At 40.9% G+C, this 144,179-nt stretch overlaps 3 protein-coding genes and 1 long non-coding RNA gene across 11 annotated transcripts in view; 1 reads left to right on the top strand and 3 right to left on the bottom strand.

The window, feature by feature from the left end:
- FDX1 (ferredoxin 1) overlaps window positions 1-16,330 on the bottom strand; it is a 16,508-nt gene extending 178 nt beyond the window's left edge. The window contains exons 1-5 of one of the 2 annotated variants that reach the window (XR_009728647.1): window positions 16,040-16,330; window positions 10,316-10,440; window positions 6,873-7,002; window positions 6,282-6,429; window positions 2,150-2,351 (exon numbers count right to left, since the gene is read on the bottom strand). Coding sequence is in view for 1 of the 2 variants with exons in the window: in XM_061374506.1 (XP_061230490.1) it covers window positions 2,237-2,351; window positions 6,873-7,002; window positions 10,316-10,440; window positions 16,040-16,206 (537 nt within the window). In the remaining variant the exon portion in view is untranslated. Of the gene's footprint in view, window positions 2,352-6,281; window positions 6,430-6,872; window positions 7,003-10,315; window positions 10,441-16,039 lie in introns of both variants that reach the window. The other variant, XM_061374506.1, reaches the window with a different exon arrangement.
- Window positions 16,331-40,600: 24,270 nt separating this feature from the next.
- On the top strand, window positions 40,601-88,242 carry RDX (radixin). 4 transcript variants are annotated; one of them, XM_061374303.1, is made up of 15 exons: window positions 40,601-40,730; window positions 48,525-48,596; window positions 56,419-56,502; window positions 60,981-61,076; window positions 63,263-63,537; window positions 66,453-66,536; window positions 66,992-67,138; window positions 69,680-69,776; window positions 70,455-70,618; window positions 71,235-71,365; window positions 72,167-72,327; window positions 73,306-73,398; window positions 76,484-76,726; window positions 77,661-77,821; window positions 87,555-88,242. In XM_061374303.1, exons 2-15 carry the CDS (start codon window positions 48,585-48,587, stop codon window positions 87,589-87,591), a joined length of 1,785 nt encoding a protein of 594 aa, XP_061230287.1. In that variant the 5' UTR covers window positions 40,601-40,730; window positions 48,525-48,584; the 3' UTR covers window positions 87,592-88,242. The 4 variants fall into 4 exon arrangements, with proteins under 4 accessions (XP_061230287.1, XP_061230288.1, XP_061230289.1 ...); XM_061374304.1 differs by lacking the exon at window positions 87,555-88,242 and having other exon boundaries at window positions 40,603-40,730; window positions 77,661-80,080; XM_061374305.1 differs by lacking the exons at window positions 40,601-40,730; window positions 48,525-48,596 and adding an exon at window positions 53,402-53,532.
- Window positions 52,670-130,400, bottom strand: LOC133223530 (uncharacterized). Its single transcript, XR_009728598.1, has 3 exons — window positions 130,364-130,400; window positions 55,220-55,289; window positions 52,670-52,777 (listed from the first exon to the last, which is right to left on the bottom strand). It is a non-coding gene; the product is annotated as an uncharacterized LOC133223530 (long non-coding RNA).
- On the bottom strand, window positions 98,500-140,962 carry ZC3H12C (zinc finger CCCH-type containing 12C). Of its 4 annotated transcripts, none has more exons than XM_061374300.1 (6): window positions 140,939-140,962; window positions 117,856-118,622; window positions 103,942-104,081; window positions 102,686-102,920; window positions 101,745-101,851; window positions 98,500-100,981 (listed from the first exon to the last, which is right to left on the bottom strand). In XM_061374300.1, exons 2-6 carry the CDS (start codon window positions 118,548-118,550, stop codon window positions 99,585-99,587), a joined length of 2,574 nt encoding a protein of 857 aa, XP_061230284.1. In that variant the 5' UTR covers window positions 118,551-118,622; window positions 140,939-140,962; the 3' UTR covers window positions 98,500-99,584. The 4 variants fall into 4 exon arrangements, with proteins under 4 accessions (XP_061230284.1, XP_061230283.1, XP_061230282.1 ...); XM_061374299.1 differs by lacking the exon at window positions 140,939-140,962 and adding an exon at window positions 140,357-140,699; XM_061374298.1 differs by lacking the exon at window positions 140,939-140,962 and adding an exon at window positions 123,985-124,350.
- Between the last annotated feature and the right edge of the window lie 3,217 nt (window positions 140,963-144,179).

The following is a 144,179-nucleotide window of genomic DNA, read 5'->3' as shown; positions in this document are numbered from 1 at the left end:
TGCTTTGCTGTGCTAAGTAATTCCTTCCACAGGCACACTACAGGAGAGTCAAAGTCTTTGTAACGAGAAGCTGTCACAGGAAATGCACAATGACACAACCTTGGCTTAGAAAGGAAACTATTACAAGAGCTGTTTCACATTTGTTTAATGCAGCATCAAATGCTTCAGGATTCCCACAAGGCAAAGTGCCTCATGCTGTGCATAAATAGACAAACAAAAAACCCAATAAACCAGCCCAAAGCAAAACCCCAAAAAAACAAACCCCAGCAAACACCAACATCTATCCCTAAACAGCTATACTGAAACCTCAGATTTCTTTCCGATGCAAGAATGCACAGTGTATCTGGTTATGACTCAAGTTATGTTCCCTCTCTTGGAAGCCAAAGAGCTGTGTCTTATGTAAAAGAATCAGAGTTCAATATTTAATAAATGTATATAAATGAACTCAGAGCAAAGGTAACACTAAGTGAGAACTCATTTACCTTTGAGCCCGACTGTGGCAGGGTAACCTCTAAATTACAATTAAAGTCACAGCAGATGTAGAGGAAGACAGCAGTATCTTCAGAACATTTCTTCATCTTATTTCCACCCTTCTTCCCAACTTTGCTCTGTCTTTCAAAAGCCAGGAGATTTCAACTCTAAAGTCACATTTTGAATTAAATGAGAGGAAGTGTATTCTGAAAAGCATATATGATTAAGTTCTGAACAGAATACATTAAACCTATCTTGTTTAAGGGGAAGTCCAAAGGGACCACCAGGAAACAAATACTTATTCAGAGAGAAAATGAAATAATCTGCACCAGATCTATTTTCAATACAGTTCTAGAAAATATTTTTATAGCAAAGAGGGTCATTTTTCTTTTTTTTTTTCTTCTTCTTTTGAAGCTCAAAATAATCCCAATATCTGACACTGGAAAAATATTTTTTATCTCTCCCATAAATATAATAATGCAAGAAAAGATGCCTAGATGTCATTGTCACCACTTCAAATAAGGCATTAACAAATGCATTAGATCATTTAAGTGTAAATAAATGAATTTTATATATACATAAATATGCTCAAAATATTAAAATAACCTTATAAGGGTAAACTAACTATTGTAATGGTGACAACCATTTCATCTAAGTATTTAGGCAACAAAAACTGGAGAGAATAATGAAGAGTCTTAGAGACATTATTTTACTTTGTTCTACTTCGGAAAGACTAAAACTAGAACCAACTGAAAGCTCTTCATCATCAGTTCACAGGCAATCCCACCATGGGGGTCTCCTCAGGCCTTCTGTGGAACCTAGCCCATCTGTATGGAATAAATATACTTGGTCATTCCACATCAACCCTGCTGAAATGATCCTGAGAGAAGGCCCAGAACCTAGGAACCTCTTTAAGCTGAATACCCTGATTAACATCATACTGCCTCCTGATCAAGCTAAAACCTCAGAGAGGGATGAAGAATTCAGAACAAATCTGTTGACAAACACTGCCCTCTTCAATTCCAACTCAACCATCTTCAAAGAACTGTAAGAATTTACAGTTACCTCCAGTGGTTATGCCCTCCCATTAGACAGCTCCAGTGCTTTACTCTTCTAAGCCCTGTGTATCCCCGTATTTGTCATGTAGTCAAACGTAATGAAGTTGAGGTTTACCGATTTCTGATTCAGGCCACAGAGATGCATTGCAGCAATTAAGATGTAGGTGCCAACATTCTGCATAGGCCCCTAGATTTCACGGTTTTAACAGTATTTTTGCCAAGACAAAAAGTTTGGAAAACCCTACGCTGAAAATCCACTATTTGCTGAGGAAGGATCCTATTTACTGAGAACATGAACTAGCTCTGAGTACACCATCTTTAATGACAACACTTTAAAAAGACTCAGTCTTACAAGTTTTGTTCTCTTACATATCTAGGTCTGAAACCTAGAAATGATCAGGGGTTTTTAGAAGTCTTGTAAAAGTGATCTGGCTTGCAGATGTCATTAGTTTTGGCAGAATCATATTATATGAAACCTGTAATGCACTTGCTAACGCTTAACCTAATGATCACTTGTAAGAAGTATTATTGCATTTTAAGCGTAAAAATATAGGAGGTTCTATAAAGAAAATTAAAATAGCATCCATCTAATATTGATAGTCATATAAAATAACTCACAATTATGTAAGTTTCCATATTTAATTACACATTTAAAAATAAGTTATAAAAATAATTAAGCTTCTTTAAAACCCCTAAGTTATTGCCTTTTAGGAGTTTTTACTCATATCTACTGATTGTCTAACATCTGCAACAGCTTCTGGTACTCGAACAGTCATATTATCCATGGATTTCTTCAAGCAGATTTGGCAGCCTAAACGTGATCTGTAGGGAAATAGGACATTGTCATTAGTTTTACCTGATCACATATCTAACAGCATTTACCCCCCTATGCCTCCAACATTCAGCCATCCCACACAAATTATGATCTACAATCAGCCACTCTTGTGCATGGCTTAATCAAGACCAGCAGTGAACTGCATGCATCAATGCAAATATACATGTGGTAATAAAAATGATTTACATTAAGTAGCAGAGTTCAGTATACTGGAAAGTGGTACACAAGTACTTCCTACTTCCTGAGGCAACATACAGTAAGGGTGACCGTTCCATTTTCAATGGGTCACTAACAGTTCAGTCAAGTGCAGTGAATAACACTTGATGTCCCAAGGGACATTTGACATCTCTGAAAAGATGAAGGCAATGAATCAGAATGAAAACCTCAGAAAAAGCAAAACCTAAGTCATACAGGGTCCAATGTTTTCAAATTAAACAACTCAAGATTAGGTCATTATACCAGAGAGTAAGAGCGAAAAGACAAGAAACATAGGAAGGAGAAGGATAAAATACTCATGGTACCTGAGGAGATGCAATCCTCCATTTTTTCTACCTACCATTCAGCAGGAGAAAATATTGCACTTGAACATTTCAAAACAAAGACATAATACCACAACAAAATTCTGCAGACATCACAAGCCACTTTTACTGCTGGGATATCTCTAACATAATGTCCATGCTTTGGTACTTAAGCATAGAACACTTAAACATCAGCAAGGATGGACAATGTTCTCTAGCCCCAGCTGAATAATTTTATCAATATAGGAATATAGGCAGAGATACTATAAAATATCATACTACATTAATATCTTTATAGAACCCTTACAAGCATGTAGTGATTAACTGCTGTTAAACCTCAAAATTCAGTACTGTATGAAAATGCAATACTTTTATGTAAATGACTCCATACATCAACTTCAAATTACTAGAATGCATGTATAAATACATACATTACCAGAAGATTTAATCTCCTGAATATACATCCGTAAGAATACGGTTAGAAATTACATCTATTAGATATGCAATTTCTGATACTTTCAGCAAGGTTGAATTTTACTGAAGTGCCTGTTTTCACTAAAGACCAATGTTAACTCCCTATGTATTCTATAGTGTAGCAATGGATTCACTTCACATGAAGGTTTTGAGCCTGCTACACAGCCGTACAAAAAAAACCCTAGGCAGCACTAAATAATACTGTGAGAAACAACCAACCTTCTCTTATTTAAATTCTTCCACAGCATTTACAATTTTATAGATATTTAACCAGATTCCTCCACTCCTTAAAGCTGAAGAGTGGACTCCCAAAAAGATGATTTAGTCAATTCCTGCATGCAAACCACCCCTCCTTTAACCACTTCCCTTTATTTACTCTCATTCTAATACTTAAAAAAAAAAGAAAAAAAAAAAAGGAAGTAAAAAGATACGGTGAACTCCCACATTGTCATGTAATGGTCATTTTCTGGTTTTCTACCTGTTCCTACCTAATATTGCCAATAGCCCATTTACTTTTTTGAGGTTTTTGGGGGGGGGGGTTTGGTGTTTTAACGCCAAACCTTAAGCTCACATTCCTGGAAGATGCCGGCTAGCTAGCAGCGTATTTCAAGTCCGCATGGTTACTACTGTTCTACCCACCTCTCCATGTACGTTATCTGCAGCTTTTAACACCAAACTTTGTTTCCTATCATGCAATAGCACAAAATCCTTGTGTATGGCTTCACTGACAGTTTTTGATCTTAACACACTGAGTAACATAGCACTATACACAAAATTTATTATTCATTCTCTTTTCCCAAGTCTCACAAAACCACTCACTACATAAAACTTAGTACCAATCACTTTTAGATCACATATTCTTACCTTGTTAAAATCTATTTATTAACCAATTACTTATCCTTTACAGGGCCTTTGCTCTTACTCACTTCAATTCAATCTCAGTAAAGAATTTCTGAACCTAACTAAACTACACGAACTGTAAGATTTTCTTTTTTGATACTCGGTGACTCATCTGCACTCCCATATCTGTTACATCCATCTACAAAAGCTTTGTAGAATTTTTTTCCTTACAATTATGTGCTAGAAATCATAAAGAAGCAACAGTCCATAGGCACATGATTAACATGTCCAGTATAGAATCAGACTCACTGGTCTCCAGTTCTGATGATCTAATTTTAAAAGGTGGGTTGCTACCTTCCATTCCTTTGATGTGGGAGTGGTTCTAAACCATCTAATTAAGCCTGTCAGACAAAAGTTCAGAAATGTCATCACGAACTCCTATAGAACTCTTGGGTGAATGCTACCTACTCATTACCGTTTGTCATTACTCATTTTACTGTATTCATTCATATTTGCTGCAATGCTCCAGGAAGCCCTCTCCAAAGAAATCTTCCAGTGCATGGACATCCTGTAACATCTCTAGAGACAACAATGCAAAAGAAACTGCTTTTTCATCATCTTTTTATATTTTAAGTGCACTTCTGCATCACCAATTGGCTCTTCATGTAGACAAGCTTCCTGCTTCTGATAGGTTAGAAACAAAACTGATTTTCTACTTCTTAGCAAGCTGTTTCTCAGCTTATTTTTTAGTTCAGTATTCTTTTGAAGCATTTAACATAATAGGGCTTGCATCCCCTCATTCTTAATATCTTTACTGTTCTGCAGTTACTCAAAACCATTTCCTTTTAGCCTTTTTATTTAGTCCCTTGTTTTAAAAACCATGAGCTTCCATGGCTAGCTGAAACTTCCCCAAATACAGTCACTGACAAGTAAAAACTTTTATCATATTTACAACAGAGCATAGTAGTGCATCTCCATTACACACGTTTATATCAGCACAGGAGACCAGGTAACCTATAGCAAGTATCAGTCACTTAAAGCTCAGTCTTCCAGAGCTTTTCACACATATGAAAGAACCCTGGCCATAGGAAGAACATGTGTTGTTAGGAAAACCTGACAGAAGTAACAAGTGTCTTCAAAAGGTCTAAAAACTTAATTTGGTCTGAAGAACTTTGGGAGAAAAAGTAAGTATTTAAATTGCTCTGTCTTTCTACTGTTTCAGCTCTTCAGTAAAAATTCCTTGATTTAAATCTTTAATTAAAAGGTAGCCAAATAAAAAAGTTTTTATTTAGATTGCTGGCCTCCAGAGCTATTTAGGAATTGGTTTGGTGCAGAATCGGAAAGTGACTCTGAGAAGAATTATGGTAGATGGTAAGAGTGACACACTTAATAGACTTACTATTATTTTCAAAATTGAAAATGTTTTTTTGGGGGAGACAGGAAAAAGAAGAAAACAAAAGAAGCTGAAACAAGTTTCTCATGGCTTAACTTCTTTGCCTTTACAACCTCACAGAAAAGCTAATGTTTGGCTGAAGTGAGAAAAAACATACTACTGTGTAGAAACAATTGATACAGGATTCCATTACTGGTATAAGGAGATAAACAAGTTAATTCAGAGTACTGCTTTGCAGAGACATAAAAAAACCTATGCTATACAGGCCAGGTAAAGGCCCTCTGACATCATGGGAAAGATTCTAAAATACTTTGATAAGCAATCGCATTGAAACATGAAGGGAAGGGCTTATGAAACCTTGTAAGGCATAGCTACTCATTCTTCAGGTAGGGTATGTTCTGTGATACAAACTACATGTACAAGCAGTGCAGCACACTAGGAATAGATGAGGATTTGACACCATAATTACAAGGCATATGATGGTGTGCGAGATACTATCACTAGTCCAATGTGCAACACTGCATTAGCAGTTAAGAGAATATTTTAGTTTTATTCAATAGGGAATCTGGCTTGTATGCACCAAGAGTACTCTGACATGAGCCAAAGTATGACAAGTGGTGACACTGCCACGTGTGACACCATTTATCCTAGAGAATGCTGGGGAAAAGGATCTTATCAATGTACATAAATACCAGAGAGGTTGTGGAGTCTCCATCCTTGGAGATATTCAAAAGCTGTCTGGACATGGTCCTGGACATCGGCTCTAGGTGGCCCTGCTTGAGCAGGGGTTGACCCAGATGACCTCAAGAGGTCCCCTCCAACCTCAACCCTTCTGGGATTCTGTGAAAAGAAGATCTGACCAAAACTAAAATACTAAAGTAAACACATTTATAAAATACATTAACTAGCTACAGACTAATGGAGACAAACAACAGAAGGGAAGGGAAACAAGAACAAGAAAAATCACACGCGTGACATCAGCAGCAAAAGCTTTTCTTGAAGGAACTGGGTTTTTGGTCATACTTCAGTATCTGACACTTCTGCATCAGACACATCAAAAGAGCAAGTATTGGCAACTGCCACTCTTCAGTTACAGAAATAAAACTGACATCTTTTTAGTACAATTTCAGCTAATCAGTATTTGAACTTGGCAGTCCCATTTGCATTAACAGAATCCACCTATTCGTTAAAAGACAATTAGGGCATTCTAAGAATAATGGACTGCCCCACCTGCAAACCCTGCTTTTCAGTTTTTCATGTAGTAAAGTGTTATGTTCCCTTACGTTTCTGTGAGGCCATATGCCAGGTCCAGCATGTCCATCTCTTCATCAGTAATTGCATCTAGTTTCTCAAATATGTGGTCTTCAAAGATTAAATGACAAGTTGAGCAGGCCAGCGTTCCTTCACATGCACCTAAGGAAAAAAAAGTCAAGACAACAGAAAATCCAAGTTTCAAATTACAGCATAATTACAATAGAACTTCACAAGAAATTCCTCATGTGTTTGTCTCATACAAGTATCTCTATTAACTACTAAAACTAATGCTTCATATATTCCCACATTCATGTGACTACTTTGCATTCAACTCTCAAGAGCATTTCTACAGTTTCTACAATCCTGAGATTTACCTGAATCCTGTAGTTAATTAAAATACTTAACTAATTCCCTTTCTACCATTTAAAGAGAAAAGTTTTGTACTATAAGAATGCAAAAGCAGACAATGCTGTCAATCAACACTACTTAATTTACCTCCAAGGTTGATCCTTCTCTCCCTCTTTCTCAGTTTTGAGAAGGTTATAGAAGTTCAACAGAACTTAACAGATTTTATTATTTCTTCAGAGCACTGATTCACAACCACAAAGGTAGTCAGGCTAGGGAGACCTACATGTATTATGGGGCAATCCAGCCTGAGATCCAAGGACCTAAGAATTTGCAATGGTTGAACAGAATAAGCATCAACCACATCTACCTGCTAGAGCAATCAGATCATCACAGAACAGTACAAGTTTGAACACTAACAAATTTGTCTCTGCCACTGGGCTGGCACCAAGCTCTCCACTTCGCTGAAAGATGAAGATGCAATTCTTCTATGAAAACTGAGAGAGCTGGGGCTGTTCAGGCTGGAGAACAGAAGGCTCTGGACAGACCTTAGAGCAGCCTCCCAGGACCTAATGAAGACCTACAAGAAATCTGGAGAGGGACTTTTTACAAGGGCATGTAGTGACAGGACAAGGAGGAATGGCTTTAAATTGAAAGAGGGTAAACTTAGACTAAGAAGAAATTCTTTACTGTGAGGGTGCTGAGACACTGGCACAGGTTGCCCAGAGAAGCTGTGGATGCCTTATCCCTGGAAGTGTTCAAGGCCAGGTGTGATGGGGCTTTGAGCAAACTGGTCTAGTGGAAGGTGTCCCTGCCTGGGGGGGCTGGGGGGAGGAGAAGGGGGAGTGCTGGAACTAGATGATCTTTAAGGTCCCTTCCAACTCAAAAAATTCTATGATCCTATGAACTCCAAAGGTGAAGAAAACAGAATTTTTCATATTTGTGTAGAGACTGGTGTTGGGGCACAGAGCACATCCCCCTCCCTGATTCAGACTGACAAAAGACAAGCAGGTAACACATTAGCCAAGTTTCATTTATTTACTCATTTCCAGGGAAAGCAGAACTGAGAACACTGTGCCCACATCACCTCTGTACTCATATGGAACAAAGGGAAGCAAGGCTGCATGTATAACCATTGCTATGAAAAGTAGCAGTGGGATTTATCACCAGACCACAAGAACCACACAGAAAGTACAGTGCTTTCATGTAGTAACAGTACTGACTGCATATATTCAAAGTGACCATGACATTGTACTAGTAGCCATGATTTTAAAAATGGTATCATGTCTTCATGTACATAGAAATGCATGGGAAAAAGCAAAATGCCAAAAAATGTAAAATCTGTTGTATCAGCAGTTCAAGCATTTTAATGTTGCAGAAGTGAAGTGAAAAGAGAAGAAAAAACAAACACCAACCAGTCTATATGAACAGTGGAAGGTCTTTCTGCAAATGTAAAGCTAGCAGTAGCAAACAAACTGAGTGGAACTGAATAATCCAACCCTAACTATTCTATGATTCTATAATAATTCAACAATTTTGTAAGTCTTTGTGTAAGGATATTTCTGTTATTATTACTGCACATGGGATGCCCCCTAGTGATAGAAACAAATAGGTTTAGATTTACACTTTTTTTTCCCCTCACTATCTTTTTTCTAAACACAGAACATACATTTTTATACTATTTACACTGCATTTTTCTTGGCCCTAGTATGTTGTTTCATTTGCAAGTAACTATTGAAATGAGACTATCATATATTATAGTTAAGGATTGTTACAGTATTCCCAAATTTTAGTTTGGCTTCTGTTTATTAACAGCATTATTGGTTGTTTTGGGGATTTTTTCCACTTTATCACAATGCTTTAACATGGCTGATATTTACACAAACTGGGAGAATATTTACTGTAGAATATAAGTGGACTAGCCATAAGCCTGTACGATGTATTTAATAAGTGCTATATAATGCCAGGTATACCAACACTCTTTTAAGAGACGGTTTTTCTCCTCAGGCTTATGCAACTCCAGACGTAAAAGCTGACTCAGATGCAAGTCTGAGATTTCAAATCTTACCAAAGATTTGATTACTACCAGAGAAATTTATCTGCACTGAAATAAGACACACCTCAGATTCCAGACTGTGCAATAATATCCTATTTATGTTTTTAAACCAACTGACTTGCATTCACTCATACAAATTGTGCTTCCACTTTCTGCTTTAGTTTGTAACTACTGATTCTTAAGCACATGTTCATGTAAATACCTGTCCTGAGGTATTTAATTACAAAATACCACTGCTTTTCAAGGGCAGAATCCTACATCCTAGGATCCTACAGAATCACTTTCCAATCAATGGAAAGTGCAAAAGTTTGAAGGAAGAGGGAGGTAGTATAGCATCCTTCTATTTTGATTTTAAACAAAATGCTCCATCCCTGGCAGTGTTCAAGGCCAGGCTGGACGAGGACTTGGGTAACATGGTTTAGAGCGAGGTATCCCTGCCCATGGCAGGGGCGTTGGAACTTGGTGATCTTAAGGTCCTTTCCAACCCTAACTATTCTATGATTCTATGAAACTTGTACCAAGTTAGGATTTGACTGGGCAATGGTTTCCTTTATCCCAGCCCTTCAATAAGAATTAAACTTTTTGCTCTTTTCTACTAACTGACATGGAATTGGTTTTTAATTTCACTTAGCTCTCAAATACTACAGCAACTTGAGCTACAAAATGACTGATAATAAGTTGAGACAGTATGGCAATACAGAAATAAATATATCAGTTTTGTCCTGCCTCTGTAACCTTTCAGCTCTGAAGGCTCTGCAGATGTCATCTTTCATATCCCACCTTGACAGTACTCTGTCCACACGCTCCTCCTTTAACTTTCAAGCAAGACTCACCCCAATTTATTTATTTATTTATTTTAAATTTAACTCAAAATATTGTATGTCCCTGCAAGAAAACAAAAATAAAAAGAATGGAGAGTATTCAGAAATAAATATTCACTTACAGTTGGACTCGATGATTTTAAGGGCCTTTTCCTATCTAAATGATTCTACAACTCTGCAAGTATTTATGAATAAACTGGTAAAGAACATTATTTCTAAACACTGAATAGTATTCAGTCAATCTACTTACCAAACCCATCTATGTCTAGATTATTATTAACAACAACATCCAGCAGTGAATCCCCCGGTTTTCCTTTGGCTGTTAGTTTGTCACCATCACGATTTATGAAATGAACAGTTATTTTATCTTCTGAGCTGAAAAGAAAAGCATATAAAGGAATTAAAGAAAGAACTCTAGATTTTTTTAGATCTTTACAGTTGAGTAAATACTACTTAACCAATAATCACTATCAACTCCAAGAGCACAGAAACCCAAGTTATCAGTCTTTGAAATCTGTAACACGTACAGGCATTTACTGCTGTACATTGAACAAAGGCCATTAAAAGTAAGGAAAAAAAACTTGGTGTGTGTTTTGTCACTAGAAGCTATATAGGATCCTGATAATTAAATTTTTATAAAATAAAAGAGATTATTTTAAATGCTTCTCTACAGAGCTTTATACAGACACCTGCTTTGGATTTATGAAACCTTAATTGTTCTCATCATTATCACCCAGGACAAATTTTAACGTTTCCTATCTCTGCTTTGAGTTTAAGATATTTTACTTTATTTGTTCCAAAATTGAATCCTTGTCCCCTCCTCAAAATGGAAATACTCCAAACGCATTCTGGATTTTTTTGAGCACAGGTTCTCCTACTTTTTCACCTTGTAAATATTAATTCCAATACAGGTCAAAGCTTTGACACTGGCTTCAAAGAAAGAAGGTGTTTTTATTTTCCTGCTTTGCTTTTCAAACATTTATGTTTATTTAAGAATTTTTCTTGCAGTCTGCATAAAATGTCTTAAGACCAAAGCTTTTAATATGGGGAAAAAAACCACCCTGTGTTGTATTATCTATGTTATTTCACATGCATGTTACAGGCAAGCTTTTAATATACTAACAAATAAAATATAGTTGGTTTGTTTTTACACAGTTTTCTTTCCTACAGTAAGTAAGCAAAACAGAAAGAACTTGAATGGACAATGAAGAAACCTGCGAAGAGATTAGAGATACAAACAGAACAACTGAAAGCTAATGCAAAAAGTCTGTTTCAGTGTGAAATCTATGTTTAAGAACAGCATGCTTAATATTCCCTTTAATATTTTTAGTAACTGTGGGCCTTACATGATCTAGCATATGGAAAGTATAGAGGCTTGAAAAATAAGTCACTCTCTGGAAAACTCTAGCCCGTAGTGCTGAACATCAAAGCAACCCAAGTAACTTGTAAAGCTAGGACCCAAGTCCTAGGTTGTTTTGAAAAACAACAGAATTGTTGCTCAACTTAATCTCCTTGCTACAACTGTAAACTCACTTGGTAGCAGTAAGCTCTGTGATTCATTATGATGTCATGTTCAATTCTTGTCATATCATCCCTCAGTCTATTCTTCTAAAGACAGCCACAAGCTACTATTAACTATAAACTCATTCCAAAATTGTAATTGATAATGAAGGATTGACCTTTCTGATCTGCAGGATGCAACTGAAGCATGCACTGTAAAATTCAGAAATCTTCAAGATCTGTCTTTAAAAAATGTTAATTAGTGTTGCACAGTGACACCAAAGGACCACCTCCAGCAAAGGGTCCTGTGGGGGTTTAAGTTGCTACTCTGCTTTTTTTTTTGCTCCTCTGCTGTGCCAACAACTCCCACAGCACAACCAAGGAAACAAGCACCCACTTCTTGGATCTACTAGTACAAAAATCACCATCTCCACTGGTAGTTTAAGACTGATGGGTTTAGATTGCATCTGGAAAGGTACAGATTCACATTCCTGCCAGCCGAAGTAAACCACTGACAGCGTAATTCTAAACTGCTTCAAAAAGCTCTTCCAGCACTCACTGAAATACAGTTTCACTTACTGAAGTATTTCTGTCAACATGACAAACACAACCCTAACAGGAGACACAACGCAAGATGCATTTGCACTTAGGGGCATCCTCTGCCCAAGGTATAGGCATGGAAAGTACTAAATACTTGTTCCAATATCCAAAATACACTCTTCTATTACGGGATGAAGTGATCACAAGTAACATGGACTAAACAGCAGGACATCTGGCAATCCATTAGATCACTGGAACCTTTGTAAAAGACAAGTCACGTCCCTCCCAGTTGTCGAAACACACCTGAAACTGCCTTCACCTGCGATTACACTAATCAGGCATAACACCACAGTGTCATTAGAGCAACAGTCCTGCCCTCCTTCCTTTGTTCCTTCAGTCTCCAGCAGTCACCCTGCCATGCAGTAAACTGGGTCTGGAAACAAAACTGGATGAAACCCTATCTTCACAGGCCAGTGGCCATACCAATGTCAGAACTGGTACACAGTCACATCTGTCTCATATGAAATGTACACCTGCATGAAACAGTTGTGTTACTGCAACTGTATGATGCAGCAATGCAAGCTAAGCTTCATGATCAGCTTAAACATAAGAATGTGGTTTGGGGCCATCCCCATTACCATCATCCTTACAGCAGTATTACCACAAGTCAACTACCTTTTGTTAATCTGGCTGAAAAATCAATCATAAAAACAAAGTCACAGCTGAACCAGCAAGCAAAACTGATAGAAGTGCCACTGCCCACAATAAAAATAAGGAAACAGGAATGGGATCCCCTTTTCTGTAGTAACAATCTCACATTAGCATCAGACAGTTGAGGAACGGCACCATGGCTGTGCATGCCCAGCTGGTGTGGCATGCAGTAAGTGGACAAGCCACAGTACCACCAGTGGGTCACTGACTCCTGTTAAAGACTGCTACAGTAATTCATATTTTCTGTGGGACCTGGCTGATAACTGAAACTAACATTCTAGAGATAGCCTTCTTAAGTCTTACAGTAGGATCAAGTTTTCTGCTATTGCCATTTTTACCACTCTCCACACAGGCAAAAAGTTGAATTAAATAAAAATCATAAATAACTGAGGATTTATTGCACATGTGCCTGAGTGGTGAAAATACTTTCAAAAGTGTGTTGTGGTAATCAGACCAGTCAGACATTCAAAGCACACACTGTGCAGATCTTTCCAATGACTCAGAGATACCATTCAAAAATTAATAATAATCACACCTACATGAAACAATATTTATACTTTTAAAACTTCGGGTAACATGGCTTTTGTTTAGCCAGACATTGTTTGCTTGAAGGAAAAAAAAAACAACAATCAAATGCCACCATACTGCGAACTAGTCACAGGCAACTAACACAAAACATGCCAGGTCTATGCAAGGATAAACAGCCTCAGGATTATCAGGAAGAACAAAACCTATTTTGTGTAATCTGTATAAGGAATAAATAGCCCAATTCATGCTCAGATGAATCCTTTTCACCAGATGCACAATACAATTAATTTATTCACATGGCTGCCACAGTACTATTAGCTTTGTTATCATTATGATAGCCTAAATTAAAGATACTAGCAATGCACAGAGGAGCACCAGAGAACAGTAAACACTGTACATTGTTCCTCCCATGCAAAAAGAGTAAGTACTGCAAGAATCCTAACAGCCACCTCTTCCCCTTAAAAGAAGTATCCTTTTGAATCTTCAGCTATTACTTCCAAATTAAGAATCACCTCTCAGATTCCTCCAAACAAAACACAAAGATAACAACTGTAGCCTGGTGTTGCACATAGTAAGACCCACTCTATTCTTTCTAGATCTTTTATGAAATAGCAAGTCTAACAGCTCTACCTATTTGCCTGTTTAATGAATTAAACTATTATACAGGCTTCAATTAAAATATGGAAGTTATAAATCTGAACTAAACTTTAAAACATGTAGCAATTATGCTGTCCACCAAAAATAATGTACAGCTACCTGAACAGGTATAAAAGAATTCTGAGAGAACTACTGTTCGCATGAAAATAAATGACAACAGATGAAAGTGGAGCAACAGGAAGAATTAAATGGAAATGAAAACATAATGCCCAATACTTCACTAAAACCCTTGGGAACTTCTGCTCACAAGAACCACCTCAGCTAATAATTGTGTACAGCTAGGTCTTCATCCTCTAGACACAAATACTGCTAATTTTATGTATACAAACAATTATATATGCTTTTACTGGAATAACAGTGACTGATAAGTTCAGGAACTTGGTCTCAAATAGTATCACATCCAGAAATGGTAGGACCAGAGAAAGTGACTTGCACATAAATGAAGAAAACAGTAATATATGAAAGAAACAAGGATATTCTTTTTCTCTTGACTCATCTAAGTGAGTATATACGGAGTATATAAACAACCCATATGAAATGCCTGTGTGACCTTTTTTGATGGTATGCATACACAATGCATGTGAATAAATTCCAATCTGTTTGTGAAAGACCTGAGGGATTACAGGTCTTACATTACTATTAGGTAATAATTTTCACTTTTAGTATTCTTCTTCCTCCCATATTTACCCTGCTCAACAGCTTCAATAACTTTTGAAAGCTTAACAATACTTTACAAAGACCTTTTGATTTTTTAATTAAAAATTGTGAATCAGAGACCTTGAAGTAAGTGAATGCCACTCTGCTGGGCCACTCAAAGAGATCTAAACTAGCAATTTACCCATCTCACATAGGGGTCCTAGACTAAAAGGTTAGTTTGTCTCTCCATATTAAAAGTATCCACTGGAACAAAGTAAAAAAAGCACCTACAGGAGAGTTTAAAAGCAAACTACTGAAACAACTTCAATGGCATGGAAAGAGGCAAAGCTACAGTCCTGATGCTGAGCAGCTGATGGTTGGTCTCATTCCGAGTCAAAGAAACTTCTCAGGCAACCAAGTAAATTAGGCTTTTAAAACTTCATTTTAAATACTGAAAGTTAACTGTAGACACTGACTTAGCTTTGAATATACAAACTACAAGCCAGAAGGCCATACATAAACGCAGCCTCTGACTACATGTACTAAGCTGCAAACCCATGGGCTGTGGGATATTAAACATCTACAAAGGTCGTAACTTTTGAAACACGTACTCATACATACTGGTGAGAAGAGGAGGGGTTCTGCACACTTGGATGCATGAGTGCTCTTCAGTAAACTACACCAAAGGCAGAATAAAATTTCAGATCTTCAGTATTGTCAGTATTGGGCTCTCTGGTATGTTCTGTACTTCTACCACAGGCCTGGCCAGACTTCCAAAAAAAAAAAGGAAAAAAAAAAAAAAAAAAAAAAAAAACCACACACAAGAAAAGAAAACCACGCCAAAGCAAGGGAAAGGGGAAGAGCTGCGCTGCACGAAAAAGCGACTCTGATAGGGTCACAGCCTTTCAGAAAACTAGTTTAAACATAAAGAACCCTAGTTTAGTTTTCCGTAACATTATAAGCTCTTTCAAGGGGCTCCAGACTCCAGATCACAAGATCACACAGGCCCTGCGGCTTAACTACTCGAGGGGGGCTACTACAATGCCCCCCCGCAGAGAACTTCAGTGCCACTGCCACGGCAGTCCCAGGCGGGCCGGAGAGCAGGGGCAAGGCGCGGCCCTGAGGGGGGGCGAGGAAGAGGCCGAGACCCGCCCCGACCGGGCCAAAGCAGGGGCACGGGAGGACAGCGGGGCACCGCAGGCCGCACGGCAACGACAAGCCGGGTGAAGGTTACGCAGCACCAGCCCAGCTCGCCCCTCACCAACGGCCCTTGGCCCTGGGTACCCTTAACGCCGAGGCCCAGGCAGCGGCCCGGCCAGGCCCGCTACAGCACTGCCGCGGAGCGAGAGCTGCCGCCGCCCTGAGGAGCCCGCCCGGCGCCTCACGGCTCTGACCCTCTTACCTGAGCACCGCCCGGGCAGAGAGGCTGAACGGCCGGGCTGCCCTCACGGCAGCGGCGGGGGTGCCACAGCCTGGCCATGTCCCGGCTGCCGGCGAAGCGGAGAAAAGCCAGCGGCGGGAGGAGGTGGCGGCGGCCCGGAGGAGCCGTACCGGCCCCGGGGCAGCCATGGCGGCGGGACAGGAGCGCGGAGCTTCCGCGCCGGCACGGGGGGAGGGGCGGGGACAAAGTCCTACTGCTTACGCCTCTGGCGCTACCTGCGGCAATTCTCGCAGCCGTCTACGTAGAGCCCTTCCCGCCCCCTTATGACGGTGCTGTGAGGTGACCGCGCGACGGGCAGAGCGGCGTTACGCAAAGTGCGCAGCGATGCCCGGAGCGGCTGGGCCGGGGTTTACGGAAGGGGCGCAGGGCGCTGTTCGCCTGCCGCACTCCTTGCTGTAGGACGGTGGAAGCTCTCAACTTCCCTCATTCAAACCCAAGCCCTACCCTTCCTGGAAGGTGGCCCGGTGGAGTCCGACATTGTCCTGCCTCCCTGCCCGGTTGGGTTCATGAGGGGCTTCTTGTCACGGCTCAAGCCACGACGGAGGCTCAGCGCTGACAGGGCGCTGGTGGGGTCTCTGATAGGTGGTGGAGGTGGCACCCAAGCACTCCTAGGAGTCCTCACTACATCCCAAGTGTTGCTTTGGATGGCGTGGCCTGTGAAGAACTGAGGTCTCTAGCTCCAGACAGGGCAAGAAGCAGGGACACAGGGGAGCGGACATGGCAGCTCAGGGGTCTCAGACTGTGTTTTATGACAAAATCAATTTCCAAACCCCAGGCACCAGCAAAGGGACAGCAGTGCTATCAGAGATTTTAACAAGAGGTGGGCATTCACTGTGAATGACTCAAATATCAATAGGAAATACTGAGATTTCTTGAACAGTTTCAGACTGCACATACTGACTTAATTAGTCTCTCCGCAGTGTACACATTGCTGTACAAGTTTTGATTAGATGGGTATGCAGATCCCCTTCACTCTACCACACGCTGACTGGAGAGTGCTGAGTGAATGATGAAGAAAGGGAGCATTTACTTACAAATGAATTATTCAAATAGTGAAAATAAATGGGAGAAAGGAGGAAATGTTGATGACCTCTGAGGCACTCAAGGTAGTTAGGATTATTCCTGATGCCTTACGATTTTAGGACTGTGTTTTTGTTGGTGTCAGAGTAAGATCAAAGAGACAGATAACGTTATACTATATAACTTAAATGTGTATTTTCTTTAAGGAGAGAAGCCTGTGATGGAAATATCAAGAGCTTATGAACTGGCCATAAACCAAGTGACTTGAATGTGCCAGTTTTCACTGCTTCAGGTATATAGCTCCTACCTTCTAAGTGGCACATGACATACTCAATGTCATTAGAGGGATTCCCTTTATCCATTACAACTATGGCCAATGTAAGATTTTACAAAGTCTGAATCTTGTCTTTTAAGCTTTATTTCCATTATTGCTATGTCAAAGTAGCTTTTTTAGCAGCTACACTGTGTATCAATCCTGTTACACCAAATATGTTTCACATTATTATCCATTACAATCCAGTATTATTTCCATAAAAATCAAATGTACTGCTGTCCTCATCTAGATTTAGCATAAGATTTCAAAAGTGTTAGTTATCTAGATGCACAGTACAGCTCTACATTTCAGCTGGCGTGAGGCTAACCCATTTTTTTCTAGGCAATTCCTTTAAAACTGTCAGTGTTACAAAGGCTGCAGTAACTTCACACAGGTTGCCACTGTGAAATACAGGCAGAACAGCTTTCAGTTGTTCTTTGATAACTAGCAATATAATTGGTTTTTTTCAAATATGTCTTTTGTAGAGTAATATTATTAAATCTTAATATAAATGCAGTTAACATTAGCAAATGAATATATCACAGAGCTGTCAATGAAATAAATACTCTGAGTGCCAGATCCTCAGGGAGTATACTGGTACCCACACATCCACACTAAGCTATTTTTCATTAGGTTTCACTCTTTGACAGCACAGGAGAAGGTGGCCACAAATAATACATTTTATTTCAGTATTGTCACTACATCATAGGGTCATATATGCATTCTTATAAGGCAGTGTATAGCTAAATATATACAGTATTATGTGGACTTCTAATATTGTAAAGCCAAAAAAGCACATCAGATAATCTACTCTGTCTTTAACCACATGGCTGCTTGTCATAAATTTATGGTTAATGCGGGAAATAAGTCTGAAAAGGACCCTCTGGACTGTCTAATGTAAACATGTGCTGTCACATGCAACTCAAGTAACTAAATATAGAAGTATTTATCAGTTTATTAAAGTTTTCTTGCTGGTATTAACTGCACAGAAAAACAGGCCCAAATTTTCACTCATTGGAAGGGTAGAAGGCTTAATTATCTATTAATTTTCAAATAATTTATTTTATTAGTTTAATTCTTAGTATAGGATTATTCATACTGATTTGTCCCTGCCCCGGGGTTGCCCATGAGTTTAAATAGTTTGGGGGGGTTTGTTCTTCGTGATGTTCACCCATCGTTTATTGTACTCCCTCAAGCCCTTTTATTTTTGCTTCTGTTGTTACAGGTCTCTTCACAAGGAGGAAACGCTTACTATTCTCCTGAATATCCCACTAAACCATTTGCGTGTATATTAGTTTGAATTCAGCCTTGTTAGTTGTGGGCAACTAGTTCGTCCATTCACTTCAAGTCTTGTACAGTGTCTTTAATAGAAATATATGGCCCTGATACATCCTAGGATTGTATTTGATTTTTTGTTCCCATGTACAAATGAAATTAGTAGCCTGAAATAATCTTGTGATCAGTTAATAACCAAGATGTCCTTTGCTATTTCTCATTAATGAAGCTGTCATTAACCACAAGAGTTCTTGCTGCCCCCAAGAACATAGTAAGCTCTTTGAATTTTGCTTCAGTTTGCTTTCATGTGGGTTTTTTGTTCAAATACCATTTTAATGAAGAAAGCTATTTCTATTAACCAGCATTAATCCCTGAGCTAGACATGTTCCACAGCTCTGTTCCAGCCTTCAGACTGCCATGACCCTGAGCATGTTACCCCCACGCAGAAGTTTATTTGGGAAAGTCCAAGGTCAGCTCCTTCACTGATAAAAGGAGTTGTGAAAAAAGCTGATGATGAGGGCATGCTTCACCTTTCCCTTTAGAGCCCTTTTTAATCTGAGGCTCATGCTGGCCTTCACCTATGCCACAGAGCAGTTGTGCAGCAGTGCTATTGGCACTGTCTCACATCTTCAAGAATCTGGTCTTCACCCAGACTTGCTGACCTGGCATCCTAGCTTGGCCTTGGATCTGCCTTGTCCCCATGGCCCTGCTGGGTGACCACTGGACTGTACCTGACCCTGACCACTGTCTCACAAACCAGTCTTGACCCTGGCTTGCCACTTTGCATCCTGATTCCTTGTTGCTGAAGTGACTGTTTTCACATGCATTGGTATTGTGCTTAGCTCTTGGCTATTGCTTCTGTTGCAGAGCAGTCGACTTTTGATGCTTCCTGAAACCCCCACTGCCAAACAAAGAACCCTCCTAATTCCCTCATAGTTTCTATATAACATATGGTTCTGGGTGGGCAAGCTCAAAGAAAATGGTGGAGCAAATCAGGTCAGGACACACTGATGAAATAAGAGTAGCAGAGTGAAATAAAAGAGAGTTAAATTATAACCAGTGTGTACCTAACATCTCTCTGTATCTCACATTGGTTGTGCACAAGTATTTGTTGCTTGCCTCCACGGCATGTTCATTGCAATGGTAAACATTTTGTGAGAGCTGCTTCATCTTTCCCATGTATTTGTATGGGTTCTTGCACATTGGGGAACAGGTCTAATACAAACTTTATAATCCTTTGTCGTCGTCCATCAAACCACTAGAGGGCAAACAATTTTAGCAAGATAATATACAAGTGTTCACATTTAGCTTCATCATTCAGGCCATGGAATGTAGTCCTATGGCAATTTCTGGAAACCTGGGGTGAAGCTGTTGTGGTCCTCTGCCTCTCCCTCCCTTTTGCTGTTCTAGTGTTCGTAAGCCACGTGTGGATTCCTAGAGGTGATCTGTGCCAAAATTAACCTAGAAAAAAAAAAGCACGGGGAATGAAAGGATAGAGAAGAAAGTGGTTTCCAGCCATTTTAGTTCCATCAACCAACTTAAAGCCCCCCACCCTTGTGCATTTATTGTCCCATGTATCCTGGGACAACAGCAGTCCCAGCTTGGGTTGGTTTATGCTGCTGAGCAAAGTTACCACATATTCTTCTATTTGGCATAAAATTCCAAAGTTCAGGATGATAAAAACATTACATATATATGCTGATGATCAGCATTTTTATTAGAGAGTTTTTTGAAAATAATAATTCCACCAATTAATCAGACTTCTTTATACAATTAGCTTTTCTGGTCATTATCAAAGTTCTGTATGAGCAGTGTTTTAACTTGGATTTTCTTAGAAGCAAAATTGTGCCACATTATCCCTTTCAGTTGAAATACTGAAGAAACATCAGAAAAAGGAAAGGATCCATGGTCAATGTGGAAATTTCCTTTTGTGATCATCTGCTGTTAACCAGCATGGGAACAGAACCATCTCACCCAGTTTATTCTCTAAGGTAGTGTGATTTATGATAACCTAGGATTCCCCACCTTAGGTTTTGGCATAGCTTTTAGTTCAGTCCTCTGGCTACAGTTTCGCTTGGATTACAAGAGTGCAACTAAGCCCTCACAGAAACAGATAGGAGAGCAGCAGGCCACATTATTTCATCTTGGCAACCTTCATGTGACTGTGGGCAGAAGTGGGCATGTGAACTGCTGACACAATGTTTTCTATGTTTCAATGTTCGTTCCTCCAGACTATACCATCTCTTCTACCTGAGTATTCTGAGACCAAGATCTTGCTTTCCACCTGCCCCTGCCAGTTCAGTGACACAGACCTTGGTGTAATTTCAAGCAATCAAACTTAAAATGTTTAATTTATTGATCATAGGAAGGGTCAGCCAGTCAGAAACTGGTGAGTGGGACACACTGGCTGGGCTCTTTATTGTTACTTTCAGCCCAGGAGGCCAAGGACTAGGGAGCAGTGACATCTGAAGTAACCCATGCTTGAAATAGGGCAGGAAGGTGAAGGAGAGGTCATCAGCCAATGAATGCTCATGGGGTTGTTTTTATTTTGGGAATTAAAGTGGTTTGTAAGACTTTTTGTAAAAAGGCAGGTAATCTGAGTACCAGCAAAGTGCGTGTGTAGCTCCCAAGTGATTCTACAACAAAAAGGAGCTTTGGGAACTTGGCATTTTGTTGGTGAGGATCCAGTAACTGCGGTGCAGAAGGGCAGGAGGGTCTTTTGTTTGCAATTGTTTTGTCTTTGCTGGTTTCACTACAGCACCTGAAATACAGCACAAAACAGAAATGTTTGGAGTTCTGTCATTCAAAGAATTGGTGCTCTGGAAATAGGGCAGAGCCTGGTGTTATCCACTCAAGAGAGGAAAGCTGAGGAGGTGAGTCTGTTTTATGACAGGAAGGTGAATTACTGCCATGGAATTCTGCTTAACTGTAGATAATGTGTTGCTTCAAAGCCACATTTCTGTCATACATAAAAGACTGAAATCTGCATGAGAATTTGCATCTTGAATTCTTCTACTTCATGTTACACATACCATTTCATAGCAACAGCTCCTTCCTATGATAAGCTGAGAAAGTAACTGGTCTCCAATTAAACAAAAAAGTAATTTTACAACTGCAGAAGGTTTGTGTTGATGATGAATTACAGCCTGATATCCACTTCTGTTGCCTACCTGCACCCAATTCTCTCTGGATAACGCAATTATGAAATATCAGCAGCATTTTTACTCTCTTCCTCAGAGTCCTTACAGTTGTTCTGTAACAACCACCGCAACAAGATGTAAGCAAAATGTCTCCATTAAGCAAGGATGTTGATTGCTGTAGACGCTGCAAGTCCTGCTATCCTGTCAGTAGCAGGTGGAGTGAGTGATGTATGAGGTCCTGCATGTTGGTCTTTTACTACCTCTGCAGAATACACCTTTGTATAGCCTGTGATGAAGGAATGCATTTACTGTGAGTGGTAGCCTATTGGTTTGTAAAAAGAAACCAGCTCAGTTGCACATTACAAAGACTTTTGTGTAAGGTTCTTGGAGAAAGAGTGATGCACAAAAGGTTAAGTGTGCTAAGGCAGGAGGGTTATGTGTCCACCAGGAGGCATATCAAGACAGGGCTTCATCTTCCTCACGGATCTGAATCCGATGCAAGTACTAGCAGTGGAGAGAGGCGAAAGTTTTCATCAGATTTACACATCAGGAATTAGGAAATTGAGAGGTTTCTAGAACAACATGAAAACTGGCAAGAAGCTGAAGTAATAAAATGCATATATTTAAAAAAAAAAAAAAAGTCAAACTGAAAGAAGGGAGATTTAGATTAGATATTAGGAAGAAATTACTTACTTTGAGGGTGGTGAGACCCTGGCACAGGTTGCCCAGGGAAGTTGTGAATGCTCCATCCCTGGCAGTGTTCAAGGACAGGTTGGACGGGGCTCGGAGCAACCTGCTCTAGTGGAAGATGTCCCTACCCATGGCAGGGGGTTGGAACTAGGTGATCTTTAAGCTCCCTTCCAACCCATACCATTCTATGATTCTGTTCTCTGGTCAAAGGCTATAATTTCAAATAAATGTGGCTGATGTTCAGAGTCATTGGAAGTCATAATTGATATGACTGAAAATAAAAATGCTAATCAAAGTGTAAAGCAATACTAGGGCTCAGCTTTTTATGGTACACATCAGCAGGTGTCTAAGATGCCAAATTAGATATTTCCATGTACATATGAAAAAGGACAAAGTTTCAATGCTGCAAACATTTAGGCTTGTGAATGATTGTATCTGTTATATATTAAAAATATAAAAGCAATTGCAAAACCAGCTACAGGCTAGGACTCCATGGGAATACAGGTTGTAATAAGCTTAGCAGCTGTGCTTCTCTGACAGTGTAACTGGAGTTAGAAACAACAATCCTTCTCTCTGACACCCTAGGAACATGTATATCAGATCAGGAATATGAACTGGTGTTTTCAAAGATGCTAAATTTTGTTTGTTTGTTTGTTTTAAGTATTGTAATCCAAGCCTTTTTTTCTGTCATTTCAAAATCAGGTAATCAGCTAGGAATTGAAAACCTAAACCCAAGGAAGCACAAACTTATTTTCCCAAGCTTGAAGAGAAACCTGAATATAAGGGCATGGAAAGGAAGTAGAGAACCCCAAACTAGTATTAAGGCCTCGTGAGTGGGTTTTTTTTTAATGCCAGCCTCATGACTTTCTGGGAACTGATTTATTGAAAGCCTTAGTTTGGCAATTCTGTGCTTAGCTAGCTTGGGCTTGACCCAAGTCCTCTTTTCTCTTGGCAGCACTTAAAACAGCTGAGATGTAGCCTATGTTCCTTCGTAATCCAAGATTGCTGTGTGCAGTCAAGAGCCCTTCAGCATCGGAAATGAACAATAACCCCAGGCTGTGGGCCCTGCTGGTGGTGTGGGCTGTGGGGCTGGGGTGAGGAGCTGAGGGCATGATCTGTTTCCCTGGGACCAGCTTCTGTGTGGGTTTAGTGCAGCTGGCACACTCCAACTGGTGTGGAAATACTGTTCTAAACTGCACTGTAACCCAGCTGCTGGAAACTCAGTTGTGTAGAGAGAACTCGTCTGATATTTCCAGTTCTTCAACATTTACAGGAGCTGCTGCTGCAATCCAAACAGAGGCAGTATTTGGGCATCTCCTACAGCAGGCCATGTCCTGCAGGAACAGTGCAGAAGCAGCACCAAGCATTTTCCTCACAGTTCCGCAATCTCAGTAGTAAGGCAGCAATAAAACAATGTGTCCAATGTATTCCATTGGCTTTGCCTGTCGGCTCTTATTTCAAGGCAGAGCACTCTGCTGGCGTATATGTATCATATAGAGGTTTTTCTTGCACTGCTTCTAGGGCTCTGAGCCAAACTGCTGGCACAAAGCTGGAGTTAGTAACCCACAGCAGTACCACTGTAGTTCCAACTGCTGAGGTAGTGCTCTACCCTATTACTTTTCTTACACACTTCTGTTTTCTATATAGAAACAGAAGTTGCAGAATCATGCAGCTCTCAATTTCTAAACCAGGCCAAATTCATTGTTTTAAACCAGCACAGCTGTGAAGTTAGCACTGAGTCATGCTGCGTTACACCAACACAGAGCTGGGCTAGCCATCATAATGCAGAAGACTGTGAAAGACAAGTAAATGAATGTCTAGCTCCAGTGTTTATGCCCTTTATTAAGGATGAGACTGCTTTTAGTAAAAGCAAATGGCTTTGTAACATCTGGGTCTCAATGACTTGTACCCAGTTGGGGTATCAGGATGGGTGTTTGTTGCACTTGACAGCTTGTATCTGTAGATGGGTGTCTTACTAATATGGAAGAAATTTGAACTCTTCAGTTATGTAATGGAGAAGTAAATGATTTTCCAGAAATTATTATTTGTTTATCAAAGGAAAGTGGGGAAGTGAAGGCTGTTTCCTGAGCCACCACTGTTGTAGTCACTGCAGACCTGCTTGTGCCTTTGCCATTTGCTAGCTGGGACATCCAATTAATTAGACTGAACTTGCTTCCTTTTCTATCTACCCATCCTGGGTAGACAGAGGGTGTGTATGAAAGACTGAAGCTCCTGGCACTGCAAGCATATGAACAGCCTTATTCAGAAGACTAGTCTCACTGCATGAAAGACCAAGAAATCATCACGCAAAAGATAAAAGCAAAAATACTTGGGTTTTTACATCTGTACTATTATGAAACATTCAAATTCTTCTGAAGCAAAAATCCTTCAATTCAAACACAAGGTCACTAAGTTCCATGCTTTTATTTGAGTATATTATATTTTTATAGAAGCACAACAGAAGTTAGTGGTTGTAACAGCCTCCCCCTTTACACCAGAGTACAACCTAAGTCAGGTTGTACCTGTCCCTCATGCAGATGTTAGCCTCTCAAGCAACCCATGTGACACCCGCAGAAATGCTCACAGGCAGCCCATGGGTATCCTGTCTGTACACTGATGCAGCATGGTGACCCCCAGACTCTGGGGTGTGCTTGCTTCCTCTCAGATCCCCCTGCTTTAGCAGGTGGCTTGACATTGCAGAGCACAGGGTCTATGCTTGACAAGGCTGCATCTATTCTAGAGGAAGAGTGTGGAGCATCCCTCAAAAGGCAGCTGAGATACACCCACTCAGACCAGATATGAAACCAGAATTACCCACATCCTTTTCTGCAGTATCATTTTCTCAAGTGCATCTTCCTCTGCTTCACAAGAAGAAAACAGCGGGGGAAATCCTGTGTTCTCTTCCCAGATTTTTGCTGGAGCTCTGACATCCTGTGTAAAGAAGTATAATGGTCCCAGCTTATTTTAAGGTAAACAGTATCTTGTAATCCATCTTTGCTTGACTTGATGAATTATCTTTCTTGTCCCACAGATTTGTTAATGGCTTTGCCTACTGTCTAGGAAAAATACCAGTCCAGTGGCTTAGCTTTCATGGAATTTGGAAAAATGTAAATCGCCTGTTCTGCAAACCAAAATGCATATGAACAGTTCTTTGAATAAAATGATTAGGACTACTAATGAGGCTCATAGGTCTTGTGAGATGAGCTTTACTCCATATTTTATTTTGCTTCAATAGACTGTAGCAAGCCTTTTGAGTAATAGATAACATTACTTACTTACACAAATGTTTTAGTAACTGAATTCTGAACATATTAAGACAGAGATTAGCAGGTTGAGTATCTTAAACTGATGGAAAATGTTAGCAATTAAAAATTTCTTCCAAGGATTTTGAAAATGTGATGAGAAGCAAACTAAATCTGGTTACACTAGCATCTTGAAGAAGGCCTGAACCTTCTTTACAGCATTGCTCTGAAGGCTCTAATCTTATTGAAGAAATTTCAGCAGCATTTCTCATGAGGCAAAGTGAAGAAGTCAACCAGAACATGCCTACATCTCTGTGCAGGTGACAATGCAGCTGCTGGTTTTACTCACAGTATCTGGATTAAAAGCCCTTGTGCAGACTTTGGGTGTATCTTCATTTTGCTTGTAAAACTACCTTAACAAAATAGCCTCCCTTGCTATGTTTTCCAGGATGCGGGGTTTCACTGTTGTCATACAACTGCTAATGTAAAAGACATGTAAGCACAAATGTATTCTGCTCTGCTAGCATTAGCAGTAATAGTGGACTATGCTACCACTGAAAGAGAAGGAAGTTACAGTAAAAGCTGGATTCTCTTCTTCCATACAGAGTTTCATAGCAGGACTCCTGCCATCAGATTTTTTATATGTGGGAGATTAAACATCAAAATGAGTCTTTGCAAATACTGTGAACTTTAAAGAATCTTGGGTGGGATTGTGACAGACCCTTCTACAGGGAATGGTAGTGCTTTTGAGGATCTTAATGGTGATTGCATTTTAAGTTAGAAATTTTAATTGCTAAGCAGAGCTATAAAGAGGAATCTAACTCACCATTTTCATGGTCTATTGCATTTGCAAACAAGGTTTTCTGAGCCCAAATAGTTGTACAATAACACCTGAAATGGATCTCTGTAGAAGTGAATTTCCCAAAAGCCTAAGTTGCCTAGAAGAAATGACTTCCTACAGTAACAAAGGATTTTCTGAACAGTTGTGTAACATGTATTTCTTACATTCTCCTAAAGGGAACTGAAAATTGACCTTTCAGAAAGAGGGAGTTTGGAGCAATTACTTTCTCTTCAGTAGTCTCTTTGAAACTTTGCTTTACAGAATTTAACCTTAGAGATTTCTCCCCCTGTTTTTCCTCAAGGCAAGTATAGTTTGATCACTGACATGCTCTCTCTGTGGGCTAAACCTAGTTTTATTTTTAAGAAAACGTTGAGCTCACCGAAGCATGTAACTTGCCATACTGCATTATGTTCATTTAGCACACTTGTATATCTCTAGCTGTTGTCAATTCCAAATGCTTCTGAGAAGATGTGCAAACCCAGACATATTTTCAATAGAATTGGGGTGATGGAGACTTCATCGTAATTGCTAACTTGTTTAAACTTTGTATTTCCAACTGTTTGTTTTTTTTTTTTTTTAATACCTCTTATATGAATAACAAGAATACCCACAAATACAGTAAGTCAGGACAAGAGATGACTGCCCTCTCTCTTGGACTCTTGTTGTGTGTTTTGACATCAATAACATCCTGGAGCAGTGAGTTCCAACCTGTTTTGTTCTTTGATGAAAAGACAGCACCTGGTTTCAAATATATGAATTGTCAGCTACACAGTCTGCCTCCTCTTGTGCTACAAGACTAAGAAAATGAAAGCTCACAAACCATGTTCTCTATTCTATTTTTATGTTTACAAGCCTTTTGCTAGATCTTGACCCAGAATTTCTAAGGAGTATTTACTAAAAAGTGACCTGAAAAATACTGTACTTCCCATTTACAAACTGTTTGCCAAAACAGAATTTAGAAAGGAGGAAAGTAAAGGAAGGAAAATGGGACAGCAACTACACTTTCCATAAAGGACAGTAGTTTAGAGTTGTCTTGTGGTTTTCTTAGGGCAGATGATAGCTACTTACCTCCTTAGGTAGTACATTATTCACTGGTACTTAGTGTCAAGTACAGTGGATTGACCACCTGCCTCAATTTAGGCTGCTGCATGCTGAAGTGTCACCATGTAATTTTTTAGTTGCTCCCAGTCCCTGTTGTCCTTTCCTACTGACCATCCTGCTGGCTGTTTATTAATCACTCTGTGATTTTGTGCTTTTTCATAGGAGATCACATACAAATAAACCTAGTTGTTATAGGCCTTTCTGTTCCCCTGCTGCAATGACAGGCTGAAAGGGAGGTTTTAGATTAAGATGACTGCTAGCCCCAAGCACATTTACGCTGAGTTAGTTTGCCCAGGCTTTTCACACATTACTGTCATTGCATCACTGTTTCAAATTTATACTGTGGTGGCTGACTTGTTAGCATAATATAATAAATAAGAAATATAAAATAAGAAATATAATAAAACATAAACTTCCACAGAAGGTTTCAAGCCTGCTTATTCATTTCTGTTCAGCAACTTTTCTATTCACAAGATGCCAACGGGGCACTCACCCCCTCTGGTTTTCCTTTCCTTTACAGTATTCAGGAAAGGGTTGGGGGTCTTTTGTTTAGTTTAGTTTTGGTTTGGTTGGTTGGTTGGTGTTTTTCTTCTCCTAAGCCCCAGGCTTGCATATTCTTATTTACTACATAGAGGCCTTTTTTTTTTCATGTCCCTTCAGTGTCTCCAAATGTCTCTTAATCCTGCAGTCTTCTAGGCTGCAACAGTCAGAGCTGTACAGAGATTTCAGCTGAGGATATATGATCTGTACAGACATGAATCTTAAACATTTTGTTGATCATAGCCACGTACTGTACTGTATATATTGATAGCTCTGTATTTTTCTGGAAACAATAGTGTTAACATATAATGTGGAAGATTAATTTTTTACCTTCTCTCTACCCTGTGCAGACTTCATTTGCCATTGTGTTCCCTGTACGCCAACACTGATGAAATTCCCTCAGACTTTTGTAGATCGACAATAGAAATGAAGTTTGCACGGCTCAGCTGAAGCAACGAGGAAAACATTCTGAGCTGTACTTATATGATAGGAGATGAAGTAAGAAAGCAAGAAAAGGCAGATCTTTAAGCTACCAAACCTGTCTTCAGGCAAAGACTCAGTGGTTTTGACTGGCTCCATGTAGAAGAAACTCCATTTAGAAAATGATGAGCTGTCAGCAGAGCAACCAGAGTAACTCTCCTCTTGATCTGTTAAGTGGGAGCAAGGACAATGTTTTGTTTAAAAGAAACAAAAAATGGCCAAACCAGAGTTCTTAGGAGGAGGAATGCTTTGTCTCATCTAATTAAACTCAAAAGATGAACATCTAAGCTATAGAGATGCATGCAGCAGACATGTTTGAACTACTCCCAGAATTCGTTGACTCCAGGATGTAATAGAATTTTGAACTTTCAGATGGAAAAACCAGTAACCAAACCTGCTGGTTTCAATGTATGCTGCGAGTAGCATTTAATGCCAAATGGTGAACTTAAAAATGTGTTATCTACAGTCTAGTCTGAACATGAGTTCAGGATATAGGAAAAAATTGTGCATTGTTAAACAAGATAAATTACTTGGACTGGTACTTCTGCCTTGATAGTGGACCTCAGTTTTGTAGCTATTTTCAGCCCAGCTTTTGTCTTCCAACTAAGTTTGTCTCGAGTTTACTTGGTATCTTTAAAACGTATCAGCCAACTTTAACCAAAGGCAGCAAAGGCAAGGGCCTTGGAAGAAATTATTATCCTACAAATTTCATGTCAACAGCCATCAGGAAAGAAGAAAAAGAAAACTGAGGTGTCCCCAGTAGGAAGGACCAGCTGAGCGATCCTGTAACGTCTGTCAACAGGGAATCCACACCAGGCAGAGCTCTCAAGTTTGCCTCAGCCTCTAGCAAAAAACTACAGCTACACCAAATCAGTTATGGGGCTCAGTTACCAAGCACCCACAACCTTAGCCAATCTAGTTTCATGGAAAAACTTACCTCTTTTGTAATTTCAGTTTCAGCAGCATCTGAGATTTCAAAATCTGTCCTTATGTGCCATCCTTTCAATCTCTGTTTGCCACTGAATATGAATGCCATGTAATATTAGCAGAATTTAGACCCTTAAAGGGACTAAATCAAACTAATTTCCCATTTCAATTTAATCTTATTTCATTGCTCTGGTATTCTTGTAATATTCTAGCCTACCTGATTCTTCCAATGCCTTTGAGGTACTCTTAAGGATAGCCAAAAATTGTGTCTTTTAATATTAATTCTAAAAGCAAATAAAAATTCCTAATTCTTTCAGACCTTCTTCATACACAGTGAAATGAAAAAGGAGCAGCTGTCACTTGACGATACGGTACACTGAAATTCTTAGCATCCTAGAATTATCTTTCTCCCTTTTCTGCCTTGTTTTTCTTTGCTGAACTTTAATGGAGGATGGTTTGTAAGGTAAGGTTTGATTGCAACATAACTGCTACAAGATGGTGGGATGGCTCCTATCACTGGAGTGTTGGAATGGAAAGTTACAGGCTTTTTAGAAAAGACAGGCCTGGGAGACAGGGAGGGGGAGTTGTTAGGGATAGGCTGGAGAGTATGGAACTCTGTCTGGGGACAGGTGAGCAGTCAATAGAGAGTTTGTGGGTCAGGTTTAAAGGGAAAGCAGCGATGGGAGACATTATTGTGGGGATCTGCTACAGACCGCCTGATCAAGGTGAACCTGCAGATGAAGCACTCTACAGACAGATAGGAACAGCCTCACGCTCACAGGCCCTTGCTCTCATGGGGGACTTCAAGCACCCTGACATCTGTTGGAGCAACGGTACAGCCCGGCACAAGCAATCCAGAATGCTCCTTGATTGTGTGGAAGACAACTTTCTTCTGCAAGTAATAGAGGAGCTGACAAGGAGAGGTGCCATGCTTGACCTTGTGCTCACCAACAGGGAAGGGCTCATTGGAAATATGACGTTCCAGGGCAGCCCTGGATGCAACGATCACGAGATGGCTGAATTTGAGATCCTCAGGACAGCCAGAAGACCGTGCAGCAAGCTCACTGCCCTAGACTTCAAAAGAGCAGACTTTGGCCTCTTCAGGAACCTGCTTAGTAAAGTTCCGTGGGATATAGCCCATAGCTGATATTCAAGGCTCACCTGCTCCAAGCTCAGGAGTGTTGCATCCCAACTAGAAGGTAGTGCAGCAGGAGGGCCAGGAGACCTCCTTGGATGGTATCCTGGGTTCAGCAGTAGCAGTCATTTTTTCTCCTTCTTAGTACCTGGTGCAGCGCTGTGGTTTTTACTTTCGGCCTGGGCACAGTGCTGATAACACCGATGTTTTTAGTTACCGCTCAAATGTTTTAGTCTGACCAAGGACATTCTGAGCCTCATGCTCTGCCAGGGAGGAGGGGAAGCTTGGAGGAAGCAGAGACAGGACACCTGACCCAAACTAGCCAAAAGGGTATTCCATACCACAGCACATCATGCCCAGGATGTAACTGAGAGTTACCCGGAAGGGCTAGGCACTGCGGGGTTGGACGAGGTATCGGTTGGTGCTTGGTCAGGCAGGATGGGGTGAGTTATGGGTCAGTGGGTGCTGAGGTGTTGTATTCTCTTCCCTTGTTATTTATCTTATCGTTGGTAGTAGCAGTAGTGTTTTGTGTTATACCTTAGTTACTAAACTGTTCTTATCTCAACCTGTGGGACTTGCATTCTTTTTGGTTCTCCTCTCCGTCCCTCTGGGTGTAGGGGGAGGGAAAGAAGGGGGGAGTGAGTGAATGAGCTGCCTGACTGGTTTTAAACCACAACAGATGGATAAGGAGTTGCTGAGGAAATTCAAAGGAAAAAAGAGGCTTATAAAAGGTGGAAGGAAGGACAGGCGACCTGGGAAGAATACAGGGATTTTATCCAGGAAGTTAGGGACCAGGTTAGGAAAGCTAAGGCCCAGTTAGAATTACACTTGTCTACGGATGTTAAGAATAACAGGAAGGGATTCTATAGGGACGTAGCAAATAAAAAATGGATTAGGGGCAATGTAGGCTCACTCTAGAAGCTATTGGGAGAATTGGCTACACAGGATTTGGAGAAGGCTGAGGTTCTGAATGACTTCTTTGCCTCAGTCTTCACTGGCAAAGGCTCTGACCACACCACCCAAGTCTTGTAAAACAGATGCAGGGACCGTGAGAATGAAGACCTTGGACCCACTATAGAAGAGGATCTGGTTCGAGACGATCTTAAAAACCTAAATGTACACAAGCCCATGGGACCTGATGAAATCCATCTGTGGGTCCTGAAGGAGCTTGCAAATGAAGTTGCTAAGCCACTGTTCATCATATTTGAAAAATCATAGCAGTCAGGTGAAGTTCCAAATTACCGGAAAAAGGGAAATATAACCCCCATTTTCAAGAAGGGGAAAATGGATGATACGGGGAACTACAGACCAGTCAGTCTCACCTCTGTGCCTGGCAAAATCTTGGAGCAGATTCTCCTGGAAGGCATGCTAAGGCACATGAAAAACAACAAGGTGCTTGGTGACAGCCAGCATGGCTTCACTAAGGGGAAATCCTGCCTGACCAATTTGGTGGCCTTCTATGATGGGGCTACAGAACTGATAGACAGGGGTAGAGCAGTTGACGTCATCTACCTGGACTTGTGCAAAGCGTTCGACACTGTCCCGCATGACATCCTTGTCTCTAGATTGCAGAGACATCAATCTGATGAATGGACCACTCAGTGGATAAAGAACTGGCTGGCTGGCTGCATGCAAAGAGTTGCGGTCAATGGCTCAATGTCCGGCTGGAGACCAGTAACGAGTGGTGTCCCTCAGGGATCAGTGTTGGGACAGGTCTTGTTCAACATCTTTGTTGGTGACATGGACAGTGGGAGTGAGTGCACCCTCAGCAAGTTTGCCGATGACACCAAGCTGTGTGGTTCGTTTGATACAGTGGAGGGAAGGAATGCCATCCAGAGGGACCTTGACATGCTTGTGAGGTGGGCTGATGCCAAGCTCATGAAGTCTAACCATGACAAGTGCAAGGTCCTACACCTGGGTCTGAGCAATCCCAGGCACAGTTACAGGTTGGGCAGAGAAGAGATTCAGAGCAGCCCTGCAGAGAAGGACTTGGGGGTGCTGGTCGATGAGAAAATGAACATGAGCCGGCTTCACTATGCGCTCGCAGCCCAAAAAGCCGACCATATCCTGGGCTGCATCAAAAGGAGTGAGACCAGCAGGTCGAAGGAGGTGATCCTGCCCCTCTACTCTGCTCTCGTGAGACCTTACTTGGAGTATTGTGTGCAGTTCTGGTGTCCTCAACATAAAAAGGACATGGATCTGTTGGAACAAGCCAAGAGGAGGGCCACGAGGATGATCGGGCTGGGGCTGTTCATCCTGGAGAAGAGGATGATGAAGCTGGGGCTGCTCTTCCTGAAGAAGAGAAGGCTGCATGGAGACCTCATAGCAGCCTTCCAGTATCTGAAGGGGGGCTATAGGGATGCGGGGGATGGACTGTTCATTAGGGACTGTAGTGATAGGACAAGGGGTAATGGGTTAAAACTTAAACAGGGGAAGTTTAGACTGGATATAAGGAAGAAGTTCTTTACTGTGCAGGTGGTGAAGCTATAATGGGCTGCCCAGGGAGGTTGTGAATGCTCCATTCCTGTCAGTGTTCATGGCCAGGTTGGACGAAGCCTTGTGTGGCATGGTTTAGTGTGAGGGGTCCCTGTCCATGGCAGGGGGGTTGGAAATAGATGATCTTAAGGTCCTTTCCAATCCTAACTCTTCTATGATTCTAAGATCAGGTGCCCTCTTACGGCTAAATTACCTCCTGGACTCAAAATTGCATCTTTGTGGGTCTGATGATGATAGAGCCTTGATATAAACCTAGGTCTGCAAATGAAATGGCAAAAATGCCTTGATACATTCCTCACTTGCTATGCTTGTGAAGTGAAAAAAAGATTCTGTGGGTGTATCCACTTCAGCGGTAGAGCTGAGGCTGGTTTTAATGACACATGCTTTTGCTAGTGTCAGTTCAGACTTTTTATTCCTGCATTCATAGAATCATCATATGGTTTAGGTTGGAAGCGACCTTAAAGATCATCCAGTTTCAAACCCCCTGCCATGGACAGGGACACCTTCCACTAGACCATGTTGCCCAAGGCTCTGTCCAACCTGTCCTTGAACACTGCCAGTTATGGGAAAGCCACAGCTTCTTGGGCAACCTGTTTCAGAGCCTCACTGCCCTCACAGTGAAAAATTTCTTCCTAATGTCTAACCTGGATTTACCCTTTGTGAGGAGCCATTTCCCCGTGTCCTGTCACTACATGCTCTATGTTAAAAGATCTCTCTCCAGTTCTCATGTATGCCCCTTCAGGTACTGAAAGCTGCTCTAAGGTCTCCCTGGAACCTCTTCTCCAGGCTGAACAATCCCAGCTCTTTCAGCCTATCTCCACAGGAGATGTGCTCCAGCCCTCTGATCATTTCCATGGCCTCCTTTGGACTTGCTTGAACAGGTCCATGTCCCTCTTGTGTTGGGGACTGCAGGTGCGGTCTCATGAGAGTGGAGCAGAGGGGAACAATCACCTTGCTCAACCTGCTGGCCACAATTCCTTCAGAAGCCCAGAGTGCCTGTGGACTTACGGCCTCGTACTCAGTACTAGCAAATTAACTCTGAAATAAGCCAGTGATTTCAGTGAAGACATAACATTTAAAATAAAAGTAACTGTATTTAGTCTCTACTTCTTTACGTGTTCTTACTGGGATTTTTTTGTTTGTTTGCTTGTTTCCAGAAGAGTTTTACGATTAAGAATTACACAGAGTTTAGCTAAAGCCAACTCTGGCAAAAAATTGACATGTTTTCTTGTAACTAAAATTTTCTTCTGTTTTCTTAATACAAGTGGGCTGGGGAGACCACTGTAGAATATCCCCTTAAAGTAAGTGATGGGGTGTTTCCTTTGGTTCTGCAAGCATTTTTTGATCTTGTGATGCTACTGGCATCCTTTCAAGAACATCTCATATCTGGAAAACACAAAACTGAACATTCTACTTCAATTTTCACTCTTTTTTTTTCCTAAATAAATATTACAGGAATTTCCCATTTAAAAAAGAAGCCCTAACCACTCTATTTGGCTAGAGCCGAGGGGAAAGTTTGAACTTCAGTTCTGAGGGGTGTAGAACAGGGAAATGACAGAAAGCCGAGAATGCATTTTGCTGGGAAAGTTGCAACTCTCCTTCCACAGTCTTGTTTATTCCTGCTTGTTAATAAGGAAGCAAGCAAATGCAGTATAATTAGAAGTGATCAGGACCACAGAATACTTAAGTGACTGATTCCTAGCAAAAAGCTCTACTTTTTAATACCATTTTGTTTATTCATAAAGGTGTATGGTTGTATCTCTGAGCAGTGTACATGCGTCTTAGGGAAAAAACAAACTAAACAAAACCCAAAACAAAAGCACAAAAGCATTTGGCTCGGCTCTAAAAGTTGTATATATTTTGCAAGCTCTTAAAAACTTGCATCCAATTCCTTAATAATCACATTCCCTTTTTCTTCCCCCCACAGAAACAGTCTCATCAAAAATGCTGTCAGGATTGGTGCCTGTAACCTGCCTCGTACATTACATCCTATGTTATTTCATTATAAATACTTAATATCATTTTGCTGAAGCGAGTACTTCCATGATTAGCAACAACTGATTTCCAATGGCAGCAACGTGACCCAGCTACCGCCACATTGTAACTAAAATAAATGCTGTCACTAAAAACCCAACGCTGTCACTGCAGAACAACTTGTGCTTGTCATAATAATTGTAACTATGAATGAGATAAAAACATTACGTGGCCAGAAGCAGTAACTACAGTTAGGTGTCGGCTGTTAGATGACAACTTGATGTATCAGTGCAGGCATGTCTGAGTAACAGGAGACAAGAGCAGATATGTCCCATCTCGGATACGGGAAATCAGACAGCTCACCCTCACCTTAATTGCAGAGCAGCTTCATTTGTTGACTTGTCTGTTGTGCAATTAGCAACAGTTATAAAAACAAGTAATGAAATTATAATGGTGGTTGAAATAGTAGCTGGAACATAACGACTGTGTAATACATACTCTGTGTACAAAAAATAAATGCACAAATTAGTACCACAGAGATGTATATAGATTCACTTAAAATGAATTAAGATCCATATTTGACACTGTAAGATAAACACACTCCTCAACAATTGATTTTACTACTTGCTGTCTTGTGCAGTAGTATTAAAATGGCCCTGATGCAGGCTGACATGACTGCAGTGTCTTTGCTGTAGCACAAGAGACTAAATACCTAAGAGAGAACCAAATATGTGTCATTGGAAGAGGTCACCGTATGCACAAGCTGCTCAGTGGTAATGCCTTTGGGTTTCTTTCTCACTCACCCACGCCCTAGGCAAGTGCAATTTGTCTGCTTCTGGTGGGCAAGAGAAGCGATGCTCTCCTGAAGTCTTTCACCAGCTGGAATTCACTGGACTGCAGGACAAAACTTTGGCAAACAACCTTAAGGATTTTCAGTTATAAAGGTGTCTGCTGGCCAGCCAAGGTTTAATGTCAACATTAGCGGCTAAGCCCCTTCAGGTAGGTTATTAAAACAAAGGTAGAACGGCCTGACACCCAGCCAGTTGCCAACACAGCAGTTCTTTAGTAGGTTATCCTGACCCCTGTTTTTCAGATGTTTTGGTCAGGCTTTCACGTGGTGTTTTCCTTTGTTTCCTGCATGTCCCTGAAGAGGAAGGAGAATTCCCCTTCCACATAGTTTTTTGCACACTAGGTCTGTCCTCCCTCATCAGCAACGCTCGTGCAGGGGAGTATCTGGCTGAAAGGTCCTGGACATGGACTCTCTTCCCTGGAGCTGAGGCTTGTGGAGGTGCTGTCAACTGCAGGATCACAGTACTGAGGGGGACATAAGTAAGCTCCACACAGACATGGTGCTTCAGAAAGGAAAAGGACAAATCCCTCCAGCATCATAGCACATTTCACCTTTTGAATCTGATCAAAGCTGAGGCTATGTATACACATGCAGTAAAGACAACTTGGATTGTTCAGTGTTACTACTGGAACCCTTATATATTTTCATTGAAATCTGGTTTTTAATAATGCCTTAAAAAATACATTTTGGCATTAGATACACTTACTTTTAAATGACAGACAAATCTAACAACAGACATAAAAACTGTTACTTCAGACATTTATTGTAATTTAACCAAATACTTAAAATATCTGTGAATTGGATTCATCTAATAACCACAAAATTCTTTCAATTCCTTTTGTTTCTAGCAAAGACTCTAAAAGGCAATCTAGCATACTTGTTAGGAAAATGAGTACGATTAATGCCCATTAAGGTAACATATACTATTACTGTTACTCAAATACCAACAAAAAAATAAACAATTTGGTTTTAGACCATACAATTAGTAATAGCAAAGTTACCCTGAAATAATTTTAGACTATTTAGACCTACTTCTGTAAACATATTAATAGATGAGTACGTGTGTGTTGAGTCATATGCATAAATATACCCAGCCAGAGTGGCTGGCTTCCAGGCATACAGACTACATCCACATACAACTGTTCATGCGAGGGGCATGGTATGAAGGGCAGAACTGCACTTCTATCCTATCTGGTGTTATAAATCCAAGCTGAATTATAGAATAAAGACATATTGCATACCATTTAAGGTGCCAAAAAATCAGAAATTCCTCAAGGTGATTTTTTTTTCCTTAGTTCTCCTTTTCAAAATGCCTTGTCCAGTAAATGTGCTTGGATTGTGTATTTAGCTGTAATAAAAGCAGATTCTAACACACCACTGGGTCTTCACTAATGCTTTATGCCTTGGCAGGTGCATTGTAAAACAAGAGAAGTATTGGCCCCCAAAATAAATCTTTACTTTCTAAAGTGATTCTAGGGTTGATTCTTCAAATAGGGCAATCAAAATTTTAAATTAAATCTGTTTTGTTTTGAATGAAAAGCTGTATTTTGGCATTACTGCTGGAAGACAAACTTCCTATCTTGCCCTTATGGCATTCTTAACTTTATAACCTACCTCTTAAAGAACTTTGTAATTTGATATGGGTATCTGAAAGCTCTCTTTATTGCCTGTAGTTCTTGCTATAGTTTCAGTTTCACGGCTAAAAAGAATATAATCTCTAACTACACTTTTGTTTTTACTGCCCTGTTTTATCAGACAAACTGCCATTTTACACCCTGTTAAGGAAGCAAGGTGAGAAGCAAGTCACATTATACTGTTGACAAGGAAGATAAGAATATTATTTACCTTGACATTTTTTAGCAATAATATTCTTCATTTAACAGGGTAAGAGATAATGCGTATCCTACAGTGATAATGAACAGATTGAAAGGAACTTTCTTCCACATGCTGTCAACACTAGTAAAGAAACCATGTCCTACTGCAATAATTCTGTATTTGAGCCAGTTCACAATGGAGTGTTTTGGAAGAAAAGCGAGCCTCTAATTCAGTCAACTGAAGTAAACACATTTTATCTGTGCAGTGCACTGAACCACAGACAACTTCTTTAGGTGACTAAAGGATGTAGGGTTTGGTTTTCTGTGGGTTATTGGTTTTTTCTTTTCCCTTGGATCTTACTCTGACCTGCAGGAAAAGGCTGCCTGAACAGGGGAGAGTATATGTCATACTGATGGTGAGTGGAACCATGAATCTGCAGAGGCTGCAGGACCCTTCAGAAATCTAATGCACTGCAAAATACTGTGTTTCAAGACAGGATGCTCTTCACGAACAAGAAAGAGAAAAGGAGCCACTGTCACTTCTTTCTTGCAGCAAAATGGCATAAACAAAGCTAGAATTGAAATTTTAGCCCATTAAGAGGAAATGGAACACACCTTTAATAAGACTGAGATGTTCAGTTTCTGTGGTGATGACTGCAAGAGAAACATCTCTTTGAAATACAGTGAAAGGTATAAAATCATTACAGATTAAACTCATTAACTGCCCCTGGAAGAAGCAATTAAACTAATTCTTATATAATTAATTTTGTTACAGTTTGTGTTACATAGTCATCTAGTTTATCAGAATGTTATTTAAAATTCTGTCCAAACAAATCTAAAAAAACCCAGCTTAGTCAGAGTCCCTCTGGGAGATTATTCCTTCTTGTTTGCCAGGCTGCTCTCCTTCTCCCCATCTCTCATTCATCCTAAAATGTTATTACTATTCTTTCTGAAGCAGCTTTAATTGAAAATTCCTCTCACTTCTTTCCCCAGCCTTTCTTTATCAAACAGTCAGAGGGCTAGGTGTATTAATAGTAGCTGCATGACTCAAGAGCTGGTAACTCAAGTGGATCCCTTTGCACTGAGCTTTGCTGTTTGGCCATGCTGGCTATGTTCCCACCAAGCTCAGGAAGCACCCTGTAAACAAAAAATAAACTACAAAAGCAGAGAGTGAGCTGGCACTGCTACAACGTCTCCATCCTTCAGGATTCTCCTTACTGCTGTTTTCTTCTCCATTCCTGTTGGGATTGTATATGAAAAAATGAAAATATGTATATGGAAAAAAAGAGGGTGGGGTGTGTGTGTGTGTCCCCCATCCTCCACTGTAACTCCCCCACCTGAGTGACGAAAAAGGAGCAAGTGCCTCATCAACTGCAACAACTGCTCTCTATAACTACCTGAAAGGAGGATGGAGTAAGGAGGTGGCTAGTGTCTTCTCCCAAGTAACAAATGATAGGACAAGAGGTAACGGCCTCAAGCTGCACCAGGAGAAGTTCGGACTGATTAGGAATAATTTCTTCACCGAAAGGGTGATGAGACATTGGAACAGGCTGCGCAGGGCAGTGGTGGAATTGCCAGATCTGGGAATGTTCGAAAACCGTGCAGATGAGGCCCTTAGTGACATGGTTCAGTGGTGGTCTTGGCAGCCCTGGCGTAACGGCTGACCTGATGGTTGGACTCGATGATCTTACAGATCTTTTCCCACGTAGTTGATTCCATGACATGGAAGAGAACAGCACTCTCCACTCGAACTGCATTCTGCACTTTTTCTTAAGGCTTCCCGTTGCTCCAGAGCTCTGTCAGCCTCAGCCTCGCAGTTCCCAGGTCACCCCCGAACCCCGTCCTGCCTGCTGCTCCCCATCGGTGACGCCACGGGCTCCCTGCACCGTATCTGCAGAATCACCTGCCAGAGCCTATAGCATCGTACCGCACTCTCCAGCACACACGCTCACGTTTTCCTCCCCAGACAAAAAGGACACAGTACTTCCTCACGGAGCTTCAAATGGAAGACATCCACGCTACCAACTGCCTCCCTTATCCGCGATCAGGCTTTACTGACGCTTTCCCTGTCTGACCCGCTGTGCTAACCGAAGGGCTCTTTTTCTCCTCATCTCCTGACTTACGCGAATGACGACTGAGCAGCTATTATAAGTAAACACGTGCGGGCAGAGCCGGGTTCAGGAGGCTCCCGCGGGACGCTCGCTCCCCAAGCACCAGCTTAGCCCCAGCGTGCAGAACGCTGCCAAAGAGCTCTGGGTAGGCCTCGGTACCACCATGCCCTGCCGGCGCCTCGCAGACCGTGCTTTTCCCGCTACCCTCCCTCCTCCCCAGCAGCCCCCCTCACGGCTTTCGCACCGCTGCCGAAGCGAGCACGGCTCCTTCCGCGCCCGCGGACCACTCACACCACCAACCCCCGCGCCCCTCCGCCGGTGCCGGCACTACGAGCACGGGTTTCACGCCGCCTGTGGCGCAGGCCTGGTTGCGCCGCGCATGAGCGGGCGCAGGAGCAACATCTGAGGGGGGGGAAAATCTGAGCGGCGGCGCCGCCGCCATATTGCGGATCTGTCAGCCGCCGCCACACTTGGCGCCTCGTCCCCGGCGGCGCCGCGAGCGGCACGGCACGGCCCCCGCAGCGCCTCCTGCCCCGCTGCGAGGGGGTGCAGCGCGGCGGGGGGGGGAGAGGGGTGTGTGGATACACACCTCTCTGCCCCGCCCCGTGAGGAGCGGAGAGCGCAGTGCCCAGCACCGACCCCAGGGTCTCGTCCCCCACTCCTTACTCCGCTGCGCAGCGCTCTCGGGGGAGCGGAGCCCCAGGTGAGGCGGGGCGCGGGGAGCGGCCGCACTGGCCCCGTAGGGCGCCGTGGCGAGCGAAGCGCGGGCGGCTGTGAGGGGAGAGAGGGGGCGTCGGGCCACGGGGGCCGCTCCTCTTCCGCGCCGGCAGCGGCCCGAGGCGGGAGCCCGCCCGCAGCCCTCGGGGGCGGTGGACACCGGCGCGCAGTGAGGAGACTTGTTGCGGCGGCGGTGCAGGGCGCCGATCGGGTCCGGGGCTCAGCGTCCGCCGCCGCCTGGTAGGGGGCCCCGGCTCGCCGAGCCCCCGCTGCCGATGAGGGGGTTGCGGGCGCTTTGTTGGGGAAGCCCCGGGAGCGCGCCCCGGTGTGCCCGAGCAGCGCAGCCCCCGCTGCATTATTCATGTCCCCGAGCGTCGCGGCTCTTGAGGTTACCGTAGACATGTGGCAGTCGGGTCGGGCAGCTGACTGTGGCGGTGTGGCAGAATAATAAGGAATTACTTCATAAACAAGTGCTGCGAAGCATCTGTTGCTGTCTATTGTTTTCAACAAATGCACAGTTTTAGAGTCCTTAAATACTCACCGACGTAATGGGCACAGCGGCCCTGAATGAGCCTTTGTGCATTGTTTTTTTTCTTTGAATGGATTAATGTTTTCTACAAGTCGTGGGCATTTGTAATTAACCTCGCTGCTTAAAGCCTAGCACAGATAAGGGGCTTTAGTTTCAACTTTGTGGCATTCACTTCTGCCAGTTTTCTTCATTTGAACGTGAAAAAAACCCAACCAACTCTGGACTTTATGCCAGCCCCAGCTAATCACATCAGTTGCAAGGTGCTATTAAGCCTTTCCAGTATATGTAACACCCTAAACAAGTATTTCATGTTCCTTTTTCTGGTACAGGCTTTTAAAAAGTTGTGTTTTTTTTTTTTTAACTGAATTATGGGAGTGGCAGTCCCGAGTTTTAATTAATTCTGTCTTTGTGACTTGTTTGTGTCAAGCCTCAGACATGTCTGTGCATCTTAGTCTGGTTTGCTATCATCAGAAGTGCTTGTCATCGTGTTTAGGTCGCAGAAATGTTTTGAGGATGCATGCGTCTGCAGCACCTCACAAACCCAGGGATCACAGAAATACCTTTGTTGCTGTCAGCTCTTACACAGTGTTGGCACGGTGCTGCTGGGCAATACCTGTTGTGAGGGAAGACGTGGAGTTGGTGTACAGTAACATTATGGCTGCTGTGATGAGGTAGTTTTCTTGATCGTTAAAGATAAGAGAAAGTAGTAACTGTTTATTGGATTATTAACTTACCAATTTTGATCTATTGATTTAGCATAAGAGAGGCCATGAGAAAAATAAAGTACAAGTGAATGCAATGTTCCCAGATAGGCAGCCTCCCAGCAAATGGCAATTGCAAGGCAGTGGCATATTTCCAAGCTTTGTGCCAAAGTGACACAGCTCTTCTGTCAGACTGGGAGACCAGAGAGCAAAAGTACAACAAACAGCTTTAGAAAACACATGGAAAATGGCATGGTGTGACATGTCAGGAGCTGTCCAGAGAGTTTTCCTTGAATGCTGACTGAAAGAAACAGTGTAAAATTGTTAGGAGAGATGACAAAAAGAATTCTGGCCTGTTTCTGCCATTGCAGAAGAGAGAATTGCAGGGCTTGATAAATTGCCAGAAAAAAAGTTGGTTCACAGAAAACTAGGTAAAGCCATAAAGAGAGAATGTGGATCCACCTACAAGATGCAAAATTAGAGGGGTAAGAAGTGCAGAAGTTATGATATTAGAAGGCATTTCTTGTTAAAGTTACTTTAGCCATTGCCAGGATAAGTATGTGGCCTTTCTTCAGCATTCTTGCTCTGTTTTTTGAGAAGGGGTACTTCTCTTGGCAGAGGTAAAGAGGGAAGTTAAGGTATTACTACTTTCTATTGGATGTGTTGAATACATCAAAGCTGTCCTGTTAACTTTGTGTTGCATTAGGAGTCTGTGGGAGTAGGGGAAAGGGAGGATTTTCAAGTCTGTAGATGTAAACAAAGCTTTATACAAACATCTGAAGAAAGTCCTGATTGTTGAATGATACTGATCCATTAAAGCAGCACTCTGTGTATCTTGCATGCTCAGCAAGTTTACTTCAGAGCTGAAGGGGCCTAGGTAAACTTTTTTCTTTTCAACATTGAAGGGCTGCATCTGTGGGTTAACTTTACCGGGAGGCTAATTCTTAACTGTGCTTTGAATTTAAAAGCTTCTTTTCCTTTCCGTTTTAGATGTTTATTGAGCACTCTGTGAAATGAAACCTTCAAGTCATGTAGTACAAGGAAAAACAAATATTACATTGGCCCCAAAAGGGAGTTAATAATCTTTACACTAGAACATTTTGATTTAAGAACACTAGGTAGTATATATGGAGACTTCAGGTTTATAAGTTACCTTTGTCCTATAGAGCCAGTTCTAAGAGACTTAACAGCATCATTTAGAAGATAGAAGACATGGTTTTGAAATGGGATATATGCAGAATTTTGGTTATGTCATGATTCTTTGTTAACTGAATTTTTAGAGAAATATTTATTTCACTTTGAAACAGCAGAGAACCTGCACCAGTCACACTCCTTAATTTCCATTTTTGCTGGTATATCGGATGTACATGGGAAGGATGGCATGCCTGTCATTGTAGGACTCCTCAAAATATTAGAGTTATTTTAAGTAGTGCAGTTGTGGGTACTTTGAAGCTAAAACTTGAAGTCAAGGTTACTAAACTTAATAAATATTAACTGTATGTAAATTGTATAGCACAGCTATAGCATACCAGTTTGTTAACTGGTAAAACTGCAAATATGGCATGAATATTTTGGCTGGTCTGTGTTGCTTTTTGTTTAACTACAGTGTTGGCAACTGCCAAGCTTTCATTTGTTCTTCTGAAATTCTCAGGAACTCCAGTTTAGAAGGAACACTTCACTCTTCAAAATAAATTAACTATAAATATGTTTAGTGTGTAACAATTTACAGGTTGTATTGCATTTATTTTTCAAAGAGACAGCAAGCCTGTATCAAGTATTTCAGGGAAGGGAGGATTGGGGAAAATGGTTGTTTTTAAGAAGGTAAAGATACAATACTCAAATAGTATGTAAAACTGCATGTGATATCTAGCACTCATCGAATCTCAATTATTGCATGTTACTTATGGGATTCAGCTCTTTTTCTTATTTTTCTTTTTTTTTTTTTTTTTTTTTTTTTAAATTTGTGAGCTAGATGGCTTGTTTTGGTGTCCCTCCATCCCCCCACCCCCCGGTTTGCTTGCATCCCAGACAGCCTCTCTGTCAGTCTGAAAAAGATGTATGCAGAAGTAAAGTCTGTGACAAATGAACGTCGTTATTGGACTGCAGCGAGTGTGTCATTAGGGAGCTGTTCGTGTAGAAGGTTGCCCTGCAGGCATTCACAGGCTGCTCTGGAGCAGAGGCGTTCTTTTAGAAAGCTTGAGACCAGTTAGTCAGGTACATTGGCCTGTAAGTTGTCTACTGCTGCCAAAGAGCTAAAACTTTCAGGTATCACAAAAACATGCAATGATATAAAACTTTGAAAAGAAAAAGAATAATAATTTTAAGTAAGCTCCTGTAAATGAGTGAGTTATATTGCTGTGGCTGAAGGTCTGTTGTTCCTGTCATCTCTATGTAGGAAAAGAGAGACTGAAGCTCTTGCTAGAGCTTAGAAGGCACACTGCTGAAGAGATGGCTTCTGTGAGATGTCAGATGGGGATCCCGCTTTTGAGGGTTGGTTCTGCGCCAGCTGGGCAGCCTGCTCAAGCCTTCTGCCTCTTGTCCCATCCTCACCTGACCTCAGCCCCATGGCTGTGTATGAATGTCTCCTTTGAAACCAGCTGCTGCATAAACTATTTGACAGAATTTTGGCATGAAGCATTTTATTCACCATCGTCTTGCGAAGAAAGCTTTGTCATCTTTCAACAATTGCTTTATTTGTTGGCTTCTGTGTCATAACTGGCAACATGGATAATACTGATCTAAAAATCCTAACTGCCTTGTAGTGAAATGAGCTGAAATCTTAGCTCTTTGTTTCAAGAGAATTCTTTATGTTCTGGATGATTTTTTTGTTTGCTTGTGTTGTGGAGCCTGCTGATGTTTTGGTGATTTGGTCCAGAGTCCAGATACTGCATGTGCTGTTAAGGTCTCAAGGGCTGGAGTGTTACAGCAGTAGGAACTCTGCAAAGTTGCAAGCCTACTAATCCTGATTTGGAAGAGGCACCTTTGGGAATCGAAATACCAAAGTGATGAGCCTTTATGTCTAGTAGGTCACAAACTGGTTTCAGAATGAGGGAAGTGACAGGGCTGTCATTCCCAATCCCAGCTGACTGGGTTGTTTTACTTGCAGGGCCATTTCATGTGAGTGTTAAGATTAGGTAATTAATTGTTTCAAAGATAAAAATTTAGTGAAACTGATAAGGTTTCATCCACTAAATATGAATTTGTTGGAAATGTGTAAGTAGCAGACATGAACTCTGACTCCAGTAATGACAGGGAGATGTACAATATTTTGGCAGTGATTTTGATATTTCTGGCAGTGATTTTGGGTTTCTTTTGGCCAAATATTTTCCTTATATTTGTTTTGGTTTTGGTGTTAGCGGATGCCAGTAACTGGGAAAGATAGGGTGTTATTTTTCTATTAGCCGCTTATTTTAGTTCAACTTTTGCACAATTTTAACATCTGTGAACTTGATTTTTATATTCATATAATACTTCGTTGTAATGCTTCTGTGTGAATATACTCTTTAGAAGTTGCATAATATTTTTAGTATGAAGGCACATAGGCATTGGCTGTTTTCTGCATTATATATAAAATGGATACCATGGCCCATGAGTTTAAGTTGTTTGATTTTTATTTTTTTCCATTATAATATGGCACAAGGTCTCTATGATCTGACATAGAAACAAATTCAACACAGTTGCCTCTAAATTTATCAGATTTCTTTCTTTTTTTAAAAAATAAATGTTAAAATTTTATTTATTTACTGATTTATCATAGGAATAGCTATTACAGCAAGCACTTCAATAAAAAAATATCTTGGCTGTTAATTCCCCCCCCCCCCTTTTTTTTTTTCTTGTTGCCCATGTACTGTGATAATTTATTAGGCCTATGGGGTCTGTGGGGCTGACAGGCTTCAGTTCTGTTGAGTTTTGCACAAAGATTCTTACTTTTAGCTTACAGCTTTGTTTTATTGCATACAAACAATTCTGTAAACTCATTTAAATTGCATGTCTACCAGTTGTGATTTGATGGCAGATTTAATGTATAAAACTTTGTAGTCACAGCTTAGATTTTAAAAATTACTTTAGGGTTTTAATATATTTTCCAAATACGTTTTTATTAATTTAATTAATATATGTTTCAAATAAGTAATTTAGAATTGGTTGGTAGTAGTTTAACAAACTATTTGGGTAAAACCCAAAGCAGTAAGTTGGGATGGAAGAATTTGCAGTGCCAGAATGTATGAGGGTCTGACAGTCATTTTGGAAAGTGATTGACATGGTCTCCCTTAAAGACCCCAGGGAGTAATCACTTGATAACACAGATCTCGGCCTTGTGCCATATGTTGGCATTTGGCTTCTGGAGACTGGACTTCTTATCAGTCATCTTACCATGGCCCTTCTTTTCAATGCTAATATAACTGTAGGCACATAAGAATAGTTATGCTACTTAATATTCCTTTTAGTACTGTTTGCTTGGCACGCTTATAAAATGTGCATGAGAATCTAATTTAGCTTTTGCATCGTTAATTAACTGAGTCTTAACTCTAGGGCTTCAATTTGCGTTCAGTTTTGCAAGCAGTGAGCCTCTGCTGTCAAAAAGGTGAACACAGGGATTACTACAGCTCAGAATCCTGCTTACTGTTAGCAGATATTAGAGTCAAGCTTGGTTTACGTTTTACTTTCTTTCCAATTTTTTCTGAGGAGTACATTAGGGAAAGGGAGGGGAGAGGGAGAAGCAGTCTCTTCTGTGAACTGGAAATGTGGTGTTGAATTTTATCAAAAGCCAGTGTTGTAAGCACCTATAAACCTATTCCTCCCCCGCCCCCCCCCCCCCCCCAAAAAAAGGTTTTGTGATTAAAACAAAAAAAAGAAAGGAGAGGAATTCCAGAAAAGTTGGTTTTTTTTTTTTTTTGTCAAGAGTATATTGACCAATATCTTAGAATAGTAGTCTTACTGCTGCTATCAAATACTTTAGAATATCTGCCATAATTAAATAAAAAAGAATACATCTACAGGACGTAATTGTCTTTATACTAGACAATTATTATATTATTGGTAATATTATGTATAGTTGTGCTATAGTAATTATATCATAATGAATAGAAAGATGTTGGTTTAATTCTTTTTCAGGCTGATTTTTCATTAAATGAAACTTGTTCTGTATCTGCATTATACCGTTAGATATGTACGTAATCTTTAGTCTTAACATTAATTTTTCTTTACCAGCAAACAAAACTGATGCTTTTTAAATTCTGTTTTCACCCTTTATCTCTTTTTTTCTAGCCCTTTTTCTCCAGCATACCTTTACAAATTACAAAAAGAAATACAAATTAAGTGGTAGAACACCTTAGGTTGCTGTGCAAATGTTTTTAATATTTATTGTATTATTGCCAAGAAGCAAGGAAAAATAACTTTTTTGTATATATAACTGTACTTCGTATTTGCATTTTTATTTATGGATGAGAATTTATAAAAAAATTTGCTTTTAAAAATAAATCGCTCTAAATATTTTGGGGTTCCTTGTATCTTTTTTATTTATTTATTGTATTATTATTTTTTTTTAAGCACTTCTGAATTTTTTATTCATCTGTTGCAGACATGGAGTGTTATGATACTGGAATCTTGGAGTATTCTGATTAGTATGTCACTTTCTTTTTTCTTAGTGTAAGTGTAATTCCAGTTAATATTATTTTTGAAGGCAATGCCATCTTTGGTATTCTTTGCAGACCAGCAGCAGGACTGATTCATGGAAGTCCTTACTTTAAAATCATGTGAGAAGGGAACAAAGTGCTTGAGATAGAATGAATTGAAAAGGAGGCAGGATGCTGTCTACCAGTATCATGGCAAGCAGATTTTTTCAAGACATAAAGCCTTTTTTTGGAACAGAACACAATAGCAAATACCTTCATTACCACGTGGATGTAACTTACAGACTTTCTGCTTTTTTTTTCTATTTTTATTTTTTTGAAGAAAAGTTGTATTAAATGGAGCAGGGTTTTTTTTTCATGTTTTTCTTTTTCTTTTTTTTTTTTTTTTTTTACTGTGGTGTACTTGCATTTCTCTTCATTTGGGAAAAATAACCGTATCACCCCTTCAGTGAGAGAAAAGCATGCTTTTATAGATACAAAATACAGTTTCTGTGGTTTAAAACTACGTTAGGTTTTTTTCTTTGTTTTCATGATGTTTCAAGTTTGACTAGAGTTGACAGATTAAATTGCAGCTTTGGAGTTCCTTGTATGAATTTTATTTCCTAGTAAATAATGGTAAAGGTTTTTGATACTAGAAGATGTCTGATACCAAAAGCTTTTAAAAGAATTTGTAGCAGTTGGGGAACTGTTGTCTCTTTTTTCTAACATTAGTGGATTCATATTTTACAAAAACTAGAAAAGAGGCTACTGCTCAGGCACCTGTAGACTGGTACTGGCTTAGTTGCCTTTTATATATGGCATCTACTGAAAAGTGCATTTTGTACATGTAAAACACTTGTTTACCTGTCATGGAATTTGTGCTATTTGCTGTGATGTTTTGATTAATTTAAAAACAACCCTTTCAATTTTGTTTTTGGCAGAAGAGGACAAAGCATTTGTAGAAGACTTAAGTGGACAAGGGACTAAAGCAAACAAGAAAAATGCCGAAACCAGTAAGTAGCTGTTTTTTTCACTCATCTAAAAATCTTAACGGGGTTTTCATGTTTTAGAGTTGTGATCTTATAACCGTTGTAGTTGTTTTGACTCTGCCCTTTCTAGATTTCATAAGATCTAATAACGTACAGTTGGAGTTGAGGTAGTTTAATACCAACGTGGAAAAAAGATCAAGAAAGCTTGGTAATGCAAGTTACATGGAGCGTTACTTAGAGATGGGGCAGTACTTACAAACCACAATGAACTTGGAGCCCATTTGGCTGGCAGGAGGAATGACTTTTCAAGAATTGTTGACTTTGAGATGAGATGACATACAGTGGTTAATGGAGGCATTATTAGAGCCTGACTCAATGTCTGTGAGAATCCGTGGAAGAACTTGCTGCAGGATTTGTCAGGGGAAGCCAGAACATGTGTAAAGTGTCTGTGACTACCACATAGGTGGTAGTTTTACCATGGTAGAGGGTGAAACCTAGAAGGTAAGTGTTAAAGGGAGGAAATAAACTGTTTGTGGTCTCCTATTCATCTCACTTCATCTTCAATTTTCTATCCAGGGGAAAAAAAGAAAAAGCCCAAACCTCAAGCTTTTTTGTTGATAATAGTTCTAGAATTCTTTGAAGAGATAATTGTTCAGCAGCTTGATTATTTTGCTGTTGATGTAATATTGGTTGCTCAGGATTTCATCTGCCATGTGTTAAGTAACTTTTGGTTGTCTCTTCTCCGTGTATCCAGTGAGCAAAGCATTCAGAAAAGGAACTGAATTGTCAGGACAGGTTATTTCTTTTCAACTCGATTGGTTTGTGTAATAGCCTTCGGGCTTTCTTGGTTTTCTGATGTTTCATTGAGGTAGGAGATTATGAGCAGGGCAGCAGATCTGTTACTAAGAATAAACATGTCTTTGTGCATTGTGTGTAGACATATTCATACTTATACACAGAACCCGAACTATTCCATGATTCTGTGTATAGAAAGTTTTTGCTTTTAATCAGAAATTATCGTTATAAATAATCTGTATTGCATGCCAGCATTTGGAACTGTTACAGCTTACTAACTAATGTGAGCATGGCCCTGTCGAAGGGCTAGCTGAGATTTGCTCTTGAACTACTGTCCAAATGGCCATACAGTATAGTTTCCATAATTTCCTCTTTTCTCACTTGTGGATTGGGGACGGTATCTTGGCACTTCCTGAAGTTGGAGATAGTTACTTGTATTCTGCCCTTTTCTTACAGAAAGCTGCGCTATTAAGGACAGGAAAATGTATTTGCAGCATACTGTTTTCTGACCTTTTTGATTCCTGGCTATGATAATTGAATAGTATCTTTGATAGAGGTTCTCAACTGGAAAACTATATTTTAAGACTGAAGCATAAAGTCACTGTGAGCACATGTGTTTCCTGAAGCTCCCAACTCCATGGTGCTGCAGAGCAATGAGGTCTCAGAAGTGATGACTAAAAGAAAGATGGCCTGAGTGAGGTTATTTCTTTTTAATTCCTGTGATTGGAACCATGAAAATTTAGGCAGGCAGGGTTCCCTCTATTTTTAGGACCTGAGAAAATCATAGGAAATGCAGTTTTGCAGTTGTTCAGAAGAAAAGCAGCATCTTTAAAACTGAGATAGCAGAGATGTTGGAAGAGCTCACAATCCACCCTAGGAATGGAAATTTGCTACCAAATCTTAGGAGAGAAGCTGGACTCATGCCGAAGATGAGATAATTTTTTTTCCTTTTATGAGTGGCTTTTTATATAAGGAGTTCTCATGTGCTGGGATGTTCTTGTATGTCTCCTGGTAAAATAGGCACATGTGAGATCTTGGAAGCTAAATTAAAGAAACCATTAAAAAATGAAATTAAATTAATTATGTTTCTTGGAAAATGTCATATGGATTTCTTCCTGTAAACTCCAGGTTGCTATAATTATAATTAGTAATCAGTGAATGAAGAAGTAGTATATGTCAAAGGTTAAGTAATTTTATCTGTAAAAATGAAACCTCAGATTTTGCTCTGGTTGCCTCTTCTGAATGCTAGATCTTCAGGAGCTTTTCCCCTATTTTTTTTCCTTGCTGCTGTAATCAAAGCTGGAGCTCCCAGAGCTGGAGCTCCCAAAACTGGAGTTCTGTTTTCAGTGTGTTTAGTTCTCTGCTTGCTGAAGAATAGAATATTTGTTCAATCTTATTTTTGATGTTTTCTTCCTAAAAGAACAGACAGAATGTTTCTCAGCTGTATGCCTTTAGCCAGGATCTACCCCAAAAATAGAAACATAGAAACTAAAAATAGACCTCATTAGTTATGTAACGGTTAATCATTTCATAGGCTAAGAAGATTAGGTTTAATTGTCTGAAATATTAGTTACATTTATAGGGTGTATGAGGAGTTAAAATTGCCAGCTGTTTTTGCTGGTAGTTTGCAGCATTTTTGCACAAGGCAGCAAGGCATAAAGGAGAAGGCATTGTACTGGGTAGTAGTGGGTAGATGTCAAAGCTACTAAGATTAAAAAAGAAGTCTTTTTTTTTTTTATTTTTTTAGGCTGAACATTGTACAATATGATATTGTTATATTTAAAATTTGAATTAATATGTACGAGATCAAGTTAATTTCTCTACAGTGGTTGAATTAGAATACTGTAAAATTACTTTTTTCAGTGAGTTGTTTCCTTGTTGGTTTACAGGAAAATCTGAGATGTTTAATGCAGTATTTGAATTATGGTTTGAATAGATTATTTGTTTCTGCAGCATAAATAGACCACTGATGTCAGTTTGGAGGGCTGTTTTCCTCTGGTTCCTCTATTAGTAAAATCTCTTTGCCATTATTCTGTAGCCTTCTGTTCCTGATGCTGTTTAATCCTTATCTTTTTACCTTATCTTCATTAACTTTTCTCTTACATCTCTTCCAATGTCTGCTTTGAGGTTGATATTCAGAGTGTGGTATGTGTATTTGTACTGTGTGTAAAACAGTGGGGCCAACACATTGCTACTCCCTGACACAGATTATTTAATATGCAAATTTAATACAGTTATCAGCCGCACTAATGTGAAGAAACCTTTTTTTGCCATATGAAATTTCCTTATACCTGACAATTGGGCTGTTTTTTTGTGGCTTTTACATGTGACTAATTCACTCTGTGCTTGTCAAAGCAAAACCTCTTCCATGTAATTTGAAATGGCTTTCTTTCTAATATTGATACCTTCTCAGTTTTGGGCTTCCTGATGAAAGGTGAAGCACCACAATGAACATCTGCACACAATGGCTGAAATACAATAATAGGAAGTGTTAGACTATTAAGCTATATTTTTTCAAGTCTTAAAACAGTGAAAGAATACAACAAAAGTATAATTTCATATAAAATGTGTGCTTTTAATATGTGTACATGGATGTTTATTGCTCCATATATCTGCATTGACTGTATTCTTCATTGATTTTGATAAATTCCTCCACAGATAAATTACTTCAGATTTTTTGTATTATTACTTTTTTTTTTTTTTTAATAAATACTATTTTGTGAGCTGTGGCAAATGTCCTCATAACCCATTAGCAACATGTTATCAAAACTTCAGTTGCTCCCTTCACAAAAATAACATGCATGTAGGTATGTATTCTTCTCTTGACCATGCTAAAGTAATTTGAACCAACTCTGGTAAAATACAGGTGAACTCAGACTGCTAGTTCTGATGCCAAGGACCTGGGCAAGTGTTAAAAGTGGTCCTATGTGAACCTCATGAGATTCAACAAGGCCAAGTGCAAGGTCCTGCACCTGTGTTGGGGCAAACCCTGGTATCAATATAGGCTGAGAGGGATGAAGGGATTGAGAGCAGGCTTGTGGAGAAGGACTTGGTTGTACTGGTGGATGAAAACCTGGACATGAGCTGGTAGTGTGTGCTCACAGCCCAGAAACCAACTGTATCCTGGGCTGCATCAAAAGGAGCATGTCTGCCAGGTCAAGGGAGGTGATTCTGCCCTGCTGCTCTGCTCTGGTGAGACCCCCCACTGCAATCCTGTGTTCAGCTCTGGAGTTTTCAGCACAGGAAAAGACGTGGATCTGTTGGAGAGGGTCCATAGGAGAATCACAGAAGCGCCCTGAGGGCTCAAGCACCTTCCCTATAAGGACAGTCTGGAGAGTTGGGGTTGTTCAGTCTGGAGAAGAGAAGGCTCCTGGGAGACCTTAGGGCAGCCTTCAGTACCTAAAGGGGGCCTAGAAGAAAGATGGGGGATAGACTTTTTAGCAGGGCCTGCTGTGATAGGACAAAGGGAAATAGTTTTAAATTGACTTTTCCTGTTTCCCATTTTTGGCAGTTCTTAGTGGATTTATTTTCACCCTTCGAGATTAATCACCGTGAGGTGTAGGACCTTCTTGCTGCCAGCACCACAGCAGAGGTCTTAATCCAGGCAGGGACCTCCAAGCTGCCTCTGCGTTGCTGCTGTACCCCACATGCTCCCTCCACACCTCTGGCTCACCACATGGACCTTGACTGAGGATTTATAAAGTCTAAGTTACTCAGTTACTAAGACTGCAACAGCATTTTTAAGTGTTTCCCAGACATGACTACCATGGTATTTTAGTATTTAATATGTGGCTAGAGACATCTAGTTCTGTAATTAGCAGTATAAACTGTTACATTGTGGCACCAAAGATAATGTTTGCATATAGCCAGTTTTAAACTTCAGGAAAAAGGGATGCTTTCTCAGGCATACTTCTGTGAATTGGAGAATCATCTACAGAGTTTCTTGATTAGTTTACCAGAGCAGGATCCATAAAAGACATCTGCTCAAGAGTTCAGTCAAAATTATGTATGAATATACCGAATGAGACTAGTTGCAGTTCTTACCCTGAGCCCTTGCACAGCAGAGGAGGATTTGTGTTGCAGTTGAGCAGCTGAAGGTATTGGCTATATCTTGCCTAGTGCTTTGTCATAGTTCCCGAAGGTTGAAGTAAGATGTGTGATCCTGGTGAGAGCAAGATTGAAAAGCAGGCATTATATGGGTCTTGTGATACGAGCAGTGGTAGCCTTCCAGCGCTTGCTTCAGGAAACCTTCATCTGTTTCTCTTGTCACCATTGCAAGAGCTCCTTCCCATTTCCATATTAATGTGGTAAAGTTGGTTCAGAGTACTTACGTTCAGATTAGTGTCTGTCTTCCCAATTTGTGGTTCAAATAATCTCCCTCCTTCACCAATGTTACATTAGAAGTGTTGCTTCAAAGTAGCTGAATACCCAGGAGCAGGTTACATGAGTGGCAGTCCATTAATTTACTGGGCCTTCTTTCTCTGCTTGTCTTCTCAATTCCCTGCCTTTTTATAATGTGGAAACTTCCCTCATGACTCTTATTAATGCAGTTGATTAGCTTTATTTTACAGACAGCATCACTGACAGCAGGGGTTTGATTTTGTTGAGAGGGTGCTGTGTGATTGAGTTTTAGGTAAGTAAACCTTGTGGGCTCAGTCTCAGGCTTTGCCAAAAGTAACCTTCTTATTTTCCAATGCTAGAAATAACTGAAGCTGTGAAACAATGTTACAAGGTAGTAAAAGCGTGGTGTTTGCACGCCAGAAAATCTTCAGTCAGTCCAAATGCCTTCAAAAGGAAAATACCAAGTGTAGTGTTAACCTTGTGAGTCTCTTAACTCAGAAAAGGTAACATTTTAATATTGCTATCATTGAATTTGTGACTTTCTTGGAAGAGCCAGAAGTGTTAGATATGAATTAGCAATTGGGCTGTTAATCAGAAGCCAGTACTCCTGATACGTATTTGTATCTATTGCAGATGCAGCAGCTGTGTATTCAGATTTTATTTGAGGCAGTAACATCCAGAAGTGACCAGAATCCAGACTGTGCTGAGCTTGCCTCTCTATTATATCTGTTATTGTACTGTTTGAATATTTTAGTTCTTGTGAAGAATATAGACTTACATGTAGTAATTCTTGTATTTATAGACTATGACATTTATTATAAGGATATGTGGGAATTTGCTGCTGCAACTCTTTAGGAACTTGAGTGCTGCAGTTAGTTGGACTTGCTGTGCTTTGTAGATCTCCTTCGATGCTGCTTGTTTTGGCAGTGGTGCTGTTAAATGACAGTCTTTGGTATTTAATAAAGTTACATTTTAGCCATATCCTTTGTAACTTGCTTTAGGGCAGCTACAAGCAAGCAAGCTTCTTTTATAAAATTGAAAAGCTGCTTTAGCAAATTAACTTATTAAGGGGTGACCCCCAAGTCAACCCAGTGGGCAGCTGGCAGGTTTTTTTTAACAGACTTGTTTAAAATGGGTTGTTCTATTAGAGAATAAGCATTTTTTTTTTTTTCTTCTCAATATGAGTAGAGTAAGAGAATGTACAGAAGACACCTCTTGGTCCTCTTCCTGACACACACTCTAATTTATTTATTTTTTCCATCAAAGTTTACTGTCTTCTACTCCAAAGCCTTCAACTCTTGTTCTTTATCAGTGCTTGCACACAAAAACAGTTTGCTAACCTCCACTGTCTTCCCTGCTTGCAGGTCTATAACCTAGAGGTCCTCAGACTCCCACTACTCTTGTCGTGTATCCAGCTTATGGCCAAAGTCATTTACATTGACACTAAAGAAAGGAGTGAACAAGTATAATCTGTTGCAGAGGGAAACTTCTATTCAGTTTTCTTTTTTCACCTTAGATTTCCCTTCTGTATTTGTTTCTTGCAGAGACTTTTGCAGGCTCTCACTTCTCAAAGTATTCCACCTGGTGGCAAAATTATGGAAAATAGTCAGTGGAAATAGTTTACACAGTCATAGATTAAGTAGTGTAGGAACCTGTAATACAAGTCCTAATTTATTCCTGCTCCATATTTTATAGTAGCGAGAAAGAAATTAGAGTATATCTGTGTGCCTTCAGTTTCCTGTTTCTGGGGTTTGCATTTATAGCAAAGTAGATTTGAACTTTAACACTTTGTATTCCTATTCACTAAAGATAAATAAAATGTGATATCTTGCCAGTAGGAACAGTAAGCCACTTCTCACTTCTGATAGTGGGAAGACAGAACAGTGCATTTAATACTTTGCTTCGTTTAATGAGAATTCTCACTTCTGTGTGTAACAGTTGAAGACAAATCGGAACAGACTGTTGTACTTCAAGTAAGATAGGCTTCCAGTTATCTCCTAGAGTATTTAACTGCTTGTTTTAGAACAAATAAAAGCAAGGATCGTCAAGAGTCATCTAGAAAATGGTCCTCTTATTTTCCTAGGAAAAGGAAGAAGTTTATTGTATAGATGTGAGTTTTCAGTCTTGTAGTAAAGTATTGAAAGGGATCAGTATTAAGGGCAGCTAGTTTCTATATAGTTCCTCTTCCACTGATGAAAAACTTGTTTAGTAGTTTGTCCTGAGATGTGAAAGTTCTGGTTCTGTATACTTTAAGATTGCCGAACCTCTTTATTTTAGAAATGGCAGGGCAGGAGGCTGCTTGTCTTTTTATGTATAAAGACCTTAAAACGATATGTGTATGACTAGGAACTTTTACATGAAGCCCACTGAAAGATAGTGCCCAGTAGCTGAATGTCCCAGTGTTCTCTGAGTGCTAAGAAGTCATGTCAGTTATCCCATTAAACTGATTTTGAACTTTGTTCCCTGCTTTGACCTTCAAACCTAGTGTTAAATATTATCCTGAGTATGCTTTAATACTAAATAAAGGATGAGATTTTTTTGTTTCGGATTCAAATTTTTCATTTTTATATCTGCTGTGTTCTGTGTGGATGTAAGGCCATTAAAATTGTTGAATTTACTTACCATATGTTATTTTTTACAGGCTAATCACAGAATGTAGAAGCATGATACTGTTACAGTATGATTTTAAATATTTTTCTATTTTCTGTAGATCAATGTCAGAGTAACCACAATGGATGCAGAGCTGGAATTTGCCATCCAGCCCAGTACAACAGGCAAGCAGCTCTTTGATCAGGTAACTCATTTATGTCTCTGTGTATGTATGTGTACAAGCACATAAAACTGTTGAGGGAATTAAGGCATAGTTTGAGAAAGCAGAAGTGTTTCGTGTAAAGAGTAATTTATATAGCCTTCACTATTTAATAATGAATGCAACAATAAAACTTCATTAAGGAAAGTTACCTTTTTTTTTTTTTTTTGCTTCAATGAGTGGAAGCTGAAGATACTTCTTCACATCCCAAATATTTGAGAAGTAATGTTGTCCTATGATCCAGTTTGAAATTTAAGTTAAAAAAAAGGGGGAGGGGAGAGAAAAGGCTAAGTGGAATAGCGAAAATTACGGCTTTAATGTTCTTATGGATTGCAGACCCACCAGAACTACACATTCTCCTTTGGTAGTGTGTTTTTTAGATGAATGAAAGTTCATTTGCAGTTTTTGTTTGAAATGACTGACTCTTAACAATTCTACCTCCCACCCCTTTCTGTAACATCAGTAGCAGTGTGTCTTCAGACTTTGTGACTCTTTACAAAGACCTCCTGAAGAAAAGCGCTGTCCTGCTTTTTGTCTAACCAACACCACCATCAAATAAAAAGTACAATATTCTGTGGCACATAAGCCTCAGGCTGTTACTTGTCTTTTACCAACCTTTGCTATCTTCTGACATGCTGTGTTGGGTGGGGTGACATTACGCTGTGTAATGTCTTGTGACCAGGTAATCAGGTTCAGCCACACTGGGGCATTCACGAATGGGAAACGAAGATCCAGCTCCGAATTCTTTTTCATGCTCTTTTCAGATTTCTTCCTCAATTCATTGTGTGGTGTTTGACATCTGACCAGCTCTTACAATCAACTTCTGGAAGTTTAAACTGAAAAATTGTTAGCTCAAGCAAAATCAACCTGCAGAGTTTTGTGAGAGAAGTGTTTTCAACCTAATCTTAAATTCATAGTTCCACAGAGTAACACCAACAGCTGAACTGTGTGGCAAAACCAGCATGAAACTTTCAGACAAAAGTTATGTTGTTTGTTCACAGAAAGGGAATCAAATCCCACTGTTACTGAGAGGGCTGGCCTTCAACGTTTACTGTCATGTCCACCATTTCTGCATAGACTTGTTAATTACTGAATGCAGAAAATGACCTCCATGAATTTAGCTGTTGTCTAGTGCTCCTCTACATTTTTGGTAAACAGCTTGTCCTCAGTCAGTGGTTCTTTTAAGCTTTTAACTGGTGTTTTCTGGAGTTGTTGATTTGTGTCCTGTTGTGTATGTGTTTTCATCGTCTTCATCTACTAACAGCTTTTGATGTCTCTGGCTTTATCTTTTCCATTGTGAAAATCAGTAAAGTTCTTATTTATTGCGCAAACACATTAAAAAAAATTGCTTGTATTTTAGGAGGTGTCTTAACATATTTATTGTTAGTCCTTTTGTCTGTCCTGACACTGGTCAGAATAGGCAAGAGGGAATCTCTCCTGTAGTCAACCAGTTTGGCATCTATAACTTTCCTAGAAGAGGAAAAGCCCTGTGGTGGGTATGTTTCCACACACTGGTGGTAATAGTGGGGATTATTTTATTGTTTTCAATAAGGTGTTAATACTGAGCATCAGTACCTCTGGCTTACTGTAGTTGCCATTCAGAAAGAATGGGAGCGTTGTCTCCTTTATTTCAAGCTGTACCCCGGTGTCCTTCCCAGGTATCTCCGAAACCTCTCTTAAGAACTTTCGGAAGCTAACTCAATGAAATTCTTGCTGGGTTCTCTTTATGTGTATATCTTGATTTGCCAAAAAATGTCTGTTGTTTTTCTTCTCCAAGAAGTTTTTATTGCCTATTAATAGACAAGTTGAAGTATGTGATAGTTGTGTAAATCTTTTACAGTTGTGATGAAGGCTTGCCTGAAGCTGCTTAATGGATCTTTTGAGGCAGAATCAAACTCCTAAGTTTCTCATTCTGTACTTATTTTTCATATCACGTTACTGCCATGCCTAAATGCTTATATTATCTTGGTACAAAGTTCCAGAAATGTTTTTCTCTTTCCTTTGAGCTGAGAGGCAGTGATAGATGATGGTCTTTCCTTATTTGTAGAGCCTGAAGTAAAGCAGGCTAATGTGTAAGCTGTTCTTCTAGAGTTGGTTCACAAACGTGTGTAACTGTGCATTGCAGTAGACAACTTCCCTATGTTTAAAAAATATGCAATGTGCATCCCATGTGAAGGGCCGTAGTCAGCAGGTGAGAGCAGAATGTTCTTTTGTGAGCATAAACACTTGTCTCCTTATGCCTTATGGGCAGAGCTGTTGAGCATGTGCAGTTCTTACTGCTGTCTTTTGCAGCTCAGACAGCTGATCAGGTACCAAGGATCAACTTGGACAGCTGCAAAGCAAAGAGTATTCTCAGTCATCTGATAAAGCCATAAATAGTTTGATCAGCATCATGCAGGAGATCTGTGCCAAAAGCAGCAGCAGCTCTGAAATTTCTGTGTCAGGACACCAAGTTTAATGTTACTCAGAGCCATGCTAAGAACAAGTTAATATTGCTAGTATTTCTTATGTTCTAAAGTCAGTGGTGTAGGAATTCTAGGGAAAATAACTGTGCTTACTAAAGGAATCAGGTTGCATCCATGAAAATTGTCCATTCTGTGCCCTGGAGCTTGAAGGTGAAAGGAGAGAGGAGGGAAAAAGGTACACACGTGAATGATTAAGTAATAAAACAGGTATGCAAGGCATCAGAAGTAAGTTTGCACAGCTATCTTGTGACACTTCCTAATTTTCAAAATCTTAATTTTGCAACTCGATAGTACTAATTTAAAATGGAGGAGGAGCTTTGTGTAAAATTCTGTTTACTTCATATACATCTGAATGCTTCCATAAAACAGCCTTCAGTAAACCAGCTTGCCAGCATGGCTCAACCTGGGAACATACATAAGTACTGCCATACTGGACCTTTTGGAGCCTGAGTTTAGTCATCTAATAAACTGTGGTGGACATCTCTTATTAGTTGCTTATTGAATCTATGTGGACTTTTACTGTACAAAAAAATGTGTAAGATAATTCCACAGATTCATTATACTGTGTAATAAAAGTGCTTCTTTTGCTTTGCTTTGAACCTGCTATATAATGATTTCCTTTGATTCTCTTGATTGTCAGAAATAATGAATAATCATTCTCTATTTTCCTTCTACATGCCATACCCTCATTATAGACCTATATCATATTTTTCCTTTCCTCCCTTCTCTGTCAGTAGTCTTAGTTCTCATCTTAACTAGGCCGAAAATGTTCCATGTCACCGGTCATTCTTTTCAACATTTCTGAAACCTTTCCAATTCTGCAGCATCCATTTTTAAGATGATCTAACCAGTAGATATATGTATTAAAGGTCTGAGAATACCACAGATGTGTGTAGTAATGTAACAGCTGTGTGTTTTTTCCCTTTTCAATGAGATCTTTGGTCACATAATTAAAATTATTGTCACATACAGTATTTTGTTTTTATTAAATATCATCTCTTACTGAGGTTCATCTTCCTTTATTGTTCATTCACAGATCCAGATCTTTATGGAAGTTTTTTTATGACAGATTTTGTTACATCACTTTCATCCTTTTTTGCAGATCACATGTGAAGTTGGGGTGGGAGGGGGCTTGCCTTGTCATTAACACAAGTCTGTTGTGAAAACAGTTTGGTTTTTATTTCTTTTTAACTAGCAAATCCATAAAAAGACCTTCCCTCTATTGAAGGACAGTTTTGTTTCTTTTGCCTTTGGTGAGAGACCTGATTAGAAATCTTACAGAAAATCCATGTATGGTTTGTCAGATTGTTCTTATCCCTTTTATCATTAACTTTTTGAAGATCTCAGAATATTTGAAAGAAGTTATTCGTTGTTTTATTACCTCATACTTGTCTACAAGTATTATTTTTTATTATAGTTTCATCAGTTGTCTTCTCTTGAAGTGGACTTACATGTCTGTAGGTCACTTAGAATCATAGAATAGTTAGAGTTGGAAAGGACCTTAACGTCATCTAGTTTCAACACCCCTGCCATGGGCAGGGACACCTCACACTAAACCATGTCACCCAGGGCTCTGTCCAGCCTGGCCTTGAGCACCGCTAGGGATGGAGCATTCACAACTTCCCTGGGCAACCCATTCTAGTGCCTCACCACCCTTACAGTAAAGAATTTCTTCCTTATATCCTGTCTACGCTTCCGTTTTAAGTTCCAGACATGCTTTCAGAGTCCTGTTTACTACCGCATATTCCTCAGATGCTGCTTTTGATACATGCAGTAAGCTGCACGCTCCAATTGGTAGTTTCGCAACATGGTGCTTGGGCTTATTTAAAACTCTGAGATGAATGCTTCCCTGTACCTGATGTTTTGTTATGCCTGGTTTTTGTTGTTTTTATAAAACTTTATTACTTTTCAGTTTGAGATCGTTTCTGTAGGTTCGTTACCATTTAAAAAATATCCTGTTGTGGCATGTACTGATGGTTATGGATCGTTTATCTTTAGGTGGTAAAAACTGTTGGTCTTCGTGAAGTCTGGTTTTTTGGGCTACAGTATGTGGACAGCAAAGGCTACTCAACTTGGCTGAAGCTAAATAAAAAGGTAACAATTTCCTAATATTTAGGCAAGTGTACAGTTTGAAATGTACTTTTTTTAAGGCTTTCTGCTTTATTATTGTAGGTGAGCTATAGCTGGCTTCAAATTCAGTTGCAAAGTTGCTTTCATTTGTTTTAAATGAAAAAATATAGTGTTAATTTTGGTTGTTTCTAAAAAAAAAAAAACCATGCAAAGCTGCATCAACATTTAATTTGAGTAGGATGCCATTTCCAGTACCGTGGTGATGCATACATTAGGAAAACTTACATTGATAGGATTATCCTGTTTTCATCTAGCAAAAAATAATAAGAATAAATATTTCACAGTTATGGGGAGGGGGGTATATGTGAAGTACTTGAGCTTCAAGAATTTGCGTGTACACAGCTATAGATCTTCAAACAGGGCACTAATAGTAGACTCATAAACTGCTGTTTTATGTATCTCTAGTAGGTAGATTGTAGGACAATTTTTGTTTTGTTTGTCCCCAGTAGCACTGCGCACTTTGTATCTCCCAGCTATTGGGAACCAGGTCATTTTACTTTAAATTCTATTTATGAGTTTGAATGGTCAGGTTTTATTTTAATATTGGCTGTCAGGTTATTAATGGCACTGTTTAGAATACAGAGATTATTTTTTTTTTAATTCATCCTCATCAAGAATGCCTTATTTTATCTTCAGTATTCAGAGGTAAATTACTGGGGGGTTTAGGAGCAAGTCCCACTGTCTGCATTTAATAATAATCTTTCCTTTTCCTCTGTGGTAAATCCAGCAAATTAAGCCTGCTAACCACTAAAGCTGTCTCCTAGAACTTCATATATGTCTTGTTTCATAAGCAATAATTGTAATGCTACAAATAATGTGTTAGCCCTAATGGCTTGCCTCCAGTGGTTGGAGATTACAGGATTTGGTACATTATTTGCAAAACTCAGTGAAGGTCTTAAGCAAGTGAAGTTGCTGGTGCTCTTCAGGAGTGGCAAGGGAGTGCTAATTCCTTTAATTTTGACAAGGCAGTTATCTTTTTTAAAAGAAGCTTGTAGCATTTGATTCTTAAATGCATTGTCATAAACTGGCTCTAACTTGCAAGCTACTATTTAAATGTGTGTGGTAAATACAGGAAAGATCTGATAAATTACAGAATAGATGTGCAAATAAGGTTTTATTAGGTCAAGAGCACAACTAATCGTTTACTGGCAAGATTAAAGTGAAGCACTGTGTGTAAATTAGACGGACAATAATGAAAAGTGAGCAAAACATTGAAAATTGACAGCTGAAGTGTTGAGTATAGTCCTTATGCTGCCTTATGTGCATGATTAAATGGTTGCATTATATTTACAGTTTTTGAAACTTTCTGTGAGTCAACCAAAGAGATGCATCATTTCATGCATACTGAAGAAGTTCTAGAGGGGCTATTGGTGCACATAAAATTAAATGTGTCATAAAGTGCTTGAGGAATTAGGATGTTCGAGATTTACTTTGAATGTACCTTTTTTACTTGAATGTACCTGTATTACTTGATGTTAAAATTAGTTTAATTTTGAGTGGATTTGCTTTAATCATAATCAGTGCTGAGCCCAAATGAAATGGAAATTTCTACGTAACAATGAGTTTTCATTGAAATTTTAAGAAGACACTTAAGATGACCATATCTGATTTCTTCACAAAAATCATAAGGTTTATCCATCCTAGAAAAATAATGTGATTAATGCAGTTGTTTTTTTTTTTTTTTTTTTTGTGCAGGAGCAAAGCATATATATTTACTTCAGTAGTTCAAAGATTTTTAAAAGAATCCAACTTCATACTTCACTGAAGAAATATGATATAGTTCTTGTTAAAGAAACCTAGTTAGACTCTAATTTATTACTTCCTGCAATGCATTCTTGGATGTAGTTTTGATTTTTTTTTAGTATGTATTACAACTTTTTTTCCAGATCTTTATTGTGATAAGTACAAATTCACACAAGCCCACAAAAAACCTCTTAAACAGTCTTTGAGTAGTATTTCAAAATAGTCTGATTTATCCAAGTCAGTGTACATGATTCAGTGCCATGTGAACCTTTAGTGAGTTCCGCAGTGAGGTTGTCAGGAAGTACTGGCTTTGTGTGTAGGGGAGCTAGAGAGTTCGTTACTGCTGAGTTAATTATATTTAATACACCATTTAACACTCCTTTTTTTTCTTTATTCCTCTCCTTCAGGTAACACAGCAAGATGTAAGGAAAGAAAATCCTTTGCAGTTTAAGTTCAGGGCCAAGTTTTTTCCAGAGGATGTATCTGAAGAATTAATTCAGGAAATAACTCAGAGACTTTTCTTCCTGCAAGTCAAAGAAGCAATCTTAAATGATGAAATATATTGCCCACCAGAAACTGCAGTTCTTCTGGCTTCCTATGCTGTCCAGTCCAAGTATGGAGATTACAGTAAGGAGATACATAAACTAGGCTACCTAGCCAATGACAGGCTTCTCCCTCAGCGGTGAGTGAGACTAGTTTTGCATCATCTGCTGCATTTAAACTTGATTACAGCACATTTTTTATAATTAAAATACTGAGTGATAATGTGTATTTAATGGTAGCTTTCATAAGAGTGCATGTTTTGCTAGTAAAATTTAGAGATCCTAATTTAGACTCTAAATAATAAAGAAGCATTGCAACCATAGGTTCCTTGAGAGCTATTTCCTGGCTCATCCACAAACATCTGCACAGATTTAGTTGAACAGATTTCCAAAGTACTCCAAAATGATACGATGTTTCTAGCAGCTTGCTTCTGCTAAACTCATCTCGGTGATTTCTGTATTAGTGGTTTTGGTTTTCTTCAGTTTTTGATGGTTTTGTACACTTAAATTGTAATAATTTCCTGCAAAATAATTGTGAAGTGTATTGTAGACTATATTGCAGAAAAATGCTAGCCTGGACATAAAATTTAGGAACTTGGTTGTTGTCATTGCTATTGAGTGTAGACTCATCTAATTGGTTAGGAAAAGTAAGCACTGAGATGATCATTTTGTTTCTTTATACGCAACTGAAACCCTGCTCCTGGTGTGTTTTGGCACCAAGAGAAACATTGCAATACAAATGTACAAAGTTAGACAATTTTGTTAGCACAGATGAATCCATAGAGATGTATCATGGACAGATGTGTGCTAAGTATGTTAACCTAAGTGCATCTTCAGAGAAATGAGAAACATGGAATAATTTGAGGTTTCATTAAAAGTCATATGTTTTGTCTTTGGTTTGAAAACTAAAAGTGGAGATTTGATTGTTAGTGTAACTAAGCTTGGGAAATTCGTAGCAAAAAAGCATTTCAAAAGATTGTGGTGTAGTATTGAAAGAAATGCTTCAGGTTTTTAGAAATCCTGGCTAAGAGTTTGGTTTTGGCTGTTTACTTCCTCCTTGTGACACTGAAGTCTATACTCCTTTTACCTGCAAAAATACCCTTTGTTAGGAAGACGGGGAGATGCAGAATCAGTAAAACTGCCATTACTTAATGTATGTGAGTTCACAAGTCTTGGTTTTTGCTCCATTGTGATAACAGCCTGTGAACACTGGAGTGCTTGTGCATGACAAAAATTCAAATACTTAGGATTTTTTTTTCAGTAGATAAATGTTCAGATGACTTTCCAGCATATGCTTTCAACTAGTCGTATGCCAGTATGCGCTGGGTGAGCACATAGTTTTCTGACAAATTTGCTGATGACAGGAGGCAAACCAGGAATAATTGTGTTAGAATGAATACAAAAACTAAATACTTCATAATAACACTTCAGAACAATATACAATATAATGTCAGAAATACCTACTTGTTTCCCAAAGTAGGCTTTAGCTTTGCAAAATTTTACTGATAAAGGTGACAAAATATTTGCAGTTCATGTTAATTTACAGAGTCATAGTGTTCACCTGTCAAAATTACTGAATATTTCTTGGCTTAAAAGGGTGAGCTAGGTATCCACAAGGCACCTAGTCTTTTGAATTATTCTGTTGCAGTAGTCTTTGTATACATTTCATCAGTTGTATTTTAAGAGAGAAAGGAGGGGACCAGGTGATGAGATGGCTATCACCAAAGACATTGTCAGCTTTGAGTATATCATAGAAACACAGAATCATTTGAGGTTGGAAGGAGAGCTCTAAAGATCATTTAGTCCAGTCACCCTGCTCACAGGAGAGTCACCTGATGCCCCAAGACGTTCAGTGTTTAAAAGGCATTGGACAGTGCCCTTAATAAAATACTTTAACATTTGGTCAGCCCTGAAGTGGTCAGGCAGTTGGACTAGATAACCATTGTAGGTCCCTTCCACCTGAAATATTCTATTCTAATTACAACAGGTTTCTCAAGACCTTTTCCAGTTGGGTTTTGAGTACTTGGATAGACACACTGCAACCTCTCTGGGCATCCTGTTCTAGCGTTTGACCATCCCTGCAGCAAAGAAATAAAGAATTTTGTTCAAGTGTATTTCACTTGTGCTTGTTGCCTCATGTCTTTCAACTCCAATTCAAAAAGAGGAAAATGCAAAGAATTTCTGTAGAAGTAGAAATTTTAACTCATTTTGGAAAACCCAAGTCACCATGAGGACACAGGTTGCCTGGAAAGCTTGTGTAGTCTCCCTTCTTGGAGACAGTCAAAAACTGTCTCTAGACATGGTCCTGGGCAGCTAGCTGTAGGTGATCCTGCTTGAGCAGAGGAGTGGACAAGGTAATCTTCAGAGGTCACTTCCAAACTCATCCATTCTGTGAGAGGAGCTTGGGAGCAGGGCTTTATTTTTCAAACTGTCATATGGCTACCACTGAAAAAATGCACTTCACTAGACCGAAAGAAACACTGCATTCATATCTTCTACAATACTCAGTCTATTCCCTATTGTACTTTGCTTAAAAATATAGGGAAAAGTAGTAAGTTCTTACTTTCCTGAATAAACAGGAGGGAAACAACTGTTCTGACTTCCTTAGTAAGGTTATCTTGTCTCTATTTTTACATTCCCCAACAAACTAGTCTGCTAGTCTTAATTGCTACTTCCTCTTTTCAGATGACAGCAGAATGAAAGCTTGTGTGTATCTGCATACCTAGGGATTAATTTGAAGCACTATCATACGGGGATTTTATAGGTCTACATCTTACGAGTTTACTGAAAGTTAAGATACGCCATGGTGTGATTTGTACATTACAAAGAGTACAGAATGTTATGAAAAAAGAAGTGATTTCATACTATGTAAGAAGTGTTTTTGTTGAAATGCAAAGTTTCTGTGTCTGTTTGGGTTAGAAATGAGCAGAGTACAGGAAGTCATGTTTACGTTTATTCAATTAAAACATGTTTCACTGGGTAACCAAACTTCTTTGTACAACTTTAAGAGGTCAAATTGGTTGTGTCATTTAATAGCAACAACTTCTATTCACAGAGTGTTAGAACAGCACAAACTGACAAAAGAACAGTGGGAAGAAAGAATACAGAACTGGCATGAAGAGCACAGGGGAATGTTAAGGTAATTATGTAAAAAATGGTCCAAGACTTTGAAGGGGTTTTTTAATATTACTAGGATGTATTCTGGGAGATGGTTATATTTGTTTGGAAATGGCTTTCTTTTATTCTGACCAGGGTAGGCAGTTACCAGAAGCTTCAATGAAATCTTCACAAAGGTTTGAGTTTCCAGTTAGGTTACTGGTTTACCCACAGGATTTCTGGTAAGATTGTCACCTGGCTTTGCTACAGTTGCCTGACTCTAAAATACATTTAGTGTTTCCTTAACTCAGGGGTGAAAAGGCAGAGTGTGATGATTGTGTATTGGGGTGCCAAATTCTACAAATAACTGGGTCAACATACATATGAATTTCAAAGAGATTTAATTCATAACTAAATTTTACACGAATTAGTTATTCTGCAGTTCCCTTATTCTTACAGTGTACTTCTGATTTGTCTTTTTTCCCCGTCTTTCATCAGGGAGGATTCTATGATGGAATACCTTAAGATAGCACAAGACTTGGAAATGTATGGAGTCAACTATTTTGAAATAAAGAATAAAAAAGGAACTGAACTGTGGCTAGGAGTTGATGCTTTGGGTCTGAATATTTATGAGCATGATGATAAGTAAGTGGCTAAACTCATTTTGCACTTCTTTCCTCTCTGAGATTATACAAAAAAGACTTTATTGTGTGTTCAGTAACATCTATCAAACAGGTTCTCAAAGACCTAATTCTTGTGAAAGATAGAAAAACAGAAATGTTAAGTGCCAGAATACTTGAATTTTAAAGATTAACAAGGGATGCAAGTGAAGGGAAAGTGAAGAGAAGTGAATCATAGAATCACAGAATAATTAGGAATGGAAAGGAACTTAAGATCACCTAGTTCCAGCCCCCCTGCATGGGCAGGGACACCTCACACTAAGCCACCTCATCCAAGGCTCTGTCCAACTTGGCCTTGAGCCACCAGCAATGGAGCATTCACAACTTCTCTGGGCAACCCATTCCAGTGCCTCACCACCCTTACAGTAAAGAACCTCTTCCTTATATCCAATCTAGACTTCCCCTGTTTAAGTTTTAACCCCTTACCCCTTGTCCTATCACTACAGTCCCTAATGAAGAGTCCCTCCCCAGCATCCCTATAGGCCCCCTTCAGATACTGGAAGGCTGCTATGAGGTCTCCACGCAGCCTTCTCTTCTCCAGGCTGAACAGCCCCAACTTTCTCAGCCTGTTTTCATATAAGAGGTGCTCCAGTCCCCTCATCGTGTGAAGTCGGTGAGAAGCTGAATGTGAGCCAACAGTGTGCGCTCGCAGCCCAGAAAGCCAGCCGTATCCTGGGCTGCATCAAAAGGAGCGTGACCAGCAGGTCGAAGGAGGTGATTCTGCTCCTCTACTCTGCTCTCGTGAGACCTCACTTGGAGTATTGTGTGCAGTTCTGGTGTCCTCAACATAAAAAGGACATGGATCTGTTGGAACAAGTCCAGAGGAGGGCCATGAGGATGATCAGGGGACTGGAGCAGCTCGTGTATGAAAATAGGTTGAGAAAATTGAGCCTGTTCAGCTTGGAGAAGAGACGGCTGCATGGAGACCTCATAGCAGCCTTCCAGTATCTGAAGGGGGCCTATAGGGATGCTGGGGAGGGACTCTTCATTAGGGACTGTAGTGATAGGACAAGGGGGAATGGGTTAAAACTTAAACGGTGAAGTTTAGATTGGATATAAGGAAAAAGTTCTTTACTGTGCAGGTGGTGAGGCACTGGAATGGGTTGCCCAGGGAAGTTGTGAATGCTCCATTGCTGGTGGCTCAAGGCCAAGTTGGACAGAGCCTTGGATGAGGTGATTTACTGTGAGGTGTCCCTGCCTGTGCAGGGGGGTTGGAACTAGATGATCTTAAGGCCCTTTCAAACCCTAACTCTTCTACGATTCTATGGAGGGAAGAGCAGTTTTGTGGAAACAAATGTACATTGCTTAATATGGTTGTATGATAGTTAGACCATCTATATATGGTTTCTTTCTGTTTCACTCCTTCATGACTTCCTCTTCGGTCAGGATGAAAAGGACATTGAGAATCTGAGCAACATATTTGATGAAAAACATTTTCTAAGAGCAGTGACCAGGGTTTGTTATAGCTGTTGAAGCATGAAAAACTTTGGTATCTAAAAGTGCACCTTTTACACATCAGAGAAAATAAATGAATCTTTGTCTTGATAAAGTGATCAAATATTCTGTCCTACTTGAAGAGGGATAAAGCTAAAATATACAAAATTTGAAGAACATGAAACAGAACAACAGACTTAATCTTTTGTTTCTTTCCAAACACTTGTAATATCTGATGTCAGCAGCCCTTTCATGGTGATTTGAAGTTAAACGTGTCACACACCAGAAAACAGCTGTCAGCTAACTGAAACTTCATGCTCTCCAGCGTATATACTCTGTAACAAAATTCTGTAAGCTGTAATTGCCATTAGATGGCAATATAACTCCTGAAAGAATGAAATTCTCAGGAAATGTTCTGATCAGATTGAATGATCAACCAATTTTTGGTATTCCAGTAGTTAACAGTCAAATACTGAAACATTTTCCAATGCTTGTAATTAACGTAGCATGAATTGGAGAAACTTTATGTGCTAATGGAGAAAAATATTTATGGTTATGCAGTTGGTGCATATACTGTAACGGTTCCTGAACTGAATTTATTTTACTTAAGATGCAAGGGGAATAAGTTTATCCTGAACTCAAAAATGTTTGAACATGTATCTTGCAACTGAGTTAAGCTGAAGTATGGTAGTGCTGAAGGTTAATTTAATTTCAGTGTTTAAATTGTCAGACTTCTCTTAAATTTAAATATTCTTTTCACAAAAAATTGTCAATAGCTTGTTTCAGTACAGGATTGTGATGTTTAGCATCTATCTAATGGTAGTAGAAGAAGTCACAAAACGAAGTTTCCTTCTGTTACAGTGCAGTGTAATTTATTCATTATGTATTTATTCATTTGATGGAATAATGTGTAAAAAAAAAAAAGCCAAAAACCTACCAAAATATTCTTGAACTGTTATGTTTTGTAAATGTCACTGAGCATGATAGTGGAAATAGAAATAGTTAAGACTTAGTGGGCATAAATAAAATGCACATATTTGGTGCTTCTAATGAGAATTTTTTTTCTTTGAAGGCTAACACCCAAGATTGGTTTTCCTTGGAGTGAAATAAGAAACATCTCTTTTAACGACAAAAAATTTGTCATAAAGCCAATTGACAAAAAGGCCCCCGTAAGTAGTGTGTAGAATAGTATAACTTTGTATATGAGTAGCTATAAGGCTGCTGGGACTTGCTCTAGTGTTACAGCAGGAATAAATACTTTGACATTTATTATTATTATTATTAGTAATCAAAAGGAAATTTTGTTTTTTGAAGTGTGGTTGGTTTGTTTTTTCATTCTGATTGATACCCTTAAGACTTTTTTCTTTCTTCTTTTTCAATTTAAGTCAACTAATAAACTAATATTTTGTGACGTGTTGAAAAGCCATAGTCTAAGATGCTAAATTACACACACACACACACCCCCACACACACCCCGTGTTTCTTTTCTTGTCTTCTATTGCAGCACCACATTTCATGAGACTTCCTAGGTCACAGCTCTTCAGAAACAAAGTAGGGAATAGTCTCAAGTGGTTTAGAAGTTTTATGTAAAAAAAAAATAAAAAAAAAAAATAATTGTGTAAACTAGGTAACCTCTACATGGAGGAATCAGGTGTAATTTTTAATTTGCCTTGCAAGTTCCTGACAGTAGCTAGATTTATAGATTATGGTGCTGAATTACTCAGAGGTTGAATGTCAAAATGCTTGTTAGTTTAAATTTAACAAATGTAAGCATGCAGTAATGCCTTCAGCCTTGTCACAACTGTATTTTCACACTAGTGGATATGTTGCAATTATTTTTTTGCTAGGATTTTGTATTTTATGCACCTCGTCTCAGAATTAACAAGCGAATTTTGGCACTGTGTATGGGAAATCATGAATTGTACATGAGGAGGAGGAAACCTGATACAATTGAAGTGCAACAGATGAAGGCCCAAGCTAGAGAGGAGAAACATCAGAAACAATTGGAAAGGTAATTAACAAACTTCCACAAAACAAAAAAATTCTTCTACCCTTTTAAGAAGTCATAGAATAATAGGCATCTTAGTATTCTAGAAAAGAGAGCTCCTTTTTTCTGTAATGTATAAGCAGATTTGTGGACTGTCATGGCTCACCTGAAAACCGTATCTTTTTTAAGCTTTCAGCATTGTAATAGTAGCTCTAAAGTTGTTTCTCATTATGTTTTTGTGAAATAGGCTGTTGGTTAATTCTTAGGGTCCTTTATACTCTACAGGTGAACCTTTAAAGCAATTTCAGTGAAGAATGTCATGGCTTACCTTTTGTATATTTAAAAATACCATTGCCATTTATAGCTCAGATGAAACATCATGTCTAAAATACAGGTATAATAGTGGATTTAACTGGTTGAACCATAACCAAGCAGTTCTGTTCATAAACTGTTTTTCTGGACAATGTTTTGAAACAGAAACTTGGTGGGTCTTGTATTATAAACTGAATTTTAAACATTTAAAATTATGTGCTCCTCTGGTAGCCAAGTAAACTGAAAAATGGGCTACGAGCATCCGTAGAGTAGAATTTAATCTGTTTGAGGTTAAAAAAAATTCCCCCAACGTTTATTAATTTTTCAGGGCACAATTAGAAAATGAGAAGAAGAAAAGGGAAATAGCAGAAAAGGAAAAAGAAAGAATAGAGCGTGAAAAGGAAGAATTGATGGAACGCTTAAGACAAATTGAGGAACAAACAATGAAAGCTCAGAAAGGTGAGCTGTTACTGGTCCTGGATTTCTTATGTCTGTTGACAGTGTTTAGTTCAGTTGGATAGTTTAGTTCCACAGTCCTCTTGGTATGCATAGGGTTTCCATTTAACTTGAGATACTCTTCTTCAGTGTTAAGGTTTGGTGTGTGCATGTATGTGTATATTTGTAATATAACCCCCATTCCTAATATAGCAAAAGTTTCAATTTTCTTTAGTAAAAAGGAAGCTAATGTGTACAGTTCAACTCAGAATTATGAAATGCTTACCATGCTGAAAACCTGGAGTTGGAGGGAGCAGGGGAATGGGAGAGAACAATTTTTAGTACTTCCTCTAGGATTTTGTTGAGTTTAGCCTTTCATTTGGAAATTATGTGCTCCTTCCTTTTCCTATTCTCTTGTAAGATTTGAGAATTTTTAATTTGAATCTTGTCATATTTTAGTAAATAAATGTAGCCTTACCAATTGCAGAAGTTTGAATGTGTATGTACATGTATATGTATGTGCATTTGACTGTTAAATTTTATTAGTAAGGTGAGAATTGTCTTAAATACTGGGCTGTCAGAACTGTCAGGTGAGATGAAGTATATCCAAAGTGTGTCTTAGAGGGGGGAAAAAATGAGATACGGTGCAGACCTTCAGGTAACATGCTCAACAACAGCTCTTCTTAGCTTCAGACAGCCTTGCCTTGTAAAGCTTTGACATCTTTTTAAGTTACTTGATTTTGAGCATGTTACAGCTGTTACCTGCGTTATGTGTGAGGAAGAGCTGTGAAGTGAAACCCTGTCTGCAAACTTTCCTTTTGGCAGAGTTAGAGGAACAGACTAGGAGAGCTCTAGAACTGGATCAAGAACGAAAGCGTGCAAAAGAGGAGGCAGAGCGCCTGGAAAAAGAACGTCGAGCAGCTGAGGAAGCTAAAGCTGCTCTAGCCAAGCAGGCAGCAGATCAAATGAAGAACCAGGAGCAGCTAGTAAGAAGCTTTAACCCTATTTTGAAACAAATTGAAAAAGGTGTTTGAAAATTTAGCCCTTATTCTTGGTTACATCCATTTTGTCAAATTGACAAGTATGATGAAACACAGATAAAAGTATGTGAAATAACATTACAGATTGTTATGGGAAGGTTTTTAGAAAACTCTATTAGTTTTACCACTAGTTGCAAGAAAAAAACCTAACAACTCTGGAGCTATAGGAAATCAAATGATGAAGTAGACATTTAACACTGACAATACTCACTACATTCTCTTTCAAAGGGTGTCAGGCTTACCCAGCTGAGAGCAGCAGTTGCTTCCATCTGCAGTCCCTTGAGAAGCTTGTTCTCTGAGGCATGTCTGTTCTGAAGCTTCATGGTGGTTGTAGGGAATTGGTGACACTGTGGTTTGGTTTTTGGTTTTCTTTCTTGTTTCTTACCCCCCCGCTCCCCTTCTGTTTCCAGCATTTACAGTATCTTCTAATATTCTGTGCCAGACTACTTCAAATTCAAGATTTGCATGTAATAACTGAGAAAGGCATGAGAATAGTAGAAGAAATGATTTCTCAACTATAAAACTGCTTTTGATCTTCTGTAAATTTAGAACACAATTCTAAAGGCAAGATTTAGCTTAATAGTACTGAGATTATGATCCAGAATCATAATCTTATTGATGGAACTATTAAAGTTGTATTAAACTGAAACAGCCCCAAATGCTAATTTGTAACTACAGCTTGCTCTTTTCCCAGCAAGCTTTGGAAGTGCATAAGATAAGTGATTTTTTTCTGACTTACTTCTGTCAGGTGAGAATACAGATTCGTTTCCTTTGTCATGTGTGCTTAAATTTCTATTTTTAACAGAGAAGCGATGGATGGTAACTCTTTTCAAGTTGGATCAGAACAAAGGCTCTGTTTTTTTCCACTGCAGAACCATAATGATACCAAGTTAAAACCTCTACTTCATGTTTTGTTTGTTTCAGGCAGCAGAACTTGCTGAATTCACTGCCAAGATTGCACTTCTAGAGGAGGCCAAGAAAAAGAAAGAAGAAGAAGCCTCAGAATGGCAGCACAAAGTAATGAGCTCCTGCTGTGTGAAGTCAGAACATCAAAGAAACTAAAGGAGATGAGTGCTGAAATCCCACTGGAAGTCCATGGGATTGAATCTCTCTTTCCGTTAGGCTTTAGAGAAGCCTTTCTTACAGGTTTTTGTTCTCCAGTCGACTGAAGCCAGCCTATACTTCCTTTAACTTATTTCTTAAATCAGGTGGGAGAGGGGGAAATTCTCATCTAGAGACATGGCCAAAGGTTTGAAATGGCTTCCTTACATATGGTGGTGAAACCTTCATGTTGGATCAGAAAACATAGCAGGAGGGAGGTGTTTAACATCGTGTCTGGTCGTGAAAAAACAAAGGCACATCAAATGCAGCTGAACAGTAGAATCACAGAATCATAGAATACCAGGTTGGAAGGGACTTACCTGTGCTGGTGATGCCCTTGTTGTTGTAACCCAGCATCCCTTTAGCTTTCTTTGCTACAGCAGCACACTGTTCACTCATATTGAGCTTGCTGCCCACCAGGACCCCAGAGTCCCTCTCTAAAGAGCTTCTCCCAGGTGGGCAGATCCCAGCATGTGCTGCCTTCTTGGATTGTGTTTTCCCATGAACAAGACCTTATGCTTGTCCTAGTTGAACTTACTATGGTTCTTGTTAGCCTGCTCTTCCAGCCTATTCTGTAGGGTAGCTCTCCTGTCCAAACTGTCGAATTCCCCATTCAGTTTGGCATCGTTGGCAAACCTGGTGAGGGTACTCTGGATCTCATCTTCCAGCCTATTTATGAAGATATTAAAGTGTTGGGCCCAGTATTGATCCCTGGGGGACCCCACTGGTGACAAGTTGCCAGTTTGAAAAGGAGCTGTTCACCACCACCCTCTTGGTGCAGCCGATCAGCCAGTTCCGCACCCACTGCACAGACACTTGCCCAGACTGTAACATTACAGTTTCTCCAGGAGCAGGCTGTGGGAACCTGCACCAAAAGCCTTGGATAAATTCAGGTAGACAATGTCCAGTGCTTGCTCCACATCAACTGAGGAAGTTACTTTGTCGTAAAAGGTGACTTGTCAAGCGCAATTTGCCCTCTGTGAATTGTGCTGGCTTTTCCCAATCATGTGCTACATTCGACTTGTGATAGCCCCCAGGAGGATTTATTTCATAACTTTCCTGGGAACTGAAGTAAGACTATTTGGCCTATGATTTCCTGGATCCTCCTTTGAAATCTTTCTTGTAGATGCGGGTGACATTTGCCACCTTGGAGTCTTGTGGGATGTTCACTGATCTCCATGCTTTCTCAAAGATTGCGGAGAACAGCCTCACCGTAACATTAGCTATTCTCTTAACACCTTCAGGTGGATATTGTAAGGGCCCATTGATTTGTAGGAGTCAAGCTCCTCTATTAGTTCATATACCAAACCTTCCTTCACTTATGGTGTCTCTAGGTTCATATCAACATGGATTTTTGTTCCCAAGGCCTACAGCTCCACAGTGCTTGTAAAGACAAAGGTGAAGAAAATGTTGAAAACCTTTGCCTTTTCAGTGTTGTTGACTAATTCCCTTCTGCGTAACAGTGGGACAGTGTTTTCCTTCTGTTTCTACTTGTTGTTTATGTACCTGAAGAACCCTTTCAAGACATGATAGGATATAAGGAAGATATTCTTTACTGTTAGGGTAGTGAGGCACTAGAATGGGCTGCCCAGGGAGGTTGTGAATTCTCCATCCCTGGCGGTGTTCAAGGCCAGGTTGGACAAAGCCTTGGGTGGCATGTTTTAGTATGAGGTGTCCCTGCCCCTGGCAGGGGCATTGGAACTTGACGATCTTGAGGTCCTTTCCAACCCTAATTACTCTATGACATTTCTGACCAATTTCAATTAGAGCTGAGCTTTGCTTTTCTAACCGCATCTCTGCATACCCTGGCAATGCCCTTGTAGTTTTCAGTGGGTGTTCATCCATCTCTTGGTTTTGATCAGACTCAGATGCTCTTAGTTAAGCCAAGGGGATACTTGCTCTTCCTGCTTCCATTACCTTTGAAGGGGATAAACTGTTTTTGTGCTTCCAATAGAGTGTTCTTGAAAATCTACCAGCACTCACTAGGTCTTTTATTGTCCATGGAAGCTTCCCACAGAATCCCTCCCAGCTGAGCTCTGAGCTAGCTGAAGTTTGCTCTTCTAAAATCTAAAACCTTTGCCTTTGGACTAACCTTCAGCATGCTTGGGTAGATCCCAAACTCCACACTGTTGTGATCACTGCACTGAGTGCAGCCAAGGCTGTCACTGACCAAGATACTACTAAGCATGTTTCTTTGGTTTGTGAGTGCAAGTCCAGCAGTGCATCCTTCCTGGTTGGCACATCTGATATTTGTATGAGGAAGCAGTCCTCTATGCATTCCAGGAATTTGATGGATGACATGTTGAGCTTCTGTATTGTTGTTCCAACAAATGACTGGGTAGTTGAAGTCACCCATAAGAATCAGGTTTTATTGTCCTGAAGCTTGCTTAAGAAATCCAAATATTGCTTCGTTTGCCTTATCATCTTGGTTTGGGAGTTGATAGCAGATGCTTACTGTAAGATGTGCCTTGGAGACAACGCCTCTGATCTTTACTGAGAAGTATTTGATAGGGCTTCAACAATCCCTATAGTTGATTTCTAAATGTTCAGGGTTCTCCTTAACAGAGCATGACTCCTCCTCCTCTTAGTATTTCTGGACAAAATCTGTAATTAGCTATGGGATATGAATAGTAATTGTGTGCATAGGGTCAAAAGGTGATTGAATGACTGGACAAATTCTCAGAAATGCTGGTTGAATATAGAATTTGAAGACATCACCGTTGATTTGGGAAGTCCCTGAGCCTTGATTTTCAGGTGGTCAGGAAAGTTGGAAAACGATCAATATGACTGCCATATTCTCTCACTCTACTGCTGGAAATGGCTGGACTCCAGTACAGCTGGTTTTGAGTCCTGCGTTTTTTTACCCTCTATTCCTATTTGGCAGTTTTCAGTGCATACGCTTAGCTGTTACTTATAAAGGACCCTTTCCATGTGTGAGATGTGAAGACCTGTCCGATACATTTTTATTTTTCTGACTCTAAGTACTGTTTATTATACTTAGGCTTTTGCAGCCCAAGAGGACTTGGAAAAGACCAAAGAAGAACTGAAATCTGTGATGTCTGCTCCTCCTCCACCTCCTCCCCCACCAGTTATCCCTCCAACGGAGAATGAACATGATGAACATGATGAGAACAATGCTGAAGCCAGTGCAGAACTGTCTTCTGATGGTGTCATGAATCACAGGAGTGAAGAAGAACGGGTAACAGAAACACAGAAAAATGAACGTGTTAAGAAACAGCTCCAGGTAATGAAGATTCATAGTTGTATCAACGTAATTCAGGCTTTGGCTTTTCATTTTTATGTGTCAAAATCTCACTGAAATGACAGTGTGCCAAGGAAACAGCCTTTCTATACCTTACTAGGTTTATTAGTAGTTTACCAACCAATATCACTCCTACTGTTCTGGAAGTGAAACAGAACATGAGTTAAGTTGTGCTTTATTAGGTTAAAAGTGTTAGGATCTTGTCACATTGGCCAGTAAATGTTTCTAATAATTACATAATGTCCAGGACACTGAATGCTGAATCGTAATGCTTTCCTTTCTCAGTACTGAAATTCATTAAGTGCTATGAACAGATACTTGCTTAATAGTATTTGCGTTTGTTTGCAGTTAAATGTTGTAAATGCAGAAACTGAATTATGCCTATTTTGGATTAATCTTATTTCCCTGAAATGGAGCATTTTATCCTAGACTAATCTTACCCCTCAAAGGATAATAATCTATGTTAGTGGTATCCCTTTGCCTTGTTATGAAATATCTGTTTGGGAAGAGAATAAATGGAAAGCTACTGCTTTTTCTCACAGCAGTATGCTAGTAGCATGTGTATGTAACATCCTTTATGCTTGGCCAATCTCTGAACACGATCAGGTTGATAAGTGCTGTCTTTAGTCAAGCAGAAATCGAAAAATCAGGTAATTCTGCTTTAACCTGCTGGTACCTTTCTGTTTGGATATATGGTATGAGGCCCACTTTTTCTAGTGTAAGGAAAAAACCTACGCTTTCTTCTTTTTCTTTGCAGGCTTTCTGATAGGCAGTGTGAGTTTCTGAACAGTACAAGCATTTCATAGGTTGGCATTCAAGAGATCCTTATTCAAGTTGCAGAGTAGTTATTATCAGAAATTCCAGAAATATTGAAAGATTAGGCAGAGCACTTAAATGCAAATATTTTATTCAACAGGCTCTAAGTTCTGAGTTGGCTCAAGCCAGAGATGAAACCAAGAAAACACAAAATGATGTCCTTCATGCTGAGAATGTTAAAGCAGGCCGTGATAAGTACAAGACTCTTCGACAAATCCGACAAGGCAATACAAAGCAGCGTATTGATGAGTTTGAAGCAATGTGAGAGTTGTTATTTTGCATATATGTTCCTCATAAGGCTGAACCACCAACAGAGAAAAAAGCAGGCCTTTGCAGATTTGATGGATTGCACCCCACTTTGCCAAAGCACTTAATACCAGTTTGACTAGAGTGGCTAGAAGACAAATTTAGGGGAAGCTATTCAACAATAAGGCAGTCTGTCATCCCTAGGTTTTTGGTTGGGAGGGTGTGGAGAATGATACCAGGGTGTTGGGTTTTTTTCCCTGTCATGTTTTCAGTTTCAGTGTTTCATATTTTTTTCTTTGGAAACTGATGTGAAGTATATGACTGACAAGTGTATATATTGCTTAAAGATTAAGAAGGAGAAACAAGAATGGAACTGGACCTAAACTGGATAGGTACTATCCAGGGAACTTCCCATGTGAAGTTTGAAGTTACATTTTTCAATGTAGCTACACCACTGAGAGTTTGATATTGCTGACTTTTAAGGAGGTTTTTTTGTTTGTCCTCTTTTCATTTTTGGTTTTTCCCACTCCCGAGTGAAATTCTTTGGTGTTTCATGTCCTGTCATCATTGATGGTTTTCTTTGCCTACCTGTTCACAAAGGTCTGGATGGCAGGTGGTAGTTCCAGGAAATATTTTTAAATGGAACACTACCTGTGGGCAGCACAGGGCTGCTGATAGGCTTGTGTAAGTATTGCTTTTCCTAGGAGATTTTTTAGATGTGCAGAATGTTCTAATGCAGCAAAAGAAAAGAAAACAAAAACAAAGCTTTGTGTGCAATTTGCTTGTCATTATTTTATTTGTAGTAGGGAGACCTGGACCTTTCTGGCAAGGGAGCATATGAAAACATCAGTCCCAGGGAGGGGACAATATCCTACCTCACTACTATGTACATGATGACTGGTCCTTCAAACACCATGAAAAAAACTGTTTAAATTGACTGTGACTGCACAGTGATACCATAGAACACGAAGAGCCCTTACTGCTAGGATTTTGGTTTACTTTAAGATGCATTCATAGTGCTAAATACTGTCAAACTGCCTTTTGTTGAGTTTCAGTGTGAAAGCATCTTGCATGTTTCACAGCTGTAATCTGTCACTGGTATACCTATCTCCTGGGAGGGGTGTAGAATGTGCATGTCAGTTCTGGTTTTGGTTTCCAAATACAAAATGAAAGTTCCCAGAATTTGAGTAAAAGTGGTTGTAGCTTCAGTTTTCAGTGAAGCTGGTATTGTAATTGTCCTATCTGACGCCAAGTCATTGTTATTAAGTCCTTTCCCTCTTGAAAAGGAGACCTTTTTTTGAGAAATTTGCTTGGAAATTGAACTCCAGAAGTAACTTTACAGCTAATTTGAACTGCAGTTACTCCTTTTGTTATAGTACCCTAGTAGATATGTACAGCAGAAGAACCCTGCTTTCTCTGAGGATGGTTCAGCTCTTTTCTGTTTGGTATTATGCACTCATAAATTTACACTTATCTATTAAAATTTGCCATTTTATTAAACATTTTTTTCCATGCACAATAGGTTTAAATTTCTATGAACAGTCCAACTAAGGTGTTTTGGTTTTTTTTTTAATTTTGTGGAGTTAAAGGTTGGCTATGTGGGGTGACATCATGAAAATAAAATAAAGATACATTAATATATTTTTGGGGCTAAACATACCTGGTTGACCTTGAAGACCGATGTGCAGATGGTGTGCACATGCTTCAAAATGCTGCTTGGTGGAAGCTGGCGTTTCTACTTGCAGTGCATTGTAAGAACAGTTTTTGTTTCACAGGCTTCATACACCGAAGCTTAAGTAAATTTCTGGAGTATTGGAACAGTCTGCTGTAGCAGCGGGAGTACTGTGCTTCCAGTGAGTCTTCATTTTTCCCTGGAGATTGTGCACTAACACTGATACATCAGTTTAAGTGTTGGGAAAAAAATACCAGTAAAGTTTATTGTTCATAAAATCTACAGTCTATAGAGTAGGGCTGAATGGGTTAGGTCCATTTATAAAGCTGTGTGGATTTTTATTTTTTTTTTTCTAAACAACCAGGAACAACCATTTGTAATACAGATTTTCACAATGAACAAAGTGATAATAGCTGCTGTGACCAGCAGTTGGGAACACTTACTGGTGCGGAAACACTAAGAATACACTTAATGATACTTGGTGAAGTAATTTTCCACGTTTTTTCCTTTAGCATAATGTTTTTGTGTTGTACAATTAAGCTACAATTACTTCTACTATTTTGGATAACATTCATTGGTTAACAATAAAGAGATACAGTTAATTTCTCTGAGGTCCATTGTTGTTATTTGATGCCCTTTATTTCTGACAGCTTTACTAAATGCACTGAAACAGCCTCTTTCCAGAGCAGTTTACAAATCTTGATCATCTTTTGTTTCACACTCTGGTCAAAATGAAATTTAAAATAAGTAAATTTCAAAATGTATCTCTAGAGAATGGTACTCTGCTTAAGAAATTACCATGTACAGTTGGGAGGAAGCACTGGTGATTGTCAATTCAAAACAGGATGTGAATCATCAGAGCAAATCGGGTCTCTTGCGAAGAGAGGGTAATTTTGCCATCCAGGAGCTCTGTGGGTAACATAAGAACTTTCAATCACTGCCTACATATTGCTTAGCCCCAGGTTAAATGAAATTTAGTTTTACAGATCAATTTCTTAAGCACTGAGAAACCTCAGTATGTGGGGTTTTTTTTTGATACTGCAAGTTATAGTGGACAGTGCTGTCAAATGCATAGCCATATGTCTCAGATAATGGCAATTTTATGGGCTTTTTCACCTATTTAATACACTTGGAGAAGTCAGGAACAGTCCCATATAAATAAGTGTACAAATTAATCTGCTAAGCAGCTCTCACATAAGTTGGACCTCCTCTCACATGACATTCCATTCTACCTCCTCTCCCATGGACCTCCATCTCACATTGGACCTCCTCTCACATGACATTCCATTCTAGCCTTGCACTCAGTACCAAATACATGACCCTTTTTGTTATCCCATATGGTGGAGTTGCTATGATGAATTAAAACACATAGTTGATACTTTCAACCATGCATGTTTCTAGCTTTCTGCCTCTTGTTGGAGCCCCTCCTGCTGAGGCATTAGATTTGAGGTTTCTCACTTGTTAAGAGTGCTCTGCTTAGGTATGTAACTTCAGACTGTGCTTGAAAGGGGAGGTAAGTGCTTTGAAAGATTATTTAATTTTTTAAAACATGTTCTTGAGGTGGAGAGAACAGTATGCAAGTAGTGACACTATTTACAGGCCGAGACTAATGCAGTTACCCAGAATGCCACGATGTAAAGGAAGATACCCTGTCTTCTTGAAGTAGCCCTATCTGCACATCAAAACCTGCATTTATTGTTAGTTTTACTATTGGAGTGTGTCTCTTGTATACGTCTGCCTTTTTCAACCCAATTTGGAAAGCATTATTATGCTTTTGCCTCCCTCGTAGGACACATTCTGTAGGGCTGTTAAGTTACCTGCTTCAGCACCACTGAGGAAAAAAGAGATTTATTTTGATGAAACATTTTAAATCTCTGAGGAGAAAGTACCTCAAATATGTTTTGGGGTTTTGTTCTGTTTTGTTTGGTTTGGTTTTGGTTTGGTTTGTTCATTTTTGTTTTTTTTTTTTTGTTTGTTTCTTGGGTTGGTTGATTTTTTTGTGGGTTTGTTGTTTTTTTTTTCCTCTATTTTGGGGGGTTTTGTGGTTTGTTTTTTTTTTTTTTGGGTTGGTTTGTTTGTTTTTCACAAAGATTAAAATTATTAGTTCAAACCTTTTGGTTTTCATAGAATCACAGTCTGGTTTGTGTTGGAAAAGGACCTTAAGATCATCTAGTTCCAACTCCCCTGCCATGGGCAGGGTCTCCACTCACTAGACCAGGGGTTGCTCAAAGTCCAACCTGGCCTTGAACACTGCCAGACATGGGGCATTCACAACTTCCTTGGGCAGCCTGTTCTACTGCCTCACCGCTGTCATAGATATTATACATAACTTAATGTATCTTAGCTGGCTGATAACAGTTTTCAGGAAGTGAAGTGTCAATTGATCAGCATACAAACGGTGGAAAGGTTTTTGACCCCTCTCAGAGCATATTCTGTTGTTTCGCTTAGAGATGGAGTGTGCCTGCAGCCAGGCTGGGATGCCATGCTGGCTACTCAGCTGTGGTGGCTAGGAGAAGTTTCTGGCCAGGTAGCATGTCCCTCTGCTCTGCTCCGCTCCGGATCCTGCCAGTGCAGCACCTTTCCTTCCCAGCCAGCTGCTCTGCAAGCATGCGAGTTTTACACAACTGGTCCTTTTCCCACTCTGGGGACCCAGTCAGCAGCAAAGGGCAGCTCAGGGCTGGAAGGGGTGGCATAAAGGTGAAGAGTAATGGTAGAGGGCTGTATGGAAAAACATGAACATGGTGAGCTAGAATCCTTAACAGGTCCATTCTTTCACTTAAGGACTCCCTTTCAGTGTGCTAGAGCAGCATCCATAAATTAACTGTGTGTGGCTAATAATTTGTTCAGCAAATTCATCAGCCAATTTGTTGGAGGGACTTGCACTTTGTACTGAGCTGAGCTGAGTGAGCCCAGATCTACAGGCTTAGGGCAGTTACCTGGCTTTGTGTTGATTGTTGAAGTGCCGCCACTTGTGTTCACTTTACTATCTGTAGATTCCAAGCTGATAAACTGTTGCTTTGGACTGGAGTTAAACTTTCAGTTGGTTTGCTTTTTCTCCCTTCCATGCAAAAAGATTGCTGACATATCAAATGTATGTATTTCATTTAATGTGAATGAAGTGGACTCACCAAAGCCCAGAAAGCCTCCCCCCAAAACTCCAATCCTAAACCATCATTTCTTCACAAGAAGAGAGCACAATATTAGCAGCAGTGCCTGCAATATTCTAAATATTCAGGAAGACAGTGATTGTGCCACATAGCTCATAGTTAAGGGAAAGGCAAAGTTAGCAAAGGGCAATGGAGCATTTTGAATTGCTGGGATTCCATTAGATGTTTATGTTGGCTTTCATAAATAACATGTCAGAGTGTTTCTGTTCACAGCAGTAGGCTTTAGGCAGCAGAAGAAACGAGGGGAGATGGAAATGCACATCAAAGGAGGCGGCCTGGTTGGTGCAAATATTCCTAATGCATGCGTGCATAAGAGTTAATGTTTCCTGGATAAGTGGATCAGGTGAAAAGAGATCAAGCTCAGAGGTAGGACGATTACATTGCTTTATTTATTTGGGTTTTGTTTGCTTTTAAACTACCTTATTTACAGGAGAGGAGTTGCTCTTACCTGAATATTTAGCTGTGAAGGCTTTTAGAAGGCCTGCTGCCCAGCACTGAATGGTCTTGAAGTTCTTAAGATCGTGTGTACTCAGACTGGCCTCTGTGTTATTACTTGCTAAATCTCACCAGAAGACATCCTCTGCAGTCTGATAACTTCGCCTTAGATGGTCTCTGCATTGACAAGAGTGATGCACTTGCATGGTTCCAGCTGCCCCACTGCTTGTTCCAGCAACGCAAAGCCCATATGTATCCGTGCGAAAGAGTAATGGGATGACAGGCTCTGTGACCACATACGCTGAGCTCTGCTGATCTCATATCAATTTACAGCTCCCTGTGGCCCTAGCTTTCATGGTTCTTATTCATCCTTGATTTCCTCACTGAACATGATACAGCATTTAACTTTGTGATCTATAACTTCAATTATACTCAACCGAGCTTCCAGTAAAGGGTTGACTACAGTGTCAAATGTTTTCTTAAAATCATTACACTGATGAGTTGAAATAGTCACACTTTCCTTTTATTTAGGCAGCACATCTGATTAATTAATAATCTCTATGAATATGGTAATTGCAGTTGTATTGCCAGAAGCAGATCCATTTGCATCAAGGCTGAGGCTGAAAACTTTTCTGTCAAGCACACTTCGATCTTCAACAAAGTAAGTTGAGAATGTGGAAGTAACATCTGGAATAGACAGAATACACAGATCCTGTCGCTGCTGGCTGTATTGCTGGGAACAGATTCATTTATGTTTGAGCACATTTAGCATTTAGGGATTTGGGACAGCAAGCTTGATCACACATCAGAGAAATTTGTGAAAATAGTAAGAAATCTTTGTATCATTAATCAGCACTTCTGCTGTGTTCCTGTCCTTGATAACTTTTCTTCAGTTGAATTCTCATTTTGAATTATTCGATCTCTTGTGAACAATGTTTTGCACATGCATCTTGCTGCTCAGTGCCAGCTGCTGTACTTCTCTATACCATTTGAAAACACAGCTCTTCCTCTTTCTTGTGCATTTGGGATATTACAGTGGTGTTTTCAACAAAGCCAGCTAACTCCATCTTTTAAGTTTAGAATGAATGCTACTACTTCTTGGAATAATCTGTGGATTAATTTTTGCTACATTTTCTCTTATTAAGCATGCTTAGTATATGGCACCTTACAGAAGAAATAACAGTATTGGCTAGTTAACAAGTGCTAGTAGTATTTTGGAGAATGGAAAATGTCAGAATAAGCAGGGATGTTAATGGGTGTAGAAAACCAAGAAAGATCTGAATCTCAGTGTTTATACACATGAGGTTCCACTTTGAACCTAGACCTAGTCATGCAGCACATGGAGAGAAATTCTCAGCTTTCATTGTGCAGCTTCTCTGTCCCTCTGAGCAAGGCAAGAGAAATCACAGGAATAGAGTGGTTATGCACACTCAAAGAGCAGAGCAGCCGGGCACAATTGCTTGGTGCTCTGGCTTTGCTTTTCTGCACAACACTTGTCCTGGATGATAGAATAATAAAATGAAAAAAAAACCCCACATGAAATAGTTGCCTTTTTCCTGTGGACTCTTCCTTAGAAGAGCAATGGTTATACTGCCTGGCTTTGAACCTTGTCTGCAGGTCACCCTGGTAAAGCTGAACTCCTTTATAGCATAATCACAGACATCTTTGCAGAGTTGAATACCCAGCGGCTCTTCTGCCCATCCTGATTTTAAGCAGTAGTGGTCAGTGTTGGGGAAAAGATCTCACAGCTGTCTCCATTCCTTTTAGTACTGAGCCAGGAAATAAATTCTGGAGAACCTTCTTTCTAGTGGTGGCTTCTGTATGCTTTAGGTGGCCCTTTTCTTTTGTGTTTCTCTCAGTCTTTGAACTAGTTCTTACTTCTCACCTTGCTTTACTGCTACTCGGGTCATTTGTTTTGGGGTGTTTGATTGGGTTTTTGTTTGTTTTGTTTTGGGTTTGTTTTTTTTTTTTTTGTCTTTGCTAGTGTCGTGCCATTTATTTCATAGAATAATTAGGGCTGGAAATGACCTTAAGTTCATCTATTTGCAGCCCCCCTGCCATGGGCAGGGACACCTCACACTAAACCATGTCACCCAAGGCTCTGTCCAACCTGGCCTTGAACACTGCCAGGGATGGAGCATTCACAACTTCCCTGGGCAACCCATTCCAGTGCCTCACCACCCTAACAGGAAAGAACTTCTTCCTTATATCCAAAATATATTCCTTATAGCTTTCATCTGAAGAATAGATTTCAGCTTAGATCATTGGGAGCTTTTATGTAGTTTAACTTTGTTTCAGTATGAGAATGCAAATTAAGACAGGGGAGGAAGATGTTGTATAATTGCTAGTTTAAAAACATTTAGTTTAAGCCCTAAGACTTAGTGAAAGAAATAGGTTGCATTAGCTGACAACTCATACTACAGGGTGAAAACAAGAGGCAGGCAGCTTCCTATGCCAAGGCAGACTTTTTCTCAAACTAAGTTCATGGCAGCAAAGTACTTTGGTAAGATCCAGCAGGCTTTTTGTTCACTCATTCATTGACATTTGCTGGATTCTTTAGAGAGCACTGGAGAAGAGACTAACCTGTACTTCTTTCTTCAGTCATATTTCCTTTAATTACTTCTATTGTGGCTTATTCTTTCAACTGAAGAGTAAAAACGCCTTTTTCCTCCCTAGTGATTTTGTAAAACTGTGCTTTGCCTGTGACACTGCTGCAGCTGGCTTTGCAAAAGTCTGTGCCTTAATGGATTAAACTATTTTCTGAGGGAATGGTAGTATAATTTGTTTTGCCTTTAACTAAGCTTGTAATTTATACATATATATATACACACACATATAAAATATACATACAGCATGGTTAAAACGGAGATTTCTAATACAGTATTATGGCATCATGTCTTGTAACTGCTGTATTAAAGTGAGATACAGGAGTTGCTACTGATTTTTATGTAAACTTTGATGTTGAATCATTTTAGAAATCAATCTTCTTAAAGCTAGCTGTGTTTAAAAAATGTATTTTTAAAATCTTTTAGCCTGCACTGGGAGCATGGTTGAGCCCTTGATGACAGAATTTGATTTATTTACCTGGTTTCATCCTCCTGCAAAAAGGCAGTTGTTCCTGGGTTTCTCTTTGTCCCAGGAAGTATTTCACAGGTTTCAGTGGTACCTGCAGTTTCACTCGCTGCCACAAGCCTGTTTCTCCTCCCCATCCCTGGCCAGGAATTGCTGTCAGACATTTAAAACACTAGAGTCATTTTAGTGCTTTTAAATCTTAACCACACATCTTATTTGCTTATGCTCAAGCCCTGGAAGTTCCCACTGACTTCTGTGCCAGAAAATGATTTGTGTGGGAAACAGGCTGTGGTACAAAATTTGATGTGATTTTCTTCCATGTTACATGCTGTAGCTGAACTCATAAACAGAAGAACGTGTTACTCAGGGCTTTTTATGCTTCTTGAATGACAAAGAATATCTGGTAATTAAGTCTTTTTCCTGGTTCCTTTTGAATAGAATTCTGATTTATTAACACTTATAGCTGAAGTACTTCTCTAAATCAGAATGAGGAGTTCACACTATAGGAAAGCTGAATTTAAAATACTGATCGTTCTCTGCCTATTCATAATGCAATATATTTAAGGAAGTCATTCTCTAAAAGGAAAACACTTTCCAAGCCACTTCAACAATGAATTTTCATAAAAAACAACATGGAAAATGCACATTTTTGAAATGTATTTTGACACATTGTAAAGATTTCCAGCAGAGAACTTCAAACTTTAGACGAGAAATAAATCTGAGACAAATTCTTTCTGCTGTCCTCACCTGTTCTCCAAAAGGCTCATGCAAGGCAAAAAACTGAATAAACTAAACCCCAGAGCCTATATAGCACAGGGCACATGTGATGTGCTAAAAGGAAGAGATGTCTGAAATCATATTGGCCGTGATTGAATGTTCTACAAATATGTCCTATATTTGGTATATTTATGCACAAGGCACCTTACTTCAGCCACCTTTGGGAGCCATTTTAACACACTTACATGTGTTGCACTCAGCTGTGTTTTGTGTTGTCTGCATTAGCAAATTAATCCTTTAAAACTACTTCCTGGGTGGATTTTAGGGTAGGTTCTTTATAATGCAGAAATTTTCCATCAAAACTGTACTGGTATGTGCAAGAATTTGATTCTGGCATAGAAGATTAAAGAGTTGGACCTGTTCTTCGAGTTGAAAGTCAGTGGAGATGGGTTCTGGGTGTCCATGAGGGTCTTGGCCACAAGAACTATGTGTTCCTGAAATCATTCTTTTTGTGATGCTTCCTTATTCTGCCAACATCTTAAAACCAAATTCAGTCAGAAATTAAATCCAGAATAGCTACAGGAGGGATGCACAGTTCTTGCGATGTTGCTGCATATTTCTATTCATTGTTTTTGTTTAGTATATTTTTGCTAAATCTGCTTGATCTCTCTGTCTTTTTGTGCAGGTTACAAAAGTACAATCTCTTGCAGCCCTTAGGATAGGAACAAAGTACAGAGCAGCAGAAGACCTGGGGTCTGCCAAGGCCTACTATTGCACTTCTGTGAATATGGACGATTTGAAGCACTTTAAATAGGTGCTGCCTGGTTCGTGAAGAGTTTTTTGGAAGGACCAGGAAGCGCTGTTACAACATTTCATTAATGTTTGGTTCTCTCATGGTCTCTCTAAATCTTTCCTTTGTTGTCTTCCCAGGAGAAAATGAGCTTTTTGAAGTATTTAAGCTGTTGTTCCTCCCAGAAAAACAGGAAATAATACTAATATGTTAATCTTGCCATGTAATGGGATGTGCTACAGTGAATGATGTGATCCTACAAAGTGCTTGTAGGCTTTGCCCACAAATGATCTACTGTGGGACTCTATATCCAGCCTGGGTAGGGAGAAATAAGAGGAGATACTGCACAAGTTTTATTGGTTTTCTACACAATTTCTAATAGCCTTGATGATACATGAATAGTGTCAGGTAATTTTCTAATGTAAAACTCCCAATTTACTATGTCTGTACATACATTTCCAGTGTAAGCACCCCTTGCTACTTGCCTTTTTGTATGCTACGAGGATGCGCATACTGTGTATACGTAACCACGTTCAATTGTGCACCCTGCACAAAAGCCTGAATAAATGGGTTTTAATGCTAATCCCATGAATCACTATTTATTTGATGGCCACTGTTATTTATTGCTAGTGAATGGGATTTTTTTTTCAGGTCTCTGAGAATATTGATCCATTTTGTGGCACCAGTCCAGGTTAACATCTTGTGCTGTGATCAGGTGAGCCATGGGAGGCTTTATTTGCTCTTGAAAGAAAAGATGGGAGCCGATAATTAAGGAAGCTGGTAATCGAGTAGATGGACACCTGTGTTATTCTCAAATTCAGCTAGCATCCCCTGGGAACATACCCAGCCTTGGAAACACTCAAGTTCCTTGTGGTGCCTTCTTGCACAATAGCCTCCTGCATTGGACCTATTGGAGAGGGTTCAGAGAAGGGCCACAGAATCAATCAGAGGGATGGAGCACCTCCTATAAGGATAGGCTGAGAGAGCTGGGATTGTTCAGCTGTGAGAAGGCTCCAGGGAGGCCTTATCCCAGCCTTAAAAGGGGCCTATAAGAAAGATGGGGAGAGACAGACTTTTTAGCAGGACCTGTAAGGATTTAAACTAAAAGGGGGTAGATTCAGGCTGGACATGAGGAAAAGGTTCTTTACAATTAGGGTGGTAAAAAAGATTGTCGTGGATCCACCATCACTGGAGACACGCAAGGCCAGGCTGGATGTGGCTCTGGGCAACCAGATGTAGTTGATGGTGGCCGTACTCATTGCAGGGGGTTGGACGAGATGAGCTTTGAAGGCCCTTCCAACCCGAACTGTTCTATGGTTGGGAACTGTGTGGATAAATCCACCGGAGGACGTGGCTCTGACGCAGCGGCTGCCGAAGCATCGCAGCACGTACCTGGAGTCAGCAGCTGGTACCTGCCCAGGCAGGAGCGGTGCTGGTGCTCTGCAGGCCTCCCGTGGGCCTGGGGCAGCCTTGGTGCTGGCAGTCCCCAGGAGGAGTGGCCGATGCGGGGGGTTGTGGGCACTGGGGTCTCTATTCTGCAGGGTTTGGAGCCATGTCCCCCACACCCGTGACCACAGAGCCTCCTGCTGGAGCCTCCCCAGCCTCTGGGGCCCCAGAGTGTTGAAATGGTTTCTGCAGCCTCCCTCTCCCTGTGTGACCCATGCAGTGGGTTCAAGATGTTCCTCGTGTGCACCAGGCACAGCAGCTTCCATGGATTTTCTCTCTGGCCAGATCTTAAATTGTTTCTGCAGCTACTGCCACTTGAAGCAGCCTTTGCCAAGGCTGTGTCTGCTTCAGGTACTAACAGCAAAAGGTAATAATGCAAATACACCTTCAGTCCAACTGCAAAATGTTCCCAAGGATTTTATTTACTCTTGTGCTGCCTTTGCTGCTATCTGCCTATGCTGCTTTTTGGCTGCTGTGGTCAGTGTTTGAAGTCCTCTGGTGACTGCCCTGCAGAGGGGGAATTGGGCGAGACAAACTGTGATGCACCTGAGCAGCCAGAACTGAAAACAGACCCATGAAGAAAAGTGTATTTGATGTAATGGAAGCTGTGGGCTCCTTCTCACCACCGGTCATAGCTTTGTTCAGAATGCAGCTGCTCTGGTCTGCCTGTCACAGGTCCATTTGGCTGAAAATCATCAGTCTTCCATGTGGGGCTACAGTTCTGCCTGGAGGGAGACCATAGGACATTCCTCGCTGAGCTCAGGGAAGGGGGTGTCAGGACTTTGCCCTGCTGAGGATGATGCTGTTAAGTAGCAGACTGGTGTTTACCTGCAGGTAAAGGTCTGTCTGAAGTGTTGTTGTAGCAGAGCTGTATGATGAAAAATGCTGTCCTGCAGGGGAGGAAAGAGTGAATTCCATCATGCTGTGAATAGCTGGCATGAAAGACCTGTGCCTGTCTGTAAAGCAGAAAGCAACTTGATCACCACTTGAAGTGGTGTTTTCCTTCCTTGTGCCCCTCACCTCCCTGCTGTCTCCACACTGGCTGGTGGCTCTCCTGCTGCGTGCACACGTCCATCATGAGCCTTCGCATTTGTGGCTGCAGCGGGGCCTGGGTCTGAAACCAGCCGGGCTGCAGCTGGCCTGGCCTGGGAGGGCAGTGTCTGGGGTGCAGACACCACAGGCTCAGGGCTGCCTTGCTGCTCTGATGGGGAAGGGCAGTATCAAAACCCTACATTCTTTTTGGGGTTGTTTTCCCAGATTCTGTGACTGAAGTTCTGCTGCCGCCCTGCTCTCCATACTTGATGTGTGTGCGATGTTTGGTTAATGTATAAGAGCCCGTGCTACATCCCAGCCCTGCAGCCTCCCGCAGAAGAGCTTGTGAGCCCTCAGCGGGAAGAGAAGGTGGCATCCCACTACATGAGTTCTAAATGTCAAGAGGAAAGGGTTAGGTAAACAAGCTAACGCTCATTAGAAGCCTGATGCAGGTTCAGAGCAGGGTGGCAGCCCCATTTCCCAGCAGCATGTGGCACAGGAATGCTTTCCATTTTTACCATGCTGACATTTTCCTTTCTCTGAAATGATTCTGTAGACACCGCCTCCAGCCATGAGCCCCTGTGCTGTGCCCTGTGTGCACGGAGTTCCAGCAGTAATGGAATCACTTTGTCTCAGGAGGAGCCAAGGGGCACTTCTCTTGTATGAAATAAACCAGTAAACGGCTCAGCATCATCCCTCTGCCGCTCTGGAGCATCTGCTGCTCCTCAGCTGTAGTGACTGTGAGGAGGCCAGGGCAGAGCCTCAGCCTGCGAACACTGGATCCAGGTTAGCACCAAGGGGCACCGTGGTTGGTGGCTGCAGTCAGCTGCAAGTGTCAACTCACGCCAGTCACCGGCTGCTGCCATGGTGTGCAAGGGGGCTGCGGTGCAGGATCAGGGAGGGAAACAAGGGCCTGTAGTGACAGGACAGGGGACAATGGCTTTAAACTGACAGAGGGGAGATTTAGATTAGATTAGACATGAGGAAGAAGTTCTTCCTCATGAGGGTGGTGAGGCTCAGGCACAGGTAGACCAGAGGAGTTGTGGCTGCCCCATCCATGGCAGAGGGTTGGAACTGGATGAGCTTTAAGGTCCTTCCCAACCCAAAGCATTCTGTGATTCTATGAAACACACTGCCAGAGATGAGGATTTTACTACTCAATTCAGGTTTGTTTTGGTTGGGGTTTTGGTGGTGGTGGTTTGTTTGGTTTGGATTTTTTGGGGTTTGGGTTTGGTTTTTTTATAGTTGGTTGGTTTGGTTTGGTTGTTTTTTCCCCTCCCCAGCAATAAAAGAACATTTCTTATTCTGAAATTGGCAAAGTATAAATTAAATCCAGGTTTGTGCATGCCTGGAAGCCTTGTATACATGGATGAAAACCTCATTCCTCCCCCTTGCCTCCCAAGCGCCCCTGGCACGGCCCCAGTGCAGTTTTCCCCTTCTGAGGCTGCTTTCCAAGGTGTGGAGTGTTGGGTCACCCAAACCACCGCCACAGCTCCGGTTCCAGGGCACAGTTGGGATCGCTGTAAGCCGAGCCTGGCTGACGTAAGGAACCTGCTGGTGAGCACCCAGCACCAGCGCCTTATTCCCCACATTCCTCTTGCTTATGTGTCACCCAGCTCATGTAAATTAATAGTGGCATTTAATTTCCACCATCCCTACCTGCTGCTCTTGGCCAGTGAAACTGCAAGGGGAAAATAAAGGAAGCAGCACTGTGCCAGCAGTGTATCTCCTGCCTGCAGTGCACATCTGAAATGGATGAAACGTGTTTTTCTCCCCTCTTGACCCAATCAATGTCTTTAAGAGAACAGCAACTTGCAGGAAAAGCAACCTCTTTTCTACTTAACTTGTCTGAGTGGAGGCTGCAGGTCAGGTCTCTTGTGGACATGCATGTGCGGTCCTCAGCGTCTTCAGACAGCTCTGCTCAGCCTGGTGAACACAGCCGAAGTCAGTCACACTTCTGAGACCATAGATGAGACCATCCTCTACTTACACTTTGGAGGATGGAGCCTCTACCCTCCATTTTGCTGTCAGGTGAATAATGTGATCCTATTTTTAAAAGTGCAAAGTGTGCAGAGGATGCTATTTAATATCCTCATCTACTGCAAATAGAAGATTCCTGAATCCATTATGTGGAGACACAAAGCCAGTGCTTTACAGAGAGACTTTAACCAGCTGGTGAACAAAACTGGCAGCACTGTGCTGTCAGCAGCCAAGGAAACCTCACCTCAGCATCCATCTTTTCCTGCTGGAGATGGGATCACGCATCCTGAGCCCTCCCTCTGTTTACACGGATGCTCTTTGCTCAAGCTCCAAGCAGTGATTCACTGAGAAGTAGCTGCAACAAAACAAACAGCACTTCAGAACATGAGGTATGTCCATGCTGCTAGTGCGAGGGCTCAGCAGAGCTGAAGGTGATAGGAGCACCTGGGCCAGCAATAGCCCAGCCTGGCTCCTGATAGCAGTGCAGCAGAGGCGCCCGTCTGTTGGAGCACAAGCAGCTTCACACCAGAGCCTGCAGAGGAGCCACCAGCTAGAGCCAAGCAGCATGTCAGCGGTGGTGCAGGCAGCACTGGTGCTTCTGGGATGGGACCACCTTACCCTGTGAGCCAGGGCTTCCCCCCCCATGCACTGCATACAGCTTCCCATCACTCCTCCACTGCGCTGCTGCTGTGATCAGTCATGGGTCGTGCACACTGTGATGAGCTCCAAGAGCGGCATCCCCAGGGATTGTCATATTCCCACTTGGCTGCTGGGCAGGGACCGACACACCTTGCTCCAGTGCCTGCATTTGCCCTGAAAGGCAGCACAGTCATAAGGATAGACTCAGGCTGGGCACAGTAAAGCAGCACGTCAAGAGCTATGCAAAACACTTACGTTAGGCGAATTACCAGGGCAACACTATGGGGTTTGGGGTTGCTCATTCTGCCTGCAGTTTTATTGCCTGACTTCACTCTTCGCTGCACAGCTGGCAGGCTGCTCCTGCACCTGCATGTAGGGCTGGAGAGGGAGGAGAAGGGGTCCCAGCATGGTTGGTGTGGCCCTACCCCGGCAATGCAGTTTGGCAAAAATACAATTCAACAGCACTGGGTAGTATGAATAGTCATTTCATCACAGATGAGAACACTGCAGTATCTTCACATTCTGGATAACTGCTCTGTTCTGCTGTAAATTCCATTCACCCCACAAAATTTGGAGCTAGGCTACACAATGGAAGATGAATAAATGTGTAGCAGAACTTGAAAGCAGACAGGTCCACCCCTGCCCCATCCCTGGCAGTGTTCAAGGCCAGGCTGGACAGGGCCTTGAGCAACCTGGTCTAGTGGAAGGTGTCCCTGTCCATGGCAGGGAGTTGGACTAGATGAGCTTTGCGATATTTTCCCACCGAAAACATCCTATGATTCAACTGGCAAAACATCTAAATCCAAATTCTGCCTCTAACTGACTGATGTGGCTACCTAACCCCAGAGCTTCAGTTTTCTCAGTAAGCAACACCAGGGGGAAGAGACTATTAAATATGATTTACTACATTAAAAATGAACTGATAATCTATAATAATTTCTGTGTTTGAAACTGTTTAAATTTACTCAAAGTGAGCAGTTCTATTGTGCAGGCAGGAACACAAAGCTGTCTGTAATTCACTGCTATGTGCTCTTGAGATCTATTTATTTTTCTCTATGAAATAAAACCAGCCCATCAGTGAGGGAAATGAATCTTTATTTTTGTTTTCTCTAAAAGCAGAATCCAGGTACATGTTTTTGTGTATGGTTTAGAAGGTGGTTTTAAGATGTGAATAGTCACATCACAGAAAAAACACAGACCAACCAGTGCAGGAAGGAAGAGCCAGTTTGACAATTGCTTTATCAAGCTAGTCCGAACATGGTTTTTAACTGATGTTTTTGCTGGAGCGGACTTGAGGACAGTATCAAAATCTCACCTACTCAACACAAGTACAGGGAAAACGAGGGGAAAAGGAACTACACAACACTATTATTGCTGCTGTAGCTGCATTTCTGTTTCCTTGCAGGATGTACTATGCTGGTAAAACAGTTTCTATCAGTTTCATTTAAGAACGTCATTCAGATAAATAAAAAGCAACCAACCAGCCAACCTAACATGGTAAACTAGGCTTCATCTGAGACCACGGGAAAAAGGGTTCTACAAAAAGCCAAGAGGTTTTGGTTTGCAAGGTGAAGAGTAGATTTTCCACCTTTGAAACACTGAGGATGGATGTGCTTAAACATCTGCACGGTTTGATTCCTAAGTGTTCCAAGAACCACAGAGTGCAATCCTGGCTGAACAACCTGTCAGCACCAGTGAGATCTCACCTCCTTCTGGGCGCAGGCAGCTCCCCAGATGGGCTCCAGATGTGCTCCTCAAGGCCCAGCCCTCCTGCACTTACACACAGGCCAGCTTTACTCAGGGCTTCCCTTGCACCACAGGACTGGCTGATGTGAGTGTGCTGGAGGCAGGCAGATGGGTAAGTGTGCAGGAGCCTGGACCCTGCAGTGACTATGAAGTCTAAGAGAGGGGATGAGAACTATTGCAGTCATTTAGGTTAAAGTGTAGACAGAGTAATAAACACTTCAAGCACAAGCCCTTTATGACCTGAAAATGGAAGCTGGGAAACTATTTAAAGCATACTTGTACCTCTGAGCAGCACACAGTATTTGATAGTGCCTGTATAAAGATCTACCATGTAGCTCAAGTGTACCCGTGTACTACCTTGTAAAGCACTGTAAGAAAAACCCAGCATAAGGGAGGATGGTTCACATGCAAACAGACATGTCCCATGTGATCAGGTGATGACATCACCAGTTTGTGATGAAACCTTAAGATACATGAAATGCATTCTAGAATATCTCGAGATGAAGTCTGAACATCTCACGTGTTACCTAGCAAAAGGTTAGCTGGAACAATCATTTAACACAGGTGATTTTAGGGTTAGTTACGTGGTTTGTCTAAACAGGGCGCACATGCATATTTAATTTGAACACAATTCTTAAACTGTGCTTCTCTGAAATTCCCAAAGTACATAAAATGCACAATTTGACATTTATGAAACCTCAGCCCTTTTATAAAAATCAGAACAAGGCAACAGGGTTTTAAGTTTAAATCTAGTGTTTTTTCTTCTCAGCAGTCTTAGTTCCTATGATTAAGAAAAGGGAAAAAAAAAAAAAATCCCAACCAAAACCAGCACTCCACCACAGCCTCGTAACGCAAGGAATAAATTAGCAAGAGTCACTGTAAATCAAAATAAATAACTTCTCCATTATTTTATTTAAACAAACGGACTCTTTAATTGCACAGTATTTTAAATTCTCAGTAGCAGTGGAAAGTCATTTGGGCATTTTTCTAAATGCTCCAGAGAGTATGAAAGCATTGTGTCTCCCGTTTCAAGCTTTACACATCAAAAATACCTTGGTCAGACCGTCAGCCGATACAGCTGACAGATGTTTTGGTAGTCTCTTCCTGCGGCAGGATGCTGCGGTATGTCTCACCCTGCCGGGGCAGACGTGCCCAGCCCTCTGCTCCCAGTGAGGTATTCTGGTTTACACCCAAAGCTGTGATGGGGTTGGAAAAGCATTCGCCGTTAGCTATGATGTTCACAGAGAAGATCACCAACAGCTCGGTAACAGTCCACACACGCCAAGGCTGCGGAAGTCCCTCTCAAGGGCTTCACCTGACCAGCACCCCTTCTTTTTGGAGTGTCACACAAACACATCAGGCTTGTGGCTCTCTCCAGAGCACTTCTGCATTGCAGGACCAAGCTACAATTCAGACATACCACATAAAACAGGACACCTGAAAAGATACAGTCTTACCTCTGACTATTAGCAGTAGTCTTAAACCCACTTGCCAAGTATATGTGAGAGTGTGTATCTATATGCACACTTGTATTTGTGTGTTTAAAAAAAAAGACAAGCGATTAATACTGTCACAGCCTGGTGCACTGAGCTCCAAGTTATGTATTCGTGGGACATACTTAATAACTCTTAAATACTGGCAATGCATTGTTGTATACAAAACAATTGTGGGCAGATGCCTAATGTAAATACGCATTCAAAATACTGTGAATCTATATGCCACTGCTGATGTACCTATAATAGCTCAGGACTGCATACAGAGTTCCCGCTAAGTATCAAAACAACTCTCAAGTACTGAAGGCAAGGGAAAGTGTTGCCCTCTTTAAGAAGGTGGGATAGGCCTAATTCTGAGGTACTTAATCCTCTGCTGCAAGTCTAGCACTCAGCTGTGGCAAAGGCAGTACCACTGCACCACCTGTACTGTTTAAGTAACATGGGATGTTACAGTTCAATTTGCATCAACACAATTACATTGACAAATGTAGTATTCAGCCAGTATCTTTGTGTTCATATTTACTACTGGTGTCCTCTCTAAAGGCTGTTAAATATATAAATGGATTTCTTCATTGTAGAGGCATTCACATGCAGCTCCTCATTTCACCATTATCATAGCAAAACCAAAAGAAATACCAAGGCCAGTATTTTGTCCACAGTAAATCTGCTTTACCCAACAAAACAGAGACTAAGGGGAACTAGCACATCATTGCACAACGTTAAAACCACCAAATTACCCCTGTTCTTACACTTTTAAAGCATTTTCAGTGCTTGAGTACAAAACACAGAACCTATGACAAGAATTTTCTAGCAATCAACACACTTTCTGGGATTTGATACTGCATTTAATGTACACAGTCAATACTGACAACCTGGGTCTGGGCGCTGCAGCACACAGTCCCACATGTCTCCTTGCACCATTCTGACAACGTGGCTAAGCCTGCGCATCCAGTATTCTAGATGTACTGCTACATGTACATGGTAGGAAGCATTCTGATGCTCACGTGGTAGGGAAAAAGACAAAATGCCTCTGTTTGTTACACACACAATGTTTCTGTTCATGCTTAAAGGAATTCAACTTTCAGCACAAGTAAATTCCTACATAAAAAATAAGTGTAGAAACCTATTAAAACCACAAATATAATAATTGCATTATTAAAACAGCTGCATCTACACTATGGTGTAGTACGTAAGTGTAATTCAATTTAAAACAATCTTAGTGTACAACTAAGATGAGACCCATTTCCCAGTCCAAACCTCAGCATCAGTGCTGCATCGATCTCCACATTAAAACATGCTCTACCGGTGGCGACCAACCAAATCCAGGGAAAAACTGTTGCCAGAGGTGACGAGGTCCTCTCCCTAACCAGACAACGCACGACAGATGGCACAGAGCCCCTCCAGTATCGCTGCAGGGACAGGCAGTGGCAGATCCCGCAGCGCATCAGCAGTGGAAGCTGCAAGAGCACTACGTCCTGAATTGGTTTGCTGAACATGGTTCAGATTATTGGATATGTCTATAAGCACAATGCTCTTTAGAAGCATTTACTGTATACCTAAGCCCTACTCGCTGCAACACATGGTGTCACACAAGTAGTGAAAACGTCTTCGTATTCAAAGGTGCTTGGACATCATTTTTAGGCAGCATTTTACCTTTATTTTAGTTGAGTTCCCACTACAAAGATTTTAGAAGGAAGAAGACGCCAATAGTTTCTTCTTTTTCTTTTTGATATGTGAAATTGCGACAGACACCTAAATAAATATCTACTGTCACTTTCCTACATCTATCCTATGTCTGAAATCTCTATTTTTTAAATAAGGGATAAAATGTTGCCCAAAAGACTAGTTATAGTTATACATTTGTGTTTCTACTAAATCTACAAATCAGAATAGTTCTCAGTTAAAAAGATACAATTTGTATCAACAGTAAAAGGTACTTTCTGGTTCTTCAGGGCCTTACTTTAAATTCCAGCAAGTATACCAAAATTATCAGCAGTAATAGTGTAAACTAGTGATTTGGTTTTTTAACACTGAACATTGTTACAATGGATGGAAACCTAAAACTCTTGGCAACTATGTCACATAAGTACATCTGACATCAATTGCAAAATCTATTTCTATCGTATATATCTAAAAAAGCTTACGAGGTGCTAGTAAAACCCATGTTTTAAAACCAGAAATATCCCTTACTAATACTAAACCAGACTCAGTTTGTCTGTTTCTAAAACTACACTATTTGTGGCAAGAATAGGCCTACACGATCCAACAGGCCGAAAACTAAGTTCAGAAACACATACAGTATCTTCTCTCCCCACAACCCCCCCCTCCCCACTGAAACAGAACGGAAAATAAACACTTTAAGTTATTATTCTGAGCTACAATATCATACCATAGTGCAGTTAATAAATGTTGCATATCCTCAACACACAAAACCTTTTCAGGCCAGCCTTGATAAATAGCAAGAAAAATCAAACAGTATCTTAAATACAAAAGTTGCATTGAGATAATTAAATTCATTTAAAAACAGGTAAATATTTTATGAAAAGCGTATTTTATCCAGTACACTTGTGCAGCAATACAAAGAAAAACCCACATAAAACTACTAAATGGGACCTTACGATTTCAGGGCCCCTTCTCCTCACCAGAAATACACAGAGCTTGGTAACAACACACAGGAACGGAAACAGGGGAGGCTGGTGTCGGGGGGGGTTCTGAGCATTTGCAGCTTCTGGCAGGTTCAAAGGGGCTGCAAATTCCCAGCACCTTTGAAAATCAGGCAATAAGGCTTTTACCTTATCCATAAATAGTAAACAAAAAAAACCCACCATTTTTTTTCCTCCTCTGATTGCACCTGATCTTACTAATAGACTGCATCAACAAAACATGTAACTATTCAAACAAAACAAAGCAAGCAATGAAAAGTGCCATACTATAAATTACCAATATATTCTTACCCATTTCACTGTTAACTGGTAACTCAATTATTTGTTTAAAAAACCAAAGTCAGTGCTGTTGCAACTCTTTGTTTCCTATAAATAGATGATTATAGCACAAAAAAGCTCACAAAAACAAACAAACAAACAAACATAGATACTTATGGTGTTGTAAAAAGTTCAAAAACTTGGCTTGAAAATTGCCTGCCAGAAGTAGCAAAATCCTTTCTGCAGGTTGTTTTAATACCACACAGACCAAGGACAAACATCCAGCAAGTTAAAAACGAAAACAAAAATCCCAACAACATGTAACAAGGATAGAAAGTGCTGCATATAAACCCCTGATGCACCAAAGATTATAACCAGAGACCACAGATTATTTTTATATATATATCTATATATATTAATTTAAACTGGAACATTTTCCAGATGTGAAAATAGCCATTTAAAAAATTTCAAACTAGAACACGAAACATATCTGGTACTTCCGATGCATGGGGCTATACATACAGACTCCATGATACAGTATTTCACATAAACGGATTACTATATAACCTCCTTGCTGAGAAGGAGATCCCAAATGCTATTGTAGCAAACCTCCCTCAGCATTAGAGCTGAGCTGAAAACTACTAGACACCACAAAGATGCATCATCTCTCAATAACCTAGCTGAGATTTTTCCATTAAGATGGCTGCAGCGAGCTGCTGAGCGTCAGTCACATGAGGGTTCTTCTTCATCACGATTCTCACAAGATCAGGGGGGAAGATGTTGCAGAGGTTAATGTAAACCTTCTCCCGTGTGTCTTGGTGCCTTGGAGGGTCTTGAGGGATTCCACAGTAAGGTACACGCCAGGTCTGGTCCTGCTGTTCAGGTAAGCTTTGGAAGGCAAACTGCTCATAACACGGCTGCGTGGGGTTACTTGACAACGAGTAGGTCTGGCGGTAGCCATATGCATCCATCCCATAACTCTGCCTATCCCAACTTCCAAGCCCATCTTGGCCAGAATAAGGCTTTCTGTGTCTTAATGGAGAATTATCATATAAACGTGAGTCTGAAATGCTGTCTATTCTTGTGGACACGAGGGCTCTCCCCAGATGCATGGTCTTTGTGTGTGATGAACTCTGAGATGCAGAGTAGTCATTGGGACAACTAGAACGAGCACCAACTGTTGGATGCTGCAGATGCACAGCCATGTATGGAACTGGAGGTTTGTGGTGATGCTTTGGTTCTTCAGGACTATAGTTTTGCACTCGTGCAAGAGGCTCATGGTAGCTCTGCAGGAAAGGCTGAGTGTTAAGGCGGCTGTGGGGGTGCATATGTTGGCACTTCAAGTTCTCCTCCAGCTGTGGGTCAGGAGAACTCATGTAAGAGCGATCGCTGTAACCCACGTAGGAATCGCTACTGCCACAGCTAATGCTCCCTTCACTGCTGCAGTCAGAAGCTACAGAGCTAATCCTATAATCTGTGTCCAAGGAGAAGCGCCTCTCAGGACTACGTGGACCAGATATACTTAGGTTTGAATATGCACTCAGCATAGAGTAATAGCCTACATCCACAGGAGACTCACATTTTGGATACTGGTCATAAGGCATTGGTGTTCCGTGATTTTTGGTTGCCATCATCACTGTAGAATACTGTCCCTGTGGTCTTTGATCCTGAGGTGGGAAGTGAACTCCGGATGGAAGGCCGTTAGTTAAAGGTGCAGTACTTTGGGGTTTTGCAGCAGAGGAACTTGGTATGCTAACTAAAGAAGGTACAGACCTGGTTTCCAATTTGTTTTTGGTGGGAAGCTTTTCCTCCAAGTCTTGATAGACTTGAGTCCTTATACTAGGATCTGATTGCCTCTTTGGAGCAGCACGTTTCAGCTCAGAAGTGCCATCATTTTTAGTGCTACAGGGAACACTATTGCTTTTTACCAGTCCTCCTTCACTTGTAGTTTTGGCAGCTGTGCTTCTAGACATGGCACGAAGTTCATCAGCTACAGATCGCTGAGGTTGATTTCCTCTTTCTGGATGATAGTATTTGCATTTGTGTCCATAGGTACATTTCTTCCCTATTAATACAAACATAAACATAAAAAAACATAATCAACCAAAATCTATCAATAATCAAACAGAAGAAATGTCCCTAATTTACAGTTTTACTGATGACTGAAAGGTCTTGCAAATGGCTTTGTGTAACACAGGGTGAGGCCTAAGATCTTCTCTTTGTATTGTGGGAAAAAGAGGCAATGGCAGCGTGCTGCAGCTAGTGCTCTGGGAATGCAGGCCAACACAACTAGACACATTGAGAGCTTAACATGACACTGTCAGTCTGCCTGTACACACCTGCAGTATCGGGCCAAGGAGATATACAGGCAGAAAACTTAACAGGAAAGTCCCAAGAGTCATAAGACCAGCAGGTCTCAGCTCAGTTGAAATGGTGGTGTGCCTGTGGGGATGCTCAGCAGCCAAAGTTCAGACAGATCAGTCAATTTTCTGGAAGAAAATTTACACATTTTATGACCAAATCACATTACAAAAGCGCTTTCTTGAGCCTGTAGAATTTAGGTGCTGTTTTGGATCTATTCCTACAAATGATTAATAAATTTGCTCTGTTAGTTCAACTAGTAGACAGAAATGTTCTCTAACTGGCACATGAAAAAAAATCACCTCGCTTCCCACCATCAGCTCAGCATTTCAACCATTTCAACCAGGCTAAGACAACAATGTAAAAACCTCTGTTGAAAAGCTTTTATTTTTGGCAGTGTTAACATAAAGCAGGACTTTGTCCACAGCCCTGGCAGTGCACAAAACTGACAAATTAAATCAAATTACCATATGGACACGGTTGCTTCTTATGTTCTGGCACAATAGGCTTCTTCCTAAGAAAATTGTCCAGACTTGGCCCATGGCGGCCAAGAGGATCATCAGGAGGCATAAATCTATAAAGCAAACCAAAAAGTATTATGGAAGCAAACAACCCTTTTCATATTCCTCATGCAATGATCAAGAACCTCATGACTATGTCCTACACCATAACCTGCCATGCTGACATTTTTAAGTCTGGGTATTTTGAGAGGTGTTTTGAAATGCCACCTTTCTGCTGCAGGTACTGCCTGAGAGGTGAGTTACAGAAACAGGCACCCCTAGTCTGATTCAGACACCTTTGGTCTAGCTCAGCTGGTTGCTCTGTGGCAAAAAAGCAGGGCTGCACACAACCCATTCCTAAATCAAAGTAAGGGCAGCAATACAGGTTTGAAACCCCACAACTAACTCTGCAAAACTGCTGACTGTCCAGGACTCTTGCTCCAGTACCTAAGCACTCAAATCCAAGTGTCTACTTGGGAGAGTGCAGTGGTAACTGCAGTTGATCTGTATGCCAGGGTAGGAAGACACCACAGATGTATCTAAGCAGACAGTTGAAATAAAGACCTCCTGAGGGTCATTCCAACATGGGGTTTTCTAGGATTTTCTAGAAATGCTGGCTCAGTGTATCGAAAGAACTAGAATATTATACCATAGCATGCATTAAATATACATTGGCATACACCAAAAGAGGAAAAAATAGCATAAAAAATGTATTGTTATAAAAAAGCCAAATCAAAAAACAAAGTTTGAGTACTTTTCATTAGAAGATCCAATCTATGATCCACTATTTCTCCTGTTTTCCTACATGTACCTAATGATTTGGGTGTAACACAGGAAAGTCATACAAGTCTTCGAACTGTCTTTTCCTCAGTTACTGTAGTGGCACATATAAAGACAGAATGACTTACTTGTCATTAACAAATGAATACATCAGCAAGCGTTCATCTATGAACTTCTTCCATTCAGGCTTTTCATTAGCTAGATCCCTGTAGTTATCATTGGAAACAATGATGCCATCTGACTCAAAGGCCAACTTCACTATAAATCGGTCATCATAGCATACCACCCTTCTCCCTTGCACTCGGCGGGATGGGGTGAACACAAGAATCTTCTCCTTTTCTAATTTACGCAAGATTTCTTGATCTACAAGAAATAAGAAAGTTGAAAAGAAAAATAGGTTTGTTTAATCACCACAGACATCAGATTTGAGGAAGAAAATCCAAGCACTTAGGGCTAAATATGATCTTAAAGGTCTCTTTCAACTCACTTGATTCTATATTCTGTGTCTTAACTGGTTATATTTCAGCAGACGATACCTGATACATGGCATGTGGAGTTACAGTCTGCAGTCAACTGGCAACACTTTCAAAAAAGCCCGCAAAGAAATGAAAACCTCCTGTTCCACACCATTACTCTAAGACTAACACAGGGGACCTTGTTCATGCTGCTGTGGTTCAAAAGAAACACAATTTATCAAAATACCTGTTGAAAAACTTCTCTCATTGAAGGGTGTCCTGGGTTTAGCAGCAGCAAAGGGGACAAAGGGGTGCTTTTAAACACTAAGGAATGTTTCAGCAAATAGGAGGGCTACACCCAAGTACAGCCAAGGATTTCCCGTTACTGAGCTCCTTGGTAAGACAGACCTCTTCCTTCTCTTTGTGGTACCCTGCAAGAAACAGCTTTTGAAATAATGCCAATACCTCAAGTTAATGGAATTACTCTGCCCACACAGAGACGCGTACTCCTGAGAAGGTGTCACTGCTAATACCCACACAGACTAAAAACATCTGCGTTCTGAACAAGCACTCTGGCTCTTCAGAAATACTAACAGCATCCCCTAAAAAGAGCTCCAATGTCATTGCATAACCAACAGCAAATAAATGTTTTGGGTTGTTTTTTTTTCTTTTTACCTCCAGTAATACTTCAGAATGTATCTTTCCTGGAATGGTTTACACATTTATATATAAGGTCTTATCAAATCCAAAGAGTTTTCTCTCTAATTCTGCTAAATAAGCATATTTAAAATTTCATGTGGCTCCTTCTTCTCCTACACAGTCTGTCAACCACCTATCTGAATGCATTTTCTCCTTCTTTGTGTGGAATCTGGAGATCACAAGTAGCTCTGAAAGATGGACTCAGAATACTAAGGTGGAACAGATCTTACCTGTAATAAGAGCATCAGGTCTCGACTGTTCTTTCCTCCATGCTGGCACAAACACAGTAACATCCTTGTGGCCTCTTTCCAAAAACCAGTCTACTGCCAATTTGATTCCTCGACAAGAAAATACTTCTTTGTTCCCATGGCTGAAACACATATAAAACTTCCTTATTATATGATTTTGCTTTTCTATGACCATCAGTGGAGCACAGCAGAACGCCCTACAGCTGCTCTGTGGTTTCTAAAGGCAGCTGGGAGTCAGTCCCAGCCTTCCCCAAAGGCTGCCTTCACTTGCAAAATGGTGTGAGATGATGAATCTGTCCAACATTTTTAGCACCTGTACACAGATTAAAAGTAAGGAGGGAAAAATACAAGTAGGGAGCGTTAAAAATCCTCATAGCCCAACCAAAACTGGAGGGAAGGAATGCCATCCAGAGGGACCTCGACATGCTTGTGAGATGGGCTGATGCCCAACTTATGAAGTTTAACCATGACAAGTGCAGGGTCCTACACCTGGGTCAGAGCAATCCCAGGCACAGCTACAGGCTGGGCAGAGAAGAGATTCAGAGCAGCCCTGCGGAGAAGGGACTTGGGGGTGCTGGCTGATGAGAAAGTGAACATGAGCCGGCTTCAGTGTGCGCTCGCAGCCCAGAAAGCCAACCGTATCCTGGGCTGCATCAAAAGGAGTGTGACCAGCAGGTCGAAGCAGGTGATCCTGTCCCTTTACTCTGCTCTTGTGAGACCTCACTTGGAGTATTGTGTGCAGTTCTGGTGTCCTCAACATAAAAACGACATAGATCTGTTGGAACAAGTCCAGAGGAGGGCCATGAGGATGATCAGGGGACTGGAGCACCTCCTGTAGGAAGACAGGCTGAGAAAGTTGGGTCTGTTCAGCCTGGAGAAGAGAAGGCTGTGTTGAGACCTCATAGCAGCCTTCCAGTATCTGAAGGAGGCCTATAAGGATGCTGGGGAGGGACTCTTCATTAGGGACTGTAGTGATAGGACAAGGGGTAATGGGTTCAAACTTAAACAGGGGAAGTTTAGACTGGATATAAGTAAGGAATTATTTACCGTGCAGGTGGTGAGGCACTGGAACGGGTTGCCCAGGGAAATTGTGAATGCTCCATCCCTGGCCGAGTTCAAGGCTAGGTTGGACAGAGCCTTGGGTGACATGGTGTCATGTGAGGTGTCCCTGCCCATGGCAGGGTGGTTTGAACTAGATGATCTTAAGGTCCTTTCCAACCCTAATTATTCTATGATTCTGTGACTCTATAAAAACTATACAGTATAACAGGCACCATGAAGACTTAATGAGGGAAAACAGGAAGCCTGAAATACCAACATAGAAGAGTGTAATGTGTTTAGGAAATGCCAGCAGATGATTACTGAGCACCGGTGTGCTCAGCAGGGGAGGAGACAGCAAATCCCTGCTACAGGAGTTCCGGGAGGTCCCACCCAATGGAAGAGAGAGAAGGTCTGCAAGCCCAAGGGGATAGCAGGCACTCTGCAGCACAGATTAGGCAAACTGGAGAGACTGTCCAAAATCAACACAACAAACCCAAGAATTTGCTTAGTACTGTGCTTCAGAAGGACAAATTAACTGTGTATTAAAAATGCTGTGGAGAGGCAGTTAAGCGGAATCTGATCAGACATAAGCAAAACAAAAGATGTGCATCTGTTGCGCAATAACCGTCTGAGGTAAGGGAAGAGACACAATTATGTCATTTTCTAAAGGCAGATGAGTCCCCAGCCAACTTCTACAGCCAGTTTCAGGCATGACATATTACAAAAGATACGATGAACTAAGAATCCAAAAGAAAGTAAAACAAGACCTATGGGTAAAGGCTGAAGGAAGCACAATTAGTTAATCTGGAGAAAAAAGACAGCCTGTGAAGGAACAAAACAATCTACAATATACAGACGATAATTAAAATAGAGGACAGTGATCAACCATTGGGTGTCTATAGAAAAGTTCCGGTAGCAGGAGGTTGCACGGCAGACACTGTGAGAAGCGGGGCTGTCCCACGCCAGGTATGCCCAGCTCTAGCTGGGTCCACAACTGAGGAGAAGGGAATGAGGAACACCATGGCTAGAGGAGGAGCAGGTACACCCCCAGAGAGACTCGCAGCCTGTGGATAACATGAAAAGTGCAAGAAAGGAGCAGCAGAGATAAACTATGACATTCCAACCCCAACTGTGTACCACTCAGTGCCCCTCTGAAGGGACTGAGCATCACCTGCAGCTATGACAAGGTGCAGGAGAGGTGTCTGGAGTGAGACTGTGATGAGGAAGTGGTGAGGAAGGGTGTTTGCAGTGCAGTGAGCCTGGGAAAACATGTTTCTCACTCCCTTAAGTATTTTAATGTTTGTCTTGTCTTGCTTCCCAAAACCTGAATCAGTAATTTATGTTAACTGGCTATAAGTTAAATTCCCCAAGCAGAGTCTGCTTGGCATGCAACAGACCTTGGTGAGTGATTTCCCTGCCGCTGTTTTGACCCATGAGTTTTCTTATTCATGTTCCTCCTGTTTTCTCTCCTGTTCTGCTGGTGCGGAAGCAGCAGCCAACCCACCACAGTCAGACCAGGTAAGGGCACAAAAGTCCTTTAGACTAAAGAACAAGCAAGACGTACATTACATAAAGCTTTCTATCTGATCAATGGGACAGTCTGTCTATAGATTTCGGGATCTCCTCAATGGACACTTTGTAGAAGAAATCAGCTGGCTCCTCTGGGGCCAGCCTGGGCTTTCCATGCACAGGAGGAGAGGAGCAACTTTGTGAGGTCTCTCCCAGCTCCACAGATCTGTGTAGCAGAAGAAACACACAAGCATGGCAGCACGCCACTACCTTTCGGTTGGCCAGCTTGTTGGGTATAGCAGGTATGACACCATGTGCTTTCCAGAAAGGTAAAAGACAACTCCTTCATCAGGAGTGATTTGTAAAGGGGACAGTATGATGATGGATAGGCACAGGGGTCCTAAAAGTTCCTCCTACTCGCATGTTTTAAGGTAAATAAAACCACCAGAAAGTTATTTAAAAATGTCGTGGGGTTTTTTTTCAGTAGGACCATTCTGAAGTACCTATTTCCAGCTTTCTAAAGCACATCTCTGCTCTGTGTTCCTTGATACAGCTTGAGTAATTGTGCTATGGATGAAGCGCCACAGTGAGAAAGTGACAAAGTGAGAAAACATTTAAAACAATGTTCAGATCCCAAAAGCCTGTGAAGGAGGTGGCGTGAACCTGTGTCTAGGGGTGGAGAGAGAATGAGTCATGGCTAACACCTCTCACAAAGCATCATCCTCAGCAGAGGCTGTGCTGAAGGCCCCAAACAAAAGGAAAAAAGAAAAAACCCAAACCAAACCAAAACATAAAAAACAAACAAAAAAGAGGGGGAAAAAAAAAAGAGGCCACTACACCACTATCTGGACTGAAGTGAGGAGGAACTGTGCTACTTTCTCTTCTACTGACACTGGAGCTGGGACCTGGAAACATATTAAGATATTTTAATCATTGCTGGATATAATAATCAAAAGTTTGTACGTTCAGGCTGGCACAAAGAACTCCAAGGATAGTTTCAGTTCATGATCTGTACCTATAGAGCTAATCTAGGAACACTGTAAAGAGCAAGACATCTATGTATCTCACTATCCTGTTTAGCTATGGTTATAGGCCTCTGCAATAATATGTTCTGTTTTCATCCAATACACTGTAATGACACTGTAGTAATAAAACACATAGCAATCTTTTTTATTAGGCATTGTTTCATACTACCCAATTACTTGTGTTCTTGCTTGCCTGAAAGAGTAGCTCCTTTGTGTATTTCATAGCTTTCTAAAAGCAAAAAATAAAACCACATACAGATAACGTCACATGGGCATAGATGGACTGAGCACACCTTGAGAAGGATTTGGGGGTGCTGGTTAAGGAGAAGCTCAGCATGAGCTGACAGTGTTGGGCTGCATCAAAAGGAGTGTGACCAGCAGATTTAGGGAGTGCTCTCCAGAAGTGGATTTTCCACTTCTCTGCTCTACTGAAACCCCACCTGCAGTACTGTGTTCAGCTCTGGGGCCCTCAACACAGGAAGGACATGGACCTGTTGGAGCAACTCCAGTGGAGACCAAGTATCATCAGAGGCTGGAGCACCTCTTCTGTGGAGACAGGCTGAGACAGTTGGGCTTACTCAGCTTGGAGAAGAGAAGGCTCCGAGGAGACCTTAGAGCAGCTTCCAGTGCCTAAAAGAAGCCTACAAGAAATCCGGAGAGGGATTTTTTACAGAGGCATGTAGGGACAGGACAAGGGGGAATGGCTTTAAATTGAAACAGGGTAGATTCAGATTAGCCATTAGAAAGAAATTCTTTACTATGAGGGTGCTGAGGCACTTGCACAGGTTGCACGGAGAAGTTATGGCTGCCCCACCCCTGGCAGTGCTTGAGGCCAGCTTGGACAGGGCTTGGAGCAACCTGTTGAGTGGAAGGTGTCCCTGCCCATGGCAGTGGGTTGGAACTAGGTGAGCTTTATGGTCCTTCCCAATCAAAACCATTCTATGGTTCTATAATTTAAAATGCACACACATATATGCATAGAAAAACCAGCTAACAGTATTTCCAGCTATGGCAAGCCTAACTACATCTCCCTGAAATAACACAGAATCTGGACACTTGGTGCACATTCAGTACTCAGTGGGCAGCCATACAGCCTACTTTGCAAGCCTGATACAAGAAGTTACTGTTCATGCTATCAGCTGGTCACGTGCAACCATAATCATACTGCAATCCATTTTAAAACAGCTGGGAAGGGCTTGTTCAGCTACTAAATTCCAGTGAAATCACTGTACCACTATTACTCTAAACAATCTCCATGGTTTCAAATGGATAAAACCACTTTTCACTCCTGACAGCGAACAAGTATTTTGTTAGACCACATTTTAGAAACAGTATTTTTCTTCCCGTAAGTCTGAGAAATCATTTCAGGAATGAAATCCAGGCCTCTCTGAAAGAAATGGACACTTGCTTATTGCTTTCCATCAGGCTGGAATTCAAGCCACGCTTTTAAAGGTGGAGGGAGGATCAGGCAGTTCTCTTGCCTAATACAGACTATTGTAATTCTTTCGTCCAGAACATAAGTTTTACATAAACTTCAAGTACATTTAAACTGTAGAAAACAGACATGGGCAATGTGTTACAATCCATATTTTTTCTGCATTGCTGAGCAAAGGGATTTATAGCTTGCATAAATCTTCACTTCTTTTTCTCCTCCTTTTCAGACATGTCTAAGCTGGTATGAGTGGATATAAATTCCAAGAAATGTCTGTGAAGAAGATGTGCAATTAGAATTTGTTCTTTTCTTCCATTTTGTTGTCATGTAGATCTGATGCTCTCCTTTTTGTGATCTCTGTGCTTCATCAGCTTTATGATACATCATATGGTGAAAAGACTGAAATCATGCTGCTACTTCTGACTTTTTTCCTTTTTTCCTTCTGAATAGTTGTAAAAAAGAGGAGAAATGTTTGGGTTTTTTTTTTTGTCAAGAAACTTTCTTTTAAAAATCTCTTCCCAATTATTAGAAGTATGTGAAAGCTCAGATCAGTCAGGATAACAGCTGCATCCTGGTGCACATAGCTTTAGTTCTGCTTGCTGACTGTGTTTTACCTACCACTCTTAGCTGAAAGAAGATAAAGTACATTACTTAAGGTTTATCTACTTTTCTTTCATACCTTGCACAAATGATTCTTTTTGTCACCAGTTTTATATTTGGCCTGTTGATAGCTGTGGGTTTATTTCTGGATTTAAAAAAAAAAACCAACAACCAAAAACCAACCCCCCCTCCAAAAAAAAAAAAAACAAACCACAAACAAAACCCAACACTTCCTGAACAAAAATCAATCATTTTCTAGGCTAGGAGAGTTAGTAGGAAGTGGTAAGACATCTGATAGGAACATGTTCATTTTCTCTGTTACCTTCCTAGCCCCCAAACTAGATTATCAAGTGACTGTCTTGAAAAGACCTGCGGGGGTCGGAACAATCCCAGGCACAGCTACAGGCTGGGCAGAGAAGAGATTCAGAGCATCCCTGCAGAGAAGGACTTGGGGGTGCTGGTCGATGAGAAAATGAACATGAGCTGCCTTCAGTGTGTGCTTGCAGCCCAGAAAGCCAACCATATCCTGGGCTGCATCAAAAGGAGCCTGACCAGCAGGTCGCAGGAGGTGATCCTGCCCCTTTATTCTGCTCTCGTGAGACCTCATCTGGAGTATTGTGTACAGTTCTGGTGTCCTCAACATAAATAGGACATGGATCTGTTGGAACAAGTCCAGAGGAGGGCCATGAGAATGATCAGGGGACTGGAGCACCCCCCATATGAAGATTGGCTGAGAAAGTTGGGGCTGTTCAGCCTGGAGAAGAGAAGGCTGTGTGGAGACCTCATAGCAGCCTTCCAGTATCTGAAGGGGGCATACAGGGATGCTGGGGAGGGACCCTTCATTAGGGACTGCAGTGATAGGACAAGGGGTAATGGGTTAAGACTTAAACAGGGGAAGTTTAGATTGGATATACGGAGGAAATTCTTTCCTGTTAGGGTGGTGAGGCACTGGAATAGGTTGTCCAGGGAGGTCCATCTTTTGTCTGTAGGGATTCCAATGTCAGGGCACTCTATGGAGTACGGCAAGTGTGGTTGCCAGCCGGACACACACGCAGGTGTCTGGCTGAGCAAAAGGCATGCACTCAGCAGTCAGAGGTCAAAAGAGGCAAAGAGAACATCAGGAAGACAAGTTATACTGAAAGCTGCCAGTGACAAGCTCCTATCCACATGATCATTACTTGCTGGAAAAATACTTTTCTCTATTCCTTGAAGTGACTTCTCAATATAACCTAAGAGACTAGACAGCCAGTGCAACTGGAAGATGAATTTCTGTATCAAGGTGCCAAGATAAATTGTGTCTACAGAGCTCAGCAACACACAATCTGAGAAGTTAATGAAGCTCAATTGTTAGTTCGTTAAAATACATAAGTAATTAAACTGCCATATGAAAACTACATATGGCATAGATAAGACAATCAAACCATCCTTTGGTTGACACTATTTGCAGTTGTGGAAAAACTTCTATGTAGACAGGGTGTCAGCGAACATTTTACTATGGCCAAATGATGTACTTCATGGTTAACACACAGGGACAAGACTGAGTTGCCTAAACAGAGATATCTTAATGCTCGTTAGAGGCACCTTTGGGTATCTCACACTTCCTGCAGCTGAATGCCACTGTGGTCTCTGTCACATCTGAGAGACTTGGGTGTATGCTTGATGCCATCAAGCATCCAGAACATCCATAACTAAAAGGATGGCTGGGCACGAAAGCTGTAAAAAGACTAAGATACCTGTCTTGAGTGGGAATGCATTAAACTTAAAACCAACCTCCCCAAATCAGCACCTTCCTCTCACAAGTAAAAATTAAGTATGCAGTGGTTATCTTGTACTGCATTTTCCCTTATGCAATGAAGTACCATTAAGCACAGTTTAAATATATAGGCCAAGGTTTTCCGAAAGAGGGAACTGACGTGTATCACTTCCATGGCCTGGGAATCCTAAGGGTGAAGTCTTCAGAAGAATCTATTAGCTCAGAACAAGACTGATTTCAACCTGAAAACCAGATAGCAAATGATCAAGATAATTCAGTCCTTTTGCCTATGTAATTTTGAAAGTGGCTGTCTGAAAATTGTAATACAGCTAGTAAAATATCCAAGTTTTTGCTTATCAGCATTACCTTCATGCTGTGCTCTCTGTAAGCACGACAAACTGCAGCCCACATGTTTTCAGCAAAGTTTTATACATATTTCTGTAAAATTTGAAACTTTTTTTTGTTGCTGTTAGCGAAGTCTAAAGGCACCCAAGGCAGCCAGGAAAAACTAACAAATATGAAACAGAAGCAAATGAATACAATAGTTAAAAGTTTTCCCATTGCCTTTGCACTAAAAACTCTGTTCCTTACTCCTTACTTCTTGGTGACAAAAGCCTAACTTTGATTCCATCAAAATATCACTTCAATAAACAAATTTTAGGCCGTTTTCAGCATCTCAACCGTTTCCTTGAAAACGACAAGCAAAGGAAAAGGACTGTGCAAATACGCTGCAGTGTATTTATCTCGTTAGAAGGATCTCCATCAGCCTCAGCAGTAAAGGGAAGTCTTAAAATGAAGGGGCAAAAGAAAACCTCCAAACTTTGTTTCTGCTGCCTCATAGAGGAACAGGACCTTCTCCCCTCTACTCCAGACTGTAGAGGCTCAGCTGAGGAAGCTGGTTGTACATGAAGAGCAAGTCCAAGAACACACTGGAAGATAAATATAGCTGATGATCTGCTGGTGCTAGATGGACAAAGATCACCATCTTCTGCTTACCTCAGTTACGTAAAGAGAAAATTTAGAGTAACTTAAGTCTCACACACAGGGATACAGAACTACTGTTGACTGAAATGTGTTACCTGCATAGCATCAATGTTGTGCAGCTTACACTAAACAAAGGTCCTATGCGCATTTTAATGTCAATGAAAAAAATGCCTTTCTTACTCATATGAACTAAGGTTCTAAGTGAAGATTTTGCATTACAACATCATCATCTACATTCAAATAAACCTCACCTAATGAAGAAGGGTTAGAGCTACACAGTTCTCTGGAAAGCAGACAGGTACGGCATGATGGAAACCCAGGACCTACCCTAGTCCAGCCTCCCTCAGCTGTGGGAAGTGCCTTACCAAGAGCTCCACAGCTGCTCCAGGGCATTTACTGTTCAGCTCTGATTTTAAGTTTACATACACAGAAAAATCAGTCTCATCTGTAAGAGTATTCTAACAAAAGACTTTGTGTGCATTAGGCTTAGATGTGTAGACATCTTTCCTCTTCTGGAAAGGGATTAAGTCAACACCATCAAAGCTAAAATAACGAAAGAACAAGACTGGATCTGAAGTATCCCACAGATTAAATGGCAATTCTTCAAGTCACAGACTGCAAAAGCCAGCTTTCTGATATTCAGTTGAAAGACTGCTTTTGCTTTGTTTAATCAGTTTAATCAATTCATGTGCTTCTGCTAATATTGGAGCTTTAAACTAGAAATACATAAGATGAACCTAATCAGCCATTTTCAGTTTAAGGTATGAAAGACAAACGACACCTCAGCATATAAAAAGAGCTTTCTAAGCATTACCAAAAGGCAGATAAATAGACGGGGGGGGGTGTGGGGTGTGTGGTGGTGGTGTGGTTTGTTTGTTGATTTTGTTTTCTTTTTTTTTTTGGATGAGGGAAAGTTGTTTGGGGTTTTTTTGTTGCTGGTTTTTGGGTTGGTTTGTTTGGTTGTTTTTTTTTTTTAAACTACAGTTTGCTAAAACAGCTTGTCTGGAACAGCAGCAGTCACCAGACTAGACCAGCACAAATGCCAGCTCCAGCTGGCCAGAGTAAGTTATTTTGGCTCAAACCTTGTTCTGTGCTGCCCTCAAGGACACCAGAAATCCAGTCATACAACCAAATATGAATATCCAGTCACATAATCAGATACATCCCTCTTCCCTTGTGTCACACCTAGCTGTTCTCCCACCCACAAAAAACACTGTGTTTCATTTACAGGTCTAATCGAAAAAAAATCGCCCCCCCCCCGCCTTCTGAATTAGGAAGCTGGATGAAGTCATTTTGCAGCCACGCTGTTACTAGGTAAGATGTAGGTAGGAAAGCATCCCTGGAAGTGAGGCAGAGGTAAGGTGGAAGGTAAGTCACTCTGCATCACTCATTAGGCGCTTTGTGAAACTGCATCCCTGATTAGTCATGCAATGGAGAGACAGGGCAGCATGGAGTGTTTTATCCTTCCAGAAGACAGCTGTCTCATGCTACTTGTATTATTTGACACCAGTCGCCTCAACCTTCTCCACAAAACTTACTCCCCTCCCACACACATCCTTTAAAGGAAAAATAGCAGTTCTTATCTAGAATAATTATAATAATAAATGGTATCAGGTATGTGTATTACAACAAGGGAGTAAGAATACAGATCACAGTCTACGCATTTCTGTGAGAACATATGAGGCATCTCCCCAGAATCTCTTGAGAAACTTATCTACAGTCTTGCTTAGGGCACAAGCTCATTTCCCTTTAGCAACTCCAAAGTGAACTCATTGGCCACAGCTTAGAAATGCAAAGAGGAAAGACAGGAATAGACTGCCAATTTATAGGTTAGTAACTCATAACAAGAGCCATGACATTTGGCAGAAATTTGAACAAAGCTGTCGGAACTGAAGGTAAATTCCTGTATCTGCCCCCCTGCTTTGAACATTATTGCTCTGCATGTAAAAGCTGAAATCTTTCTTTTTTAGGTATTTATAAAACTTATTTATTATTACCTATTTTCTTTAAAGGGAAAGGCCAGATCCTGTTGGTAAACAACTGGTTGCACAGCTGGTGTCAGCAACAGGAATTTGTCTTTTACAAACATGGGACTGGCTTTCATTATCAAGGACTGATTTCTAGGAAAAGGTGGGATCCACTTCACCAAGCACAACAAAAAACTCTTCGTCAGCCAGCTGACCAAATGCAGAGCTAAAGTATCTTTGCCAATAGGCTGGCCAAGACAGCAAGGTATAAGCAATTCAGGAAGTTTATGGAATGTACTGATGATAACTTAAGATGGGTGACTGAGGACCCAACAAGGGAACCTTCTAGGCCTCATACTTACAAACAAGGAAGAGCTGGTCAGAGATGTGAAGGTCAGGAGCAGCCCTGGCTGCAGTGACCATGACTGATGGAATTCAGGATCCTGTGAAGAAAGAGCAGGGCAAAAAGTGGGATCGCAAGCCCAGACTTCAGGAGAGCAGACTTTGTTCAGGAGATTCTCATGTGATATGGACCCTGGAGACAAAAGGGGCAAAGGAGGGCTGGCTGATTTTCAAGGATCACCTCCACCAACCTCAAGATTAGCCCACCCTGACGTGCAGGAACATGGGCAAAGGTGACAGGACAAGACTGTTCCTCAGCAAAGGTTACGGAGCACTGAACTGGGACATTCCCAAGCTGTTGGGCCCTAATGGGGTGCACTCAAGAGTGTTGAGGGAGTCCGCTAGTGACATCGCATGGCTGCTCTTGTTAATCTTAGACAGGCTGTGGGGAATGGGGGTGTTTCTAAGGACTGGAGGAGAGTAAATATCCCTTCTATCTTCAAGGAAGACAAGAAGAATTAACTCAGGGAACTGCAGGCTGGTCAAACTCACTTTGACTCCTGCTAATGCTCCTGGAAGCCCTTTCATAATAAACTGTGTAGATTGGGTGAAGGTGATTTTGAACAGTCAGCATGAATTTATGAAGGAAAAATACACCTGACCAACCTCATAGCCTTCTATGGTGATATGGCTGGCTCTGTGGATTAGGAGAGAAGTGGATGTTGTTTTTATTGTGGCTTTAACAAAGCTTTTGACACTGTCTCTTGTAACATCCTCACTGATAAACTGACGAAGTAAGGGCAAGGTAAGGGGACAGAGAGGCAGACCTGCTGCACTCAGAGGGTTACGATTAGAGCCTAAAGCCCAAGTGGAAGCCAGCGTTGGTGTACCCAGGGATTGATACTGGGACAAGCACCGCTTAACATCTTCATTAATGACCTAGATAATGGGACAGAGTGCACCCTCAGCAAGACTGCAGAGGAGGAGTAACCAGGAAGTGCAGTACACCAGATGGTGTTCTGCCATTCAGAGGAACCCTGGCAGGGTGGAGAAACAGCCCAGCAGGTACCTCAGGAAGTTCAACAGACGGAAATACCAACCTTGCACCTAGGAAGGCCTAACACCACACATCAGTACAGGTTGAGGGCCAACCAACTGGAAAGCACCTCTACAGAGAAGGACCTTGGTTCTGGTGAACACCAGACTGACTATGAGCCAGCAATGTCATTTTCAGCACAGAAGACCAACAGCCTCCTGGGATTAGGAAAAGTGTTGCCAACAGATCAAGGCAGGTGATTCATCCTCCTGCTCAGCCTTGGTGAGACATCTGCCAGGTTGAGTTCTGGGCTCCCTAGTATAAAACAGGCATGGAGAGAGTCAAGTGAAAGACAATGAAGTTAATCAAGGGTCTGGAGCACCTGCCATTCAAGGAGAGGCCAAGAGCAGGGACAGGGGAAGGCTCAGGGAAATCTTATCCATGTGTATAAACACCTGATGGAGTAAATAAAGAGAACAGAAACTTTCTCACTGGTGTCCAGTGACAGGACAAAACACAATGGGCACAAACTGGAACACAAGAAATACTGTTTAAACATAAAAAAACCTTCCTTACAGCAAGGGCATTCAAACACTGGCCTACAGAATAGGTCAAGCCTCCATCCCTGGAGATGTTTGAAATCCAATTTGACATGGCCTTGAACTGACACTAGGCTGTGCAGGGGACTGGACTAGAAGATCTCCAGAGGTCCCTTCCAAACTGAATGATTCTGTGATTATATTTAGTAGAAGACATGTTAGTTTAATTCTTGGACAAAGAAAGACTGATGTATTAATAGATCTAATCTGTTTTAAGGTCCTGTAGCATGCACAGCTTGCATTCATATTTGGCTCATTTTATGCAGGTGTTCAAGAAAGCAAATTGAGCATAGGAAGGCAGGTCCTGAATATTTATGCTAATACTGAGTAAACATTAAGGAAAGGTGACTGATCTGGAGCTACTTCTGGAATGTGTTCACTGCAGTTTGTGGAAGAAGTTGAACCTAAGTCTACTCACAAAGTCTGAGCTCTGCTAGTTAGCTAACATTTACACAACTGTTTTGAATTTATGTGTCAAATACAATCTACACCCATTTTATAGTCTCTGGATAACTTCTTGGTTGAGTACCAAAATAGTGTTTGTTCAACTGGACATAGTTCCTTGCCAGCTCAAATTGAACAAGATTAGGAACGACACATCAGGTAGAAAGAATTCTCAGGAATACCGATTTCCAAAGAAGTAATATCCTTGCTTCATTGGCTAACACATCTACTTAAATAAACAAAACCAATAATACTGGCATAAATGAAAGCTGCATTATATTTAATTTGAAAAAGCCTCATTTAAAGGTAATTGTCTTGATTACGAACTAAGAAACTCTGGGCCTTTAGCCCAGAAATGAACTTATATTAACTAGGCTAATGAAAACCACATTAAGACTAAAATTTACCTTCTAAACCATGGTGCTAGTAATCAGATATTCCTTATGAGTTACCCAATTAATTACTAATCAATTTGTCATTTAATCATTCCTATAGCCATAAAAAAAAAAATCTCAGTATGTCTCTCTGCCATTTCCTTCTCTCTCTAATCACCTATGAAGCATGAATATCCTGCCTCCCCACAGACAATTTTCTTGCTATGCACCTACATAACTGGGGTTAAGATGGGGGAATGCTGGAGGTAAATGTGTTATCTGTGGGCATGTAAATAAAAGTAAAAACATATAGCAATTTCAGGAATTAATGGCAATAAAACCTAACTCCAAATCTGATAACCAAGACCAATTTTACAGACAGATCAGTTACTGTAAGCCTACCAAGGAGAAGTATCCCTTAAGCCACTTAATTCTAAATCACTCTTTTAAGGAATCTTAGATTTGCTTTAACCTCCTGTATGTGACTGGATACAGCAATTGTCCATAGCAGTGGTTCTTATCAAAAATGAAGTAAGTACTAGACCAGCAGCAGGAAGGAAAGATTTGATAGCTGCCTACAAAGGGACAATGGCATTAACCTATGGCTGTTCTAACTGCAAGTATAAATTACTGGACTCTTACAGACCTCTAGCCTAATTACAAGATTGGCATACTGTGTTGTCAACAAAGACACTTGTGAGAGCGGTAATTACACCATTCAGCGCTTGAATGGGACAAAATCATTCTGCTTCCATTTAAATATAAAACCAAAAGCTTAATGGTCACATACCTCATTGCAACATTGCTGCCATCAATAACTATGGGCCTCAGGTTGTCACCATCTTCTGTCACATCCTCCTGCAATGGAGATTCTGACCTCTGAGACTCTATGGAAGACGCTTCACGCATTACACTAGTGTTAGCATTAGTTACAGTCTGATCAGTCTCAGTTTTATTCCCAAGTTTGACAAGTTCTCCCAAAATATCATTTATTAAAGCATCAGTACCAAGTTTATTTAGTACAAGTTGAACCTGCTCTTCAGAGTAACCCAACTTAAGTGCAAACTCCAGTTTGGTTTGATATTCTTTGACCACATCAGGGGTCTTTTTGACTTCCTTAGGTACTATCTGAGCCTCTTCTATCCTAAAGTCTTGCAAGATTTCATTTCTTTTTAGTATATGAGGCTCTAGGCAAGGAGATCGGCACACCAGTCGGTGAGTCTTAGGCAATAAATGTGATTCTGATGCAGAATTATTCAGTCTCTCTGAATCATTATCAGAGTTTGTGCTTTCTTCAGAGTCACAGCTGGAACTTCCAAAAGTCTCTTCAGATGCCTCCTTGTCCACATCTTCTTTCCTAGAATTAACCTTATCCATCGTCGGCTTCTCCACCATTGACCAAGGTACAATTGCATTTATCTGTGTGCCAGTGTTCCCCACATAAAGGTGGCCTAAATCATGCCCCAGATGATCCTTCAAGCCCATGAAGCTGCTGCATGTACTTGACTCCACTTTGCTGTTTTTCTTGTATTCCTGAATATAAAGTGTTCCGTATTCCTAAAGAGAGAACAAAAACATTGCAACTGGTTACTCATATTGCTTGTTTTGTGTTTTGTTGTTGATTCCTCAGAACTGCATTCCAGCAGAGAAATGTGGCTTTTTTGTGAAAAAATTTTCCTAAGGAACATCCATAGCTAAGGGGTAAACAACTGATCATTTTTTATCGTATGTACCAAATGCTTTTACTTAAACATTTGTAGAAATGGATTTATGAAAGAATAGGAAACCAACGACTGCAAGTTTACCTACTGTAGTGCAGACAGAAGCATGTCACAACTTAGAGGAACTGAGATATTTCTTCTAGCTGAAGACAGTATTGTAAGAATTAAAAAAAAAAAAATAATCAACTATAAAATACAGGTACTGTAAAAGCATTTTTAACTAAACACCAACTCTGTTGAACAGAGAAGAACAGGCATAGTACTAGATCAGCAGGCTTATTAGGCAAACATAAGACATTATAACACATAAAATGAATTAGTAACGGAAAACATGATTAAATTAAAACTTATTAGCCCTAAAAGACACTAGCAGTTCAACTGAATACACTCAAAACTATCTCTGAATTCCTTTATGAAGTGATAATTAATTCAAGAAAGACTAATTGCACTCAACAGGGCACTGCATTAGTAACACACACAGCACTTAAGAGACATGGATTGATCTAATGGCAAATAAAGCCAATGGAAGTCTTTGCACTGATTTTAACAGACCATTTGTCAAGCCAACAAGGCAACAAAATTAAAACCTGATTTAAACTCTCCGACTAGACTTGTGCAAGCCTTTTGCTGAATCAAAACTATATATAGATAGAAGTCATGTAGGAAGAACAGAAGAAAAGTTGCCGTTTTCTGAACTTCATACACTCGCCACGTCAGTTCTTCTGGAGGAATTTTGCATAACGGTAGTTATATACATAAGTACCCATTTCACCACAAGGATTACTTCCACAACTTACATTTAAAGGCAGATTGCTACCTCTTTCCCTTTTGCTCTTCTAAACAGGAATCTTTGATAACTGCTTTAACAAAGAAAGTAAAAGATAAATGATTTCTCATAGATAAAAATGGACCATAGGGAACAAATGTACTGCAAGGTTACCATGAAAATGAAGAATTTACATTAAGGGAAAACTATGGAACAAAGAGTTCTTTTACACTTCCATCTTGCAAGGCAGAATATTAAAGTAAGATACAGAGTCAAAGGACTTGAACTTGCAGATACATTACAGACACAAACTTCATCAAGGACGATATACCAAGAAAAAATACTATGTCAAAGAGAATCTCTTGATCTATACTAACAAATAACAGGTATGTCTCAGGAACAGCCAATATCTGTCAGCAGGTTTATCAACCCTCCCATCCCTTTATGTTAGCATATAAGAATGACCCAGTATTTTTAAAATACAGTGTAGTTTCCTCTTCTTGGAATAAAGATCTGAGAGTGCACACACAAGAAATAAATCCAGGGACAAGACCTGAGAGAATCAAGTAAAAAAATCAGTCTGTGGTTCAGTAAAAGCAGACTTCATTGGCACTGACTGCTGAGGTACCACTGCTGTGGTGGAGCATTTTAGCTATGGGGCACAAAAACTTACTTTACCTACCAGCTAAGTAAATCTATCATCAGTGTTTTCATCTCCAACACCTTAATCCAGGCAAGACTCATCAGAAAGAAAATAAAGTTTTATTTTGATCTGACCTTGTTAGAAGGCAGCAGAGCTGTAATTCGTATGTATATCAATGAATATTACTTTCTCTTAACTCAAAGCTTGAAGATTTCAAGTAACACCACAGCTTATAAACAACAAGAATTTAGGAAATGAACCTTTTCACACAGTGATTTATTAACTAACATAATGCACTTGATAGCACAGCGCTAACAGCAAATCACAACAATATCCCAATAAAAGGATACCGTTAAATAACCAACACTGTGGCCTTCACAGCACTGTCACCAACAAAAATAAAAAATTAAAAAAAAAATATCTCAAACAAGAAATCCCTATTGGAAGCGAGGCTGCTAAGCAACCAGCCTGTAGTTGCTAGGATGCACTCCTTTAACATACTATCATGAATACTAGCACAGCAAAAGAATAATTTGGTATGAACAAAAGCCCATGAAAGACAGCGGGACTTAAGTGCGTCTGGTTTCCCCTCAGAGAACAATGCAGCTGCCAAACCGATCTGGAAGCCCCGACATCATTGTTCCACCAACCCCACAATCTGCTCTGACTCGAGGAAGTCTAGTTAATGGGCAACACTTTTAAGCTGGACTGAAAAGTTGAGCTGGCTCATGTACCACTGCCACAGAATACAGGGAGATAATGGGTCACTGCCTAAATCCATGTACTGTGAAATGTCATTTTAGTATTGAAGTGAAAGTAGAGGGAGGGGGTTTATTTGGAAGGGGGGAAGAGGAGGCTGCAGATTAACAGCATGGAATAAACAAAGCTTGAAGCGCATAGACAGAAAGAGGTTTTTTTTTTTTTTAGTGTTAGTTAAAATAATACGTAAGTCATTCTTCAGTCACCTCTTCCTTGAAGTTTAAGTGCTGAACAGCAACTACAACTGCAACACCCTCTACCTCTGAATCCACCCAGGGATTCAAAGAAGTCACTAGCATATTAATTTGTCTGAAGATCAGGCATTATGTGAAACATACTTCAGATGATCTGCACATCAACTGCATAGTAAAAATGACTGTAAACTGAGCTTTGTCCATTGTTGGGAATGTATACGTAATCAGCCTCACAGCTATCTATTAAGTCTCCTGTCAATCTCCATCTTGCTCCAATATATAATTGCTTCTTTTGTACAGAACTCTGCTGTTTTTCTGAAACTATGTAAAGAATAGGGTAATAAGAGCAGCAGCTTTACAATCTGCCACAGTATACAGTCACCATACTATTGCTTTAAAAGCGTAGTTGAAATGATGTTTACACTTGTAAATCCACAGCTAAAGATTTCTGAAATAGTTTTGCATGAGCAGTACACTATTCCTGGCATCTGGCCTAAACCCTGCATTCAAACTGCATTTATTTTCAGCCAATTTTTTAGAATGTCTGTGAACTTTGTACACCATATGGATCTTTTAAAAATGCTACACTTTGGAGCTCCCAACATGATGTCCTTTATGATATTCATTGATTAGAACCATGAAAATCAAATGTCACTGTTGAATGCTGTTGGAACTGATTATTTTATCTTGATTTGGTTAGGGAACAGCAACATGCCAGCCAGTCTATTTGAATTAATTTGTATCCCAAATAACCACTAGGGTACCTATATATAAGACAATGAAGAACAAGAAAACCAGAAAAGGTCATATTTATCCAAGGAGCAACATCAGATAAGAACTCCTTGCACTCTTTATTTACAAAGACTCTCATAACACACATATGGTTTTAAAGTATACCATGCAATATAGCTTAGAAAAATATTTGCTATGAATTCCGACTCAAGTGAGAGCCAAACAAACATTAAAAAATCTGCTCGGGCAGACTTCAACCAGAAAATCATTGTTGAGAAAGTCTCCAACTTTTGGTTATGCTCAGCACGGCCGAGTAATAGGACTTGTTTTTATGAAAAAATTAACAAAACTGTTAAGTCCCAATTTAGACATGCGTATGACAATGTATGTTTTAAAGTATATCCTGTTTAAAACTACAGTATCTCACACTAGGTTCACTGTTAAAGGCCTAAAATACTGTATTACTGAGTCAAAGACATTTATAAAGTATAAATGTAATACTCTTGGTGAGCACTGTACTACTGCATTGTGGAAATGTAATCTTTTCCCATTTCTCAGAAGTCACAATTATTTTCCACTAATCATTAATCAGCCCATTAATTCACCTTTGCACAAACCAGAAATATTTCTCAAAGGGATGTGGGCAAGTACATCATCTAATCTTTTAATATTCAGAATATTTTCCACTTACAACTGAGCATAAGAAAAGCAATTTAATGCAAATTTAGTTCACAGAGGAAAATAACGAAGAGTGAAACAGTATCATGTGGCACAGTGTAACAGAGCTTGTGTATTCTCAAAAGACTGTCAAAAGTTTCCAAAGATACATTCTACAGTGAAATAGTTCAGCCTATTTTCACACAGGCAGACTTTTTCCTGGTCTTCTAAACACAAAATGTAAAATATTGAAATCGCAGTTTGCTGAAACACTGGCGTTACTTGTCACAAATAGAAGTGCAGAGATGATCAAAAAATTAAAAAACTTGATTGTATCTGTTATCCAAATGATAGAGATACTCTAACAATGCAAATAAAATAATGAATACGTAATAAATGCCTACTGCTGTAGTTTCTATGTATTTAATTACCATTGCATTTCAGCGAGTGCTGTTGTCTGCATCATTCTATCCAACAAAGGAAGGATGTCCCATTGAACAGACTGGTTAATGCTCTGGGGCAACAGATGTCTACTGGAACTGCAGGAGACCAGCAACTGGTGGCCTGCCCATCTTCTGAAAACTTTCAATAGACTCATGCATATGTTCACACAATAGGGCATGTGGTAGAAATGCAAACCTCTTTTTAACCCTTTTATATGCTCTCTTTCCCTACCAACTCATATATGAAGGTCTTTGTTTTGTTTGGGTTTTGTTTTTTTTTTTCTTTACAGGATTCTTGGAACACAGGCTCCTGGAGTATACAGTGTTTGTCCTTCAGCCTAACATCTGAACTCAAAATATAAAGCAGATTAGAAAGTTTAGAAAAATAGCCAGGCTAGATCTGACACGCTTAAGAACAGCTTTCAAAGCACAAAATATTTGACTGGAACATGTTCCTACCCAACAGCATCCTCATGCTCTATTTTGCAGTACAGTATCTTCAGATAGCCTGCAATGGAGCTCTTCCTATTTTCACAGACACTGGAGATTGCACACATTGTATGGTATCATGTAAAAGACGTTTGATTTTTTTTTAAAAAGCTTTTTCTACCAGTCACAAATTAATGTAAGCAATAGCTCATTTGCAGAAACGGGTAAATACTTATAACTTAAAGTTGAAACCTCCCTTTCTCCTGAGGGGACTTTAGGAGAATTTGTTCTGTTGACGGCTATTGCCTACCATATTCAAATTCTGGGAAATACACCCCTACCGATGCTTTTGAAAGTTCCTCAATAGAACACACCAGGTGAGTTCAGTGCTCTTTAATATACTTAAGTCTTCAGGCAAAACTGGTTTACTTTCCCTCTTTTTCCAACAGACACCTGAAGTGTGCAAATCTCAGCCGACACACACACTAGCTACGCTGTCCAAATGCAAACCGGTATGCTGAAACACCAGAAAGGTGAAATGTCCCATTTCTGCAGAGAGAAGCCCATATACTTACGTTCGCTGGAAAACACACAGACATTGGTTTCTTGTAGCTGTTCCAGAAGCAACTCCTTAACACGATTTCAGCTGCAGACTTCAGGCAAGTGAGCAGAACAATGAATGGACGAACAGATGGACCCACGATGTCTTTGCTTAACCTATTACTGAGCGGATGCGGAGCCAATCACAATCCGCAGAGCTCACAATTAGTTGGCTGGGCAGATGCAAGGCAACCTCCCCACCCTGCATCAGGTTCGGAGGTTTCTAAGATAAGCAAGTTGATGTCATTCTCAGGGTCTGCCCCGGGCAGCATGTGTATTAACGAGGGGTGTGCAGCAACAATAGGCCATACAAAAGAGACTAGCAGGCAGCTGCTGTATGAGAGCCAGAGTCATTAGGGAGCAGGCTGCCAACAAGAAACACCTGGCTTGGGCAGACTTCAGCTTCTCCTCATTGTTTCTAATTCATGAAACAAAGAAAGGAATTATTTTTGAGTAGTAAAACTTGTGAGTTTGTATTAAAATATATCAGTCTTACGTTCTTTGTAAGGAAAAATATGAAAGAGAAAGAAATCTATTGGCAGCTATTGTAGTTCCCTTTTCTTGCTAGCAAAATTAATCTTACTGGTATAAAGTGTGAGGAGGTATGAAAGGAGCCCACACTAAACACTGAAATGTATTCAGAAACTGCTTTCTGAATCTACGGACACTTTTGTACATCAGTCAATAAATGTAATAAACTTGCATTTATACACAACCCTAACAGAGTACTTCTGGGTAATTTCAATGGAAGGTGAAACTGATTAAAGTAAACCCACATAGTATTAGTATGAGGAATAATGGATATTTTTAAGTAGCGGCATTGAAACATTAGGGCATTTAACAGAAAGGAACTACGAACCACCCTTTTGTCACTCATATTTATTTGCAAAGAACTTCTTTCCCTTTTATTTCACAGATCTTTTCTAGATGCCAAGATCTTCCTATCTTTGCAATGATGAAATATTTGAACAAAAGTCAGGAGCTAGGCCACATACAGCTTTTTACTGTTTTTATTTTTAAGTAAACCACAAGGAAACACAGACTTCAGCCCACACCTCCCCTTCCTGCCCACTATTTCTAATACCACCAAGCCCTGCAACACACACATTTACTGATATAACAGCAGCAATGATCAAAAAAAGTGGAACAACGTGGACTTTCAAATAAAAGTTGCCCCTGCTGGTAGCTTCAGTGAAGACAGCTCAGTACAGAGGAGGAGGGGATTCTGTATTTGCAGTTTTCATCTAAATGACTACTAAAGCGTATTCACTGAACTTCAGCATCACTACATGACCAGAAGCAATACTGAGAACCACAGAGGCAGTTGTCCTCCTCTGCTTGGCAGGACAGGCAATCTGCTGGGAAATGTAGACAGTGATTTCAAAGAGGAAAAGAATATGGACAGGTTTGTTGGAACTGTTTTGAATAATTTCCCAAGCTTTATGTGGATATTAAAGCGATTCAACATAGTAAATGAAATCACGTACCATCATGTTGTTATACTGATGCATTTATCATGTGCCCAGATATTAAACTGCAAAGCAGAAACCCCAATTGTAGTTTCTCAGCACTGTCCATTAAACACCCCTCAGAACAACTACTAACACCACTATTTTGGAGCTTTGAAGTCGGAGGCAGGAAGAGTCTCCTCACTAATTTCTGCCACTGTGAGCACAAAGAGTGAGAGAAAGCTACCCATGAGCACAGTGGGATGCCTGATCTCCAGCACTGGATTAAGCCTCTTTGCAAACAGAAAATAAAAGCAGTGATCTGAAAAAGCTAATCAGTCCCTGCTGTGGTATTTAGACTACCTCAGTTGCTGGTATTGGATAATGTTAAGCATATTAAAACTTCTGTAGGCAAAATAGGAAGCCAGTCCAGTTCACCTACGTCCAAGAACTGCCCTCAAATGCAGTCAGGATCACTTGGCTCGTCATTAGTTGAGTATCCCCCAGATTAGAGCCAGGTACTTTTTTAGCAATACAAGAAATGTTTGTTTTGCAGAGGACATATATGATATGCTTTATGTGCATCTGTCACAAATTGAGAACACCATAGCACAAAAGTGATGTACTTAGGTCCCTACAAGCACAACTACGGCAAGCGTATCTGGCTTAAAAATCTGCCTTAAAAATAAGGCTATAAGAAGTTTACTTGAGAAGACCTGCCCCCTCAATGTCTTCTACAGTAACAATAAGAATATCTCACCCCTCCAAACAAGTCTCCATACTCCAAGAGCATGTATTCAGGGAACCAGGCTTGAACTTCAGTTGCTGGTTATTGTGTCCCACTGTAGCACAATGACCAAGGCCAGAACAGATACAGTCTGGAGACTTAAGTTATATTGTCTAATTTATAGAAAATATTCTAACAAGCTGTAGTTGCATGAATTAAGAAGACATTTTCTAATTCTACCTTGTGCAAAATGTCAGTTACTTAAACCACATGCTTGTTCTGGAAGCATCTTCTCAGCTCTTCCCTAAAAGAAGCTGCACTGCCCAAGGTTTACAAGGTGTCAGACTGTCCTATTAAATCATGCTTGTGATGACAGAAAAGCATTTGTACTAAGATTTAACCAGTGCATGAGGCTTTCTTCTGGGATTGATGAGCTCAGCAAAGGAACCTCAGTAAGAAACACTGGCTCTCCATCACACCTGTGAGAGCCTATGACTTGTCACTAGAATGGACACAGTACAAACGAACAAACTAAATTCTACTTCTTCTGCAGAAACCTCCAAATCCAATAACTCGGCTAGTTCAGCAATCTGCTATTACCATATCTCAAACACAGTGAATCATCAGTCACCAAAGTACAGCAAAAGTAACAGCTCTTCAAATTTATGGTCTTGCAAGATAAGCTACAAAAACCTGGTTCTGAGTCTCTTAAGAGACTGGACGCTGTGTTCGGTGCTCATCAGGTCCCTAATGCCACTTGATTAAACGACAGGCCAGCACAAAAACTTGAAATGGCTGGAGCTCACGGATTCCATGGGGGAAGGAGATTTCCAAATGGCACACAGCAAGGTGATGGAATGCTGTAGAGAAACAGGGACATGGGTGAACCTCTCAGCTGGGTGAGGGGTGGGAACAGCAGCATCCCTCTTCCCATTGCACAGTTTGTATAAAAAGCACATATGGAGGATCAGAAAGCCAAAAGGAGAGACAGCTGGGAAATTCGGGCAGTGTAGGCTGAAGATATTAGGAAAGCACTACTACAAGGGTTAAAACCCCACCCTAAAAAAGAGCTGCTAGTTCCAGCCAACTCTTCTTGTTTCAAACAAAGCCTTATTTAAAAAGAAATCATTTTATGCACGCATACAAAAAATGGTCAATCTGTAACTCAAGTGGTATTATTGCAGATAACGACAACCTGTGCCACTGAAGTATTTAATTATCTTTTATTGCAGAACTTTATGTTAAGCCTCCAGTAATAAACGATGTATTTGCAAGAACACACTGCACAAGCTAAATCAATCACATACCACTGCATTTATGAAATAGAAATGAACATTGTATGCTACAGACAAATCTCACTGATGTGGCACTGCAAAATATCCTACATTCAATGTTGGACTTGGGAGCTGAAAGGGAGGTGCTTATCTTTAATATTAGGAAGTGACAATACAACAGAAATCCTTCTTTTTCAGTTAGTACGTTAAGAGATGCAAACTATTTTAAGAACACTTTGAAACAAGTTTACTTAGTTTTGAGGAATAACTGGTGCTCTAGACTATATCTAGACAGCCATAAAAACAAAACCCCACCACCACTCTACAGCTGTAGAGAACAGTGAATTAAAGAACCAGTAAAAAGTACCTAGAATTCCTTAAAAAATAGCACTGTGGTAAAGATCAGTAACTCATTGCCTAGAAGAATAACTAGCCTTAAAAAAAAAAACATATTTTAAAAGGATCAACTATATTTTCAAATGCAAAGTAATTTCTCTGTAGAAAAATATACGCTTTCAAATGCACTGAAACAAAGCAGTGAAGAGCTCTGTCACTCTTTCAAAGACTCACTTCTCTGTGATCATCCTTATAATTTAAAAAAGCAGAGCTGCATTTTCCAGCAGACCATCATCTTAAAAGGTTAGAATGTCTACAGTTTCTAGTATAATCCTGTTAGATCACTACTGACTGCAAGCAAGACTTGAGCGAACAGTTGCAACATTTATCATGTCATCCTCTAATAAGTTTTGAAGAGGAAAACCCCAAGTTTTATCGTAAGCAGTGATTACTTTTTTGCTAACCATGGGTATAAATGGATCCAGTCCTTCCCTGTCTGTGGGTAGACAAAGGCCACGACCATGAGCTGTTCATCATGAAATGACAAAGTGCCTGCCTGCAGCTGCATCTAACTGCACAGTCTGCCTAAATTACGAGCCCAACAAGCTTGAGCCATACCAGACAAGCAAAGAGAAAGCATAAAGCAGCATTCTGTAAGAGCAAAGCCACTCGCATTACTCGTCATTACCACACAGAGAAACAGCTCCAGAAATGCGATTTTCTGAAGCAAAGACTTCATTTTGAAAGTAAATAGTTTTGACCAGTCAGTCTTGCCTCTGTGCCTGGTAAAATCTTGGAGCAGATTCTCCTGGAAGGCATGCTAAGGCACATGAAAAACAGCAAGGTGCTTGGGGACAGCCAGCATGGCTTCACCAAGGGGAAATCCTGCCTGACCAATTTGGTGGCCTTCTATGATGGGCCTACAGAACTGATGGACAGGGGTAGAGCAGTTGATGTCATCTACCTGGATTTGTGCAAAGTGTTAAGACACTGCCCTGCATGACATCCTTGTCCCTAAATTGCAGAGATGTCAATTTGATGGATGGACCACTCGGTGGATAGAGAGCTAGCTGGATGGTCACATGCAAAGAGTTGTGCTCAATGGCTCAATGTCCAGCTGGAGACTAGTTACGAGTGGTGTCCCTCAGGGATCAGTGTTGGGACCGGTCTTGATCAACATCTTTGTCACTGACATGGACAGTGGGATTGAGGGCACCCTCAGCAAGTTTGCCGATGACACCAAGCTGTGTGGTTCGGTTGATATGCTGGAGGGAAGGAATGCCATCCAGAGGGACCTTGACACGCCTGTGAGGTGGGCTGATGCCAACCTTATGAAGTTTAACCATGATAAGTGCAAGGCCCTACACGTGGGCTGGGTCTGAGCAATCCCAGGCACAGCTACAGGTTGGGCAGAGAAGAGATTCAGAGCAGCCCTGTGGAGAAGGACTTGGGGGAGTTGGTCGATGAGAAAGTGAATGTGAGCTGGCTTCAGTGTGCACTTGCATCCCAGAAAGCCAACCATATCCTGGGCTGCATCAAAAGCAGTGTGACCGGCAGGTTAAAGGAGGTGATCCTGCCCCTCTTCTCTGCTCTCGTGAGACTTCACTTGGAGTATTGTGTGCAGTTCTGGTGTCCTCAACATAAAAAGGACATGGAACTGTTGGAACAAGTCCAGAGGAGGGCCACGAGGATGATCAGGGGACTGGAGCACCTCCCATATGAAGATAGGCTGAGAAAGTTGGGGCTGTTCAGCCTGGAGAAGAGCAGGCTGTGTTGAGACCTCATAGCAGCCTTCCAGTATCTGAAGGGGGCTTATAAGGATGTTGGGGAGGGACTCTTCATTAGGGACTGTAGTGATAGGACAAGGGGTAATGGGCTCAAACTTAAACAGGGGAAGTTTAGATTGGATATAAGGAGGAAGTTCTTTACTGTGAGGGTGGTGAGGCACCGGGAAGGGTTGCCCAGGGAGGTTGTGAATGCTCCATCCCTGGTGGTGTTCAAGCCCTCGTTGGACAGAGCCTTCAGTGGCAAGGTGTAGTGGGAGGTGTCTCATCCTATGGCAGAGAGGTTGGAACTAGATGATCTTAAGGTCCTGACCAACCCTATTATATGACTCCATGATCAGGAGACAAAATAAGAACATACTATGTTTACCTAAGAGGATAATGAAAAACTAGTTGCCAGAGCACCATAATTTCCAATATCCATTTGTTGTGGTTTAAACCCAGCCAGCCAGCTCATTCACTCACTCCCCCCCCCTTTTGCCTTCCCCCTACTCCTGGAGGGAGAGAGAGGAGAGCTGAAAAGAATGCAACTCCCACAGGTTGAGATAAGAACAGTTTAGTAACTAAGGTATAACACAAATCACTACTGCTACCACCAATAATAATAATGATAAGGGAAATAACAAGGGAAGAAAATACAACACCTCAGCACCAGCTAACCGATAACTCGCCCCACCCTGCCCAACCAAGCACCAACCGATACCTCCTCCAACGCCGCAGTGCCTAGCCCTTCTGGGTAACTCCCAGTTACATCCCAGGGCATGACGTGCTTTGGTATGGAATACCTCTTTGGTCAGTTTGGGTCAGGTGTCCTGTCTCTGCTTCCTCCAAGCTTCCCCTCCTCCCTGGCAGAGCATGAGGCTCAGAAAAGTCCTTGGCCAGACCAAACATTTGAGTGGTAACTAAAAACATCGGTGTTATCAGCTCTGTTCCCAGGCCGAAAGTCAAAACCACAGCGCTGCACCAGCTACCAAGAACGAGAAAAAATGACTGCTACTGCTGAACCCAGGACACCATTGGAGGCATGGATCCCTAGGTAATGCTCCTTCCACAGTTCAACATAATCACTGAGGCTGGAAGAGAGGTCATCTGGTTCAACTCCCCTGCAGGGCCACTTAGAGCCAGTTGCCCAGGCCTCTGTCCAGAGAGCGTATGAGTACCTCTAAGCACTGAGGCTCTGCAACATCCCTGGGCAACCCATGCCAGTGCTTGCTCACCCTCACAGTTAAAATGTCTTTCCTGATGTTCACATTTCTGGTTTCAGACTGTGCCCACTGCTTTTGGTCCTGTCCCAGGGTGTCACTGAAAAGAGCCTGGTTCTGCCCGTTTTATACTCTCCCTCCAGGTATTTATACACATTGGTAAGATTCCACTTATCCTTCTCTCCTCCAGGCTGAACAGTCCCATCTCTCTCAGCCTTTCTGCATAGGAGAGATGCTCCAGTCCCTTATCATCTCTGTGGCCCTCTGTTAGACTCTCTCCAGCATGCCTAGGTCTGTCGCGCTGGAGAGCCCAGCACTTGTCACAGCACTCCAGGGGTGTCCCACTATTGCTGAGCAGAGGAGAAGGATCACCCCCCTGACCTGCTGCACCACCCTTCCTAACTCAGCCCAAGACACCACCAGTCTTCTCTGTCACAAGGACAGAGACTCAAGGATTTTCCCATCTTTAAGTGGATGCTCCAACTCCAGAATGGTTAAAACCTGGCGCAAACATATAAGTCACTATAACCATACCTGCACCAGTACACCAGGGCATATGCACACAGATGGCAGGATCACAAAAGTCTTGTTTCCAAGGATGGTAAATCACATGATTCTTGGGTTTTTTTGGGAACAGATGTCTGTGATCCCTGCATCCAAAGTCAGGGAAACGTTTTCCTTTGCCAGGGCATAAGCAACGTGACCATTTCCACAGGTTGACCAGTTAAGGCTTGATTTTGCAATTAGGCCTGTGCTCTGATACTGCCATGTGTAAGACTCACACCATTCTGTGAGTCTCCTTTTAGGGCCGAGGCCTCAGTTACTGTTCCCTGTCTGAAAAAAAAAAATAGAATAAATTAATTAAAAATACAAATACAAGGGAAGAATACAACAGCTGCCACCAGCACTGAGAGATAGGTCTAGCGGTCTTTTTAGCTTTCTTTAAAACTGCACTTAATACAGTACCTTGTGTGTGTTTCTGCCCATTTGGGGGGTGCAAGAGCCTAAACCATTTGAAGTTATTAAGAAAATTACCCAAAATAAAAATCCTTAAAAAGAGAGGGAAAAAAAAAATGAATAAAATCACCAGCCACTGGTTTTCACATTCCAGTCCGTAGGCACCAAACGGTCTATCCTATTTTTACACACTTTGCCAAGGAAATTCAAGAAAATCCATCCTGCAGTTCAGCTACTTCAGTGCTGGGCTTTCCAGTTTTACTGGAAAGTTTTAAGGGGTCTGCAAGCCAGAAAACATAGAAACCCTCTGTCATACGCTAAGATGGCTGTTGAGCAACTGTTCTCATCCACACCAGGGCAGTGCGAACATGCTGCCAATCTGCGCAACAAATGGGGGAACGGTGTTTGCTTTAGAATTCCTGCTGGAGGGCACTCTGTTTAATTTCTTTCTTAATGTTATTGTTTATGAATTGAAGCAGAGACACCAAGATACAAAGCACTCTAGGAAAAGAAAGAGTTTCCAGCAATACATGTTCAATTTGATCTCTTCCCACTTCTAGAATGAGTCACGCTGTCTGGATGCTTTCTGAGCATGAAAATTTGAACTGTCTAATTAACTTTCCCTGTGACAATATTGGGTGGCCAGACAATGCCTACAACTGTACGAAGTGTACGCCGTCATGCTTAGCAAAGTACTTTTATTCAAATTTGTTCTGTCAGAAGAAAATCCTCTAACAAAACTAACACGGTTATGTGAAAGAAAAAAGTATTCTCTTCATTTAAATACAAATTTAAGAGACTTAGCTAGTCAACCTAACATCTTTTATCTGTGCCACAGACTATTATTAAGAGTTTGAAAGGCTTGTCAGAGGAAAATAGGCCTCTCAAACTGTCTAGCGACATGGCCAGGTTGTGTTTCAGGTCATGCTGCTGGCAACAGAGCTCCATAATCTCCAGGGTTCCTGGATGGAGTTCAAGGTGTTGGTTGGACTCTGTGTCGCCCTAAATGGCTTCATAGGGTTATGCTTGTTTGAAAGACAATTCCTGTGCCTGTACCACACGGCTGCAGTTGTCATTTTGGACTGGAGCCGTCTGCAAGAGAGCTGCCAGCAGCGGATTTTCCACAAGACTTTCAGCCTTGCCATTTACTCTCTACTGGGATGAAAGAGCCAGAAAATACATTAAGGTCCAGTTTTTTACCCAGATTTAGTAGGTTAAGAATCAGGGAAGAAAAGATGGTCATGCAGTGTGTCGAGACACACTTAGTGTAGGATTATTTATTAACTTTCTTGGAAAGCTTTTAATAGACCTGACAAGTAGCAGCAATAGCCAGATCTTACAGGAAGTGGGTTACTGTAGCTGCAAATCTAAGTTCAAAAATAAATAGAAAAAAAAAATAGCTACACAGAAGTCTCTTACTACTGGTCATTTAGGTAAGGCTTTCCTTCAGACTTACTAAACTCAGGAGATACCACCAGGAAGTCCCAAACTGTACTATGGACTGGCTTTGAAATCCTGGTATTTTGTAAGTTACTAAAACAGTTTGCTCACTGTTATTTAATAACCTTATATGTCAAAAAAGAGACAAACTGTTAGTGATTTCACATAATTTTTGTAGGTCTTCAGAATCCTGAAGTCATTCATCCTGAGCTCAGAAACTTGCAACTTTTAAAGTAGAAATCAGTATCACAAATCAGATTTCCTTACATTTAGTCTCCACTCCCTCAATATTTTTTCTTCTTTTTTCTTCTTAAGTTGGAAAGCCAACTAAATTTTAGTAACATGAGTACCTGTAGATTTCTTCATTAAGGTTAGTATTTCAAGCCCTTTTTGGTCCCCCAAGTTCACATTTTGCTTTTCAGAGTCCCACCTTGACATGAAGTTAGATCTGATGATGACAAATGCAAATGGGAAGGCTTCATTCAGAACTATTAACATGTAGAATAATTTAGTTTAGAAGGTATCTCCTGATATCAGCTAGTTCAACAAACCCCCAACTCGACACAGGGTCAACTACAGTAGGTTGCTCAGCACCTTTTCCAAGTCAGCTTCTAAGCAACCTTGCCAGGCACACATCCCAGTGTTTAAGTATCCTCATGGTGACATTTTTCTTCATCTCCAGCCAGAATATCTTCCTTGTAACTTGCGACTCCTGTCTCTTGTTTTTTTTTGCTCCATGCCTCTGAATACTTTGTTTTATCCACACCCTCACATTATGCAGCTGAAGACAGCATTAAGATCCCCCTTAGTCTTCTCTTAGTAAGCTGAGCAAACTCAGCTCTCCTAGTCTCTCCTTGCACATGATGTACTTCACCCCCCTGATCATCCTGGTAGCAGTGCACTTGACTTGCTCCATGAAGTCAGCATTTTTACCTGTCCTTTATAGACCAAAACTGGACAGAGTGTTTCAAATGCAATCTCACCAGTGCCAAAAAAGAGGCAAATGATCACTCTGCTTGATCTGCTTGCTGTGCTCTTGCTAACACAGCCTATTTGGCCTTATTACCTATTTTTGCAACATCATCTTGCACTTATCAAGGGATGAGGCTTTACTTTCCACAAAAGGATTCCATGTCAGCAGATGAACTAAACTCCATTTACAATGCCCACTGAAGGCATCTGTTTTCAGTCTGCCTGCTGTGAACATTCTCTCCCCAGAGCTCCCACAGGCATATCGGTGAGCGTATTCAAGCTGCAGATGAACAATTTAAACTGCTCACAGAAGTACATAGAGAACAGCAAGAAAAATCAGCCTTAAGGGGATGATGACGCTTGTTCTCATATTAATGAATTTGCCTACCTGAGGTCTCTCTTGTGACAGCTGTATATATCAAAAGGTAACAGATCTGTAACATACTAATGTCTGAAATGCAGCAAGGTGTCCTGTGTGAAATAGAGACTGCTACCACAGCCTCACAAAATGTTGGAGCTGCCAGTTTTATGAAACAAACTAGAGGGAAGACCATCACAAAATACTGAACAAAACTTTAAGGAGAGACTATGCATGGTATCAATACTACCAAAGCCAAAAAGCACTTATTTTGAGTCTTGAAAAAGACAGACTGTGTAATTCCACAATGCAAACACATACTAAATCTCTATGAAGATGTGTAGATTAATTCCTCCCAATTTATCAGGCAACGGTGGTTTACACTAAGTTTCACTTATAAACGATGGTCAATTCAGAGAAGGTGGCAGAGAGCTCACAAGAAATAAAGTCACCATATTGAATGAGTCCTGGTAATAAAAACTCCAGCTAGCAGGTACCACTACAACACATTTAAAAGCCGTGCAAGTCTTTTGCTGGAACCAGATGAAAGTCATATCAATGTATGCATGATACCAGATGTTATTTTATTCCACACGATGGCTACAATACAAAGCTATTAACACACAAGCAAACAAGTGGCCAGGGAAACAACAGCTGAAGCAGAAAACTGATTTAAATCTTTCAGCAATAAACACGGGCTGTAGCTCACATATTCCAAGAAACCCAGACTATAATCCCAACAGCAACAGTTCCAGAAACACTAACGAGCCCAACTCACAGCTCAGCAAGAGTTGCAAAAGCCCAGTTGGCAGCCCAGCAAGAATGGCAGCAGAAGCAGCTGCGACTCGTGAACCCAGGTGTACAGCCCTGGGCACTTGCACATCTCAGCTCTTCCCTAGCCAGAACAAACCATTTTCAGAGGTGGATCTGACATTACAAATAGTAGCTATTGGAATTATTCCTGAAGGAGAAATCATCTGACTATAAAGTGTAAAGGGCTTAGGGGATATGGCTGGACACTATGAGGCTCTCAGACCCTCCACTTATATGAAGTGGAGATCTTCACAAAGTGTTGACGGTCCTTACAAGAGAAATGTCCCTCATCAAGGACGGGGCCACGTGTTGATACTGGAAAGATTAAGTAAAATAACTCAGTGACTCAAACATTAGGTTTACAAATGATGAAGGATTGAAGAAACCTGTCAAGAGTCAGGGAACCAACTATAATGGTGACTAAGAAAGCACAGGTATGAAGATTTATAGATACCAGCTACTTACATTAACAGTTTGCAGAACAAAAGGAGACTAGGAAAGTAGCTTCTGTCAAAGGAAATGTAATCTGTTTCTTTTCCAGCCAATCTCTGCTAAACCACCAAATTTCATTAGTCCTAAGATAAAAGGTCTAAGTCACAGCACAACAGAAATTTCCAGCTCATCACAAAACTTCAAAGCCTGATGGGACTGATTCACTGATTTTGCAACTTAACACATTACTTTTTACAGCTCACAGGGGAGGAAATTCACACAAATGATCATTTAAGAACTATCATGACAGTTTTTGTCAGTTAGTAAAGGACTCAAGGATTTAAGACTCTTCCCAGTCTCTGAGATTTACCTACTTGCAGCAAGCAGACTGCTTTTCAGGTATTTGCAATAACCTGCATCACATTTACTGCTTAACACCTCCAGCTTCACTGACTTCCCCAATTTTCTGGCACTCCTCTGCAACTTTCAACCACCTCCCAATACATTCCTTTCATACCAAAAGAAATTACTGTATTTCTTCAATTGGGAGGACTATTAACATCCATTAAACTCTCCTGCACTCCCAACCATATAACGTCGTGCTTCACCTATACCAACTTCTTATTAAGTGTAATCCTTCCTTCTGAACATAGCTTTAGTTTCCCCACTATCTACCCTCTAGAAAACTATAACTTTAATACAGAATAAATTTTAAATACTGTGTATAATCTTGCAGAAGTTTTACGTATAGGACATATCTCGAAAGAACTCCGAACCAAATTGCTTTAGGCTAAAACAGAGGTATTTGGAGCTATATTTGTGATAGGGGCTTTCTACATTTAAAGGATGGCAGACTCTGGGATGGTCTAGCATTCTATTTTGCATCTATCTTACCCATACACACACACACACACGTATATGTGCACATATATACACATAAACAGGCATCTCACAGGGAGGAGGATGACGTATGTCAAGTTTTAAAGTGTTATACTGGTATCATAAATCAAGCAAATACAACCTTAAAACGGCGAGGCAGTCAAGAGAGGTAGTCTGACAGACGTTGCAAGGCAGCCTGGAACAATGATGAATCGTGCAGTTGCAGAGGGTGAGCTTCATTACTCCCCAGGGCAGACTTTGAAAAGGTCTTGTCCAGACCTTTCCAGTCAGGACAGCAAAAGTACAATTCTTAAAATTAAAGTACTCTTTCAAAACATTCTCATTCTGCAGCTATGATTCAAGAATGAATGGAGCTTGAATTTATCAAAAAGCTAAAGTAACTCCTTAACTGGGGAATACAATATCCTTGCAGAATGGTGAAGCTGGTGTCAAGTGTCAAGCCCAGCACCTCATACTAGGCAAAATACAATTTGGATTTTTGGTACTGCAAGCTCAGCCTTTTACATAAGAAACGTGATCTAACCTGAAGTAATCGATCCTGACAGGTAAAAGAGAAACGCCTTGTTCATCTAAGCAGAAAGCCCCAAGGTTATGAAAACCTCCATCAATTTCTGCTCACCACTAACCAACATGGGAAGAACATGCCTTCTGACAGAGCCTCAAGCTGCTACATAAAACCATTTAAAGATGCAAACCTTCACAGTGAAAAATCTCCTCTAACTCTGGAGAGCTACCTATTCCACAAGACATGCAGAGGAAAAAATATGGAGGGGAAAAAAAAACAAACAAAAAAAGGAGGAAGGATACATACACACACATAATGTGGGAGAAATGCCTCATAACTACCAGGAACGCAATTATGAGCAGATTACAATTGATTTTCTATCTATGCTAACTGGAAATGACTACAGTTTGAGACCAGGAGGTAAGAAAAATGACTGCTTCTTGTTACACATCTCACATCTGCTTTTGTTGTATCCAACCTTTAACATATAATTTAGTAACTAAAATGAAGTGTCAATTCTTTCAAGCATAAAAATATGGGTTTGTTCAATTAATGGGCTTCTTGCTTCAAACATATGGTAGAAGCAGTACACTTATTGTAAATATTTAGTAAGCTTGAAGACAGGAGACATTTTAAACATAACTATACATATGTAACAAGAGATACAAAGCACCACTATACAGTAACTTCAGGCTGAAGTCAGAAATATTTCAGTCTCTTGATAGAAACAACTTGCTGCAGAATTTCTTTTTCTTACTTCATGTACAGTTTTCGGTACCACAAGACAAAATCCAAAGCATTAATTACTTTGATCACTAATAAGGCCACTGGCTAGCTGCCATGGCAACAAACACTGAATGATGAAATATCTCTTGAATAACTTAAGAAAACCCAACACTTATCTGTGACTTCCTAGCTACATGTGAGACACTGCTTCACAGAACAGCAAAAGCAGCAGAATAGTGTTTACAGGACAGGAAAAAGAGGAGGCTTACACCATAACCTTACACACCATGCATTTTCTAACCTTCCTCTTCATTATTATAACCCCTTCCTACTCTTTCTTACTACTGCCATTCTCTTTCAAGCACTTCTGTTCTCAAGAATTATTTAAAATACAAACTACAAAGAGATCCATGACTGAAACCTCTTTTAATTAAAAAGTGAAACCAGCAAAAAAACCCTACACAGGCCTGAAATGTTCAAGGGCAGATTTGGTTTTTGTTTGCTTGTTTTTAAATTAATGGTTCAAGCCAGAAGTTATGGATCTGATACAGAAAATACCAAAACAGATTTTATGACTCCTGTAATGAAAGAAGTCAAAGTAAATCATACATCTCCTTCATACTGAACATGGAATTGCTTAGCTACAGGCATTTCTGAGTACAACAAAAACTGACCTGAGCCAAGCAAGTTCCTTGTTTCACCTCCTGCTGACTTCAAACTGTCCTTTTCCAGCTTGCTTAAACACTATTTTCAACTTCACATAGGATGTATAAGATTTCACAGAAGAAAATCTCATAAGGCTTTCAACTTACCTATATAAAATTGAACAGTAAACAGTCTTCATCAAATATTGAACGGAATCTCCAATCTCTTCAAATCTCAACTGCAAGCCTAGGTTTTCTTCAAAAGATTAAACAGCTCTGGAATACCACTAATGTTTTTAAAGGTTGGTACAACCCAGAGAATCAGGCAGTGAAATCACTCCATTGGACTGTGCTCAGCTCAGCAGTCAGCCTGAAATGCACAATCTACACAGATGAGTCAAGTCTGGATAATTCCTTCATGCTCTGTCAGGTTGAGAGTATGAGGTTTGTTTTTAAATTGCATGCCTTCAATAAACTCCACTTCTCTTTGCATTTACCGTACAAGACAACATTTTTAAAGTGTGTTTTGATTTCCAGATGCCTAGAAATATGGTTAGTGGAGCTCTGGCTATCAGGACCTTATCAACAATAACTGCCTTTTGAAAAGAATCACAAACAGTAAAGATAATATTAAGACCACTAAGTTAATGCTGCCCTTTGGAAGTCCAGTGTAGTAATAAAGGTGTAATAATAACTGTTGGATTAAAACCATAAATGCAGGAAGGTTTGTGGAGAAACAAAATACTTTTAACTGGTTCAACTACCTCCATTAGGGAAAAAAAAAAAAGTTTCTGAATTCTCAACACTAGCTGATGTAATGAATAAAAAGAAGGGGGTGGGGAGAGAAAACACAAAAAACTTTCCCTATTTCCCTCAAATAGTCACAAATGTGCTTTAAGCTAACATAACAAATTCTCTATTCACTACAGTACATTCTGTTAAAGAGTAATGCTTCACTTGAACTATCACCAGACAGAAAGTGTAGTTCATTACGATTTATCTAACACGGTACTGTAAGAAGCAGTACCATGAACTCATTGGCTCACACCATGGGCAAATGCAAAGTGGTAAGCAGAAAACGGAAGACGAAGGACTCTGTCACTTAGAAAACTTAAATATACTTAAATAGTTTATTTTCTTTCCAGATCAAAAGACTATGCTACTGCTATTCTAAGTATACTGTTAACTGCATTAAGAGCCGCAATTATATCTCCGCTTTGCAAACACAGACCAAGAGGACAAGACAAAGTAAACAAGACATTTCAGTACTAAAGAAGTGTGGTCTGCTGTTCAGGGGGATGGATTTACTCAACCTAACTTCCAGCAACACCATAGCTTAAGGGCTATTTGACCCTACCAAAGCTACGGAAGCAGCCAGGCACAGGAGTGCCAGACAGGGCCACGGCCGGCTGCATGAGGTGCTGCACAAACACAGCCCAGCAGAGTCTCCTCCCCTGGGGGCATTATAAAATAACGTCACCGCTCCACAAATACAACCGTACATGCCTAGCGCTGTTACACAGTCATGCCTGCAGAGTCAGGTCCAAAACACACAGGTGGATGAAAATTAATTTTTAAGATAAATTGGAACTTAAAAGCCACAGCTAGATCTGAGAATGGTGCAGCCAACGCTTTGAGAGGTTTCTGCCTATTACGGTTTAGTTAAACAGCACAAGCTGCAACTTAACACAGCCGGTTCTCTCACCCAAAGTGAGAAGAACCAATCTACTATTCTCAGAGAATTCTTAAAAACAACCCAACAAAACCAACCCAAACCCAACCCAAATCCAGAAGTCAGAAGCAGGGTAACAGCGAGGTAGGTAGAATACCTGAAATAACTTTTAAATCCCTTTCCAGGTGCCCGGTACTCCGGGTGCGGGTGTCCCCCGGGACAGCGGCAGCTCCGGACAGTCGCGGTCGTGTCCCCGGGAGCAGCCCCGAGGGCAGGCCCGGGGCTGGGGTAGGCACGGCCGCTCCCGCCGGCTCGGCCCACGGCTCCCGCCGGGGTCGGCAGCGGCCAGCTCCAGGAAAACTTTCCGCAGGGCCGGGGCCGGCCGCGGGGCCTGCCGAGGAGCGGGGATGCCGGCGCCAGCCCCCTGGGGTGGCGGGGCAAGGATACGGGGCTGCCGCCTACCTCCCCGCGCAGCACCGGGCGGCAGCGGCTCCTCCCGGCCGCTCAGCGGCCTCCGCCGCCCCGGCGACCTCCGCCGGGCGACCTCGGGGAGGCGCCGGGGGCAGGGCCGGCACCACAGCCCCGTGTTGACACACGCGCCGGGTCGGCCCCAGCAATGGGCGGCGCCGGGGCGGAAGCGCGGAGCGGGCATTCCCCTCTCCGCCATCGTCGGGGGCAGCCGCGCATCCCACTCCGCCCCGTCCGGGGCCGGATCTTCCTCGGCCCTGCAGCCACCCACCTGCAGGCTGTCGGCAGCCGCATGCCGTGAGGAGGGCAGCCCGCCTAGCCGGCGTCACGGGCCGGAGTAGCGGTGGCAAGGTCGCCTTCACCTCGCCTGCTGCCGCGCCTCCTCCCGCCGCCCTCCTCATGCCCGCGGCGCTGCGAGGGGCGCTCCGTGCGGCTCTCAACCAGTCCGTCGGGCGCCTTGTCCGCCTCCCGCCGCGCTGCTAGGAGGCCGCGCTGCAGCTGCCGGGCGGCACCTGCTGCCGGGGCGCGACGGAGCCTGACAGAGGAACCGCCCGCCTCGGCGTTCGGCCCTGCGTGGTGAGGGCCCGGCCCGGCCCGGCCTGGGCAGCGGTCTGTAGTAGTGGGACACGGGTCAGCCTCCGTATCATGGGTTCCTGGCACAGGGAGAGAGGGCTGCCGTAGTAACACCCTTCCGAAATGCGCGCACGTTACCGTCCGCGGGGGGCTGAGCAGTGTGCCTAGCGTGGAGGAGGTCCTGCTACTGCCTTGAGGAGATCTGTGGGTGCTCGTGAACATTCGCTATTTAGCTCTCCCCACTCCCTACTGCCCCTGGCTTTGCAGATGGACAAAGGGAGGCTGGAGATCTTTCCGTCAAGGATTACAAACTATATCTGTGGTGGAGTTGGTAGAAACCTTAATTTCCGGCCCATGCTCTTAATTATGTTTTCACCCACCCCGCAGTTACTTTCATGCAGATGAAGGAACGTATCTCACACCATCCCACCCTGCCTTCTGTGCTCTTGCCGGGGCGGCTGGGCGCCAGGATGCTGGTTAGGAGATATGAATGAAACGCCGGCAGTGTGATCACGGCTGGCGGGCTGGTTGGGTGTATCCTGTGCAAGACTATATACAGCTATTGCTACTCGCAGACTGGATGTGTGTATGTATAGTTGTTGCTGGCTACTGTTCTATTACTGTACTGAAGTTTATACAAAGCTCTTCTAGTACCCAGCAGAAAATGTACAAAATTTCTGCATCTAGTCTATGCAGATCCTACACGAAAATATAATCCTGAAGGGCCACTTTTCAGAGTTTATTTTTACAACAAAATATGATAGTTTTGTCTGGACAAAAGGTTGTAGAGGAGCTCGGCTATACTGCTTTCCCATACATGTTTCAATAAACCTTTCCCCTTCGAGGTGACATAGTCTGTAAGGGCGATGACATTTTTTCTGTTCTCATTCAGTACAAGGTCTGTCAATTTTCTCAGTGTATTTCATCCCCATCTTGGTGCAAGAGGCTGGATTTCTCCTTTGGTTAGTTATTTAGCTGTGCAGAAGGAGTTTGAGACCTCTATTAAAAAAAATGCTTGTTCCCTCAGTCCCAGACATGCAGGTGTTGTTTGAGTCCAGAGACACAGAGTGGTGTCCAAATGTGACTATGAATATTAATTTAACAGAGGAAATCAGGGAAAGCAAGACTAAATAATCAGACACTTGCAGTGGTACTTTGCTGCTTATTGTGGCAGCCTTTGCTGGTGATGGAGGAGCATATGAGTCAGTTAAAAGCACTGCAGTGCTGGAGAAAATGGTTCTCAATTATCAGAATAAGAAATAACAGAATAATATGGAGTGAAATTGATTCTGAAACTACTTAAAGTCACAAGAGAATTTAACTTTTTTTTTCCTTAGTATACCAGAGTCCCAGCTAAGTTTGCCTAAAGGATCTTTTTGATCTAATCTCCTTTTCAGAAGAGATTGCAATTCTCTAAACCTATAGTGCCTTTGTAATTTATTACAATGTACTACTTACAAGCATGAGTTAAGTTTGCTCAAACATGAGGTTTACTAAAAATGAAGGAAGCTGCTTGATGTCACTGCACTGCACATTGGTGAAACCTCATTTCCTCTATTGCCTTAGGAAGCAAGTTGCTTCCCAATTAAAATACATGTTCAGTTGTCAGAATCCAGGATTTTTCTGTTCTGTGACCACAAACCCCAAATAAAGCAGTAGTACCTCGGAAAAGGGGTTGTAAGCATTAAAAGACTTATTTGCATAGGACAGTCAGGAGCTGGGGACTCATATGCCTCCATGACTTGCCCATCTCTTTTTTCCTCTGGGTTTGGTTCCCTATTGTATGTCCACAGTCTTTCCCACATCACCATTCTTCAGGTTTTGCTGAAACTCAGGATTTCCGTAGCTTCCCTGGGAGTTGTTGCACAACACTTTCCTGGTCAGTAAACGGAGGAAAAAGTTGTTGTTAATGAATGAGAAGACACTTGTGGGATTAATCATTACTTAAAAGCAAGACAAGGGAAAACAGGACCAGCTGGCCCATTCTGAAACCAGAACCTCCTTTATTTCCAGAATAAACTACAATGTAACAATTCAGAAGAGTAAGCGTTTATAAACAATGCTTTTTCTATAAAACTGGCCTCCCATACGTACTAACTCTCTTTACCTTTCTATCTTCCTTATGATGAATGTCTTGTGAAGTCAGACTTGCTTTAGCAGATTTGCATCACAGTTACCATTTTTTTTAATTAAAAAATACATGCTTATTTTCAAAATTTCTTTACTTTCTCAATTATATTGTGCATTTAATCTGCCATTTCTCCTCTCCCCTTACAAGCTACAGCTCTTTTCCATGATTTGAATGTTTTTTGCCTGTGACATAAAGAATGCCTCCTTTATTCTTGCAGTTGTCCAACGAGCTGGTCAGCCTCTCTAACTGAATCCACTCCTCACCCTCTTGGCCTGGGAAACCTGTGCTTTATGCCTCCAGACCACTTTTCAGATAACCTGTGCCCACAGCTTTCTTGATCCAGTTTGTGCTTGAGATTATCAGATATGCCAAAGCAGATAACTGATTTCAGCAGAGTATCATTATTAGTGCCTGTTACTTTTGTCTTTTTAAAGAGCTGCTGCTTCACTTTAAGGTCTTAAACATTAAGTCTACTTCTTGCTGGCTTTCTACTTTAGTCATTTGAGTACCTTTTGCAGGTAGACCCTTATCCTTTCCTTCCACTTAACCACAGTTATGGTCCCTGGGTCCAAACTGACATCCTTGAAACATCTACAAGATTTGTCAGTTCTTTGTTTAGCCTGGCATTATTTTCCCTTTACAGCCACCAGATTTTGTCCACTTGTGGTGCTTCTGCTGTTATTTGTGTAGAAAAGCCTACATACTTTATATGACAAAGCTGCTATGACAATGTACATTTTGTTAATTTGTGTTACCACAGTAACTGAGTCATGCAAAAATGTAGTGTTACATTGTTTGGTTTCGTACC

This window comes from Neopsephotus bourkii, unplaced genomic scaffold (genome assembly GCF_033783945.1).
Source record: "Neopsephotus bourkii isolate Nb327-2 ecotype Australia unplaced genomic scaffold, CSIRO-AGI_Nbou_v1 NB_1638, whole genome shotgun sequence".
Lineage (NCBI taxonomy): Eukaryota > Metazoa > Chordata > Aves > Psittaciformes > Psittacidae > Neopsephotus > Neopsephotus bourkii.
This window is presented reverse-complemented; position numbering and strand designations above follow the sequence as displayed.

Coding starts and splice junctions, on each gene's coding strand:
- RDX (XM_061374303.1), top strand. Junction 61,077..63,262: donor GGCTGAAGCTAAATAAAAAG/GTAACAATTTCC, acceptor CCTCTCCTTCAG/GTAACACAGCAAGATGTAAG. Junction 67,139..69,679: donor ATTTATGAGCATGATGATAA/GTAAGTGGCTAA, acceptor TTTTCTTTGAAG/GCTAACACCCAAGATTGGTT.
- ZC3H12C (XM_061374298.1), bottom strand. CDS start 124,008: ATGTCTGTGTGTTTTCCAGCGAAC. Junction 104,082..117,855: donor GGCAGCAATGTTGCAATGAG/GTATGTGACCAT, acceptor TATGTGTTTCAG/CCATGGGAACAAAGAAGTAT. Junction 100,982..101,744: donor GAAGCAACCGTGTCCATATG/GTAATTTGATTT, acceptor TTGTATTAATAG/GGAAGAAATGTACCTATGGA.